The 117,500-nt window shown below is 38.3% G+C and overlaps 7 protein-coding genes, 1 non-coding gene and 3 pseudogenes across 15 annotated transcripts; 2 read left to right on the top strand and 9 right to left on the bottom strand.

Annotated features, from left to right (window-relative positions):
• LOC131777105 (uncharacterized) overlaps nucleotides 1–1,183 on the bottom strand; it is a 2,450-nt pseudogene extending 1,267 nt beyond the window's left edge.
• A 16,124-nt stretch (nucleotides 1,184–17,307) lies between these two features.
• On the bottom strand, nucleotides 17,308–17,781 carry LOC131792014 (uncharacterized). Its single transcript, XM_059109375.1, has one exon. The coding sequence runs from the start codon at nucleotides 17,779–17,781 to the stop codon at nucleotides 17,308–17,310; it is 474 nt and encodes a 157-aa protein (XP_058965358.1).
• A 3,032-nt stretch (nucleotides 17,782–20,813) lies between these two features.
• LOC136282631 (uncharacterized) lies at nucleotides 20,814–23,662 on the bottom strand (annotated as a pseudogene).
• A 9,359-nt stretch (nucleotides 23,663–33,021) lies between these two features.
• On the bottom strand, nucleotides 33,022–34,338 carry LOC136282630 (uncharacterized; annotated as a pseudogene).
• Nucleotides 34,339–49,503: 15,165 nt separating this feature from the next.
• On the bottom strand, nucleotides 49,504–50,604 carry LOC131792012 (somatostatin receptor type 4-like). Its single transcript, XM_059109374.2, has one exon. The coding sequence runs from the start codon at nucleotides 50,602–50,604 to the stop codon at nucleotides 49,504–49,506; it is 1,101 nt and encodes a 366-aa protein (XP_058965357.2).
• A 2,323-nt stretch (nucleotides 50,605–52,927) lies between these two features.
• On the bottom strand, nucleotides 52,928–57,334 carry LOC136276734 (uncharacterized). Of its 3 annotated transcripts, none has more exons than XM_066170400.1 (3): nucleotides 57,021–57,334; nucleotides 54,822–54,896; nucleotides 52,928–53,441 (listed from the first exon to the last, which is right to left on the bottom strand). In XM_066170400.1, the coding sequence occupies exons 1-3, from the start codon at nucleotides 57,033–57,035 to the stop codon at nucleotides 53,241–53,243; spliced, it is 291 nt and encodes a 96-aa protein (XP_066026497.1). In that variant the 5' UTR covers nucleotides 57,036–57,334; the 3' UTR covers nucleotides 52,928–53,240. The 3 variants fall into 3 exon arrangements, with proteins under 3 accessions (XP_066026497.1, XP_066026499.1, XP_066026498.1); XM_066170402.1 differs by lacking the exon at nucleotides 57,021–57,334 and adding an exon at nucleotides 55,099–55,229; XM_066170401.1 differs by lacking the exon at nucleotides 57,021–57,334 and adding an exon at nucleotides 55,008–55,092.
• A 90-nt stretch (nucleotides 57,335–57,424) lies between these two features.
• LOC131792099 (anti-lipopolysaccharide factor) lies at nucleotides 57,425–64,693 on the bottom strand. Of its 5 annotated transcripts, XM_066170399.1 has the most exons (4): nucleotides 61,912–62,046; nucleotides 59,992–60,149; nucleotides 59,716–59,790; nucleotides 57,425–58,222 (listed from the first exon to the last, which is right to left on the bottom strand). In XM_066170399.1, the coding sequence occupies exons 3-4, from the start codon at nucleotides 59,782–59,784 to the stop codon at nucleotides 58,022–58,024; spliced, it is 270 nt and encodes an 89-aa protein (XP_066026496.1). In that variant the 5' UTR covers nucleotides 59,785–59,790; nucleotides 59,992–60,149; nucleotides 61,912–62,046; the 3' UTR covers nucleotides 57,425–58,021. The 5 variants fall into 5 exon arrangements, with proteins under 5 accessions (XP_066026496.1, XP_066026495.1, XP_066026493.1 ...); XM_066170398.1 differs by lacking the exons at nucleotides 59,992–60,149; nucleotides 61,912–62,046 and adding an exon at nucleotides 64,626–64,670; XM_066170396.1 differs by lacking the exon at nucleotides 59,992–60,149 and having other exon boundaries at nucleotides 61,912–62,031.
• A 7,866-nt stretch (nucleotides 64,694–72,559) lies between these two features.
• LOC131792098 (E3 ubiquitin-protein ligase TRIM71) lies at nucleotides 72,560–76,736 on the bottom strand. The gene is made up of 3 exons (XM_059109468.2): nucleotides 76,659–76,736; nucleotides 75,145–75,823; nucleotides 72,560–74,619 (listed from the first exon to the last, which is right to left on the bottom strand). The coding sequence occupies exons 2-3, from the start codon at nucleotides 75,812–75,814 to the stop codon at nucleotides 72,845–72,847; spliced, it is 2,445 nt and encodes an 814-aa protein (XP_058965451.2). The 5' UTR covers nucleotides 75,815–75,823; nucleotides 76,659–76,736; the 3' UTR covers nucleotides 72,560–72,844.
• Nucleotides 76,737–79,868: 3,132 nt separating this feature from the next.
• Nucleotides 79,869–93,199, top strand: LOC131792131 (uncharacterized). Its single transcript, XM_059109503.2, has 24 exons — nucleotides 79,869–80,099; nucleotides 82,035–82,201; nucleotides 82,549–82,703; nucleotides 83,448–83,578; nucleotides 83,858–83,993; nucleotides 84,431–84,561; nucleotides 84,667–84,915; nucleotides 85,318–85,410; nucleotides 85,984–86,087; nucleotides 86,290–86,391; nucleotides 86,714–86,785; nucleotides 87,394–87,524; nucleotides 88,032–88,118; nucleotides 88,508–88,573; nucleotides 88,813–88,905; nucleotides 89,231–89,297; nucleotides 89,699–89,863; nucleotides 90,088–90,134; nucleotides 90,260–90,301; nucleotides 90,465–90,651; nucleotides 90,787–91,047; nucleotides 91,341–91,465; nucleotides 91,717–91,809; nucleotides 92,710–93,199. The coding sequence occupies exons 1-24, from the start codon at nucleotides 79,988–79,990 to the stop codon at nucleotides 92,834–92,836; spliced, it is 2,943 nt and encodes a 980-aa protein (XP_058965486.2). The 5' UTR covers nucleotides 79,869–79,987; the 3' UTR covers nucleotides 92,837–93,199.
• Nucleotides 93,200–93,460: 261 nt separating this feature from the next.
• On the bottom strand, nucleotides 93,461–107,894 carry LOC131792063 (RNA-binding protein 25-like). 2 transcript variants are annotated; one of them, XM_066170388.1, is made up of 22 exons: nucleotides 107,641–107,894; nucleotides 106,245–106,306; nucleotides 105,923–106,012; nucleotides 105,266–105,361; nucleotides 105,052–105,109; nucleotides 104,778–104,869; nucleotides 104,343–104,414; nucleotides 104,166–104,249; nucleotides 103,784–103,862; nucleotides 102,792–102,826; nucleotides 102,124–102,207; nucleotides 100,685–101,071; nucleotides 100,290–100,379; nucleotides 99,937–100,010; nucleotides 99,290–99,431; nucleotides 98,590–98,676; nucleotides 98,087–98,272; nucleotides 96,828–97,067; nucleotides 96,152–96,250; nucleotides 95,735–95,782; nucleotides 94,857–94,936; nucleotides 93,461–94,674 (listed from the first exon to the last, which is right to left on the bottom strand). In XM_066170388.1, the coding sequence occupies exons 1-22, from the start codon at nucleotides 107,810–107,812 to the stop codon at nucleotides 94,659–94,661; spliced, it is 2,373 nt and encodes a 790-aa protein (XP_066026485.1). In that variant the 5' UTR covers nucleotides 107,813–107,894; the 3' UTR covers nucleotides 93,461–94,658. The 2 variants fall into 2 exon arrangements, with proteins under 2 accessions (XP_066026485.1, XP_066026486.1); XM_066170389.1 differs by having other exon boundaries at nucleotides 98,087–98,260.
• Trnac-gca (transfer RNA cysteine (anticodon GCA)) lies at nucleotides 97,563–97,634 on the top strand. Its single transcript has one exon. It is a non-coding gene; the product is annotated as a tRNA-Cys (tRNA).
• Nucleotides 107,895–117,500: the final 9,606 nt, after the last annotated feature.

Genomic DNA, 117,500 nt, shown 5'->3' with positions numbered 1-117,500 from the left:
CTCCACTCCTTCATCATCGTTTTCTACACTGTCAATAGAATCGTCCATATAGGTTGACTTAAGGACGGTCTCAGTGACAAGGGGATAGCGGTCTTGGTTTCTTCGAGTGTTCTCCTGCGCATCAAACTGCGACTCTATAGGGGTGGAATTCTTTCCAAAAACCACACGACTAAACTCGAATTCGTCTGGCTCTCGGTTAGGACAAGGACGTTGAAAAGATCTTGCTGTAATTTCGGCCCAACATGAATCATGTAATTTAAGGAAATACCATCACATTTAGCGGCACAGTCAAATACGATTCGAACTTTCGTTGTCGATTTATCCATTCTAACGACCGGAAAATGGGGCAAATATCGTGCGGTAGCTGGCGGCTGTTCATCTGAGAGTACCTTTCGTAAATATACCTTTTCAACATAGGTCTAAATAGTTGCTTGATATTCTTCGGCGACGCGGCTGTTTTTCTTCAGATTTCTTTCGGTGCATGGGAGGCGAGAGAGTGCCATGGGTTTAGTGTCAGGGAGATCGGGTTTGTTTTCTTTCCAAGGGACGGCTACACGGTATCTTCCATTTTCGTACTTGAGGGAATCTTTCTTTTTGCCTAGGGCTAGTCTTTCTTCTTCGGCAAGTACGAGTCTGCCATCGCAGTCTGTGCCAGACTTTTCCCAGAATCTCTTTAAGCTGTTGTCGACGAGGTTCATAACAAATAAGACTAAGTGGGCGTTTCTGTATTACAGCTGGTCAGGGTCACAGCGGGCGCCCCCTCCCGTGGAGCATCTGGGCGTTTCTCACCGTCAGCATGAGGCAACATTGTCATCGGTCCGGTTTCTGACAAAACTTCACTTCCATGAAGAAGGCGGTGGTGATTTCGAGAACAACCATCTATTCCATACGTGCGGGCCTTTAGGCAATCTTTCCCCCTATGATCAGAGGCTAGGCAACGAAAACACAACTGTTTTTCTTTAGCGATCTTCCAGCGGTCATCCACTCCTGCGTCATAAAACTCCTTGCAAAACCACACCCCGTGATCGAAACTCTGGCAGAGAGAACATGGAAGCTTCGTACTATTTGGCTCTTTCCCTATTGCAGCAGTATGAAAATTTCGCATCCTGCTCTGTTCCTGGTAACTCGGTACTCTCGGTGGTCTAACGTGCTCGACAGGTTTCGGTTCAATTCCGTTCGCCATTTCCGCTGCTTCTATTTGGAATCTGACTTCGTCTTTCAACCAGTCTCTGAAAGCTATGACTGAATTTTGTCTGGCGCGTTCGTTCAACCAGCGACTGTAAATTTCCAGCTAGCGATCAGGCAACTTTTTCACCAGCAAGCTGTGAAGAGTTCCATCTTCTAACTCTCCGTCTCTTCTTTCGGCCTGTAACTTTACCACTGTAACAAACTTCTCCAATGCGTGAATGTCGTTACTTCTTATTAACGGCGCCTGTTCTAGTTCCAAGTAGGCTCGCGGAAGCCGGCGCGTACCTCAATACTTCGTTTTTAATATCTCTTTGGCCTCCTCGCATTCTTGGACGGTGACTCCGAGACCAAGGATGGCTTCCCTGGCGTTCCCTGTGAGGCATTGGTGTAGCTTTGCAATCTTCAAACCTCAAACAAACACCAGTTCATACCTTTCTCCCATCGTAGTCGCCAGAAATGTTCGGAAGCGAGAACGAAAATCTCCTTTAAAAGCAGGCACGTTTAATCGGTAAAAATAAAGGTAAAACGGTAACGGCTCAAAATACATACTCAAAAACAAAAACCTCCAAAATGCGATTAAAACTGAAAAAAAAACCACGCCAGAAATCTTACGCGTAACTTGCTTACGAACTGGTCAAATTTAAATGTCTCGGCGCACGCGCGCTAATCGCACGACACACCAGTCCGGTACTTTCTTCTTAAGAGAAGAAATTCAATGAAACAAGGCCACATTTAGTCTCCTTGTGTCTCGTTAGAGTTTATCATTCGAATTTACTTTTTGTGGAGGAAAGAACAGATTTACACACGCCATTGCAGCAAACAAACCAGCAAACTCTCACAACTTCAAAATAAAAAATTTGAATTTACTTATCGATAAACTTTAAGACTTTAATAAGACTTTATCGATAAACTTCAAATGGCGAAATTAACTTACCTGGGTTGGGAAACTAACGCTACAAAACATCTGAAATTATATTGATTTATTCTTGACGACCAGAAGAGACAGACATCGCATACCTCCATGAAACAGCTTGCCAATGGTAGATTTTTATATCGCGATTTTCTTTTTACGACAGTAAAGCTGTACCTGCTTAAATATGCGGCGAAAGTGTAATTTGTTTCTAACAGTTTCTTCATGCTGTCGTGACATATAGTGATGACGTGCTTTTTTCAGCGATAATAAATATTCTAAATGTGACCATTAATTAGGTTTAGGTGAGTGGAAAGTTTCGTGTTTTCTGAATCAAAATTTCTTTTTTATTATCAATAAGTGTAAAGACCAAAATGGAAGCCTGGCTGATATCCTTCGCGAGGTAATGATGTGATTTGCTTTAAGTTTTATTGACAATCATGCGCACGCGCAAAGTTAAAAAGAGTTCAAGACAATCTCTCATCTCAACATCTCACGGGAAACCCACTGGCGTTTGACCGTCGTCCGTGTTCAAGGGCTAGGGAATTTGAGCCTTTGCCTGGCTGGGGTGGGGAATTTGAACCGAAAGTGTCATGTCTCTCCAGCAGAGATTTGGTCGAGGGGTAGAAAGTCACGGTTGTAGAATTTGCCTTTTACGAAAAGGTTGGGTAGGTTGGGCATTTGAACAATTTTGCCTCGAGGAGCAGGGAATTTGTTTAAACCGATGTTCAAAAGCTCAAATGCCCAGGGGTTTGTCCGCGGGAGGATATTGAAGCTTGGATTTGAACGATACATAAGAAGGAAACTGGTGAACAGTTGAAATTTTTCTGTCTCCATAAACACCTTGGGGCCGGACTCGATCACGAAGTGAGGCAATATTGTACAAGGACATCAAAAACTCGCAAGAAGCTCAAAGGAGAGACTCAACAGACTCAGTACTATTAACATTTTATTAAATAAGGCTTAGCATTAAAGGTTACAAAGGTTACTTTCGTGCTTTAGTACTTGACTTTCCGATCCTGTCTGTTGTCGAAATGACCTATTTGCCATTTCTATCTTACTAATATCATTGTGTTGTTCTGTTTTCTTGATATTTTGCTTATTTTCTGTTTTATTTGTTTATTTTGTGTTTTTTAATTTTGTTTATTTTATTCGTTTATATATTTTCTTTGCTGTGCTAAATTTCTTTTTTTTTTCTGTTTTTTCTTTAGCCATTATTTTTTTAAAATTCTTTTGATATATTTTGCTTTGAATTTACTTGTGCTCTTAGCACTTTTTTCTTTCAAGTCTGATAGACTCTTTTTTTTTTTTTTTGCTTGCTTGCTTGTTCTTTGTTCTCCTTTATTTCTTTGAGCTTTTAGCTAATAAGAATTTTGGTCATTTATTTGTTTGTTTTGCTTAACCATTGTTTTTTTTTTTTGTCTCTTTTTTTACGTTTCTTGTTTCAAACTTGCAACTCATGGTAAAGTTAAAGGTGTTTGGTTACAAAATCCGGTATACCTGCAAACAAATGGCAGAAAAAAATGTGAAAGCTGTCACCAGAGAAAGTTCAGCCTCCTAGGTTCGGTTTCATTCAAATAAATCTCTGGTATTTTTTATTTTTTGTAGTTAAAGTTTTCGCTTCCCATAAATTATTTGATTTACCACAACTAGTGATTTTGCTCTTTGCTGTAATAATTCCCCCGCCCCCAGCCCCCCGCCCCCCACCTTTATTCCAGCATGCATTTTAGATATCTATACATTGATTACCACCCTGTTCTATAAGTCTCACCTTGGATATCATGAAGGTACCTTTTGGACGTTGTCATAACAATCCTTTGCCTCATTTCTCTACTGCAAAAACATTCAACAAATTTCAGAGTAAGATCAGGAGAGGACAGGAGAGCTTAAATGTTAAGCGTTGGGCAGGAGGGAAGTTTCAATCAGCCAATCACCTTCCAATTTTGTAGTTTAAATCAAGAGCGACATTAAACAATTTACTCCTCCTTTGTCGGTCGATTAATGCAAATTTTCCCTTCTTTCATTCCTAGGCTTTTCTTCTTCTCTCAGAAATTGTCATTGTTATGATTAATTGATAGTAAGACTTACTGTCGTCCAATTCGGTTGTAAGTAACCGTACTCATCGCGTTCGTCCAATTTTGTTATCACTCGTATTATTACAGACCGAACTAGATTCCATTAAATCCTGCTAACATTACTAATTGTATTATTTCGTCTCTGAATAACTTTGCATATGAAATAATTGTTTTTTGCTTGTCAAATCCTTCTTTGTCTAAATTTTTTTCAAAACGGATACAACAAATATTTACACTCACTTGAGAAATGGACGGAGGAAAAGACCAAGTGCCTTCAGTTTCCTTTGTGGTTTGAAGATGATGCATTTAGACAAGCGATCCAGGAAACTGAAAAGGAAAAGAAATAGAGAATAATATACATGGGCGTGCGTAGATATGGAATTTATCTTCCATTGTTTGACTTCTCACTGACTTGTGAGTGAGAAAACAGGATTCTGACGTCAAAGAATCTATATCATGCTTGCTTGCTTATCAAAATCATTTGGATTACCCGGTCTTTAGTTTTTGATAAACTTTTGTTCTCAGCTCATCCTTGATGGTGCATTTTTCACTGCCGCCATGAACGACAATCAAAAAGTGATGCGTGTCCACGTACGTGAGGATAAAAGCTTCAAGGTATCTGCAAAAAAAAAGACATTCTATTGTTGGTAACCGTTGTGCAAATATACTACACGATGCAACATAGAGCCGATTGGAAAGAGGCTAATCGGACACGAGATTTGATAATTCATGATAGCACGAGAAATCCGAATTCAGTAATTGTTTCACTATACATATTCTTGCGCTTAAGACTGAGCTTATATGATTTTGATACTTACGAGATGAATTCTCTCACGGCCTGTTTGAATTCCTTCTTATTTTTGAAATGTTCTTTCTTCGGAAGTTTATCTGTATCTATAAAGATGATATCTTTGCCGTCTTCGGTTTTAACCCCTACAAAAAAAAAAGAAAAGAAATTACATGTATTTACATCAAAACTGAGAGGCATACAGCGCACAAGTCTAAGACCTTACTGACGTGTGATAGCATCATTTCATTTCATCCTGGAGTGCCATCAAAAATAAACCAAAAAAGCCAAAATAAGGCAGTTGCAAATAAATATTCTGGCCTTGGTTTTAAAAATCAGTATGAAACCCTAAAGCTTTATACAGTCATGAGCTTAAATGATAAATGAATCAGTACCCAGACGATATAAGGCGTCTTCATATTGATTGGACTCTGGAACCTCCCTGTCAAATAGGATCTCTTCCGTGACTTGGTCATCCTGTGCGTTATCACAGCCGGGGCTTTCCTGCGCAGATGTGGTCACCGGTGTGGCGAATAGCTCCTTGTTTTTAAATGCTTAAATCAAGAATAGCTTTTAGTTTTGTTTTCTCTTTTTAACATATCAATAAAACTTGTTACAGTCTTATTTGAGATCTTAAATTTTAATATTTTTGAAAAGAATAAAGAATGTTAACTACACATCTGTGCAGAACCCCAATTCAAAAAATAGGTATGTTTTCTTAACGGAAAGTAGCTTAAATGAAACCAAACAAATGCTACCTACTATTGTAATTAATCACCAACTTTAAAATATTTTCACACGTCTAATTGCAATCGTTTTCAGATTGAAAAAAAAAGATCTAGCACGGTGAACATAGAACAAGAGTGTCGAAAGTGATCTGCAAATTCCATTGAATATACAACGCTGTGTGATTGGTCAGGGAAACTCGCCACACTGTTTTAACCAATCAGATGCAGGACAACACTTAAAACAACCAATAAGGCTTCCGACCAATTGACTCCGGTTAAACTAACAGCAAATAACAAACACATCAGTTCTTCTTATTAGCTTTATATAAAACTTACGACTTCCTCCGTCCAGGTTTGAGCTTCCACATTTATATGTCGGCCACTTTCCTTTCCGGGCTAAAAATATTGGGGGAAAATATGTATAAGATATGTAAATAAGTTGCTTTGAATATTTAGATAAAGAAAAAGGGCAAAGGATGAGGTTACTCATCATGAACGATACACGAGGCGTAAAGAAGACCAGTAGAGCGAAACCTCCACATAATGACATTGGAGGTGGCTACACCATGCAACAAAGGATTTATTTTATGACTTATATTGATTTTTGACGTATATGTAAGTTGTTATAGCCTTGCCTCACTTAGCTTCGCTTTGCCCGCCCTGCTAAAATTACCCCTTTAACGCCTTGAAATCGAATCCAATCCTTTAAAAATCACATGATGACTGTAATAAGCTATTTACTAGTGTTTGTGACTTTCATAAGGTGTAAAGCCTTGTTGTGTGCATCACTTTCCCTACTTTTAGGACTTACAAGGCCCAATTTCCAACGGTTCCACAGCGTTTTTGTCTAGAAAAGACAGCGGATATTTTCTGTTGCTTTGTTGCTTGGTGCAATCCTCATCTGATTGTCCCTGATGCACAACAGTAAATGTTGCAAGTGTTAATGTTTTTGACGGAGGATGTTTCGATGAAGTATTTCAAAGCATGTTTACGATGCTTAATGTAAAGGAGGCTGTACTCAGGCTGGGATAAAAACTTTTGAAATTAAAGGGTGCCTGCCGAATTTCTAACTCCGAAACTTTGTTCTTTATTATAAACGATTGCTATTTAGGTCATTAGCCTTCGTACTTTCCAAGTTACAATTATTTTATTCCATCACCTTAGCTTACGAGAGAATATTGACACAGTGGCATTTATTTATACAAGATCGATAGAGGGCTAAGCGCGCTCAGCCTTTTCTGGTGCGTCTCTAGAAGCGATTACTGAATCCTCTTGAGTATATTTAGCCTGAGAGTAAACGTGCGAGGTCTCATCCTTTCACTTCTAGAGGAGGAATATGTAAGGTGTTAGGCTGTGTGAGGTAATGTATATCTTACCTCAGAACTTTTGTCGTCCTCTGATGTTTCATCCTTCACTCTCCACGCCGCGAGGTTGGAGAACATTGCCATACCAAAGGATGTGCTTGGCTCAGCATCAGGAAAGTTGTTCACCACATTATCCTGTTTTGCAGGACTGTTCTTCTTCTAAGGAATAACAAAAAAATGTCAAACTGAGCCGCAGATTCGCCAGAGGAGAACCAGTTATAGCTACAAGACTAGAAGCAGCCACGCCTACAACAGATCTTCATATGATATTTGCTGAAGAAAATAAAGTTTCCTGTTGTAATATTTCGTCCGCAGAATCTTTGCACGGGTTTATAGAAATATCTAAGGCTCTATTTATCTCTTTGGTAGATACCATTGCTTTGGTAGTTAATTATAACATGTGACGCATTCACGTGCTTCAGATACCCGGTTTAGACTAACAGTCATAAATGCAGATTGATTTCAATAGATTATTACGCATAAAAACTGTTTCGATTGGATACAGCTTATTACAGACCTCTTCTGGTGAACAGGGACGAGGCTCTGCCGACTTTTCAACTGTATCGAGGCTATCGTCTGCGGCGGCAAAATGCTAGAAAAAAAGAGAATATCTACATAAATTAAATTTCCTTAATATCAATGTAAGATGGTTTACGTTTTACAGATTGATTTCAGTTGATTATTACGCATAAAAACTGTTTCGATTGGATGCAGCTTATTACAGACCTCTTCTGGTGAACAGGGACGAGGCTCTGCCGAGTTGTCAACTGTATCGAAGCAATCGTCCGCGGCGGCAAAACGCTAGAGAAAAAAGCACATCTACATAAATTAAATCTCCTTAACATCAATATAGGATGGTTTACGAGCCACTGTTCCGGTCCCGTAAACGGAATTAACTCCTAAAAAGATTCAAGAAAACAACATAATGGTCTCGTATTGAGGTTCAAACGTCTCACAAGGTTATTATAATATCCAGATAAACTATTGCCTTCTGCTACAGTCCTACCTCAATGGATGCTTTTTCAGGCTCTTTACTGGCATATTCTTCGGTAGAAAGTCTTTGACTATTTGTTCGTTCCGGATTATCCGTCGGACACAATGCTGAAACACAGGACTTGACTGAGACTGCCGAACTGTTATCCTCTGAAGGCTGCGAATAAGTGAGATGCTTTTAATAACGATTGCATATGTCGGACAGCAGTTCCAAGCAGGGTGGAATCTCTAGCCTCTCCAACCTCTCTAACCAATAATCTTATGAAACTGTGCGCTTGTTTATTTTTTTCCTCTCTTTTTTTTAGAACCAAAAGATTTCAGAGAAATTAGTGCAGTTACGAGACTCGTTCAAACCCGTTTAAAAGGTAATGCACTCCTAGAGTAGACAACGCCCTTCTCCAACCAAACGGCTTAGTAAATACGGTTGATCTTTTTTCTGACTGAGTGCACATTTGACTCAAGAAAGCTGTGAAATCATTGTTGGAATCACGACCTTAAACTTATGTCTGTTAAAACCTAAACCAATCATTCGAAGTTTCGGAATTAACGCCAAATACAAAGTGCCAACTATTTTCAGAGCGTAAAACACAATTGCGTGGTGGTAAATTTGTTACCGGGTCTCCTAGCATGTTCAAGTTTTTGACTGCGAGTTTTTCAAAAGGAGTCCCTAAAAAGAGTTTTCTCCAAACGTTTCCATAAAATAAAAAGGAAACACAAACAAACACGACTTTTTCAATAAACTTTAAATGGCAAACCTATCTTAACTGCGTCGGGAAACTAACGCGACAAAACATCTGAAATCATATTGATTCATTCTAGAGGAAATTCTGACGACCAGAAGAAACGAGCATTCCCCACATACCTCCATGAATCGAAACGCCAAAAGCAGATTTCTGATGCGATTTTCTTTTTACGACAATAAAGCTGTAATGCTCAGAGAAGTGAAGAAAAAGAAATTTGTTTCAATTAGTCTCGTCACGCTGTCGTAACAAATGGTGATGACGTGTCCTTTTCCAGCGATAATAAATATTCGAAATGTAACCAATAATTGGGTAATAAGATGAGTAGAAAGTTTCGTGTTTCCTGAATTGGAATTTCATCTTATTCATCAATAATTGTAAAGAGGCCAAGACCAAAATGGAAGCCTGGCTGATATTCTTAGCGGGGTAACGAGGTGATTTGCTTTAAGTTTTCTCGAAAATCATGCGCGCGCACAGGTTAAAAACAGTTAAAGACAATCTCCCATCCCAACATCTCAGGGGAAAGCCACTGGCATTTGACCATCGTCTGTGCCCAGGGACTAGGGAATTTGAACCTTTGCCTGGCTGGGGTGGGGAATTTGAACCGGAGTGTCAAGCAGCGGTTTAGTCGACGAGTAGAAAGTCACGGTCGTCGATTTTGCCTTCTACGAAAAAGTTGGGTGGGGCATTTCAACAATTTTTTTCCTCTGGGAGGGGGGGGGAGTGGAGAGATATGCCCCTTACGCCTTAGGGCCCGGTTCGATCACGAAGTGAGGGAATATTGTACAAGGACATCAAAAACTCGTATAAAGCTTAAAGGAGAGACTCAATAGACTCAGCTATCTTTTTATTAAGCAAGGCTTAGCAATTCTGCAACGTAGGGAGGGGGAGGGGATTTGCCCAAACCAATCTTCAAAAGTTCAACTGCCTGAGGGTTTTTCCCGGGGAGGATGTTGAAGCTTCGATTTGATCGACGCGCAAGAAGGAAACTCAAAACGGGTTAACAATTGAAATTTGCCTGTCTCCATAAATGCCTTGGGGCCACACTCGATAAGGAAGTGAGGCAATATTGCACGAGGACATCAAACGCTCGTAAGAAGCTCACAGGAGAGACTCAAAAGACTCAGTACTATTTACATTTTATTAAGTAAGGCTTAGCATTAAAGGCTACAACGTTTTCAGTACAGGTACAAACATTTTATACATTTTATAGTAGTTCTATAACGGTAGTTTACATGTTCCGCGAATTCGTAAAATCTTCTTTTCGTACGAAAAGAAGATTTTAGGAATTCGCAGAGCAGGTTGGAAAACTGCAAAGATAACAGCCGTCTCGCCCTACTCGTTCACCATAATTTATGCATCAGTACTTGACTTTCGGATCCTGTCTTCCTCGTATATTTATTTTGAATTTTATCATTACTGTCTTTTTGTATTAGTATGTTTTTTTTATAATTATTTTATTTTCTTTGCTGCCGATGTTAATTTCTTTTCTGTTGTTTCTTTAGCCCTTATTTTTTTTTTTATTCTTTTAATATCTTTTGCTTTGAATCTACTTGTGCTCTTAGTACTTTTTCTTTTAAGTCTGCAAGACTGTTTTTTGTTTGCCTGCTTTTTCTTTGAGTGTTTGACTACTCGCTGGCTCATGAGTGAGACAACAGAATACTGACGACAAAGGATGTATATCACATTTATCTACTTATCCAAAATCATTTAGATTACCCATTAAAGAAACATACCAAAAACTTAAGAATATTCCTCGATTTCTGGTAGATCTCTTTTCTGAGCCCATCCTTGAAAGAGCGTTTTTCATTTTTTTATTTGATTGTCAGTGGCACTGCTTCCGCCATGAATGACTATAAAAAAATTATGCGTGTCCACGAAAGTGAAGATAAAGACATTCGATCGTTAGTAACCATTGTAGAAACGGATTACATGTTGCAACATCTTTTAGGGCCTATCAAAAAAAAAAACGTAAAGCCTAATTGGAAAGAGGCTAATCAGACACGAGGTTTGATAATTTATGATAGCATGAGAAAACCGAATTCAGTGATTGTTTCATAATTCATTTTTTGACGCTTAAGACTGAGCTTATATGATTTTGATACTTACGAGGTCAATTCTCTCACGGCCTGTTTGAATTCCTTCCTAGGTTTGAAATTGTTTTTGCAGGAGTTCGAACCGAAGATGGCAAAGATGGCCGAAGATGGCAAATTTGCCATCTGCTGTTCGAACCCCTGCAAAAAAAATTGACAAGAAATTGCATGTATTTACGTCAAAACTGAGAGGCATCCAGCGCACAAGTCTAAGACTGGACTGAGATGTAAAAACATCATTTCATTTCATCCCTGAGTGCCATCAAAAATAAACCCAAAAAAATGAAAATAAGGCAGTTGCAAATGAATGTTCTGGCCTTGGTTTTCAAAACTCATTATGAAACCCTTGAGCTTTATACAGTCTTGAGCTTAAATAATGAATGAATCAGTAGCCATATTGATTGAACTCTGACACTTCACTGTTAAACAGGATCAAATAGGATCTCTTCCGTGACTTGGTCTTCCTCTGCTTCGGTCATATTACGCATGAAAGCGCTGGGGGCTGTCCTGCGTAATATTACAGAAGCTGGATGAAGATCTTTGATAAACAAATGCTACAGACAATTGTAATTAATTACTATGTTTAAAATATTCTTACACGTCTAAGTACAATTTTTTCAGACTGAAAATAAGATCTATCTTAAAAAAAATTGAATTGCAACTCTAAGAGAACCGTTGCAGTGTAGGACGGTGAACACAAGAGTGTCGAAAGCGATCTGCAAATTCCATTGAATATACCTTAACACGCTGAGTGATTGGTCTGGGAAACTGACTTTTAACTTACATACAACAGAGCAATACTAACACGAAGTAAAAACAGTTACAGTCGTTATGTATATCACATTTGTCTGCTTATCCAGAATCATTGAGATTGCCCATTAAAAAAATATACAAAAAACTAAAGAATATTCCGCTTCAATTTCTTGTATATCTCTTTTCCGAGCCCATCATTGATAGCGCATTTTTCACTGCTTCCGTCATGAACGACAAAAAAAATAATGCGAGTCCACGCTAGTGAGGATAAATGCTTCAAGGTATTTACAAAAAGCAAAAGACATTCTATCGTTGGTAACCGTTGTACAAACGGATTACATGTTGCAACATCCTTTAGGACCTATCAAAGAAAAAAAAAGAAAGAAAGAAACGTAGGGCCTGATTGGAAAGAGGCTTATCAGACACGAGGTTTGATAATTCATGATAGCATGAGAAAACCGATTTCAGTAATTGTTTCATAATTCATTTTTTTACACTTAAGACTGAGCTTATATGATTTTGATACTTACGAGGTCAATTCTCTCATGATCACGGCCTGTTTGAATTCCTCCCTATTTTTAAAGTGATCTTTCTTCGGAAGTCTGTCTGTATCTATAAAGATATATCATTGCCATCTGCCGTTCAAACTCCTGCAAAAAAAATTGACAAGAAATTGCATGTATTTACATCAAAACTGAGAGGCATCCAGCGCACAAGTCTAAGAACTGACTGACATGCAATAACATTATTTCATTTCACCCTTAAGTGCCATCAAAAATGAACCAAAAAAGCCAAAATAAGGCAGTTGCAAATGAATGTTCTGGCCTTGATTTTCAAAACTCATTATGAAACCCTTAAGCTTTATACAGTCTTGAGCTTAAATAATGAATGAATCAGTAGCCATATTGGTTGGACCCTGACACTTCATTGTTAAACAGGATCAAATAGGATCTCTTCCGTGACTTGGTCTTCCTCTGCTTCGGTCATATTACGCAGGACATCCCCGGGAGCTGCCCTGCGTAATATTAACGAAGGTGGATGAAGATATTTGATAAACAAATACTACATACTGTTATCAATCACTATGTTTAAAATATTCCTACACGTCTAGTTGCAATCTTTTTCAGATTGAAAATAAGATCTATTGAATTACAACTCCAAGGGAACCGTTGCATCCTAAGGACGGTGAATATAGAACAAGAGTCTCGAAAGAGATCTGCAAACTCCGTTGAATATAACTTATAACGCTGCGTGATTGGTCAGGAAAACTCGTCACACCGTTTTAACCAATCAGATGCAGGACAACACTTAAAACAACCAATAGGGTTATCGAAAAATTGACGCTGATTAAACTAACAGCACATAACAAACACATCAGTTCGTCTTAGTAACTTTATTTAAAACTTACGACTTCATCCGTCCAGGTTTGAGCTTCCACATTTATATGTCGGCCATTTTCCTTTCCAGGCTAAAAATATTGGGGGGAGTATATATAAGATATGTAAATAAGTTGTAATAAAATACGTGGTTATTGTTCATCGTTATGTAAGATAGGAGGTTACTCGTCATGTACAATAGGCGAGGCGTAAAGATGACCAGTAGAACGAAACCTCCACATAATGACATTGGAGGTGGCTACACCATGCAACAAACGATTTATTTTATGACTTATATTTATTTCTGAAGTACAAGTAAGTTGTTCTAGCCTTGCCTCACTTGGCTTCGCTTTGCCCCCCTTCCTAGATCACCCCTTTTTCTCCTTTGAAATCGAATCCAATCCTTTCTAAAACACATGATGACCGTACTAGGCAATATGGTGACTTTTATAAGGTGTAAAGACGTATTGTGTGCGTCAATTTACCTACTTTTAGGACTTGTAAGGCTTAGTTTCCAGCGGTTCCACAACGTTGCTTTCTATAAAAGATAGCAGACATTTTCTGTTGCTTTGTTGCTGGCGAAATGTTCATCTGATTGTCCCTAAAAGACAACAGTATATGTTACAAGTGTTAATGTTTTTGATGGAGCATGTTTCCGTGAATTGTATCAAAGCATGGTTACGATTGTTTCTGTTGCTTTCTTGCTTGGCGTAATCTTCATCTGATTGTCCCTAAAAGACAAAATTATAAGTTACAAGTGTTACTGTCTTTGATTGAGCATGTTTCAATGAATTGTTTCAAAGCATGGTTACGATGCTTAATGTAAATGAAAAAGTATAAGGGTGCATGTCAAATTATTAACTCTGAAACTTTGTTCTTTAACGTAAACGATTTTTTCTGAATTTGTCGTAATTGACTTTTAACTTACATACAACAGAGCAATACTAATACTATGTAAAAACACTTACAGTAGTTACGATACTAACAATGCATACGTTACTTTCAAAACTACCCCTATTTCTATTTATACTTATCAATACTCACGTTTATGACTACTTACAAAAATTTTTCTCTTAAACTAGCTTACAATACAAATTATATGATGCTTACCCTACTTGCATCACGAATTTTAAATCAATAATGAGCTTATTACTCTATATACTAAAAATATAATATTAACATTGCACAAGATGAGGTTATTATAATTTATGAGAGGTAGACTACAGAAAATTGCCATATCAAAGGAAGTGCTTGCCAATATGGTGAACAACTTTCATTTCCTGATGCTTCCAGCGTAAAAAAATGTGAAAAATAGCTCACATGTCAAATTGAGCCGCGAATTAGCTTATTACCCCAAAGGATGAGCGGTCAAATCTGAAAAAACTAAAAGCAGCCACGCTTAATTACGACATATCTTTATATGATATTTGCTGAAGAAAGTAAAGTTTAACTTTCTGTTGTAATATTTCGCCCGAAGGATCTTTGCACTGGTTCATAGAAGTCTCACCTTCCACGGTATGGTTCCTTTTATCTCTTTGGTAGGTAACATTACTTTGGTAGTTAATTATAACATGTGCCGCATTTGCGTGCTTCAGATACCCGGCTTAGACTGAAAGTCGTTAATACATATTGACTTTAATAGATTCTTACGCCTAAACTGTTTCGATTGGATACAGCTTATTACAGACCTCTTCTTTTGAACAGGGACGAAGCTCTGCTAAGTCGCCAACTGAATCGTTTGCGGCAGCAAAATGTTAGAAAAAAAACATATCTCCACAAATTAAATCTCCTTCTAGTTCCGTAAACGATATTAAACTCCTAAAGACATTTAAGAAAACAACGTATGGTCTCGTAATTAGGCTCAGCGTCTCCTCCCTTTTTTGAGCGAGCGTACATTTTTTACTCAAGAAGGCTGTGAAGCATTTTTGGAATCACGACCAATAAATCTTAAATCTGTTAAAATCTAAAGCATTCATTCAAAGTTTTAGAATTAACCCCAAATACAAAATGCCAACTATTTTCGGAGCTTAAAACACAGTTGCTGTTATTGGTCCCCTGGCCTGTTTAAGTTTTGAACTGCGAGTTTCCACATGAGTTCTTAGAAAGATTTCTCCAAACATTTCCACAAAACAAAAAGAAACGAGGCTTTATCGATAAACCTCAAATGGCGAACCTAACTTATCTGCGTCGGGAAACTAACACTACAAAACATCTGAAATTATATTGATTCATTCTTGACGATCAGAACAAACAACACATACCTCCATGAAACAGCTTGCCAATGGTAAATGCTTTGGAGGCTTCATCCTTCACTCTCCACGTCGCGAGGTTGGAGAAAATTCCCATACCAGAGGAAGTGCTTAGCTCAGCATCAGGAAAGTTGTTCACTACATTATCCTGTTTTGCAGGACTGTTCTTCTTCTAAAGAATAACAAAAAAATGTCAAATTGAGCCGCAGATTCGCCAGAGGAGAACCAGTTATAGCTACAAAACTAGAAGCAGCCACGCCTACAACACATCTTCATATGATATTTTCTGAAGAAAATAAAGTTTCCTATTGTAATATTTCTCCCGCAGAATCTTTGCTCATAGAAATCTCTGGCTCTTTTTATCTCTTTAGTAGATACCATTGCTTTGGTAGTTAATTATAACATGCGCCGCATTTGCGTGCTTCAGATACCCGGTTTAGACTAACAGTCGTAAATGCAGGTAATTTAGTGTTAACAACTGAGTTGAAAACGTAAATTGGCCACCGTAAAGGGTTAAAAAGCATCTCTAAATGTACTGCTCGAGTTTTCAAGCAAGTAAAAAGGCACAGCCACCTCTTCCGTCGTGGTTTTCCGCGTCCTTGAACAGTGTACAAAGGACCAGCAAAATCTACGGTTCTTTGGGTGAAGGGTCTGAAGCTGAAACGGAGCCTCATTTTCGAGAGTGGCGCCGTAATCTGACAGGCTGGCTTGCTTCGTCTTCTTTTACATTTATTACATTCGTGATCCCACTCGCGAATCTCCTCGCATGCGGCGATAATCCAAAATCTCTCACTCAACTGGCAAAGAATGAAGTTTATAGACAGCTGCACCATAAGCTTGCTCAGAGGCATCAACAAATGTCACAATGCGCTTCGACTTGACAGGCTCTGAACGTCGTAGACATCAGGGAATCTTCACCTCTTGAAGACTTTTCAATTGCTCCAACCAATCTCCGATTTTGTCTGCTATTTCATCTTGAACTTCGTTGTCCCAGTCGTAGCCTCGCATCCACAGCTCCAGGAGTAGGATCTTGGCCATAATAACGTATGGGCATACAAATCCCAGTGGGTCAAAAATCGTTGCTCCTTTACGCAATACGTTTCGCTCCGTTGTCTGAAATTCCGGGGAAACTGCAGAAGCGGTGACGGTAAACGCATCTTCACTACTGTTCCACGAAATTCCAAGTGTCTTCGTTATCGGATCTTGACCGCTGTTAATCACGATCTTTGTGGCGCGCTCTTCTGTCGGAATCGCTTCAATAACATTCGGTGAATTAGACATCCACTTCCTTGCTTGCATGCCGGCAACTCCCCATAGTGCTTTCAATTTACGGTACAGCTCCACTCCTTCATCATCGTTTTCTACACTGTCAATAGAATCGTCCATATAGGTTGACTTAAGGACGGTCCCAGTGACAAGGGGATAGCGGTCTTGGTTTCTTCGAGTGTTCTCCTGCGCATCAAACTGCGACTCTATAGGGGTGGAATTCTTTCCAAAAACCACACGACTAAACTCGAATTCGTCTGGCTCTCGGTTAGGACAAGGACGTTGAAAAGATCTTGCTGTAATTTCGGCCCAACATGAATCATGTAATTTAAGGAAATACCATCACATTTAGCGGCACAGTCAAATACGATTCGAACTTGTTGTCGATTTATCCATTCTAACGACCGGAAAATGGGGCAAATATCGTGCAGTAGCTGGCGGCAGTTCATCTGAGAGTACCTTTCGTAAATATTCCTTTTCAACATAGGTCTAAATAGTTGCTTGATATTCTTCGGCAACGCGGCTGTGTTTCTTCAGATTTCTTTCGGTGCATGGGAGGCGAGAGAGTGCCATGGGTTTAGTGTCAGGGAGATCGGGTTTGTTTTCTTTCCAAGGGACGGCTACACGGTATCTTCCATTTTCGTACTTGAGGGAATCTTTCTTTTTGCCTAGGGCTAGTCTTTCTTCTTCGGCAAGTACGAGTCTGCCATCGCGGTCTGTGCCAGACTTTTCGATTTCCCAGAATCTCTTTAAGCTGTTGTCGACGAGGTTCATAACAAATAAGACTAAGTGGGCGTTTCTGTATTACAGCTGGTCAGGGTCACAGCGGGCGCCCCCTCCCGTGGAGCATCTGGGCGTTTCTCATCGTCAGCATGAGGCAACATTGTCATCGGTCCGGTTTCTGACAAAACTTCACTTCCATGAAGAAGGCGGTGGTGATTTCGAGAACAACCATCTATTCCATACGTGCGGGCCTTTAGGCAATCTTTCCCCCTATGATCAGAGGCTAGGCAACGAAAACACAACTGTTTTTCTTTAGCGATCTTCCAGCGGTCATCCACTCCTGTGTCATAAAACTCCTTGCAAAACCACACCCCGTGATCGAAACTCTGGCAGAGAGAACATGGAAGCTTCGTACTATTTGGCTCTTTCCCTATTGCAGCAGTATGAAAATTTCGCATCCTGCTCTGTTCCTGGTAACTCGGTACTCTCGGTGGTCTAACGTGCTCGACAGGTTTCGGTTCAATTCCGTTCGCCATTTCCGCTGCTTCTATTTGGAATCTGACTTCGTCTTTCAACCAGTCTCTGAAAGCTATGACTGAATTTTGTCTGGCGCGTTCGTTCAACCAGCGACTGTAAATTTCCAGCTAGCGATCAGGCAACTTTTTCACCAGCAAGCTGTGAAGAGTTCCATCTTCTAACTCTCCGTCTCTTCTTTCGGCCTGTAACTTTACCACTGTAACAAACTTCTCCAATGCGTGAATGTCGTTACTTCTTATTAACGGCGCCTGTTCTAGTTCCAAGTAGGCTCGCGGAAGCCGGCGCGTACCTCCATACTTCGTTTTTAATATCTCTTTGGCCTCCTCGCATTCTTGGACGGTGACTCCGAGACCAAGGATGGCTTCCCTGGCGTTCCCTGTGAGGCATTGGTGTAGCCTTGCCATCTTCAAATTTACTGGCTCCGTTGACTCGTCCACTAGACTTTTAAAGAGGGCCCAAAAATCTTCAAACTTTCTTTTGTCACCATTGAATGTCGGAACTTTTAACGGTTTCAAATATCGGTTTCGGTCGTTGTGGCTGTGGTGACTCTCGTTTAGCTAATCTTCTCGGGCCGATTGCTCGTAGCGATCCGTGGTGTTCTCGCTTAAGGGCGAGTTCATATTCATGACTTTGCACGCGCGGACTTTGATCGCATTTTGTCCCGCTTCGATCGCCCTTTGTACGTCTTTTTGGATGGTTTCTGACTTTTTAAAAGCTTCTTTTTCCCAGTGTCTTCTCCGACTTCGACATAGAAGGCGGACAGTTCCCCTAAAATTTCTTGTACGTCTTCAAGGGCTGCCTACAACTGCTCGATCATACTTTCTATGTCCGTTACTTCGGAATCCTTCACCCATAGTCTTTCTAACTCGTGTCTGAGTTTTGTTACTTTTGTCTTAGCGGAGCGTTTTCTTTTTTTAATCTGAATAAACAGAACGTCGTTTTGATTCTGTTTGTCGACTTCATTCGCAATTTCGTCATTTTTCTCCATAACATTGCTGTCCTCGGATTCGGCAGCCATAGTGCACAACTCAAAACTCAAAAACTCAAATCGCAAACGAAACCTCAAACAAACACCAGTTCATACCTTTCTCCCATCGTAGTCGCCAGAAATGTTCGGAAGCGAGAACGAAAATCTCCTTTAAAAGCAGGCACGTTTAATCGGTAAAAATAAAAGTAAAACGGTAACGGCTTAAAATACATACTCAAAAACAAAAACCTCCAAAATGCGATTAAAACTGAAAAAAAAAAACCACGCCAGAAATCTTACGCGTAACTTGCTTACGAACTGGTCAAATTTAAATGTCTCGGCGCACGCGCGCTAATCGCACGACACACCAGTCCGGTACTTTCTTCTTAAGAGGAGAAATTCAATGAAACAAGGCCACATTTAGTCTCCTTGTGTCTCGTTAGAGTTTATCATTCGAATTTACTTTTTGTGGAGGAAAGAACAGATTTACACACGCCATTGCAGCAAACAAACCAGCAAACTCTCACAACTTCAAAATAAAAAATTTGAATTTACTTATCGATAAACTTTAAGACTTTAATAAGACTTTATCGATAAACTTCAAATGGCGAAATTAACTTACCTGGGTTGGGAAACTAACGCTACAAAACATATGAAATTATATTGATTTATTCTTGACGACCAGAAGAGACAGACATCGCATACCTCCATGAAACAGCTTGCCAATGGTAGATTTCTATCGCGATTTTCTTTTTACGACAGTAAAGCTGTACTGCTTAAAGATGCGGCGAAAGTGTAATTTGTTTCTAACAGTTTCTTCATGCTGTCGTGACATATAGTGATGACGTGCTTTTTTCAGCGATAATAAATATTCTAAATGTGACCATTAATTAGGTTTAGGTGAGTGGAAAGTTTCGTGTTTTCTGAATCAAAATTTCTTTTTTATTATCGATAAGTGTAAAGACCAAAATGGAAGCCTGGCTGATATCCTTCGCGAGGTAATGATGTGATTTGCTTTAAGTTTTATTGACAATCATGCGCACGCGCAAAGTTAAAAAGAGTTCAAGACAATCTCTCATCTCAACATCTCACGGGAAACCCACTGGCGTTTGACCGTCGTCCGTGTTCAAGGGCTAGGGAATTTGAGCCTTTGCCTGGCTGGGGTGGGGAATTTGAACCGAAAGTGTCATGTCTCTCCAGCAGAGATTTGGTCGAGGGGTAGAAAGTCACGGTTGTAGAATTTGCCTTTTACGAAAAAGTTGGGTGGGTTGGGCATCTGAACAATTTTGCCTCGAGGAGGAGCAGGGAATTTGTTTAAACCGATGTTCAAAAGCTCAAATGCCCAGGGGTTTGTCCGCGGGAGGATATTGAAGCTTGGATTTGAACGATACATAAGAAGGAAACTGGAAACTGGTGAACAGTTGAAATTTTTCTGTCTCCATAAACACCTTGGGGCCGGACTCGATCACGAAGTGAGGCAATATTGTAGAAGGACATCAAAAACTCGCAAGAAGCTCAAAGGAGAGACTCAACAGACTCAGTACTATTAACATTTTATTAAATAAGGCTTAGCATTAAAGGTTACAAAGGTTACTTTCGTGCTTTAGTACTTGACTTTCCGATCCTGTCTGTTGTCGAAATGACCTATTTGCCATTTCTATCTTACTAATATCATTGTGTTGTTCTGTTTTCTTCATATTTTGCTTATTTTCTGTTTTATTTGTTTATTTTGTGTTTTTTTAAATTTTGTTTATTTTATTCGTTTATACATTTTCTTTGCTGTGTTAAATTTCTTTTTTTTTCTGTTTTTTCTTTAGCCATTATTTTTTAAATTCTTTTGATATATTTTGCTTTGAATTTACTTGTGCTCTTAGCACTTTTTTCTTTCAAGTCTGATAGACTCTTTTTTTTTTTGCTTGCTTGCTTGTTCTTTGTTCTCCTTTTTTTTGAGCTTTTAGCTAATAAGAATTTTGGTCATTTATTTGTTTGTTTTGCTTAACCATTGTTTTTTTTTTTGTCTTTTTTTTTACGTTTCTTGTTTCAAACTTGCAACTCATGGTAAAGTTAAAGGTGTTTGGTGACAAAATCCGGTATACCTGCAAACAAATGGCAGAAAAAAATGTGAAAGCTGTCACTAGAGAAAGTTCAGCCTCCTAGGTTCGGTTTCATTCAAATAAATCTCTGGTATTTTTTATTTTTTGTAGTTAAAGTTTTCGCTTCCCATAAATTATTTGATTTACCACAACTAGTGATTTTGCTCTTTGCTGTAATAATTCCCCCCCCCCCCCCCCCCCTCCCTCACCTTTATTCCAGCATGCATTTTAGATATCTATACATTGATTACCACCCTGTTCTATAAGTCTCACCTTGGATATCATGAAGGTACCTTTTGGACGTTGTCATAGCAATCCTTTGCCTCATTTCTCTACTGCAAAAACATTCAACAAATTTCAGAGTAAGATCAGGAGAGGACAGGAGAGCTTAATTGTTAAGCGTTGGGCAGGAGGGAGGTTTCAATCAGCCAATCACCTTCCAATTTTGTAGTTTAAATCAAGAGCGACATTAAACAATTTACTCCTCCTTTGTCGGTCGATTAATGCAAATTTTCCCTTCTTTCATTCCAAGGCTTTTCTTCTTCTCTCAGAAATTGTCACTGTTATGATTAATTGATAGTAAGACTTCGTGTCGTCCAATTCGGTTGTAAGTAACCGTACTCATAACCGTACTCATCGCGTTCGTCCAATTTTGTTATCACTCGTATTATTACAGACCGAACTAGATTCCATTAAATCCTGCTAACATTACTAATTGTATTATTTCGTCTCTGAATAACTTTGCATATGAAATAATTGTTTTTTGCTTGTCAAATCCTTCTTTGTCTAAATTTTTTTCAAAACGGATACAACAAATATTTACACTCACTTGAGAAATGGACGGAGGAAAAGACCAAGTGCCTTCAGTTTCCTTTGTGGTTTGAAGATGATGCATTTAGACAAGCGATCCAGGAAACTGAAAAGGAAAAGAAATAGAGAATAATACATAGGTGCGAGTAGATATGGAATTTATCTTCCATTGTTTGACTTCTCACTGACTCCTGAGTGAGAAAACAGAATCCTGACGTCAAAGAATCTATATCATGTTTGCTTGCTTATCAAAATCATTTGGATTACCCGGTCTTTAGTTTTTCATAAATTTTGTTCTCAGCTCATCCTTGATGGTGCATTTTTCACTGCCGCCATGAACGACAATCAAAAAGTGATGCGTGTCCACGTACGTGAGGATAAAAGCTTCAAGGTATCTGCAAAAAAAAAGACATTCTATTGTTGGTAACCGTTGTGCAAACATATTACACGATGCAACATAGAGCCGATTGGAAAGAGGCTAATCGGACACGAGATTTGATAATTCATGATAGCACGAGAAATCCGAATTCAGTAATTGTTTCACTATACATTTTCTTGCGCTTAAGACTGAGCTTATATGATTTTGATACTTACGAGATGAATTCTCTCACGGCCTGTTTGAATTCCTTCTTATTTTTGAAATGTTCTTTCTTCGGAAGTTTATCTGTATCTATAAAGATGATATCTTTGCCATCGTCCGTTTTAACCCCTACAAAAAAAAAGAAAAGAAATTACATGTATTTACATCAAAACTGAGAGGCATACAGCGCACAAGTCTAAGACCTTACTGACGTGTGATAGCATCATTTCATTTCATCCTGGAGTGCCATCAAAAATAAACCAAAAAAGCCAAAATAAGGCAGTTGCAAATAAATATTCTGGCCTTGGTTTTAAAAATCAGTATGAAACCCTAAAGCTTTATACAGTCATGAGCTTAAATGATAAATGAATCAGTACCCAGACGATATAAGGCGTCTTCATATTGATTGGACTCTGGAACCTCCCTGTCAAATAGGATCTCTTCCGTGACTTGGTCATCCTGTGCGTTATCACAGCCGGGGCTTTCCTGCGCAGATGTGGTCACCGGTGTTGCGAATAGCTCCTTGTTTTTAAATGCTTAAATCAAGAATAGCTTTTAGTTTTGTTTTCTCTCTTTAACATATCAATAAAACTTGTTACAGTCCTATTTGAGATCTTAAATTTTAATATTTTTGACAAGAATAAAGAATGTTAACTACACATCTGTGCAGAACCCCAATTCAAAAAATAGGTATGTTTTCTTAACGGAAAGTAGCTTAAATGAAACCAAACAAATGCTACATACTATTGTAATTAATCACCAAGTTTAAAATATTTTCACACGTCTAATTGCAATCGTTTTCAGATTGAAAAAAAAAAAGATCTAGCACGGTGAACATAGAACAAGAGTGTCGAAAGTGATCTGCAAATTCCATTGAATATACAACGCTGTGTGATTGGTCAGGGAAACTCGCCACACTGTTTTAACCAATCAGATGCAGGACAACACTTAAAACAACCAATAAGGCTTCCGACCAATTGACTCCGGTTAAACTAACAGCAAATAACAAACACATCAGTTCTTCTTATTAGCTTTATATAAAACTTACGACTTCCTCCGTCCAGGTTTGAGCTTCCACATTTATATGTCGGCCACTTTCCTTTCCGGGCTAAAAATATTGGGGGAAAATATGTATAAGATATGTAAATAAGTTGCTTTGAATATTTAGATAAAGAAAAAGGACAAAGGATGAGGTTACTCATCATGAACGATACACAAGGCGTAAAGATGACCAGTAGAGCGAAACCTCCACATAATGACATTGGAGGTGGCTACACCATGCAACAAAGGATTTATTTTATGACTTATATTGATTTTTGACGTATATGTAAGTTGTTATAGCCTTGCCTCACTTAGCTTCGCTTTGCCCGCCCTGCTAAGATTACCCCTTTACCGCCTTGAAATCGAATCCAATCCTTTAAAAAACACATGATGACCGTAATAGGCTATTTACTAGTGTTTGTGACTTTCATAAGGTGTAAAGCCTTGTTGTGTGCATCACTTTCCCTACTTTTAGGACTTACAAGGCCCAATTTCCAACGGTTCCACAGCGTTTTTGTCTAGAAAAGACAGCGGATATTTTCTGTTGCTTTGTTGCTTGGCGCAATCCTCATCTGATTGTCCCTGATACACAACAGTAAATGTTGCAAGTGTTAATGTTTTTGACGGAGGATGTTTCGATGAAGTATTTCAAAGCATGTTTACGATGCTTAATGTAAAGGAGGCTGTACTCAGGCTGGGATAAAAACTTGTGAAATTAAAGGGTGCCTGCCGAATTTCTAACTCCGAAACTTTGTTCTTTATTATAAACGATTACTATTTAGGTCATTAGCCTCGTACTTTCCAAGTTACAATTATTTTATTCCATCACCTTAGCTTACGAGAGAATGTTGACACAGTGGCATTTATTTATACAAGATCGATAGAGGGCTAAGCGCGCTCAGCCTTTTCTGGCGCGTCTCTAGAAGCGATTACTGAATCCTCGTGAGTATATTTAACCTGAGAGTAAACGTGCGAGGTCTCATCCTTTCACTTCTAGAGGAGGAATATGTAAGGTGTTGGGCTGTGTGAGGTAATGTATATCTTACCTCAGAACTTTTGTCGTCCTCTGATGTTTCATCCTTCACTCTCCACGCCGCGAGGTTGGAGAACATTGCCATACCAAAGGATGTGCTTGGCTCAGCATCAGGAAAGTTGTTCACCACATTGTCCTGTTTTGCAGGACTGTCCTTCTTCTAAGGAATAACAAAAAAATGTCAAACTGAGCTGCAGATTCGCCAGAGGAGAACCAGTTATAGCTACAAGACTAGAAGCAGCCACGCCCACAACATATCTTCATATGATATTTGCTGAAGAAAATAAAGTTTTCTGTTGTAATATTTCGTCCGCAGAATCTTTTCACGGGTTTATAGAAATCTCTAAGGCTCTATTTATCTCTTTGGTAGATACCATTGCTTTGGTAGTTAATTATAACATGTGCTGCATTCACGTGCTTCAGATACCCGGTTTAGACTAACAGTCATAAATGCAGATTGATTTCAATAGATTATTACGCATAAAAACTGTTTCGATTGGATGCAGCTTATTACAGACCTCTTCTGGTGAACAGGGACGAGGCTCTGCCGAGTTTTCAACTGTATCGAGGCTATCGTCTGCGGCGGCAAAATGCTAGAAAAAAAAAGAATATCTACATAAATTAAATTTCCTTAATATCAATGTAAGATGGTTTACGTTTTACAGATTGATTTCAATAGATTATTACGCATAAAAACTGTTTCGATTGGATACAGCTTATTACAGACCTCTTCTGGTGAACAGGGACGAGGCTCTGCCGAGTTGTCAACTGTATCGAGGCAATCGTCCGCGGCGGCAAAACGCTAGAGAAAAAAGCACATCTACATAAATTAAATCTCCTTAACATCAATTTAGGATGGTTTACGAGCCAATGTTCCGGTCCCGTAAACGGAAGTAACTCCTAAAAAGATTCAAGAAAACAACATAATTGTCTCGTATTGATGTTCAAACGTCTCACAAGGTTATTATAATATCAAGATAAACCATTGCCTTCTGCTACAGTCCTACCTCAATGGATGCTTTTCCAGGCTCTTTACTGGCATATTCTTCGGTAGAAAGTCTTTGACTATTCGTTCGTTCCGGATTATCTGTCGGACACAATGCTGAAACACAGGACTTGACCGAGACTGACCGAACCGTTTTCTTCTGAAGGCTGTGAATAAGTAGGAGGCTTATATGATAACGATTGCATATGTCGGACAGCAGTTCCAATCAGGTTGGAATCTCTAGCCTCTCCAGGCTAAGAGTCAATAATTATTAGGTATGTGCAAGCAATAATCTTATTAAACTATGCGCTTGTTTTTTTTTCCTCTCCTTTTTTCTGAACCAAACGATTTCAGAGAAATGACGGCAGTTACAAGATCCGTTAGAACCCGTTTAAAAGGTAATGGACTCTTAGAAAAGACAACGCCCTCCTCCAACCAAACAACATAGTGAATATGGTTGATTTCCTTTGTCGAGCAAGTGTACATTTTACTCAAGAAGGCTGTAAAGTCGTTTTTGGAATCACGACTCTAAAATTATGTCTGTTTAAATATAAAACAATCATTCAAAGTTTCGGAATTAACGCCAAATACAAAGTGCCAACTATTTTCAGAGCGTAAAGCACAGTTGCGTGCTGATAAATCTGTTACCGGGTCTCCTGGCATTTTCAAGTTTTTGACTGCGAGTTTTTCAAAAGGAGTCCCTAAAAAGAGTTTTCTCCAAACGTTTCCACGAAACAAAAAGAAAACGCAAACAAAAACGACTTTTTCAATAAACTTTAAATGGCGAACCTATCTTAACTGTGTCGGGAAACTAACGCGACAAAACATCTGAAATCATATTGATTCATTCTAGAGGAAATTCTGACGACCAGAAGAAACAAGCATTCCCCACATACCTCCATGAATCGAAACGCCAAAAGCAGATTTCTGATGCGATTTTCTTTTTACGACAATAAAGCTGTAATGCTCAGAGAAGTGAAGAAAAAGAAATTTGTTTCAATTAGTCTCGTCACGCTGTCGTAACAAATGGTGATGACGTGTCCTTTTCCAGCGATAATAAATATTCGAAATGTAACCAATAATTGGGTAATAAGATGAGTGGAAAGTTTCGTGTTTCCTGAATTAGAATTTCATCTTATTCATCAATAATTGTAAAGAGGCCAAGACCAAAATGGAAGCCTGGCTGATATTCTTAGCGGGGTAACGAGGTGATTTGCTTTAAGTTTTATCGAAAATCATGCGCGCGCACAGAGTTAAAAACAGTTAAAGACAATCTCCCATCCCAACATCTCAGGGGAAAGCCACTGGCATTTGACCATCGTCTGTGCCCAGGGACTAGGGAATTTGAACCTTTGCCTGGCTGGGGTGGGGAATTTGAACCGGAGTGTCAAGCAGCGGTTTAGTCGACGATTTTGCCTTCTACGAAAAAGTTGGGTGGGGCATTTCAACAATTTTTTTCCTCTGGGAGGTGGGGGGGAGTGGATAGATATGAAAAAACCAATCATCAAAAGCGAGAGTGCCCAAAGGTTTGTCCGGGGGAGGATGTTGAAGATGGTCAACTCAAAACGGGAGAACAATTGAGATTTGCCTGTTTTCATACACGCCTTAGGGCCCGGCTCGATCACGAAGTGAGGGAATATTGTACAAGGACATCACCCGTATAAAGCTTAAAGGAGAGACTCAATAGACTCAGCTATCTTTTTATTAAGCAAGGCTTAGCAATTCTGCAGCGTGGGGAGGGGGAGGGGATTTGCCCAAACCAACCTTTAAAAGTTCAACTGCCTGAGGGTTTGTCCCGGGGAGGATGTTGAAGCTTCGATTTGATCGAGGCGCAAGAAGGAAACTCAAAACGGGTTAACAATTGAAATTTGCCTGTCTCCATAAATGCCTTGGGGCCACACTCGATAAGGAAGTGAGGCAATATTGCACGAGGACATCAAACGCTCGTAAGAAGCTCACAGGAGAGACTCAATAGACTCAGTACTATTTACATTTTATTAAGTAAGGCTTAGCATTAAAGGCTACAACGTTTTCAGTTTAGGAATTCGCAGAGCAGGTTGGAAAACTGCAAAGATAAAAGCCGTCTCGCCCTACTCGTTCACCATAATTTATGCATCAGTACTTGACTTTCGGATCCTGTCTTCCTCGTATATTTATTTTGAATTTTATCATTACTGTCTTTTTATATTTGTAGTTTTTTTTAATAATTCTTTTATTTTCCTTTGCTACCGATGTTAATTTCTTTTCTGTTGTTTCTTTAGCCCTTATTTTTTTTTTATTCTTTCAATATCTTTTGCTTGGAATCTACTTGTGCTCTTAGTACTTTTTCTTTTAAGTCTGCAAGACTGTTTTTTGTTTGCCTGCTTGTTCTTTGAGTGTTTGACTACTCGCTGGCTCATGAGTGAGACACCAACATACTGACGACAAAGGATGTATATCACATTTATCTACTTATCCAAAATCATTTAGATTACCCATTAAAGAAACATACCAAAAACTTAAGAATATTCTTCGATTTCTGGTAGATCTCTTTTCCGAGCCCATCCTTGAAAGCGCGTTTTTCATTTTTTTATTTGATTGTCAGCGGCACTGCTTCCGCCATGAATGACTATAAAAAAATTATGCGTGTCCACGAAAGTGAAGATAAAGACATTCGATCGTTGGTAACCGTTGTAGAAACGGATTACATGTTGCAACATCTTTTAGGGCCTATCAAAAAAAAACTTAAGGCCTAATTGGAAAGAGGCTAATCAGACACGAGGTTTGATAATTTATGATAGCATGAGAAAACTGAATTCAGTGATTGTTTCATAATTCATTTTTTGACGCTTAAAACTGAGCTTATACGATTTTGATACTTACGAGGTCAATTCTCTCACGGCCTGTTTGAATTCCTTCCTAGGTTTGAAATTTTTTTTGCAGGAGTTCGAACGGAAGACGGCAAATTTAATTTGCCATCTGCCGTTCGAACCCCTGCAAAAAAAATTGACAAGAAATTGCATGTATTTACGTCAAAACTGAGAGGCATCCAGCGCACAAGTCTAAGACTGGACTGAGATGTAAAAACATCATTTCATTTCATCCCTGAGTGCCATCAAAAATAAACCCAAAAAAATGAAAATAAGGCCGTTGCAAATGAATGTTCTAGCCTTGGTTTTCAAAACTCATCATGAAACCCTAAAGCTTTATACAGTCTTGAGCTTAAATAATGAATGAATCAGTAGCCATATTGATTGAACTCTAACACTTCACTGATAAACAGGATCAAATAGGATCTCTTCCGTGACTTGGTCTTCCTCTGCGTCGGTCATATTACGCACGAAAGCGCTGGGGGCTGTCCTGCGTAATATTACAGAAGCTGGATGAAGATCTTTGATAAACAAATGCTACAGACAATTGTAATTAATTACTATGTTTAAAATATTCTTACACGTCTAAGTGCAATTTTTTCAGATTGAAAATAAGATCTATCTTTAAAAAAATTGAATTGCAACTCTAAGAGAACCGTTGCAGTGTAGGACGGTGAACACAAGAGTGTCGAAAGCGATCTGCAAATTCCATTGAATATACCTTAACACGCTGAGTGATTGGTCTGGGAAACTGACTTTTAACTTACATACAACAGAGCAATACTAATACTACGTAAAAACAGTTACAGTTGTTATGTATATCACATTTGTCTGCTTATCCAGAATCATTGAGATTGCCCATTAAAAAAATATACAAAAAACTAAAGAATATTCTTCAATTTCTTGTATATCTCTTTTCCGAGCCCATCATTGATAGCGCATTTTTCACTGCTTCCGTCATGAACGACAAAAAAAATAATGCGAGTCCACGCTAGTGAGGATAAATGCTTCAAGGTATTTACAAAAAGCAAAAGACATTCTATCGTTGGTAACCGTTGTATAAACGGATTACATGTAGTAACATCCTTTAGGACCTATCAAAGAAAAAAAAAGAAAGAAAGAAACGTAGGGCCTGATTGGAAAGAGGCTTATCAGACACGAGGTTTGATAATTCATGATAGCATGAGAAAACCGATTTCAGTAATTGTTTCATAATTCATTTTTTTACACTTAAGACTGAGCTTATATGATTTTGATACCTACGAGGTCAATTCTCTCACGGCCTGTTTGAATTCCTCCCTATTTTTAAAGTGATCTTTCTTCGGAAGTCTGTCTGTATCTATAAAGATATATCATTGCCATCTGCCCTTCAAACTCCTGCAAAAAACATTGACAAGAAATTGCATGTATTTACATCAAAACTGAGAGGCATCCAGCGCACAAGTCTAAGACCTGACTGACGTGCAATAACATTATTTCATTTCACCCTTAAGTGCCATCAAAAATGAACCAAAAAAGCCAAAATAAGGCAGTTGCAAATGAATGTTCTGGCCTTGATTTTCAAAACTCATTATGAAACCCTTAAGCTTTATACAGTCTTGAGCTTAAATAATGAATGAATAAGTAGCCATATTGGTTGGACCCTGACACTTCACTGTTAAACAGGATCAAATAGCCGGATCTCTTCCGTGACTTGGTCTTCCTCTGCTTCGGTCATATTACGCAGGACATCCCCGGGAGCTGTCCTGCGTAATATTAACCAAGGTGGATGAAGATATTTGATAAACAAATACTACATACTGTTATCAATCACTATGTTTAAAATATTCCTACACGTCTAGTTGCAATCTTTTTCAGATTGAAAATAAGATCTATTGAATTACAACTCCAAGGGAACCGTTGCATCCTAAGGACGGTGAATATAGAACAAGAGTCTCGAAAGAGATCTGCAAACTCCGTTGAATATAACTTAGAACGCTGCGTGATTGGTCAGGAAAACTCGTCACACCGTTTTAACCAATCAGATGCAGGACAACACTGAAAACAACCAATGGGGTTTTCGAACAATTGACGCTGATTAAACTAACAGCACATAACAAACACATTAGTTCGTCTTAGTAACTTTATTTAAAACTTACGACTTCCTCCGTCCAGGTTTGAGCTTCCACATTTATATGTCGGCCATTTTCCTTTCCAGGCTAAAAATATTGGGGGGAAATATATATAAGATATGTAAATAAGTTGTAATAAAATACGTGGTTATTGTTCATCGTTATGTAAGATAGGAGGTTACTCGTCATGTACAATAGGCGAGGTGTAAAGATGACCAGTAGAACGAAACCTCCACACAGTGACATTGGAGGTGGCTACACCATGCAACAAACGATTTATTTTATGACTTATATTTATTTCTGAAGTACAAGTAAGTTGTTCTAGCCTTGCCTCACTTGGCTTCGCTTTGCCCCCCTTCCTAGATCACCCCTTTTTCTCCTTTGAAATCGAATCCAATCCTTTCTAAAACACATGATGACCGTACTAGGCAATATGGTGTGTTTCATAAGGTGTAAAGACGTATTGTGTGCGTCAATTTACCTACTTTTAGGACTTGTAAGGCTTAGTTTCCAGCGGTTCCACAACGTTGCTTTCTATAAAAGATAGCAGACATTTTCTGTTGCTTTGTTGCTGGCGAAATATTCATCTGATTGTCCCTAAAAGACAACAGTATATGTTACAAGTGTTAATGTTTTTGATGGAGCATGTTTCCGTGAATTGTATCAAAGCATGGCTACGATTGTTTCTGTTGCTTTCTTGCTTGGCGTAATCTTCATCTGATTGTCCCTAAAAGACAAAATTATAAGTTACAAGTGTTACTGTCTTTGATTCAGCATGTTTCAATGAATTGTTTCAAAGCATGGTTACGATGCTTTATGTAAATGAAAAAGTATAAGGGTGCATGTCAAATTATTAACTCTGAAACTTTGTTCTTTAACGTAAACGATTTTTTTCTGAATTTGTCGTAATTGACTTTTAACTTACATACAACAGAGCACTACTAATACTATGTAAAAACACTTACAGTAGTTACGATACTAACAATGCATACGTTACTTACAAAACTACCCCTATTTCTATTTATACTTATCAATCCTCACGTTTATGACTACTTACAAAAATTTTTCTCTTAAACTAGCTTACAATACAAATTATATGATGCTTACCCTACTTGCATCACGAATTTTAAATCAATAATGAGCTTATTACTCTATATACTAAAAATATAATATAAACATTGCACAAGATGAGGTTATTATAATTTATGAGAGGTAGACTACAGAAAATTGCCATATCAAAGGAAGTGCTTGCCAATATGGTGAACAACTTTCATTTCCTGATGCTTCCAGCGTAAAAAAATGTGAAAAATAGCTCACATGTCAAATTGAGCCGCGAATTAGCTTATTACCCCAAAGGATGAGCGGTCAAATCTGAAAAAACTAAAAGCAGCCACGCTTAATTACGACATATCTTTACATGATATTTGCTGAAGAAAGTAAAGTTTAACTTTCTGTTGTAATATTTCGCCCGGAGGATCTTTGCACTGGTTCATAGAAGTCTCACCTTCCACGGTATGGTTCCTTTTATCTCTTTGGTAGATAACATTGCTTTGGTAGTTAATTATAACATGTGCCGCATTTGCGTGCTTCAGATACCCGGCTTAGACTGACAGTCGTTAATACATATTGACTTTAATAGATTCTTACGCCTAAACTGTTTCGATTGGATACAGCTTATTACAGACCTCTTCTTTTGAACAGGGACGAAGCTCTGCTAAGTCGCCAACTGAATCGTTTGCGGCAGCAAAATGTTAGAAAAAAACATATCTCCACAAATTAAATCTCCTTCTAGTTCCGTAAACGATATTAAACTCCTAAAGACATTTAAGAAAACAACGTATGGTCTCGTAATTAGGCTCAGCGTCTCCTCCCTTTTTTGAGCGAGCGTACATTTTTTACTCAAGAAGGCTGTGAAGCATTTTTGGAATCACGACCAATAAATCTTAAATCTGTTAAAATCTAAAACATTCATTCAAAGTTTTAGAATTAACCCCAAATACAAAATGCCAACTATTTTCGGAGCTTAAAACACAGTTGCTGTTATTGGTCCCCTGGCCTGTTTAAGTTTTGAACTGCGAGTTTCCACATGAGTTCTTAGAAAGATTTCTCCAAACATTTCCACAAAACAAAAGAAACGAGGCTTTATCGATAAACCTCAAATGGCGAACCTAACTTATCTGCGTCGGGAAACTAACACTACAAAACATCTGAAATTATATTGATTCATTCTTGACGATCAGAACAAACAACACATACCTCCATGAAACAGCTTGCCAATGGTAAATGCTTTGGAGGCTTCATCCTTCACTCTCCACGTCGCGAGGTTGGAGAAAATTCCCATACCAGAGGAAGTGCTTAGCTCAGCATCAGGGAAGTTGTTCACTACATTATCCTGTTTTGCAGGACTGTTCTTCTTCTAAAGAATAACAAAAAAATGTCAAATTGAGCCGCAGATTCGCCAGAGGAGAACCAGTTATAGCTACAAAACTAGAAGCAGCCACGCCTACAACACATCTTCATATGATATTTTCTGAAGAAAATAAAGTTTCCTATTGTAATATTTCTCCCGCAGAATCTTTGCTCATAGAAATCTCTGGCTCTTTTTATCTCTTTAGTAGATACCATTGCTTTGGTAGTTAATTATAACATGCGCCGCATTTGCGTGCTTCAGATACCCGGTTTAGACTAACAGTCGTAAATGCAGGTAATTAAGTGTTAAAAACTGAGTTGAAAACGTAAATTGGCCACCGTAGAGGGTTAAAAAGCATCTCTAAATGTACTGCTCGAGTTTTCAAGCAAGTAAAAAGGCACAGCCACCTCTTCCGTCGTGGTTTTCCGCGTCCTTGAACAGTGTACAAAGGACCAGCAAAATCTACGGTTGTTTGGGCGAAGGGTCTGAAGCTGAAACGGAGCCTCATTTTCGAGAGTGGCGCCGTAATCTGACAGGCTGGCTTGCTTCGTCTTCTTTTACATTTATTACATTCGTGATCCCACTCGCGAATCTCCTCGCATGCGGCGATAATCCAAAATCTCTCACTCAACTGGCAAAGAATGAAGTTTGCTCCAGTGGCATGGTTTCCTCTCTCGTGATAGTTCGCCACCCAATGTCCACGAGGCAGAATGATTGGAAATCTAGTATCATATGGGAGAAAATCTGCCAACTTTATTCGACCATCACTCCGGATAACTCCATCGTCACTAATGCAGGACTTAAGCTTTATCAACTAGCTTTTCTTTGGTATTGGTTTCCCTAAGCACAAAGCGGCGTACTCATCACGGAAAGCTTCGCGCTGTGCTAAGCGCACTATTTCCTCTTCAGCATCCTTTATTTCTTCGGGCAACAGTTCCATACTTGCATTCCTGTTGTCTCTGCTGCGCATGTTGTGTATTACTCTTCTCACTCTCGCGTGTACTCGAATCAAGCGCGTCCAACGCGTCTCCACACTCCTGGTGTGTTGTTCAGTTTCTTTCTGAAGGTTACACGTCATAGTGGTTGCACAGGCATTCGTGTCCTCTTTCCTCTTCGAGGACACCACTTTACTCTTAGCTGCAATCAGGCGACTGGTTATGGGGTTATGGTATCGTTATCGTATTCGAAGCGCATAGAGACAGCCGCACCATAAGCTTGCTGAGAGGCATCAACAAATGTCACAATGCGCTTCGACTTGACAGGCTCGGAACGTCGTAGACATCGGGGAATCTTCACTTCTTGCAGACTTTTCAATTGCTCCAACCAATCTCCGATTTTGTCTGCTATTTCATCTTGAACTTCGTTGTCCCAGTCGTAGCCTTGAATCCACAGCTCCAGGAGTAGGATCTTGGCCATAATAACGTATGGGCATACAAATCCCAGTGGGTCAAAAATCGTTGCTCCTTTACGCAATACGTTTCGCTCCGTTGTCTGAAATTCTGGGGAAACTGCAGAAGCGGTGACGGTAAACGCATCTTCACTACTGTTCCACGAAATTCCAAGTGTCTTCGTTATCGGATCTTGACCGCTGTTAATCACGATCTTTGTGGCGCGCTCTTCTGTCGGAATCGCTTCAATAACATTCGGTGAATTAGACATCCACTTCCTTGCTTGCATGCCGGCAACTCCCTATAGTGCTTTCAATTTACGGTACAGCTCCACTCCTTCATCATCGTTTTCTACACTGTCAATAGAATCGTCCATATAGGTTGACTTAAGGACGGTCTCAGTGACAAGGGGATAGCGGTCTTGGTTTCTTCGAGTGTTCTCCTGCGCATCAAACTGCGACTCTATAGGGGTGGAATTCTTTCCAAAAACCACACGACTAAACTCGAATTCGTCTGGCTCTCGGTTAGGACAAGGACGTTGAAAAGATCTTGCTGTAATTTCGGCCCAACATGAATCATGTAATTTAAGGAAATACCATCACATTTAGCGGCACAGTCAAATACGATTCGAACTTTCGTTGTCGATTTATCCATTCTAACGACCGGAAAATGGGGCAAATATCGTGCGGTAGCTGGCGGCTGTTCATCTGAGAGTACCTTTCGTAAATATACCTTTTCAACATAGGTCTAAATAGTTGCTTGATATTCTTCGGCGACGCGGCTGTTTTTCTTCAGATTTCTTTCGGTGCATGGGAGGCGAGAGAGTGCCATGGGTTTAGTGTCAGGGAGATCGGGTTTGTTTTCTTTCCAAGGGACGGCTACACGGTATCTTCCATTTTCGTACTTGAGGGAATCTTTCTTTTTGCCTAGGGCTAGTCTTTCTTCTTCGGCAAGTACGAGTCTGCCATCGCGGTCTGTGCCAGACTTTTCGATTTCCCAGAATCTCTTTAAGCTGTTGTCGACGAGGTTCATAACAAATAAGACTAAGTGGGCGTTTCTGTATTACAGCTGGTCAGGGTCACAGCGGGCGCCCCCTCCCGTGGAGCATCTGGGCGTTTCTCACCGTCAGCATGAGGCAACATTGTCATCGGTCCGGTTTCTGACAAAACTTCACTTCCATGAAGAAGGCGGTGGTGATTTCGAGAACAACCATCTATTCCATACGTGCGGGCCTTTAGGCAATCTTTCCCCCTATGATCAGAGGCTAGGCAACCAAAAACACAACTGTTTTTCTTTAGCGATCTTCCAGCGGTCATCCACTCCTGCGTCATAAAACTCCTTGCAAAACCACACCCCGTGATCGAAACTCTGGCAGAGAGAACATGGAAGCTTCGTACTATTTGGCTCTTTCCCTATTGCAGCAGTATGAAAATTTCGCATCCTGCTCTGTTCCTGGTAACTCGGTACTCTCGGTGGTCTAACGTGCTCGACAGGTTTCGGTTCAATTCCGTTCGCCATTTCCGCTGCTTCTATTTGGAATCTGACTTTGTCTTTCAACCAGTCTCTGAAAGCTATGACTGAATTTTGTCTGGCGCGTTCGTTCAACCAGCGACTGTAAATTTCCAGCTAGCGATCAGGCAACTTTTTCACCAGCAAGCTGTGAAGAGTTCCATCTTCTAACTCTCCGTCTCTTCTTTCGGCCTGTAACTTTACCACTGTAACAAACTTCTCCAATGCGTGAATGTCGTTACTTCTTATTAACGGCGCCTGTTCTAGTTCCAAGTAGGCTCGCGGAAGCCGGCGCGTACCTCAATACTTCGTTTTTAATATCTCTTTGGCCTCCTCGCATTCTTGGACGGTGACTCCGAGACCAAGGATGGCTTCCCTGGCGTTCCCTGTGAGGCATTGGTGTAGCCTTGCCATCTTCAAATTTACTGGCTCCGTTGACTCGTCCACTAGACTTTTAAAGAGGGCCCAAAAATCTTCAAACTTTCTTTTGTCACCATTGAATGTCGGAACTTTTAACGGTTTCAAATATCGGTTTCGGTCGTTGTGGCTGTGGTGACTCTCGTTTAGCTAATCTTCTCGGGCCGATTGCTCGTAGCGATCCGTCGTGTTCTCGCTTAAGGGCGAGTTCATATTCATGACTTTGCACGCGCGGACTTTGATCGCATTTTGTCCCGCTTCGATCGCCCTTTGTACGTCTTTTTGGATGATTTCTGACTTTTTAAAAGCTTCTTTTTTCCCAGTGTCTTCTCCGACTTCGACATAGAAGGCGGACAGTTCCCCTAAAATTTCTTGTACGTCTTCAAGGGCTGCCCACAACTGCTCGATCATACTTTCTATGTCCGTTACTTCGGAATCCTTCACCCATAGTCTTTCTAACTCGTGTCTGAGTTTTGTTACTTTTGTCTTAGCGGAGCGTTTTCTTCTTTTAATCTGAATAAACAGAACGTCGTTTTGATTCTGTTTGTCGACTTCATTCGCAATTTCGTCATTTTTCTCCATAACATTGCTGTCCTCGGATTCGGCAGCCATAGTGCACAACTCAAAACTCAAAAACTCAAATTGTAAACGAAACCTCAAACAAACACCAGTTCATACCTTTCTCCCATCGTAGTCGCCAGAAATGTTCGGAAGCGAGAACGAAAATCTCCTTTAAAAGCAGGCACGTTTAATCGGTAAAAATAAAGGTAAAACGGTAACGGCTTAAAATACATACTCAAAAACAAAAACCTCCAAAATGCGATTAAAACTGAAAAAAAAAACCACGCCAGAAATCTTACGCGTAACTTGCTTACGAACTGGTCAAATTTAAATGTCTCGGCGCACGCGCGCTAATCGCACGACACACCAGTCCGGTACTTTCTTCTTAAGAGAAGAAATTCAATGAAACAAGGCCACATTTAGTCTCCTTGTGTCTCGTTAGAGTTTATCATTCGAAGTTACTTTTTGTGGAGGAAAGAACAGATTTACACACGCCATTGCAGCAAACAAACCAGCAAACTCTCACAATTTCAAAATAAAAAATTTGAATTTACTTATCGATAAACTTTAAGACTTTAATAAGACTTTATCGATAAACTTCAAATGGCGAAATTAACTTACCTTGGTTGGGAAACTAACGCTACAAAACATCTGAAATTATATTGATTTATTCTTGACGACCAGAAGAGACAGACATCGCATACCTCCATGAAACAGCTTGCCAATGGTAGATTTCTATCGCGATTTTCTTTTTACGACAGTAAAGCTCTACTGCTTAAATATGCGGCGAAAGTGTAATTTGTTTCTAACAGTTTCTTCATGCTGTCGTGACATATAGTGATGACGTGCTTTTTTCAGCGATAATAAATATTCTAAATGTGACCATTAATTAGGTTTAGGTGAGTGGAAAGTTTCGTGTTTTCTGAATCAAAATTTCTTTTTTATTATCAATAAGTGTAAAGACCAAAATGGAAGCCTGGCTGATATCCTTCCCGAGGTAATGATGTGATTTGCTTTAAGTTTTATTGACAATCATGCGCACGCGCAAAGTTAAAAAGAGTTCAAGACAATCTCTCATCTCAACATCTCACGGGAAACCCACTGGCGTTTGACCGTCGTCCGTGTTCAAGGGCTAGGGAATTTGAGCCTTTGCCTGGCTGGGGTGGGGAATTTGAACCGAAAGTGTCATGTCTCTCCAGCAGAGATTTGGTCGAGGGGTAGAAAGTCACGGTTGTAGAATTTGCCTTTTACGAAAAGGTTGGGCAGGTTGGGCATTTGAACAATTTTGCCTCGAGGAGCAGGGAATTTGTTTAAACCGATGTTCAAAAGCTCAAATGCCCAGGGGTTTGTCCGCGGGAGGATATTGAAGCTTGGATTTGAACGATACATAAGAAGGAAACTGGAAACTGGTGAACAGTTGAAATTTTTCTGTCTCCATAAACACCTTGGGGCCGGACTCGATCACGAAGTGAGGCAATATTGTACAAGGACATCAAAAACTCGCAAGAAGCTCAAAGGAGAGACTCAACAGACTCAGTACTATTAACATTTTATTAAATAAGGCTTAGCATTAAAGGTTACAAAGGTTACTTTCGTGCTTTAGTACTTGACTTTCCGATCCTGTCTGTTGTCGAAATGACCTATTTGCCATTTCTATCTTACTAATATCATTGTGTTGTTCTGTTTTCTTGATATTTTGCTTATTTTCTGTTTTATTTGTTTATTTTGTGTGTTTTTTAATTTTGTTTATTTTATTCGTTTATACATTTTCTTTGCTGTGCTAAATTTCTTTTTTTTTCTGTTTTTTCTTTAGCCATTATTTTTTTAAAATTCTTTTGATATATTTTGCTTTGAATTTACTTGTGCTCTTAGCACTTTTTTCTTTCAAGTCTGATAGACTCTTTTTTTTTTTTGCTTGCTTGCTTGTTCTTTGTTCTCCTTTTTTTCTTTGAGCTTTTAGCTAATAAGAATTTTGGTCATTTATATGTTTGTTTTGCTTAACCATTGTTTTTTTTTTTTGTCTTTTTTTTTACGTTTCTTGTTTCAAACTTGCAACTCATGGTAAAGTTAAAGGTGTTTGGTGACAAAATCCGGTATACCTGCAAACAAATGGCAGAAAAAAATGTGAAAGCTGTCACTAGAGAAAGTTCAGCCTCCTAGGTTCGGTTTCATTCAAATAAATCTCTGGTATTTTTTATTTTTTGTAGTTAAAGTTTTCGCTTCCCATAAATTATTTGATTTACCACAACTAGTGATTTTGCTCTTTGCTGTAATAATTGCCCCCCCCCCCCGCCCCCCACCTTTATTCCAGCATGCATTTTAGATATCTATACATTGATTACCACCCTGTTCTATAAGTCTCACCTTGGATATCATGAAGGTACCTTTTGGACGTTGTCATAGCAATCCTTTGCCTCATTTCTCTACTGCAAAAACATTCAACAAATTTCAGAGTAAGATCAGGAGAGGACAGGAGAGCTTAATTGTTAAGCGTTGGGCAGGAGGGAGGTTTCAATCAGCCAATCACCTTCCAATTTTGTAGTTTAAATCAAGAGCGACATTAAACAATTTACTCCTCCTTTGTCGGTCGATTAATGCAAATTTTCCCTTTCTTTCATTTCTAGGCTTTTTTTCTTCTCTCAGAAATTGTCATTGTTATGATTAATTGATAGTAAGACTTCGTGTCGTCCAATTCGGTTGTAAGTAATCGTACTCATCGCGTTCGTCCAATTTTGTTATCACTCGTATTATTACAGACCGAACTAGATCCCATTAAATCCTGCTAACATTACTAATTGTATTATTTCGTCTCTGAATAACTTTGCATATGAAATAATTGTTTTTTGCTTGTCAAATCCTTATTTGTCTAAATTTTTTTCAAAACGGATACAACAAATATTTACACTCACTTGAGAAATGGACGGAGGAAAAGACCAAGTGCCTTCAGTTTCCTTTGTGGTTTGAAGATGATGCATTTAGACAAGCGATCCAGGAAACTGAAAAGGAAAAGAAATAGAGAATAATACATAGGTGCGAGTAGATATGGAATTTATCTTCCATTGTTTGACTTCTCACTGACTCCTGAGTGAGAAAACAGAATCCTGACGTCAAAGAATCTATATCATGTTTGCTTGCTTATCAAAATCATTTGGATTACCCGGTCTTTAGTTTTTGATAAACTTTTGTTCTCAGCTCATCCTTGATGGTGCATTTTTCACTGCCGCCATGAACGACAATCAAAAAGTGATGCGTGTCCACGTACGTGAGGATAAAAGCTTCAAGGTATCTGCAAAAAAAAAAAGACATTCTATTGTTGGTAACCGTTGTGCAAACATATTACACGATGCAACATAGAGCCGATTGGAAAGAGGCTAATCGGACACGAGATTTGATAATTCATGATAGCACGAGAAATCCGAATTCAGTAATTGTTTCATTATATATTTTCTTGCGCTTAAGACTGAGCTTATATGATTTTGATACTTACGAGATGAATTCTCTCACGGCCTGTTTGAATTCCTTCTTATTTTTGAAATGTTCTTTCTTCGGAAGTTTATCTGTATCTATAAAGATGATATCTTTGCCGTCATCGGTTTGAACCCCTACAAAAAAAAGAAGAAAAGAAATTACATGTATTTACATCAAAACTGAGAGGCATACAGCGCACAAGTCTAAGACCTTACTGACGTGTGATAGCATCATTTCATTTCATCCTGGAGTGCCATCAAAAATAAACCAAAAAAGCCAAAATAAGGCAGTTGCAAATAAATATTCTGGCCTTGGTTTTTAAAATCAGTATGAAACCCTAAAGCTTTATACAGTCATGAGCTTAAATGATAAATGAATCAGTACCCAGACGATATAAGGCGTCTTCATATTGATTGGACTCTGGAACCTCCCTGTCAAATAGGATCTCTTCCGTGACTTGGTCATCCTGTGCGTTATCACAGCCGGGGCTTTCCTGCGCAGATGTGATCACCGGTGTTGCGAATAGCTCCTTGTTTTTAAATGCTTAAATCAAGAATAGCTTTTAGTTTTGTTTTCTCTCTTTAACATATCAATAAAACTTGTTACAGTCCTATTTGAGATCTTAAATTTTAATATTTTTGACAAGAATAAAGAATGTTAACTACACATCTGTGCAGAACCCCAATTCAAAAAATAGGTATGTTTTCTTAACGGAAAGTAGCTTAAATGAAACCAAACAAATGCTACATACTATTGTAATTAATCACCAAGTTTAAAATATTTTCACACGTCTAATTGCAATCGTTTTCAGATGGAAAAAAAAAAGATGTAGCTCGGTGAACATAGAACAAGAGTGTCGAAAGTGATCTGCAAATTCCATTGAATATACAACGCTGTGTGATTGGTCAGGGAAACTCGCCACACTGTTTTAACCAATCAGATGCAGGACAACACTTAAAACAACCAATAAGGCTTCCGACCAATTGACTCCGGTTAAACTAACAGCAAATAACAAACACATCAGTTCTTCTTATTAGCTTTATATAAAACTTACGACTTCCTCCGTCCAGGTTTGAGCTTCCACATTTATATGTCGGCCACTTTCCTTTCCGGGCTAAAAATATTGGGGGAAAATATGTATAAGATATGTAAATAAGTTGCTTTGAATATTTAGATAAAGAAAAAGGACAAAGGACGAGGTTACTCATCATGTACGATACACGAGGCGTAAAAAATGACCAGTAGAACGAAACCTCCACATAATGGCATTGGAGGTGGCTACACCATGCAACAAAGGATTTATTTTATGACTTATATTGATTTTTGACGTATATGTAAGTTGTTATAGCCTTGCCTCACTTAGCTTCGCTTTGCCCGCCCTGCTTATATTACCCCTTCACCGCCTTGAAATCGAATCCAATCCTTTAAAAAACACATGACCGTAATAGGCAACTACTGACTTTTATAAGGTGTAAAGCCTTGTTGCGTGCGTCGCTTCCCCTACTTTTAGGACTTACAAGGCCCAATTTCCAACGGTTCCACAACGTTTTTGTCTAGAAAAGACAGCGGATATTTTCTGTTGCTTTGTTGCTTGGCGCAATCCTCATCTGATTGTCCCTGATAAACAACAGTAAATGTTACAGGTGTTAATGTTTTTGACGGAGGATGTTTCAATGAAGTATTTTAAAGCATGTTTACGATGCTTAATGTAAAGGAGGCTGTACCCAGGCCGAGATAAAAACTTGTGAAATTGAAGGGTGTCTGCCAAATTTGTAGCTCCGAAACTTTGTTCTTTATTGTAAACGATTGCTATTTAGGTCATCAGCCCTCGTACTCTTCAAGCTACAATTATTTCATCCCATCACCTTAGCTTACGAGAGAATATTGATACAGTAGCATTTATTTATACAATATCGATAGAGGGTTAAGCGCGCTCAGCCTTTTCTGGTGCGTCTCTAGAAGCGATTACTGAATCCTCGTGTGTATATTTAGAGTAAACGCGCAAGGTCTCGTCCTTTCACTTCTAGAGGAGGAATATGTAAGGTGTTGGACTGTGTGAGGTAAATGAGTGTGTGAGGTAATATATGTCTTACCTCAGAACTTTTGTCGTCCTCTGATGCTTCATCCTTCACTCTCCACGCCACGAGGTTGGAGAAAATTGCCATACCAAACGAAGTGCTTGGCTCAGCATCAGGAAAATTGTTCGCCATATTATCCTGTTTTGCAGGACTGTTCTTCTTCTAAGGAATAACAAAAAAAATGTCAAACTGAGCCGCAGATTCGCCAGAGGAGAACCAGTTATAGCTAGAAAACTAGAAGCAGCCACGCCTACAACAGATCTTCATATGATATTTACTGAAGAAAATAAAGTTTCCTGTTGGAATATTTCGCCTGCAGAATCTTTGCACGGGTTCATAGAAATCTCTATGGCTCTTTTTTTATCTCTTCAGTAGATACCATTTCTTTGGTAGTTAATTATAACATGTGCTGCATTTACGTGCTTCAGATACCCGTTTAGACTAACAGTCGTAAATGCAGATTGATTTCAATAGATTATTACGCCTAAAAACTGTTTCGATTGGATAGAGCTTCTTACAGACCTCTTCAGGTGAACAGGGACGAGGCTCTGCCGAGTTTTCAACTGTATCGAGGCAATCGTCTGCGGCGGCAAAATGCTAGAAAAAAAAGAACATCTACATAAATTAAATTTCCTTAACATCAATGTAAGATGGTTTAATTACAATCCACTGTTCCAGTACCGTAAACGGAATTAACTCCTGAAAAGACTCACGAAAACAACATGATGGTCTCGTGTTGAGGCTCAAACGTCTCACAAGGTTATTATAATATCCAGATAAACTATTGCCTTCTGCTACAGTCCTACCTCAATGGATGCTTTTCCAGGCTCTTCCCTGGCATATTCTTCGGTAGAAAGTCTTTGACTATTTGTTCGTTCCGGATTATCCGTCGGACACAATGCTGAAACACAGGACTTGACCGAGACGACCGAACCGTTTTCTTCTGAAGGCTGTGAATAAGTAGGAGGTTTAGATGATAACGATTGCATATGTCGGACAGCAGTTCCGAACAGGGTGGAATCTCTAGCCTCTCCAAGCTAAGAGTCAATAATTATTAGGTATGTGCAAGCAATAATCTTATTAAACTGTGAGCTTGCTTTTTTTTTTCCTCTCCTTTTTTCTGAACCAAAAGATTTCAGAGAAGTGAAAGCAGTTACAAGATCCGTTAAAACCCGTTTAAAAGGTAATGGACTCTTAGAGTAGACAACGCCCTCCTCCAACCAAACAACATAGTGAATATGGTTGATTTCCTTTGTCGAGCAAGTGTACATTTTACTCAAGAAGGCTGTAAAGTCATTTTTGGAATCACGACTCTAAAATTATGTCTGTTTAAATATAAAACATTCATCCAAAGTTTTGGAATTAACGCCAAATACAGAGTGCCAACTATTTTCAGAGCTAAAACACTGTAACACGTGCTGGTAAATCTGTTATTGGTCTCCTGGCATGTTCAAGTTTTTGACTGCGAGTTTTCTCAAAAGGAGTCCTTAAAGAGAGTTTTCTCCGAACGTTTTCGCGAAACAAAAAAAAACAAACAAACAGGACTTTTTCGATAAACTTTAAATGTCGAACCTTTCTTTCTGAAATCATATTGTTTCATTCTAGAAGAAATTCTGACGACCAGAAGAAACAGACATTACATACCTCCATGAATGAGGCCTATAGTAGATTTCTAGCGCGATTTTCTTTTTCCGACAATAAAGCTGTAATGCTTAGGTAAGCGGAGAAATTAATCTGTTTCAATTAGTTTCGTCACGCTGTCGTAACAGATTGATGACGTGTTCTTTTTTAGCGAAAGTAAATATTCGAAATGTGAGCAATAATTGGATGATTAGTTGAATGGAAAGTTTTGTGTTTTCCGGAATTAAAATTTCTTTCTTATTATCAATAAGTGTAGAATAGTTAAGACCAAAATGGAAGCCTGACTGATATCCTAAGCGGAGTAACGAGGTGATATGCTTTAAGTTTGATTGAAAGTCATGCGCGCGCGCAAAGTTAAAAACAGCAACAGCAGCAACAACAAAGAAAACAAAACAAGAAGCAGCACCAAAACGTCTGTCTTTCCCTCTTTCCGCATGTCGTTCTGTCTACATGTCTATGTGCTTCTTTGTTACCGCCTTTGCGCGGCACGCTTGAGAAATTGTTTCTCGATTCGTTTGAGGTTTGTTTATTGGTTTGTCTGTTTTTTTTTTAAAGCAATAGGTACCGCCTAGTTGTCAAAGTACTTAAAAATGTCTATTCTGGACTAATCACCGTCTTGACTGATGGCGAAATATAATGAAGCTACGTAAATTATTCTTCGAATGTTGAACGTTTAACTGATACCTTTATGCAGTTTCACGCAGCAGTGACCCGCTGTCTAACCCCTCAAGGCGCGATGCGACTGGGTGGGTCAGGTCTTTAAAAGGCTTCGTTATCGATTACCAAAGATCATGCTATTCGTCATCACGCCCCATAGGACTATCACTGATTCTGAGAGGGGTGCCTGGCAGCATATCCACCTAGTCCCCGATCCCCTTTAAGCAAACCACCGTTACAGTCTCGTGTAGGAGAGATCAGGGCGAAAAAAGAAGTGTTCAAACAAAGACAACCCAGATCAGACATTGTGGGCAGTTCTGCCGGTCTTGGATCGGCCCTTTTGTTCTTCAGCGCTAATGTGCACGAGCAGGTACAAGGACTGATCCGACCTTACCAGCAACCAATTAATTTTATTTTCTCTGAAACAACGGCATATTTTCACAAGTTATATTAATCATTTTATTTCAGGGAACGATAGAGAACAACCCTGTGAGACCCTTAAATTTTGAGTCGTTTGATCTTATAACACTACTGCCTATTGTGTTGAATAATTGTGTTGTTTTACCTCAATTTGCTGTATTAAATTTAATGTTCATCCAGTTGAACTGATCGTAGCTTGAATGGTTAAATTATTATGTACGCTAAGCCTGATCTTCCACATATGCTTTTGAAAAAGTTAATTGGCGATCTCTATAAGAGCGGTCCTAGGCATTTCGCATCGGAAAAAATTTTTGCCACAAACTTTGCCCAATAAACTATCTTGGGTAGTAAGTAAATAAGGCCACATTGGTTTCTGGAAATACGTCAAAAAAATTTTTATGACAGTTCTCGATAATCAAAGCTGTAAAAGCCCCTTTTTGACCTCTTACGACATCGTTATGCTCATTAAATAATGACCTCTGGAAGAATCGAATTTTTATCCCAGAAATCGTGGGATTCCGGTTTTAACTGCGCATGTCTACATGGTTAAGCTTTTGCCTCCGGTTGACTTCTGCGCGTGCCCAAAACAGAGCACACGGTTCTTTACGCCGGCGGAAGAAGAAAAGAACATAACTTAATTTTCTGTAAGTGAACTTACGACTCATCGTAATTAATCGAAAATGTAATTTATAAACCAGAAGAAAATACCGAGATTTTATCCAGAGCACCTTCTGGTGCTCCTGGAGGTTTGGAAGTGAAAGAAAAAGGGATAAGTAATGGCCTTTAACGTAGCTTTTACGCTGTTTCCAGGTTCCCGCGTGTAATAGTAATAGTTAGTGAAGATGGACTTTGAGCAACCATAAGTGCAGCAGTGTTATCTACTTAAAGAATATTGGGCTTAGAGGAAATGAAAAAGGAATAACGACAAATTTAAGAAGCGATTGGTTTAGATTCCAGAGAATTCCTACAACAATATAATAAGTTTTGCTTTTGGAGGGGTTGTCTGCGATGCAACCCAAAATATATACGCATCATCCTTTCTTAACTCGATATTTGCATGTTCTGTCAACTAAATATAAACAGAATGTAATTCTCCATATATTGGCAAACAGTTTCATTTTGAATGTATTAAACTCTGTTGAATGTTTCTGATCATAGTTAATTGAACACAAATACACAAATATATTGACATGGAATTTTGAGTGACAGATATCATATTGTAATTGTAAAAAAAAATGCTTATCATAATGCAAACCAGCTGTAAATGTAGCATCATGTAAAACCTTCATACTTAAGGACCTCAGTATTTCTATGGCCAGCCATCTCAAGTATTTCAGTCCCTGTTGACTGCTTGGTTAAATTAGTGTTAAAGTATAGGTGATTGAAAAAGAGGATTTAATGTGTCGCAAGATTCAGAGATAAATATGAAACGATTACCTCCGTGTTTCCATCGGGAGTGTCTTCTTGTACCCGAGTCGTGGGTATAACGGATCTTTTGAGTAGTTTACTAGCGGTAACGCTGATAGTGAAACTGTGGCCTGAGAAGGGGTTTGGAGGGCGACAGACCTCATTTCTGTTTTTTAAGAATGCGACCCTTTTCTTCGCGATTTCCTTATATATTTAGCCTACTCGATTTCTTCTTTGATACTGAATACTATCATGCTATTCTGATGTCGAACTCTTTTACATTAGTACATTTCCGTACGCTCGCAAGACCTCTACAATTCTTTCCTTTCTGCTTTTCACTTAAAACAAATTACTATGATGGTTTATTTCTAATTACACGTCTTTGACATCAACGACAGCAATCCATCGTTCCATGAAGAACAGCTTCCCGCCATTGCAGTATGCAGCGGCTTTGGCTGGATGTTTTCTCACATATCGACAGGCAGTTTACAAATGAAAACTTCCACGCAAAAAAAAAACAACAGCAACAGTAACAACAGTAAAAACAATTCAAATTTATCACTGTTAATGCTTCACTTCCGGCCCGATCGATCCCTTCCGTAAATAACACTTCCTATGTAGAGTCTATCGTTTTCCTATAAACCAATCAAAAAATTGAATTAATCGAGTCTCCGAGAGGTTATTTGGCGACCATACCGCTGACAAGGAGCCAAAATGACACTAGGTTCGATATTGCGTAACACACTACATGCAGCAAGAAAACTTTTGTATTCCTTAATGAAGGAGTTGTCAGTAATCGGATCCTTACGTTTGCGCACAGATTTCTGGGATCGCCACGGGGCAAACATTGCAACTCGCTGGAGAGGAACGCATGGAGAAAGATTGTTTGAACGTCCAAAGAGGGATTTTGGCGAGAGATAATGGCTTTTCCGCGGAATTACCACGAATTATGTTATCAAAATACCGAAAAACCTTCTTTCCTTGCGTAAGGTCTATCGTAAAATCGTCATCGCGTAATGGTCTCGAAATATTACAAAATTAGCCATGAAATAGCTCATTTAAGTATATTCAGTAAAGCCTTTCTTTATACTTGTTCACGTATTTAATAAACAAATTACGACGTTTGAAAATATACCACCTCAAAGGAGAGATGTCGTCGTCAGCGGCGATGGAAATTATTTAAACATAAGGATCCTGTCAACCAATCATACAATTGGGTGGGATAAGTCTAAAATTATTACCACTAATTGACATTACCACCAGCGCCTTTGTTTGGAGGCCTGGCACGGAATAGAATAAATAGCGTCCGTTGGCTGTTCTTTCGTGACAGGGTTTTTAGGTTTAGCGAAAATGTGCCCCAAACATGAGGGTCCTGTCATGAAAGAACAATGATCCGACGCTATCTATTCTATTCCGTGCAATGACTGTGATCACGAGTGCATCGGACAGACCAAACGTCAGTTTGGTACACGTATGAAAGAGCACCAAAAAGTGGCCTTCTTTTGCAGAAAAGAAAATTCAGCTTTGTCTGAGCACATATGCCACACCAACCCTACAATTGGGCTGGACAGGTCTAAAATTATCAGGAGAATCGACGTTACCACAAGCGCCTTTGTTTGAAAGCCTGTCACGGAATAAAATAAATAGCATCGGTTCACCGTTCTTCCGTGACAGGGTTCTGAGGTTTAACGAAAATATGCCCCAAACCTGAGGGCAATGACTGTGATCACGAGTAGATCAGACAGACCACACGTCAGTTTGGTACACGTTTGAAAGAGCATCAAAAAGTGGTCTTCTTTCGTAGAAAAGAAAATTCAGCTTTGTCGGAGCACATATGCCTTATCAACCAAATAATTGGGTGGGACAAGTCTAAAACTATCACCACTAATCGACGTTACCACCCACCAGCGCCTATATTTGGAAGCCTGTCATATCAACTCAGCCCACGCTTCTTTAAATCGTGATGATGCCGGCTTACCACATGACGTTTGTTTACAATTCGTCAGAGAAAAGGGCAGCTGTATGGTTTGAAATGTTCATACAGATTTGAATAGCTTAAGCTCTCTTAAGTCAAATATAAAAGAACAGAAACTAATTTTCCAAAAGAGTTTCTCAATAAAACGTTGACTGAACGCTCATTCATCATTATGATATTCGATACCTTTTTCGTCACGAGACAAAATAATTTGCCAGATTTTAGCCGTTTGAAATGTTTACAGTATCAACCAGTGTGTTCTAAAAGCTCGGTCCTACTATATTTTCTTTCTGAAGTAGTTAAAATCTAAGATTTGTGAAGCTACTGATGATGAATGGTCGGAGTTTGCTTAACAGACTAATTTGCATAATTCTGCTGTCACGCAAGCAAAATTACCAAAAGTTTGAAGTCGCTATGGCGAAGGAAATAAGTGCAAGATGTTTTTACATTTCTATGTTTTCAAACATCTAAATATATATATAGAAGAAATCAACCGGAATTTTTAATGGTCCGGTCTGGACTTGAGGAATATCACCCAAGAAAGAAAGAGTACTTTTGACCACTTTAGAAAGATGTCTAACGGGTGTTTTATTCAAATAAATTATGGCGAAACCTCTAAATACACTCATATAAAGATTGAAATACTTTCCAAATCCCTCATATATCACACAATTTAGGAATACAAACGTTTTCGTGCTGCAAGTAGTGTGTTACGAGGAGCGAGCTTGTCAACCTTTGAAATTTTCGCAAGATGTCAAAAAAGGGCCGTTTACAGCTTTGATTGTTAAGAGCTCTCGAAAAATTTTATAACGTATTTCCAGAAACCAATGTGGTTTTATTTACTTACTACCAAAGATAGTTTAATGGGCAAAGTTTGAGGAAAAACTTTTTTCTGATGCGAAATGCCTAGGACCGCTCATACAGAGATCGCCACTTAAACCAAGAAAAGATTAGACTAGAAGCTTTGAGTTGCTAGTCAAACCAATACATTTTCACAGAGAAAAAGCAAGTAAGAATGGTTTTTAGCTCTGGACTTCCGTAATGGTTACTTATACGATCAATTAGTTAAAAAACAAGTCTCTTTGCTTATCAAAGGCTTGTTAGTGTGTGACAAAAAAAAATTCACAAAACGATGGCAATCATAAGAAACTTTCATTCTTACCAAGGGACACCAATAACCACTACCCCCTTGAACAATTATTGATGAGAGAAAGACAAACGACTGAACAAAGTCATGAACGCTAAAATGACACACAACTGAGTTCTAAGCAGAAGTACCGCGTGTTCCTGGTTCAACCTCATTATCATGAGGACTTCAAATTTAATGTTCATTTGAAATCATTATCTTTGCTTGTTTCGTAGTGTTCTGATTTTCATCTACAGAGTTAGGAGTGGGCTCTACCTTGTGCCGTCTGTTGACCATATCAATCACGTTTTCTTGCTCTGCCCTCTGGGTGAGAATTCTGGGGCACATGAGGAACAGAATCTTCTTGTAGCTCCGGCGGTAGTTTTTGTTGCTCAGTCCGTAGATAACAGGATTCACACAGCTAGTGGCAAAAGTAAGAAATGCCACAGCGTGGTGTTCTTCAGAGTCCGGCCTCATTTTTCCTGCAAACACCAAAAGGGCAGTTATCTGATTCGGTGTGAGGCAGATCGTGGAAACAAAACAAACAAAACCAATCATCCGTGTCATTTTCCCGCGAAGTTTAGCCTTACTCGCCTGTGACGTCACTGCTGATGTCATAACCATTCCCACCATGTGGATATAGAGCGCAATCATGGCGAGGCAAGGGAAGAAGGTCATCATGGTAATTTGAAAGACAGCCAGTAGGACACGAAAGGTGGAGCCTGGCGCCAAGATTCGATACTCACACATTCTCCTGGAAGATGGGAGGTACACTGTTTCAATAACGGCCGTACTCACAGTAGCGAGAGAACACACCCAAGATACAAGGATGTAGCTAAGAACCGTTCTCTTGGTCATAGTCATGCAGTAACTGAAAGGTTTTACGACAGCAAACCAACGGTCAGCGGACAAACCCAGACAAATGTATGTTGAGAACATCACCAAGTGGAAAAGAAGAAAACGGCTCCATATAAACCGGCAGAATATCTCTCCCAGAACGGGGCTTTTCGGGTAGGGAAACAAATCACCATAGATATAAGCAGGGTTAGTAACCAAGCAAATACCGATCGACGCATCAGCGATGGCCAGCGAGAGAATCAAAATGTTGTAAGATTTCTTTAACAGCTTCTTTTCCCAAACGAAGACTAGAATAACAAGTGTGTTTCCGAAAAATGCAAACATGGAAACAACAGAGTAAACAGCTTGCTGAATGGGGCTTATGTTTCCAACACTACTGCTCAAGGAAGAGGCTTCGGACGTTGCTTCCAGAGAGGAAATGTTCCAAGTTGAATTCATCTGTAACCGTTGTTTAGACGCAAACCTTGGTTAGAACATCGAAGCCACTCGCTTTGTTTTGAACGGCGATAGACTGTGATACCTTGCGGATCTCCTATTTCACATATGATAAAACAGTTCAAGTAAAATAAAGTTGAGGAAATTCGCTCCAAAATTTTATTTTAAGAACAAAAAAAGTGAGTGCATTTGTTTTCCGTATTTTTAAAAGTTAAGCATTCAAAGACTGATCAATCGCGATAAGAAAAAAGAATAAAATCCCAATTAAATGATCAAAAACGTTAAAAATGTTTTTTCCGACTAGAAACTTTGTTACATTAAGTTTGCTTACGGAGAAAAATTTATACATCCTACAAAAGTAAACATCATACAATTTTTCCTCTCACCAACACACACACATATATATATAAATATATATTCAATGCCGAGAACGAAAACATTAGTGAGATTTATCTCTCTAAAAGAAGCTCGCTTAGACGAATTTTTGACTAATACCCTGTTCACACCAAAGCTAAAACATGTTTTACAGTTTTTTTGGCGAAACACGATTTAAAACTGTTTTTTGTTTTGTTTCTCCTTCTCAAAGAAGTTCATCCGGCTGGCTCTGATGTAAAAATTTAGCAAAATGAAAATATAATCTAGTGATTACTTGAAAACCCTTATAAAATTCGTTTTTGTTTTTTTTGTTTTTTTGGTTTCCATTGATAAATTTCATTCTCTAAACATGCTTTGCTCGTGTGAATGCGGCGTAAGAAACTTACCTGCAGTCCAGCAATGTACCATACGCCAGTTATGCGATCTTTGAGCAACAAAATTTCCGAGTTTCTAAATAAATCTACTGAAAGCAACCATACAGACAGTTTTCAGTCACAAGACACTCGAGAACCCAGTCACGAAACGTAAATACAATTATCAAGTGGGTAAGCGAGAATAAAAAACGGCGAGTTTTGGTTGAATAAAAGAAGATTCAAGAGCAGCACAAAAGGAGGATTGATTGACATCCTTAGCCTTGGTTTCACAGATTTTGAGGAGGAAGTCTTTCTCACTGTTAATCCTTTGTCTTATTACGTAATGATACTTCAGTTAAAGCAAACATGCAATATTCCGTGCTCAGACAATTGACTTAAATTATTTTTATAATTGTTCTAAAAATAAAACATTTAAAAAAAATCACTTCACTCAATCGCTTTATTATGTCTTCAAAGTGAATGAAAATATATCAAATATTGAGTTTTTTCTTTTTCTAGTCAGTCAAAACTTGAAAATGGATCCCCGTGTGTTACACAATTAAGTTGGCACGGAGTAGTATCAAAAGTTGAAGAAAAAAACCGTATGGCCGAATGTTGATTTTTGAAACATTTTTTGAGATATGATGAAGAGTGTAAAGGCCAGCTATGAAAATTGCCCACTCAAACTTGAAAAGCTCATAACTCTTGAAGTAGACTTCAATCAACAATCAGCCATACGGTTTTTTTTAGCACAATAATTGCTGATTCACTTCCCAAACATTGTTTGCCGAAACAATAAAATACAAGCACGTACAAATGTATTGAAGACACATGAGTAGTTTTCTCTATCCCCTCAATTGTGATATTTGTGATAATTGTGATAAAAAAAGAAAATTATCGAATTCTGTAGTCTATAAGCTTTAAAGTGATATATAGTTTTATAGGGATCAGCTCAAAGTACTCGCGTTAATAATAATTTTCTGTGATCCATCCGTAATCTTAAAGTTGTTCAACATACTTAATTTCCTTACTTTGAAACACCAATTCGTAGTTCCTACGCTTTTCCATCTGCTTCTCTGTAATTGGTAGTAAACTGTCATCATTTTTTTAACCCACTGACCCTCAGGAGTCAAACATGGAGCTCACAAGAATATATGAAATGATCACCAACTAAAGAAGCCCTTATTTTGTTTTCAACAAATTATCCTTGTCGCCACTTTAGTAATGTACAGAAAACATTACGGAGAATATGCATATTGATAGGTAGATCCTGAGATTCTTTCTTATTTTACCCAAAATAAAGGGGGCCCATGCCCCTCCCCTAGATCCGCCACTGTATATTACCCCTCTTCTGTGGAGCCTGTTTTTATGAGGTTATTCCATCAATCCCACTCAATACAGATTTGGCTGTAGTGAGAATTACAAAAATCATTATTTAACAGAGTGATAAAACTTGGATATAACACCAAAATCACGTTTGGTAAAAGAAATGTAAGGTCGTATTGTACGTTAGTAAACCGGCCTTCAGATCTGGAGGGTTGCAAAGTTTAAAGTGATAATGAAGTTTATAGCAGGTTCACTGAATATAGAAGATGACGAAAGCTTCAACAAGTCTTTTACTTGTTTTTGGAGTTTTCCAAACATATTGGCACTCCATCCAAAATGTCTATGACAACTTCTTTTTCTTTTACAAACTAGTATATATTTTCTAGCTTATAATTGACATGGTGCTTGCCGCAACATTACTTTTAAAATCTATTAGACAATATACGTACTGGAAAAAACAAAAATTAACGAATGCTAGTGTCTTTCTCATCCATACTCTGAGATGTCACAAATTGCGTGACATCTTATAGATCGGTTGCGAAAGAGACTGTTACAAAGGGCGTAAAAAACGCGTTTCATTTGCGTTCAATTCAGTATTCCTTTGGCTTTGAGGTCATCAATCAGCTTCTTGATGGCGTGTTGAATAGCGCCTTGAGTGCTTTGGAAGTGTCTGGCTTCAACACTTGTTTCACTCTTCACATCCCTGGCGGTACCATCATACACCCACTGAAGTTTACGAATTCGACCTTCAGCTTTGTATTCGATCACACGATCCTTGAACTTGAGCTAAACAGAAGGATAATTGATTATGATGATGGAAAGAAATCAAGTCTCCTTCGCTCAATACCGGCTGATTTTGAAATCCTCTAAGCGCGTCTACGGTATTTGTCCGCATCATTACCCTCCAAAATCATCCACGATTTAGAAGCAACTAATACCCGTACTTTTCCATCAAAACATCGTCATGTTTTTTTCAGGTCCAATCTTAAAACTCCGAAGAAAAATTTTGGTTTTGATAAAACATCTTTTAAAAGCCAGTTTTCTCTTAGTTCTCTTGGTCATAGTCATGCAGTAAAACGGCTCCATATAAACCGGCAGAATATCTCTCCCAGAGCGGGGCTTTTTGGGTAGGAAAACAAATCACCATAGATATAAGCAGGGTTAGTAACCAAGCAAATACTGGTCAACGCATCAGTGATGGCCAGCGAGAGAATCAAAATGTTATAAGATTTCTTTAACAGCTTCTTTTCCCAAGTTTGTTCTAGTTCGAAGCTAAACATGATCTCGATCAGATTTTGATTCATTTCGTAAAATGCTTTTTTGCAGGAGATGAATCCCACTTGAAGACAATCAAATACGGACGTACACGTAAAGTGACTGGCTTAAAGGGATCGAAGACTGATAATATATTGAGAAGATTTGACTAGTTTTGATTTTCCACATTTAGATATCGAGGTTTGTGCGACTTTGCGAAATTTTAATTCATGGAGAATAATTTCCCTTTCAAGTCTACTCTAGCCGTTGGCGTCAATTTCGCTTATCTTGTATAATTAACACAAAGGTCTATTTCCTTGAATAAGATACTTATAGCTATTACAACAGTTTCGAAAATACCAAGAAAATGAAAGAGGGATTTTTCCAGGTCATGACATCAGAAAAAGTAAAACAAACTTGCCATCAAACGGAACTGACTTAAATAAACGTACTTTAATTGACAAACCTGCCTTTTTCTTTACTGCCTTCGGTGCAGTTTAATGTACAGTTTTTATGATTTTGCTAACAAGTCTATTCATGGAAAACTTTGCGATGCAGTGATCAAATCCTTCGATTAAGAATCTTTCCGATCTTTCGCGTGCGTTTAATGTGAGAGTGATAATTTTCATTTCGTTAACTCAAAACCGATCTAAACAGCGACGTAAAGCTAGCCCTGAACAATATCAACTGCAACAGATCGTTAAAACAAAAAATTTGACGTAATGATCGAATCCTTTGATAACAACCGTTTCGATCTTGCTTAAGCATGCGTTTAAGGTGAGAGGGTGGTGATTTTCATTTCGTTAGCTCAAAACTGATCTAAACAGCGACATAAAGCCAATCCAGGTTAACATCAACAGCAACAGATGGTTAAAACAAAAAACTTGAATAAAATGCCACGACATCGCTTACCTGCCCTGACTTGCCAGTGACGCTTTGAAGGAAAGAATACAAATGTGCGATGTCTTCGATAATATTCATGATGGCCTGCGAAATATAAAATTTATCAACTTGTTAGCCTTGTTCATCATTTCTTCCGTTTGATCGAAAATTTTAGACAGATTGACTCATTCACTGATTCACAAAATACAATTTTACCCTTATGTAAAAAAAAGGAAGCTTTGTCTGTCGAGTCAACTCTTGCAATAAACATCACTCTGTTAATCTCAGAAATATATGTAATTTCTACCTCTAGAGCCCAGTGCTTCTCCGATGACTTAGCGTAAGAGAGGTCATTTATGAGTCCCAGTGAAAAATCTTATGTGTTGGTCTCAGCATGATCCCCGATGGGAGGTATTTCCCAAAATAACTGTTTTATTTCCCTTTGTGACTTCACAGGGAAAGACCCTAAAGAACAACGAATGAAATGAGTTGACATTAGACAAGCCCAGTCGGGGGTTCTCAGTCATTCAAGTATCCGGGGTCTCTATCACTCCGCAAACAAGGCCAAGGCATTTTCGTAGCACAAAAAAAGGTAAAAATTATTTAATTTTTCTTGCGTTTTTGGTGTTTGGTGAGTCGATATAACTAAACAGCTCTAGGGAGTATGAGACTTTTCTCATCAAACTTAATCACCTTTGCACTTTGAGCAAAACCTAATAAAACGAAAACTTTAACAGGATAGCTACTGATACTGAGATAGTAAAATGCCAAGTGCAGAAAGCGAAAAATACATCACCTGATCATAGTTTACTGCGTTTATAGCATAAAAGCAAGAAGGAGAAATTACTGAGTTTTTCCTCGCAGTATTTTTTTCTTAGAACCCTCGAATAAACGCTGCATTTGTTTAATTACGCACGGCATTTATTCCAGGGCACAGTTAAGTGATAACTTTGCTTCCACCTGAGCGGTTTAGGGACATTATTTATCCACTGGGGAGGGGGGATGGAGGAAGTAAGAGTATTTTTTATTCATATGTTTACAATGAAAACGGAAGTGCTAATGGTCGTCGCTAACAGAATATAAAGATGGGGGACTGGAGAAAATTGACTTTCAATAATTGGGAATCTGAGCCTTCGGAGAGGATCAGGTAAATTTCATTGTGACAGCCAAAATCATCCGGCAAACGGCAAACACCTCCTCTCAGCCCTCCGGCGATAGATAGTTAGTACTGTACAATCCCTTAGTAAAGTCACGGGCGGCATTCGTCTCGTACCTGAACCTTTCACGGTCAGTTACAGTTGCACGGCAGGATCTGGGTACGAGATTAAGGCGGCGTTTCATAGAATGAATATATATATATATATATATATATATATATATGCTAAGCAAAAACGAAGGGATTTTTCAGTTTCCATCACATATAACTTTCCATAGGGAGAAGGGAATAGGGGGCCACTTTTGAGTATATAATTATATCATAATCACGTGGAAAACTCAACTGCTGATGTAGCAACATTTTGACGCAGATCACTCAAATTTTTTCTAAATATTGACTATAGAAACCACAAGGGAGATCTTTCATACAACTAACAAGCTGGTATTATATAGTTTTATAGTGATCAGCTCAAAGTACTCGCTTTAATAATAATTTTCTGTGACCCACCCGTAACTTTGAAATGGTTCAACATGTTTAATTTCCTTATTTTGAAACACCGATTTTTAGTTTCTACGCTTTTCCATCTGTTTGCCTGTAGTTGGTAGTAAGCTGTCATCATCTTTTCAACCCATTGATCCCTCGGAGTCAAACATGTGAAGGTTCACAAGAATCTATGAAATGATCACCAACTAAAGAAGCCCTTATTTTGTTTTCAACAGATTGTCCTTGTCGCCACTTTAGTAATGTACAGAAAACATTACGGAGAATATGCATATTGATATTAGAGTGTAATAAAAGGTGGACAGAGAGCATCGTTCTATCAACGAAACCATTTTAAACGACCTTGAGGAACTGGATGATAAATTAACATTAACATGAACTAGTGAGCATGCGTGTTGTCAACCTTAGGAGTATGGGGAAGATCGCACGGAATCGAGATATAAATAAGTTCAGAAAGAAAGAGGGAGGGGGGTAGGGTGGGTCTGGAGGTAGAATGACAAGGAGGCTGTTTTCAAGGGAGTGTCACCTCGCAAAAATGTCATTTTTCTTTCAACAGAGTAATACAGTCGCACCTGTTCGGCCATCATGTATTAAGCGGTCGCTTATGTCCACCTCTATTAAGCAATGTGGTCACCTTTGGGTGAATCCCAGCGGCCTTTTTGTATCGTCTTTCACCTATGTTGAACAATCATTTAAAAAGGAACCACTCAATTAAAACTAAGAATCATTTTTCAAATAAAATTAAATCCATGTTTCTCTCCCGAAATCAATTTTAGTAGTATTTTTGGGCAAGTGTTTGTTCATAAGTGGCCAATAATGGCATAGAATGGCATTTTTAGTTGTTTTATATATATCAGAGGAGGATCCAGACCTTGAGCTAAGGGGGGAACCCCGGTTTTTTGTCACTTGCCCTGCCGGCTTTTCTTCCTCCTAAGATTCTTTTTTATTTTACTCAGGCACAGGCCCCTCCCCTACATCCGCCACTGTATATTACCCCTCTACTGTAGAACCTGTTTTTATGAGGTTATTTTATCAATCCCCGAGGGTGACCACTCAATACAGATTTGACTGTAGTGAGAATTACAAAAACCATTATTTAACAGAGTGATAAAACTTGGATATAACACCGAAATCACGTTTGGTAAAATAAATGTAAGATCCTATTGCACGTTAGTAAACCGGCCTTCAGATCTGGAGGGTTGCAAAGTTTAAAGTGATAATGAAGTTTATAGCAGGTTCACTGAATATGGAAGATGACGAAAGCTTCAACAAGTCTTTTATTTGTTTTTGGAGTTTTCCAAACATATTGGCACTCCATCCAAAATGTCTATGACAACTTCTTTTTCTTTTACAAACTAGTATATATTTTCTAGCTTATAATTGACATGGTGCTTGCCGCAACATTACTTTAAAATCTATTAGACAATATACGTACTGGAAAAAACAAAAATTAACGAATGCTAGTGTCTTTCTCATCCATACTCTGAGATGTCACAAATTGCGTGACATCTTATAGATCGGTTGCGAAAGAGACTGTTACAAAGGGCGTAAAAAACCCGCGCTTCATTTGCGTTCAATTCAGTATTCCTTTGGCTTTGAGGTCATCAATCAGTTTCTTGATGGCGTGTACAATAGCGCCATGAGTGCTTTGGTAGTGGCTGGCTTTAACACTTATTTCACTCTTCACATCCCTGGCGGTACCATCATACACCCACTCAAGTTTATGAATTCGACCTTCAGCTTTGTATTCGATCACACGATCCTTGAACTTGAGCTAAACAGAAGGATAATTGATTATGATGATGGAAAGAAATTAAGTCTCCTTCGCTCAATACCGGCTGATTTTGAAATCCTCTAAGCGCGTCTACGGTATTTGTCTGCATCATTGCCCTCCAAAATCATCCACGATTTAGAAGCAACTAATACCCGTACTTTTCCATCAAAACATCGTCATATTTTTTTCAGGTCCAATCTTAAAACTCCGAAGAAAAATTTTGGTTTTGATAAAACATCTTTTAAAAGCCAGTTTTCTCTTAGTTCTCTTGGTCATAGTCATGCAGTAAAACGGCTCCATATAAACCGGCAGAATATCTCTCCCAGAGCGGGGCTTTTTGGGTAGGAAAACAAATCACCATAGATATAAGTATAGGTAATCACACGAGGCCAAGTACTATTAAGGATTAATTGCACGAGAGTTTTCAAAATTTTCCAAAATTGCCCGAGTCGCGAAGCGAATACTTGTTTATCAATAAAGGGAAAAATTTATACGAAGGAATATCACGCGCGCAGTCTATTTTTAACAAATTTCAAGATAACGAACGGTTGCTATGCAACGGATTAGCCAATCATTAACAGGTTATCATGCCCTCTCTTGATTACTAAAAATGCCCTCGATTAAGAAAAAATGCCCTCTCTCTCAACCAATCAGCGCTCAGTAATTTTGCCCTTTATTGATAAGCAGGGTTAGTAACCAAGCAAATACCGGTCAACGCATCAGTGATGGCCAGCGAGAGAATCAAAATGTTATAAGATTTCTTTAACAGCTTCTTTTCCCAAGTTTGTTCTAGTTCGAAGCTAAACATGATCTCGATCAGATTTTGATTCATTTCGTAAAATGCTTTTTTGCAGGAGATGAATCCCACTTGAAGACAATCAAATACGGACGTACACGTAAAGTAACTGGCTTAAAGGGATCGAAGACTGATAATATATTGAGAAGATTTGACTAGTTTTGATTTTCCACATTTAGATATCGAGGTTTGTGCGACTTTGCGAAATTTTAATTCATGGAGAATAATTTCCCTTTCAAGTCTACTCTAGCCGTTGGCGTCAATTTCGCTTATCTTGTATAATTAACACAAAGGTCTATTTCCTTGAATAAGATACTTATAGCTATTACAACAGTTTCGAAAATACCAAGAAAATGAAAGAGGGATTTTTCCAGGTCATGACATCAGAAAAAGTAAAACAAACTTGCCATCAAACGGAACTGACTTAAATAAACGTACTTTAATTGACAAACCTGCCTTTTTCTTTACTGCCTTCGGTGCAGTTTAATGTACAGTTTTTATGATTTTGCTAACAAGTCTATTCATGGAAAACTTTGCGATCTTGCTTAAGCATGCGTTTAAGGTGAGAGGGTGGTGATTTTCATTTCGTTAGCTCAAAACTGATCTAAACAGCGACATAAAGCTAATCCAGGCTAACATCAACAGCAACAGATGGTTAAAACAAAAAACTTGAATAAAATGCCACGACATCGCTTACCTGCCCTGACTTGCCAGTGACGCTTTGAAGGAAAGAATACAAATGTGCGATGTCTTCGATAATATTCATGATGGCCTGCGAAATATAAAATTTATCAACTTGTTAGCCTTGTTCATCATTTCTTCCGGTTGATCGAAAATTTTAGACAGATTGACTCATTCACTGATTCACAAAATACAATTTTACCCTTATGTAAAAAAAGGAAGCTTTGTCTGTCGAGTCAACTCTTGCAATAAACATCACTCTGTTAATCTCAGAAATATATGTAATTTCTACCTCTAGAGCCCAGTGCTTCTCCGATGACTTAGCGTAAGAGAGGTCATTTATGAGTCCCAGTGAAAAATCTTATGTGTTGGTCTCAGCATGATCCCCGATGGGAGGTATTTCCCAAAATAACTGTTTTATTTCCCTTTGTGACTTCATAGGGAAAGACCCTAAAAAACAACGAATGAAATGAGTTGACATTAGACAAGCCCAGTCGGGGGTTCTCAGTCATTCAAGTATCCGGGGTCTCTATCACTCCGCAAACAAGGCCAAGGCATTTTCGTAGCACAAAAAAAGGTAAAAATTATTTAATTTTTCTTGCGTTTTTGGTGTTTGGTGAGTCGATATAACTAAACAGCTCTAGGGAGTATGAGACTTTTCTCATCAAACTTAATCACCTTTGCACTTTGAGCAAAACCTAATAAAACGAAAACTTTAACAGGATAGCTACTGATACTGAGATAGTAAAATGCCAAGTGCAGAAAGCGAAAAATACATCACCTGATCATAGTTTACTGCGTTTATAGCATAAAAGCAAGAAGGAGAAATTACTGAGTTTTTCCTCGCAGTATTTTTTTCTTAGAACCCTCGAATAAACGCTGCATTTGTTTAATTACGCACGGCATTTATTCCAGGGCACAGTTAAGTGATAACTTTGCTTCCACCTGAGCGGTTTAGGGACATTATTTATCCACTGGGGAGGGGGGATGGAGGAAGTAAGAGTATTTTTTATTCATATGTTTACAATGAAAACGGAAGTGCTAATGGTCGTCGCTAACAGAATATAAAGATGGGGGACTGGAGAAAATTGACTTTCAATAATTGGGAATCTGAGCCTTCGGAGAGGATCAGGTAAATTTCATTGTGACAGCCAAAATCATCCGGCAAACGGCAAACACCCCCTCTCAGCCCTCCGGCGATAGATAGTTAGTACTGTACAATCCCTTAGTAAAGTCACGGGCGGCATTCGTCTCGAACCTGAACCTTTCACGGTCAGTTACAGTTGAACGGCAGGATCTGGGTACGAGATTAAGGCGGCGTTTCATAGAATGAATATATATATATATATATATATATATATATGCTAAGCAAAAACGAAGGGATTTTTCAGTTTCCATCACATTTAACTTTCCATAGGGAGAAGGGAATAGGGGGCCACTTTTGAGTATATAATTATATCATAATCACGTGGAAAACTCAACTGCTGATGTAGCAACATTTTGACGCAGATCACTCAAATTTTTTCTAAATATTGACTATAGAAACCACAAGGGAGATCTTTCATACAACTAACAAGCTGGTATTATATAGTTTTATAGTGATCAGCTCAAAGTACTCGCTTTAATAATAATTTTCTGTGACCCACCCGTAACTTTGAAATGGTTCAACATGTTTAATTTCCTTATTTTGAAACACCGATTTTTAGTTTCTACGCTTTTCCATCTGTTTGCCTGTAGTTGGTAGTAAGCTGTCATCATCTTTTCAACCCATTGATCCCTCGGAGTCAAACATGTGAAGGTTCACAAGAATCTATGAAATGATCACCAACTAAAGAAGCCCTTATTTTGTTTTCAACAGATTGTCCTTGTCGCCACTTTAGTAATGTACAGAAAACATTACGGAGAATATGCATATTGATATTAGAGTGTAATAAAAGGTGGACAGAGAGCATCGTTCTATCAACGAAACCATTTTAAACGACCTTGAGGAACTGGATGATAAATTAACATTAACATGAACTAGTGAGCATGCGTGTTGTCAACCTTAGGAGTATGGGGAAGATCGCACGGAATCGAGAGATAAATAAGTTCAGAAAGAAAGAGGGAGGGGGGTAGGGTGGGTCTGGAGGTAGAATGACAAGGAGGCTGTTTTCAAGGGAGTGTCACCTCGCAAAAATGTCATTTTTCTTTCAACAGAGTAATACAGTCGCACCTGTTCGGCCATCATGTATTAAGCGGTCGCTTATGTCCACCTCTATTAAGCAATGTGGTCACCTTTGGGTGAATCCCAGCGGCCTTTTTGTATCGTCTTTCACCTATGTTGAACAATCATTTAAAAAGGAACCACTCAATTAAAACTAAGAATCATTTTTCAAATTAAATTAAATCCATGTTTCTCTCCCGAAATCAATTTTAGTAGTATTTTTGGGCAAGTGTTTTATTCATAAGTGGCCAATAATGGCATAGAATGGCATTTTTAGTTGTTTTATATATATCAGAGGCGGATCCAGACCTTGAGCTAAGGGGGGAACCCCGGTTTTTTGTCGCTTGCCCTGCCGGCTTTTCTTCCTCCTAAGATTCTTTTTTATTTTACTCAAAATAAAGGGGGCACAGGCCCCTCCCCTACATCCGCCACTGTATATTACCCCTCTACTGTGGAACCTGTTTTTATGAGGTTATTTTATCAATCCCCGAGGGTGACCACTCAATACAGATTTGACTATAGTGAGAATTACAAAAACCATTATTTAACAGAGTGATAAAACTTGGATATAACACCGAAATCACGTTTGGTAAAATAAATGTAAGATCCTATTGCACGTTAGTAAACCGGCCTTCAGATCTGGAGGGTTGCAAAGTTTAAAGTGATAATGAAGTTTATAGCAGGTTCACTGAATATGGAAGATGACGAAAGCTTCAACAAGTCTTTTATTTGTTTTTGGAGTTTTCCAAACATATTGGCACTCCATCCAAAATGTCTATGACAACTTCTTTTTCTTTTACAAACTAGTATATATTTTCTAGCTTATAATTGACATGGTGCTTGCCGCAACATTACTTTAAAATCTATTAGACAATATATGTACTGGAAAAAACAAAAATTAACGAATTCTAATGCCTTTCACATTTATACTCTGAGATGTCACAAATTGCGTGACATCTTATAGATCGGTTGCGAAAGAGACTGTTAAAAAGGGCGTAAAAAACGCGTTTCATTTGCGTTCAATTCAGTATTCCTTTGGCTTTGAGGTCATCAATCAGCTTCTTGACGGCGTGTTCAATAGCGCCCTGAGTGCTTTTGTAGTGTCTGGCTTCAACACTTGTCCCACTTTCCACATCCCAGGCGGTACCGTCATACACCCACTTAAGTTTATGAATTCGACCTTCCGCCTTGTATTCGATCACACGACCCTTGAAATTGAGCTAAACAGAAGGATAATTGATTATGATGATGAAAAGAAATCAAAAGTGTCCTTCGCTAAATACCAGCTGATTTCGAAATCCTCTAAGTGCGTCTAATGTATTTGTCTGCATTATTACCCTCCAAAATCATTCACGGTTTAGAAGCAAGTAATCCCCGTACTTTACCGTCCAAACATTACCATATTTTTTTCCAGGTCTAATCTTAAAACTCAGAGGAAAAGTTGGGTTTTGATAAAACATCTTCTAAAAGCCAGTTTTCTCTTGGTTCTCTCTCATAGAGGCAAGAGAAAGGCCTTTAAAGAAAAACTAAAGATTTTTAAAATTCCAAGTTTTTTCTCGTTGATCTCCTTCGAAGCTAAACATGATCTCGATTAGATTTTGATTCATTTCTTAAAAAGCTTTTGTGCAGGAGATGAATCCCACTTGAAGACAATCAAATACGGACGTAAAGTGACTGGCTTAAAGGGATCGAAGACTGATAATATATTGAGAGGATTTGACTAGTTTTGATTTCCACATTTCGTTATCGATGTTTGTGCGACTTTGCTAAAGTTTAATGTATGGAGAATAACTTTCCCTTCAAGTCTACTCTAGCCGTTGGCGTCCATTTCGCTTATCTTGCATAATTAACACAAAGGTCTATTTCCTAGAATAAAGCAAGAAAATAATAGAGGGGTTTTTCCTAGGTCATGACATCAGAAAAAATAAAACAAAGTTACCATCAACCGGAACTGATTTATGTGTTTATGATTTTTTTAACAAGTCCATTCATGGAAAACTTCGCGATGCAGCGATCGAATCCTTCTATTAAGAATCTTTCTGATCTTGCACGTGCGTTTAAGGTGAGACAGTGGTGATTTTCATTTCGTTAACTCAAAACCGATCTAAACAGCGACGTAAAGCTAGTCCTGAATAATATCAATTGCAACAGATCTTTAAAACAAAAAATTTGATGTAATGATCGAATCCTTTGATAACAACCGTTCCGATCTTGCTTAAGCATGCGTTTAAAGTGGGAGAGTTGTAATTTTCATTTCGTTAACTCAAAACCGATCTAAACAGCGACGTAAAGCTAGTCCTGAACAATATCAAATGCAACAGATCGTTAAAACAAAAAATTTGATGTAATGATCGAATCCTTGGATAACAACCGTTCCGATCTTGCTTAAGCATGCGTTTAAAGTGGGAGAGTTGTAATTTTCATTTCGTTAACTCAAAACCGATCTAAACAGCGACGTAAAGCTAGTCCAGGCTAATATCAACAGCAACAGATGGTTAAAGCAAAAAACTTGAATAAAATGCCATGACATCGCTTACCTGCCCAGACTTGCCAGTGACGCTTTGAAGGAAAGAATACAAATGTGCGATGTCTTTTATAACATCCATGATAGCCTGCGAAATATAAAATTCATCAACTTGTTAGCCTTGTTCATCATTTCTTCCGGTTGATCGAAAATTTTAGACAGGCTGACTAATTCACAGATTCACACAATACAATTTTACCCTTATCTAAAAAAAAGGAAGCTTTGTCTGTCGAGTCAACTCTTGCAATAAACATCACTGTTTAATTCTCAGAAATATATGTAATTTCTACCTCTAGAGCCCAGTGCTTCTCCGATTACTTAGCGTCAGGCGTCAGCGAGGTCATTTATGAGTCCCAGTGAAAAATCTTATGTGTTGGTCTCAGCATGATCCCCGATGGGAGGTATTTCCCAAAATAATTGTTTTATTGTCCTTTGTGACTTCATAGGGAAAGGCCCTAAAAAACAACGAATGAAATGAGTTGACATTAGACAAGCCCAGTCGGGGGTTCTCAGTCATTTAAGTATTCGGGGACTCTATCAATCCGCAGACAAGGCCAAGGCATTTTCGTAGCACAAAAAAGGTAAAATTATTTAATTTTTCTCGAGTTTTTGGTATTTGGTGAGTCGATATAACTAAACAGCTCTAAGGAATATGAGGCTTTTTGCATTAAACTTAAACACATTTGCACTTTGAGCAAAACCTAATAACACGAAAACTTTATAAACTCAGTTGATAGAACCAAACTATCTTGTTATACCCACCACCGACGCAACACATAGTTTCTTTAGAAACTTACCTCCTTTAACTAATAAAATCAGCCTTGTTACGCTCAATAAGCAGCTGCCAAATCGTGTGGAATAACCCGCAGGCTTTATGAAAAGGTATACCTCGATCACCCGCTGCTTCAGACAAACTGTGATGTTATCATTCAAAAACATTTTTATCGCTAGCTTTGGCTGAGTATATGAAAGCCACTGTTATCAGGATAGCTACTGATACTGAGATAGTAAAATGCCAAGTGCAGAAAGCGAAAAATACATCACCTGATCATAGTTTACTGCGTTTATAGCATAAAAGCAAGAAGGAGAAATTACTGAGTTTTTCTCGCAGTATTTTTTTCTTAGAACCCTCGAATAAACGCTGCATTTGTTTAATTACGCACGGCATTTATTCCAGGGCACAGTTAAGTGATAACTTTGCTTCCACCTGAGCGGTTTAGGGACATTATTTATCGACTGGGGAGGAGGGATGGAGGAAGTAAGAGTATTTTTTATTCATATGTTTACAATGAAAACGGAGATGCTAATGGTCGTCACTAACAGAGTATAAAGAGGGGGGGCTGGAGAAAATTGACTTTCAATAATTGGGAATCTGAGCCTTCGGAGAGGATCAGGTAAATTTCATTGTGACACAGCCAAAATCATCCGGCAAACGGCAAACACCCCCTCTCAGCCCTCCGGCGATAGATAGTTAGTACTGTACAATCCCTTAGTAAAGTCACGGGCGGCATTCGTCTCGTACCTGAACCTTCCACGGTCAGTTACACTTGCACGGCAGGATCTGGGTACGAGATTAAGACGGCGTTTCATAGAATGAATATATATATATATGCTAAGCAAAAACGAAGGAATTTTTCAGTTTCCATCACATTTAAGTTTCCATAGGGAGAAGGGAGTAGAAAGTTTTACGTAAGTTCTCCATCGGAGATCACTAAAAAAAAATAGATTGTAGCTCTCCATCCGATAATTCGCAACCTATGGACGGCGTGCATAAGAAGTTACTGTAACCCTTTAACCTGAAAGAGTGACTAGCATCTAATTTCTCCTTACATCATCTCTTCAGAATCAAACAGTAAGTCAAGAGAATAAAGAGAGAAGCTTTCGATTGCTAAACAAATTCTCCTTACCAACACCGAAGGAAGTGAATAAAGAACAGTATAGAGAATATGCTTGAAAACGTATATTAATGCTTGAGTGTTGAGGGCCAAGAAAAACCTTTATTTCGATCCTTAATTGCAGCTGACGGTTAAAAATAAAAAATGCTAAAAAAACTTTATTTGTTGTGACCCATTTAAATTCCTTACTGCTAAGATGAATACATCCATGGTGACACAACCGGTTTTAACAAAAATAGAGACTGGTTTAGTTGTTTCAATAAAGATCTATTTGATGTTCTTGCTTGAGCTTCCGGACCAGGTCTTTGACGCCGTGTTCAAGAGCGAGTTGTACAGTGTAATAATGCCTTCCTTTCGCCCATATTCCAGTGGCATCATCAGTTGCCACTCCGTCACACGCCCAGTTACCTGCTGTGAATGTTTCTCTCTCTGTTTTGAAGCTGAACACGCGACCCTTGTAAGTAACCTGAACGAGGCATTTAAAAAATTATAAATCAGTAAATTTTAACGTGACACAACCAAAATCCTTCCGACCCGGCAAATGAAATGGAAATGAAGGAAGGAACTCGAAGAGTGTAATAAAAATAGAGAATATGATAACACGATTAAAATAAGAGGAAAGAAAATGAAGTTTGAGTTTTTTTCTGGTCCATGACCTGTATCCGAAAGGGAAACAAATTCAGAATATGAATCGGTCCACAAGGAATAACTAAAAGTAAACCGAGCGATTCAAAATAAAGTTTTTCCAAAACCAAACTGTTTCTCCTTAAGGGGGCCACTTTTGTGTATATAATTTCATCATAATGACGTGGAAAACTCAACTGCTGATGTAGAAAAGTTTTGACGCAAATCACTCAAATTTTTCCTAAATATTGACTATAGGAACCACAAGGGAGATCTTTCATGCAACTAACAAGCTGGTATTTTCTGTTGTCGTCTCCAGCTTTTCTATGCTTTCGAGCTAAGGTGTAATTTTTACACAAGGATGAATATAACTCAGTACTTTTTCTAGATATACAGTCACTAAGGTAAGGCACTGACCTGTCCGCTTTCACCGTACTCAAGCGTGAGTTTTTTTAGCCAAGCGGCCAACTTATTGAATTCATCAAAACTTGGCATCGTGGCTGGAAAAAATGATGAAAATCCACTCGTAATTTCGATCAGGTGGTTGTAGAAAACATGTTTTTGATTTCTTTTGGATGGATTAAATATACATACCTTTTGATGAATTCGACTACAGTTTCAATCTCTCCTTTCAACTATTGGATTTAACTTCTTCCTGTAACTGCCAGATATTTTAAAATAATAGTAAGGATGAGCTCATCCTGTAGAGCCCAGATCTCCTCCGATGACGCAATATCACATGTCTAGTCTTTGATTAAATTTCATAAGACCCCACAAAAAGGGCCAAAATTTGCCGAGTATGAAATACTCCAATGCCACCATTTGCGTTCTTATTTCGTTTAATCAGGTAAAAAATTTATTTGATGATAAATTCCCTGAAAAAATTGATTAGCTAGTCATCTCCTGCGCTTTGTGACACTCTACCTACCGTTTACGACTCATAATTTATCATGTTCTACTTTCGCACTGATTGGCTGTATTGATTGCATTTTAAGGTTAATTTCAATTCTACCGCTTCTGTTAATAGCACAAGCGATCTATAATTACACTTTTGACTTCGTACACTTGACTGCGTTCTTAAGCGCGATCTGTGCAGAATGCCTCGCAATGGCGTGTAGTCTAATCTTCACATGCTTTGCCATTCACTAACAAGCTAGTCTCGCTGCAACAACAGCTTTCAAAATAAGAACCCTTGAAACTGGATTGAAAATATGTTTTTTTTTCTCACCTATGACGTGAGACAAAAACTGAAACTAATTAGAATTCAAATCACGCCATAACAAATGACTGATGGTCTGATATACTGCAGACTATTCATTTATTTATTATTTTATTTTCTTATTTTTCTCAGGCTGCTTTTAAGCATATGTTTATTTGAGTGTCTGTTATTGTTGTAGTTGTTTAATGCGAGTGTGTCCTCTCCTTTTCAACCTAAAATATTTTTTACCTAAATCATGCCATAAAACTGATAACTCACCTTTGTAAAATATTAGGAGCCTGCAGCTCGTATAACCCTCTTGGGTTCCCTACGGGTTTCCTCGCCTCATACTAAATCTTCAGCTATATTATATTAATGTATATGTAACTCCTTTTTATTTCTACTAATATATCATAATTACAAAATGGCAAAAAAACAAAAACAAAAAAGATTTAGGGAAATGCATGACGTCTACGGAAGGACTATTTTTTTCTCATCCAGAATGTCCACAAAAAAAATTATTCTCGTGATTGTTAACGAATGCCGTGAACCAAAAACAACGTACGTAAGGTATTTTTACGCAAGGATCGAAATTAATCCTTTGCATGGCATAAATATGCAGGTGAAAAATGTTGCTTATCAATCAAATCTTATAAATATGGTCCGGCGGCGATGAAAACGAATTATTAAGAAAAACGGATGAGTGATAAGATTTCCTGTCTATTTCTGGCTCTGACCCCTTTGCATTCTCCATGGTCCTCTTATTAATTGACTTCATCCAACACGTCAGAGGGTTTCAATGGGGTGATTAATTACTTTAACATTTTGTCCATTTTACGGCTATAACGGTTTAAATTCTTTGTGTTGCGATTAAGAGAAGTTCCTTTGCGACTAGCTTTTAAAATTTGTCAATTTTTATGCCTGAAAATTTCGTTTTGTTTCTGTTTTACGACCAACGGTTCACCCTCTTTAAAAAAGTTCAAAGTTATGAGACAGTGAGGAAAGAAGTATGGAGCAGAAAGCGAATCTAGCATGTTACAGTTCACTGAGAACTTGGACATCACTTTGTTATTATCCCATGAGATGCAAGTTTGTCAATGAGTTCCTTGACAGCGTGTTCAATCGCTCCATGTTTGCTTTTATAGTGCTTTGCCTTAACACTGATGCCGCTCTGGATATCCCATGCCACTCCATCATACACCCACTTCAGCTTGTGCACTCTGCCTTCGGCCTTGTATTTAATCACTCTCTCCTTAAAATTTAGCTATAAAAAAAAAATGGAAATGAATAAAGTCAGGAAGAGATCATCATTTGCATAGGACGATTATCGATCGTACTGGAGAAGTGGAAAATTTGAGTTGTTTTTGACTTGGACAAGAACTTGGCATAGACCAAGGGGGGCGGAGGGGGAAGTGATTTTGGGGGGTTGTAGCTCCGCAACAAAAAGTTTCCTGAGGGAACACAGCCCGCCTTCTCAACCCTCCCCCCTCCCCCCTCCCCCCTTCCCCCTGCTAAAACAAAACAAAACAACACTCTCGCTCTCGAAAGTGAAAGTTATATTTCCCCACTGTTTTACCGAGAAGTGTGCCGTGAATTCGAAAATGAAGAGTTGAACTTTAGTGATGATGCCAAGTATCATGACAGATTCGTCCCAGTTTATTTTCGTAAACCATCACCACATCGACGTATTCAGACGTACATTTTGCATATTCACTGACAAATGTAGGTTTAAAGTGCCTGTTATGATTTGCTTCGCTTATATCGAACGAGACAAGTCACCAACCTCTCCAGATTCGCCAGTTAGGAGCAGAAGAGCTGAGTACAAAGTTGCCAACTCCTGAATAACTTTCATCTCTTTAAGGATTTTTGTGCCAATAAATTTCACCTGTTAAAAACGATTGCATCACAATACGTTGAAAATTTATTACACGCGCATTTTATGGATTCAAAAGCTTGCAGCGGAAATTCTATCGATGTACACCAGAAAAAGTACATAGCTATCGTCGCAGCATTCGAATTATATACGAGATCACCTTCTGTTTTCGGTGTCAGGCCTTGGAAAGCTTGCTTGACAGAAATTACATCGAAACTGTTAAACGTACCTCGCAATTTGGACGGCCAGTCCGAATTCTCGCATCGATGTAATATGAAATAATACCGGAAGTAGTTCCGGTTTCTCCCACTCCACCACGCTTTGATAACTTCGTCCCCAGACTTCCGGTTCAATTCAAGGGGCTCGACCTGGTAATTAATAGAGAGAGGAATCGTCTAAATATTTTCCTCGCTCCCAACGCACCTTACAAGCAGCTGAAATAGCACAGGCCTACAAGCAGGCTATCATTTGCGCCGCTGCACGAGTATCTCACGGGCATCCTGACTCGACAGGGCAAGTTGTGGAGGTCTGCGTCTGGCACGAAAAGTGATTATACCAGAAGATTTGCACGTCTCCTACTGTTTCACTTCAATTGCCCACTCGTCTCTCGCGACTCCCTGATAATCCCGCGAAATGCTCGTGCAGCAGCGCCTGTGAGAGCCCATTCGCTGACAAAGGTTGTTTGAGAGCCATTTTTAATTTCCATTTGACACTTCATACTTGAAATTGTATTTTAGGTAAGATTGAGTCCACGCAAGTAAAGGAAATATGCTTTAACTTAGCCCACAAGAATATATTTTCGAAATGAAAATGATTTACCATTTTTTTATGTCGCTTTTCCTTCTGCTCGATTCTGATCCAGCTTCCAAGCCATTCTTGCGAGGTTTAGATTTCAAGTTTCCGCTGTTAATAATACATATCAGTTACAGACCGGAAGCAGAACAAAACATTTCGAGCTGACCGACCAAATTCAAAGCTCCAAAAACTCCAGAACATTGTCCGAAATCGGAAGATTGTCGTATTACTCTGCACTACTGTGAAATAAAGCCGGAAATGGTCACGACTGTCAGAATTTCCCGCCCTCCTCTAGCTCGAATAATTGTAAATCCGTCGTTAGTCACGAGGAATCGGAGCCGCGTGAACCTCCTAGAGTAGGTGCAGTTCAAGGTAAAATAGCTCGCGGCGAAAGGCTTTGAAGGTTATTGCTAGTATTTTCGGTCGCTTCGTCATGAATTTAAGTGGGGCTAGCCCTTTTCATGTGCAAAGAAGGAGCAGAAGACCAATTCGAATAAACTCGAGTTCCTCATGGCCCACGGCGCTCAATCAACTTCTGTCTGGCTATGAAGAGGAATTTGTTGAAGTAGTCGATGACGAATTGGTTTGTTTGATCTGTACGTTTCCTCTAAGGACGTCTATGCAAACAACCTGCGGCCATAGGTTTTGCAAGAGTTGCTTCGACCAAGATTTCTAAAGGTTTGTTTTAGGTTTAAATCCTGCTTTTTCAACTCTTGGGGAACAAATCTTCCCTCATGGTAATTAGATCATTGGGTGAATCCCTCTTAGCTTCTTTTAATTAATGCCGCCGCAGAATAGGTCAGATAGAGGAGTTTCTAAATACAAGTTGTCAATGACAATGCCATATCCTAATTTAACTTTTTTAGATCTCGTGGAGGAACTGTTTCTGCAATTAGTTATTATTGCGCTGCGGGTAATTTAAGAGTGGATTCTGGTCACAGCTTATTAAGGCCATTGAATCTTTTTTCTCGATGATGTCCCTTCAGAATTACTTAATGCATGGTCAGAAAACGAATTTCCATTCTTGAAATTTTCTATCCTTGGAAAAATACAATTGATCCTAGGCTGAAAGGATGAATTCCTAATTTTCTAACTGGTATGTGATTTTGGGAACGTATGGGTAAGGATGCCTTTGACGTCTTCTCATCGTGATTGACCTTCTTTGATACATTAACTCTTAAGAGCGATTGGTTTCTAATTTCTCCTTACAATATCGCTAGTGAATCAAACATTAAGGTTCTGAGAGTTAAAGAAACGATCACCAACTAAAGAAGCTCTTGATTGTTAAACAAATTCTCCTTGTCAGCACCTTAGCAAATGTATAGAGAACACTATGGAGAATATGCATACTGATGTTAGGGAAGCAATAGGAAACGAAAGATTTTAAGAGGATGGTATACAATGTGTCGTCATTACTAGCCATAAACCTTGGTTGGATAACATATTGCGCTGCTCGATCGCTGTGCATGTGCAACAGTAGTGAATTTTGAATAAATTTCTATGATCTGTATTTCATGATTTTCTTTTAGAAGATGCGAGATATCAGATGCCATTCATGTTCACAGAGATGATGGTTTTTTGAAAATCATGTCATGTTGATCTTATGGTAATACTAACAAACAAGGAATTTGTGCAGCAATATTTTGAGTTAGTGAACAAAACTTTGTCAGTGTTGAAACTTAGAACAGCTTTATAAGCACAGTATGAGTTGTTGTTTACGCTTAAATTTGATCTCACGGAAACTAAAACGATTATGCCCGGGCCCGTCAGCGATTTCGGAAAAAAATTATTCATCTCTATTGACCCTTTTTTATTTGTATATGATAATTGTAAGCGTCTTTCAGTGATAAAGACAATTTACTACTAGTAATGAATTACGAGTAACCGTAAATATTTAATTTAATTCTACCGTTAAATAGATATATCGCAACATAATTGCGCACGCGATATTAGGGCAAAAGTATCTTAAACATGCACTGTGCGAGGATTCGATCAGTCCTCAGACCTTCAGATTTCGCGATCTAAAGCAAAGCTCACCTAAAAACAAGAACATTATGTTTCGTTAGATCAGTAACCAGCAAGTCACCGTTCTTACAAACAGTCATAGCCCAGGGTCTCTGGATTTCTTGATCAAATGAGGCGAGAAACTTTCCGTCCAGCGTAAACATATGAAGCTTATTGTCGCCACAGATGATCAAGTTATCAAACACATCCACGGCTAAACCCGAGGGGTATTGCACTTCTCCTTGACTGCCGATGTGAAAGAGAGGGATACCCTCCCTGTTGAAAACGGTGACACAATTAGCCATCATATACGACACAAAATAAGTTTCTTGATGATAAACAACACAACTGGGGCAAGCGTCACAATCCGGGGCACCGAAAGACTGTAGTAGTTCTGCACCGTCCGGCGACAGGACCTTGATTTTGTGGTCAGCTGAATCACACACGATCACATGACTTTCACCATCAGTTTTGATAAAGACACTGCGTGGATCAATCACGTGCTCACTGAACTGTTCGATAAATTGACCGCCATTGGTAAGGACAGACATCTTTCTTGAGTTTTTATCGCCGTGAATCAGGATCATGTCACCATTCCTTGAAAATGCTACTGACCACGGGCGACCCATCTTGACAGCTGCGCCAGTTTGTGATCCTGTCACTCCCCCTATTGTCCTAAGGTATTTCCACTCGGCATCAAACAAATGAACGCGCTTATTACGAAAGTCTGCCACGGCGATGTCTCCTGTATTATCGTTCTTCGCAATGTTCCATGGGAAGTCAAATTCGCCTTCTCCTTGTCCACGTGTTCCATGGGAGTTCACCACTTGGTACTTATGTGGCTTCACGTTCACTTTCCAAGGACTACCAGTCAGCGGCCACCCATTCACCTCGATTCTAATGTCGTGTTGTCCGACACTTTTCGGAATGTAATACACTTTGTACGTTCCATCTTTGCAATCTTCCACTTGTGTCTCCTCTTCTCCATCTGGTGACTTGATAGTCACGGTCACTTCCTCTTGTTCGCTATAAAACTGTTTTCCTTCTAAGTCTCGTGTCGTGATTGTAAAGTTAGTCCCGAGGCCTTGTTCCGCTTCTTTCAAGCCTTCTCCTTCGGTTTTTGATTGAGAATGATCGTGCTCAATAACTTCACCCAGTGGCAGCTGAAATAGTTGTCTCAAAGCCGATACATTTTCTTTGTTGACAACATAGTTGACATCTTCTGGTGCGTAGAGTTCCAGTTTCTGACATTGATCCAAAAGCTCTTTACAGGGAGAGAAGATAGAATGCTCCTCTTCAAGGATTTCTAGAGCGACGTTTCTTTGAAAAATACCTTCGCCACGTTCGACGGATCTTTTCATTTCTCTGGCAAACATTTGAAATTTTTCTAGTTGCGCCTCATGATCTTTTTCTTGTGAATGATAAATCTGTGTTAATTTTTCCTTCATCAGCTTTTCCTGATCTCTCAGCACTTGGACGAGTTCTTCAACAGTTTCATTCACCTTGTTTACCGCGGCAGTAATTCTAGCTTTGCTCTTCGTCCTCAGCTCGATTTGCTTATTGATTTTACTCTCGACGACAACGATTTCTGCTTTAGCGTCGTACAGGATCCTTGCCATTGGGGCCTTTCGCTCATCAGCAGCTTGTTGTATTTTAACCCTTGAGTGCCTTCTATGACGTACTTGTTGACAATTCTGACAGATGCAAACCTTACACTTCAAACAGTAATGCTCAACTTCTTCGCTCTCGTGGTACTTGCACATTGCCCGTCTACTCAAAACTTCTCCTGATGTAGAGGTTTCACCTAAAAAGCGAAGCGAGAAAATATTATTTTCATACCAGTATCAATTGATTTTACGTTTTACAAGAGAAACATCTTTCCCACGTTTTTAGAAGTCTGTTCCTTGTAAGTAACTGTTCAGAAATTTTATTCCTATTAGATTTTTGCTCTGTTTACAACATCAAATGTTTTGGTGCAATACATAGCGAATGGCGAAGCCATCCAAAAGGTCCCTTGGCTTCGACGCTTGATATTTGAAAGTGTCCACAAAAGCAGGCTTACACTTTACCGGAAGCTCTTAGTGTCAATGCGTTTCTTTCACTTATTTAAAAAAAATAACTCGCGAGCAGGAGGTCGTCTTCAGCGCTTCAACAAGAGCGTTTGTTCGCCTGCAGGAAAGTATGAAGCCTTCAGCAACGCGAGCCAGCGAGATCTGCTAAGGGATCTAGCACCTCATTATTAGTGCCAGACCACCGGCCAACGTCCGAAAAACGTGTGTGCTGAAACGCGATATATGAGAGCATGCTCCTGCTCCTGCTGAAAACGTACCTTGATCAGTTGTTTCTTTTGAAGCCGTCAGGACATCAAGTCTTTTCTTTATTTCGTCCAGCTGATCTTTAATGTTGTTCTCGTCCTTTTTCCATTGACTCAGTAATTCCATGAAATGATCTCCAACTTCAGGGTCCATGCACTCGTTTCTGAGATCGTCAATAGCAGCTTCATAAGTAACGCCTCCCAATCTGACCAGAGTGTCCCGGATGTCACGCCAGTAGTCATTGAACTTCACGTCATCAACAGAAGCTTTCTCGGCGTGACCGTACACAGTGTTCCTAAAATGCTTAACCCGGGCAATATCTGCTTCCTTACTAAGGTCTGCTATGGCAGGTAATGCGTCCCAGCCGGTTAGCGGGGCAGTTAAGCCGCACAGGTTTCTCAACAGAACCACCAAGAGAGTTGTGTCAAAATCGCGTGAGGATACTGAGGTAGGGATGGCGGGGAAAAGTTTCCCCCATTGAATTGGATTGATAATCTTCTTTGCTCTGAGAGATTGCAAAGTGGGTTTGTTTGTCCCCAAAATCGTGTGTAGATTTCCCGGTGCATGGATGGCATCAAATGTTTCCCTGAGAGCCTGGCTTCCAAGACCCACAAGCAGACGGCACAACCTAGCATAGTTTGTTGTTTCCTTTGTGGATGAAGCAGTCGGTGCAGCACTGGCCATGAGTAGTTTCTGTAGCAATAACAATGACATGCTAGTTAACTATTGCACTTACTGCAAATATTTGAAATTTGTAACCAACAAACTAAAGAATTTGTGACACACTTAGATGGTCACGCAATGGTTGCGTGATCTCGGTTTTGATAAACTTTTGAGCAGATGTCAAGGAGCAAGAACCGAAATCCTAATCGAGAGGTTTACTACACGCCAAAACGTCTAATAAGATAATTATATCTGCAAAGAATCAAATTATGAGTGTCAGAAGTTCTCAGTACCTTGAACAACCATTTTACGAAATTTGCATTTCACGATTCAGTGAACAGGAAATAATGGTGACTGAAAACTATTAAGTCTTTTATAATGCCTCAAGCAACAATTCACATTTCTCAAGCATATGCTGCCGTACAAATGAAAGATATTCTAATTCATAAATTCCTTAAAACTTATCCAGAAAAGTAGCAGCTGATCCAAAAACGTTGAAAACCCTTTTAGATGCGTCAAACTTCCATAAAATATTAGAAATGATCATGTCTAGTTAACATTGATGCTCTGATAAGATTGCACACCAAAAGACTTAAAAATCTTTTACTTATCTTTCCAATGGCAAAAGTTTAATAACAATCAAGAAAAACACTCATGAATTATCAAACAAAGCTGCCGAAAATTCAGTAACGATTGCTAGCTTGCAAGCAGGAAGAGGAAAATAGTATATTCCGACGAGGATTGCGCGCGACTTCCGCTGAATTCTAACTGTAAACCCCAACAGCAATTTTTCTACGACAAGAAAAAGATCAATAACGCATCACAACTTGCTTCGAGGGAACATAGAGCAATAAAAGATACGTACCTGTAATCTCAATGTGCTAAAACTGGAGGAAATAGTGTTGCTATGTGGATGTAAAGTACAAACAGGAAGTTATTCGATAATTACGATATTTTTCACGTGATCATTCATGGGGCCAAACCCCTACCACTTGATACGTCTATTTTTGACATAGCCGTCATGATTTAGAGTGATAACCTTTATGGCTCCGACAGTGATAAACCGCAAAGGCTAATAATAATGAATCACCAACGCGCATCACAGCTAACTCTAAGTCACTTATCGACCTCATTATTGTTAGTCCTAATTTGCATGCATCAAATGTCTTAGCTGGTTCTATTGACCTGGGCATTTCAGACCATCATCTTATATTTGCTGCCTTTTCTACAAGGAGGAGTAATTCAAAGCCTAAGCTTATTACAGTAAGGAACTATAAGGATATGGATAATGAAAAATTCCAGAGGTCCTTAGAGGAAGCTCCATGGCATATTGTGTCTGCTGTAGAGGATGTTGAGGACAGTGTTTACTTATGGGAAACCATGTTTAAAGACATTATAGAGTCCAACATCAAACGAAGGAATGTGAAGGTCAGACACAAGTCACTTCCCTGGATCAATACCGAAATCAGAAAGGCTATGAATCAAAGGTATAAGTATTTAAAAGCTGCTCAAGGTAAACCCCATGATAATCCTCAGTGGGACATCTATAGAGCTAAAAGAAACGCTGTTAGAAGTATGCTCAGAAAAGCTGAGGCCTCTTACTGGATTGGGCTATTTAAAGAATCTTCTTCACCTAAAGATTTCTGGAGAATATCTAATCGTATACTTGGTAAGATCAAAAGTGATAAAATTGGTCCCCTACAAGATTCTAATAACACTATTATTTCAGATGATAGGCAGAAAGCGAATTTGATTAATAACTATTTTATTGATATTGCACATGATCTTACTAAGAACTTGGATCCAGTACATTTAGATACTACTTTTTATATTAATAGAATTACTCCCACTATAGAGAATTTTTCTTTGAATTGGGATATAGTTAGAGATGTTTTGAAGTCTATTAATCCAAACAAAGCAGTAGGCCCTGATAATATTTTTCCTAAAGATCTTAAATTGGCACAGGACTCTGCTATTCAGGGTCTGCTAGAGGTGTTCAAAAAAAGCATGGACTGTTGTAAGTTCCCTCAACAATGGAAGGAGTCATTAGTTACACCTGTTTTTAAGAAAGGGAACAGGCTGGATCCTAACAATTACCGACCTATATCCTTGCTTAGTACACCAGGAAAGCTTCTTGAGAAGGTAGTGTGTGACTCACTTGATGATCACATGTTATCCAATGGCATTCTCACAGATAGACAATGGGGATTTAGGAGGGGCTATTCAACGGAGAGCCTCCTCCTTCATCTCACTGAGTCCTGGGGGAGTGCCCTGGATAGAGGCCATAAGGTTGGAGTCTTATTCATTGATTTCCGCAAAGCTTTTGATTGTGTCAACCACAGTATTCTTACTGAGAAACTCAAGGCTGTTGGCTTGGCAGGTGATATGTGGAAATGGATCAATGACTATCTCTCCAACCGTGTACAAGGGACTAGTGTAAGTGGGTCTAGATCTGATAGAATCCCCATTAGAGCTGGGGTCCCTCAGGGATCCTTACTAGGACCAAGATTGTTTGCATCTTATGTTAATGACCTCCCTGAATCTATTACCAGTGGAGAAGTCCATATGTATGCTGATGACACAACAATATATGTAGTAGGGAATACTGTTGATGAAATAACAACAGGGTTACAGGCTGTTTTGGACCAGGTTAATTCCTGGTGTCTTAGTAACAGATTGATTCTACATGAAGGTAAATCCGAGGCAATGGTCTTAAGTACTACCCCCTTCATAGGTCCTTTGAAACAGCTGAAGTGGGGTATGGACACCATTCGGTATGTGTCCTCCACCAATTGCCTTGGGGTTACAATTGATGATAAACTCTCTTGGTCTCAGCATGTTGCATTGGCTAGATCTGCATTTAATGCCAAAGTTAAAATGTTGAGACGTATAAATTTCCTATGTACATCTATCTTGGAGACTTTTTACTATAGGATAGTTATACCAAGTGTTCTATATGGAATTGCAATTTGGGGGTCTGGATCCAAGCTTAAAGATCTAGAAATGATTCACATCAGGGCTGCCAGGCTAATTCATAAGATACCAAATAGTTTTGGGGATAATGATGTACTTTCTAAGGTTGGCTGGATGCCTTTAGAGTATTTTTATAAGCTACGTATCTTAACTATTACATATAATGCTTATTATAATTTAGGGTTGCGGGAAATTAATTGTTTGGTGACCAAGAACTCTAACAGTTATAACCTAAGGAAATCCCTGAATGTTGTACTTAATAGGCCCAAAACCGAATTGGGTCGTAGGTCCTTTGCTCATAGATCTGCAGTAGCATGGAATGCACTTCCCGATAATGTTAAAGATTCTCCAAATTTATCTATTTTTAAATATAACTTAAAACAATCCAAGCAAACTGTTATGAATATTAATTTTGAAAAGGGAGGTAATGTTATACAAAACATGAAACCAAATTTTCACTATTACTAAAACTTTATGGTTTACTTGATTTATTCAACTTATAAATTTTATCATATCTGTATTTTATATAATTATAGACTAATTAGTTTAGGCAGGTCCACATCAGCTGTAAAGTTGCGCAAATTTTAACCTGCGTTATCAAATAAAGTTATGTATGTATGTATGTATGTAATACTCAAAGAATAGACTTGCAATTTTTCGAATATTTTTCCAAAAAAATAATGTTAGCTTTGGAAAAATCACAGAGGCAGTAGATTCCGGCAAATGGACGATTGATTAGTCTTAACAAAAAAATATATCTCTACGGAAGCGTTATACCAAACTCTGGGTCACTCTAGGGGGGTCCTGGGACACACTCCCTGAAAAAAATCGAGACGAGATTTCCAGCATTCTGTGACTTATTTCAATAACTCTATTTAGCCAAACGTTGGAGTGATAATCAGCGCAAATACATTTATTTTCTGTATTTGAGGACAACTCACAGGCAAAATGGCCTGAGACTACGTGGATTTTCGCCTGCCTTTTTTTTTGACAAAAAAAAAATTATTGACAACTTTAGTTACCTATGCTCGAGAATTTTCCTGTAATTTATACGATACATATCAGTATACCGCTGGTCAGTATATTTGAAGTTCGTGCGCTCTTTAACTTGAACGTGGCAGGGAAGAGGCACAAAATCCAAGAATTGAAATTAATCTATTTTATTTCAGGTTCATATGTGGAGAAAAATTGTGGAAGAAGACATTTTTTAAAACGATTATCATGATGATGGACGACGAGGAAGCCTTGAAAGAGAGTGTATCTAACCTTAGGTCTGCGATACTCCTCCACAGAACAGACATTATTCGGAGCATACTTTCGACAGCTGCAGATTGTAAGAAAATTAATTGTTATTTCCAGTATATGATCAGGTTATGCGAGTTGTGTCTTATTACACCATTTTCCTGCATCTAACAAGGTGTATATTAAGTCTGCTGATGCAAAACACAGATGATTTTTAGTAGATAGATTTGATTCAATGATATCCGAGCTGGTCAATCATAACACACCTGTTTACTGTATCAGCCGGTTTTCAATTTCATAAGCTATGCAACTGAAAATCGCAATAAATTAAAGCTTCATTCTAGTCTTAAAATGAATTAAATGAGAGAAACAAAAGGCTCAAAACTTAAGGTACATTAAGCTGTACGTTTGTCACCAACCCACTCTTCGATATATGTAGACTGAATTTCTAATTTCTTATATGGTTTGATAGTTTTACCGAAGGTACGGTGATATTGGTATTGCAATGAGTGCATGTTTGTACCAAAATCAAATCAGATGATCCCTCTTTACTAAACTCACCAACTCTAGTCCTGTGCATGAGAGTTTCTGTTTGTTTGTCTCGGTCATCTCAAAATGTTTTAAAAATTATTGATGAGTTAAACGACTATGGAGCAGCTTCCTGGCTATACAGGTCCTAGCAACCATAGATCACATTCTGACAACTCCCTTAAGTTTTTCTAGTGATTCAGGTAATTTACAAGTTGACTTTCAGTCCGTTAAACTGTATTATTAATTGTAATTAGACTGAATGGAGTGCAATTAGATCTGCAATCATATCATACAAGTTATTTCTAAGTCAAAAGATCATACAGAGTAAGTTTGATTTGAAATCACAAGTATGATCTCAGACCAAAATTGTACAACACAAGGTTCTATTACCACTTTAGTACATCCATTTTGAAATTGTAAATTTCAGCTGCTCAAATACAGGATTTTTTTTAGGGTTTAGAAATAGCTTATTGATTCACCACTGAGCTGATTGGTAAAAAGTTGCAAAAAATGTTTTTCATTTTCCTTTAATGTTATTGGTTTCTATAAACAATCCTTGAAATATGATTGGTTGTTTTGTTAAAGTAAAGGTTTGTTATAGGCTTGGAAAATGTGCTATTTACAGGAAAAAATGGTGTAATTTATTAATAAATCATACCAATGAGGGCTAGTCAGATTGCTAGGATCACCAGTGATTTCAAAATGAATGTAATAAGTCTGTTTATGTACTGTGTCCCCAATTGGCTTTGTGGTGCTGCACAAGTACATCTGATCAACACCTGTTTATTTGCAATTTATATACTGTGAGTTGGTAATTCATACTTGCACATAAAATTCATTTTTCTGTGCACTTATCTAATACTTGCTAAATAGGTGTAGTTTTCACACCTATGAATTGACCACTCTTATTCCTTTCCGGCCACATTACCAGACTATAGAAATTCAGATCATTACATGTACCTCTAAGTGACATATTTCAGGAATGTGTATATTACAAATTTAAACATATTTGCATTACTAGAGGCAGATATTCTTGGCAAATGACCCTAAGTTTTTCAAAGCCATTATTTTACTCTTTGAAAATTATTGAACACATCTGGAAATTTGGAAAAATTTAGGAAATTTAAAGATCACATCATTAGATATGTTTAGGTTCCCTAAGAAAATGCTTGCATGCTGATTTGTCATGAAGATGATATCACAGCTTTGAATTTTACAAAAAGTAGGCAGGCATATAAAAAACTGTGTTGAACAATCGAGTATTTTAGCGTCCTTGTACACTGTATGTCTATTTGCATGTATCACTCACTGCAATTATTGATTAGAGTCTATAACACCCTTTCCATATCTTAAAAATAACTTGAAGTAATTTTTTTGGGAAAGCATTCAGTTCTGAATCAGTAGTTTGTAGTACTTCATATATATTTCTTTGTAATGTCTTAGTAGCAGTGGTGCTATTTTAAAATCACAAGATATTATCATCAAATTTTAATAGACAGAGAAGAGGATGGGCTCTTTGGAGATGATGAAGAAGAAGAAGCTCAATTGGGTGTTCCTAAACAGTTTTATTATGATGAATATGATGATCCTTATGATATTTTGAAGATGATGATGAACTATGTCGACAATGATGCTGGTACATGTCTTCATCTTGCTACTAAGGTAAGTCTGCAAGAAAATCCAAAATTGAACATTGCACTTTTAATTTTTCTTGAGGTTTACGAATTTTTCTTGGGTTTAAACTTTTTCATTCCAGTCAAATTGTCTGTGTCGTTGTCATGTATTCATAAACATATCGTGAAAGACGGGTTTTAAATTTCCAAATCCTTTGACCCCCAAAGAGTGACAAGCATTTAATTTTGCAATATCACCCTGAATCAAACATTAAGTAATGAGAATAAAAGAAACGATCACCAACTAAAAAGATCTCTCTATTGTTAAACAAATTCTCCATGTGGGGGGGGGTAAAATTTTTGCCAGTTGATATAATTTCTTTGAATACTTTTTAGCTCAGCTATGCAGATGCAGTAAGGGCTTTGTTAGCAGCTGGATCTGATCCAACCATTCCAAACAAGGAAGGAGCAACATCATTTGATTACTGTACAGACAAGTCAATCTTGGGAGTTTATAATGAGGAACTACTCCAGGCTACTGCAAACTCAAAGTAAGTGTTAATTAAAAGTACAATTATAAAGCAAGTAGCTCTATTACCAACACCATTGCCCAGAATTCACAGCAAGTTTGCTGTGAGAGTTAAATGTTTTGCCTTAACCCTTTAACTCCCAGATCAAATTAGTAATTCTCCTTACTGTCAACCATACAATTCTTATAATGTTAGTTCAGAGAATTTAGTACTGGATCAACTAATGATCCCCAAAGTGATATTTTTCTTTATTCTCATCACTTATTTGGTTGATATTGTATTGATGTTGTAATGAGAAATTCTGTCTTGGTCACTCATGGGAGTTTAAGGGTTAAGAACACAACACAGTGACACTGTCTGGTCTTGAACCTGGAGTTTTCAATCCGTACTTTTAATTAGTAGACTACATGTAATTAAGCAATTCTGTATTACAAGATGAGGAGCAGCTCAATATAAATTTACATGTATTTGTATTGAGCTTAGTTTTGAATGATTTTATTTTTTTTTTAAGAAATGTTATATTCCAGGAACTTGGCCGACTATGTATTTCACATACTGTAGTATCATTAAACAGGGTCTTCTGTGAAATGACAGGAGGACCTGACCATGCATCACATTGCTGTGAATTTGGGATACTTGTTCTAGTGACCTCACCAATCTAAGTGGCCCTTCATTACATTCAATTTTGTACATTAAATAATTTATGGCTATTTAATAGATTAATCCTATTACTCATGACCATATTCATTCATTTGTGATCCACAGTACTCCCAGGGTACGTAAATTGCTGAAGGCAGGAGTCAGTGTGAATGCCAGTGATGGAGCAACAAGTGATAACAAAGCACTCCATTGGGCTGCCAGCTATGGAAATGCTGACATCGTGAAACTTCTATGTGGTAAGTTGGCTTAATACCAAGTGTTCTGTTAATTCATCATGTGTATTATCTTTACTTGCGTAGACATGAATAGTGGTACTTAAAAACCATCCTGTGGTCCACCCAAAGTCTTCTTCAGATCAACTTACAGGGGCACATCCAGGTTTTTTCTTACTAGGGGATGCACATGAAGTTACTGACATGGCAACATAAACAAATTTTAATAGCAAATAACAAAGAATAGGGCTTATGACGAGGAAGAACATAAATTAATAAGAATTTGGAATTCATTGAACACAGAACATGAAGCCAATGTAAACATCACTAACAAAGCTGGAGTAACTCCCCTTCACGACGCAGTCAACAGAGGAGATTTAGAGATTGTCAGAATATTACTGGAATATGGGGCAGCAACAGATATTAAGGCTAAAGAAGGGTGAGTAATTTAAGGTAAATAAATAAAAAATTTACATCAACAAAAAATTTTCATTATTCATAACGATATCAACCCTCCTGGACTATTTGGGATTTGCTTACATGTAGATGCTAAATGTTTTAGATGCATTTTTTATTCTCAATTGAGTGAAGTGCAATTTCGCTAAATTTCCAAAATAAAGTAAATATGGGTTTCCTTTTTAATGATTAAAAGTGAAAAAAAAATAATTTTTTTCCTATTGGTAAAGTGGTTTTCTCTACAAGAATGGTTGTGTTTTTGCATATTTTGTGTTCACTTTTAGAGTTGGAGTATTTTTATGAGGCTAACAAGTTATATTTCAACCTACCTAAATTAAAAAATTTCTGTTCTGCCATGTCTTTCCATACTCTCAACACTATAAAAAAAACTGCATTTGTAAAACATACCTTTTGTTCCAGACCATGCAAAGGGAAAACAGCACTTAATTTAGTTACTACCGTTGAAATGCAAGAGTTACTAACATCACCTGTCATAAGGGAAGAAAAGCCTGTCACCAATGGAGCTGCCACTCAGCAGGCCTTGGATTCAGGTACATCAATGAATTATAGAATGTAAATGTCCTTTAAATCAAACAAATTCTCCAATTTTGTGACTGCTTTTATAATTTTATAACTTTTTAAATTTCATGTGACAGAATCGCTGCCGTCAGAGACCAGTACTCTACCACTGACACCAGCAAGTACTTCCTCTCTGCCATCCACTCCTTTGTTCAAGTCTCATGTACAGACACTCTCTGGAATGACCCCACCAGCCAACAGTGATACCCTTGATCCCCTGTTCCGTCTTGTCTGGCCACACCCTCAAGTAACCACCCAAATGAAGGGTCCAAGGTTTTTCCCCACATCTGTCCTTCCAATTCTGATATTTAGGGAGTTAAAATCAGGTGAGGTAACTTCAAAATCTCAATGCAGCAGTTCTTTTTGCAGTGGTTTGCTTTTTTGTTTGTTTGTTTGTGTATGTGTACTAAGTGAGTTATGAATCGTACAATTAATAAATAATGTTGTAGCGAAACCGTTTACGTCTTAATTGCTGTTTTTGTGACAGCGTTGTTCAGACGTGTTTATAAGGATCATATTAGCAGTAGCAATTCTTGATTTAACTAAGTACAGGAAAATGGCCAACGTATTTATTTAGTAAAACGAGGAATTGAATGTTTGATGCAAGGTTTATGGTATCTCGCAGGCATATCCAAGACGTGTTTTACAGTGAAGTTGTCCTTGCCAGTAGCAATGAAAATCAAAAACTTGCTTGATCGAGGTACTGACTTAAAATAAAACATCCACAGATAACTTTCAAGAAATTGTTGAGATTTGGAACACAGTGGAAGAAAGTTTTCAGCAAGTTGGATATTCCTTGGACCTAAAGGTTGTGGGAGAGGGTAAGAGATGCGTAATTGTTTCAGAAAGCTGCTTTGATAAACACAGTTTATTTTGTAAGTAGGCCTTGAAGATTTTCTTCTCCCCCTGAATTGATTACTAACGCATATCCCAGCCTTCTCTGAGTCAACGATTGGGTATCTTTTTTGCCTTTATTCTTACTTGAAAACGTTTCTTGAAAAAAAATTCCGGAGTACTAATTAACACTCCCTGGGGGGAAGGGGTCAGGGAAGGTCTGTGAAAAGATTGGAGTGATGAGATTTGCATATAATTACGCAATGCTCGCTGAAAAAAAACAATCATGAAAACTTGCGTTGAATTTTAAGACCATTGAACTAAAAAGTAGCATAACTACCACTTGACAACAGCGACCATGGATCACTGACTACTAGGAGGGTTTGTCGATTGTTGTTTTTTGGGTGAAGTAGAAAAAAAATGGCTTGTTTTCTTATAATATGGGAAAGGCTTTCAAACCCCAGTTTTGTTTTGTTGTTCTGTCAGTACTTCATATCTTTTTTTTATAAACCTTTCACAGTATCTCTTTATCCATGTGTATTTTCTGTTCAAACCCACAGCCTCCACAAGGAGAGGGAGTGTTGCAAGTAGCATAGAGTGTCATGTGTGTCCTCATTCATTCAACAAGTCAGAGAGCTATAGGATAACTATTTCAACTGTTAAGGTACAATATACAACTTTGTGGTTTTACTTTTCAAGGTTCTGTAATTAGTCAGAAAACTGACTATACGTCGTTCCCCGCATATTAATATGCAAAGCTAGAACAGATCTCTCCCTTTTCGCGGTTATAATTGTTGACTTTTGCGTGCTCTTGTGAGTACCTTTCCTCTGAAGAACCACATTAAATGTAATTTCATTAACAACAGGTTGTTATAGCTGCGAGTGATCTCCCAGGGTTGTGGTATGCTGTAAACACTTTACTTCAGATATTGCGACTTTTCCATGGAAATGGGATACCACAAGCGCAGGTAACGTAGTCATGTTAACGTCATTTACGAGTACGTTTAATCATAAGACTTTTTGGACTCTGTCGTAGGAAACCGGCAGGATCGAGAGGTTCTGGGTCGAACGTTTGTCGTGTAATTTATTTCGCGTTCTTAGACAACACGCTTTTCTATTGAAGTACCAGTCTCCACTCAGGAGTGTAAATGGTTACCAGGAAAAACTTACGAAATGCAAGGGGGGTTACCTGCTATGGACAAACATTTCATGGGGGGGGGGGGGGTGCTGGTTTGGAAATGACCTTAAGGACATGTATTAAACTACTCTTTACCTTGCGTTTCGTTTTAGATCAACGACTGGCCAGACTTGAAATTCAGGGGAGTGTTATGGGATGTTTCAACAGGGCGTGTTCCAACATTAGTAAGTACACGTACTTGTGCATTTTTGATACAAAAAAATATGTTCTCTTATTACGAATATTTATCTGAGCGCGGTACATAATCTTTTAAAGAAAAGCCTCTCCACGATTCCTCGTAAATGAATATACTAGGCGGGTTACTCAACTGAACTCAAGCAATGGTATCTCAAACATGTCGTCTTGCACACTAGTAACGGTGCAAATTTGTAATCGAGGAGTTACATGTTTTACCTCCGACGAGTTTCTGATACTAACTAGACAAACAGTAGTGCTCTTGTATTCACATTATGCTGCAATAATTGGAGAAAGCGTCACCATTGTCAAGAATGAGCAATGGGGTGGAATGGAGCTACATTTCACGAATCTAATTTTTATAATTTTCCAAGTAAAAAGATCTGACACGCTATTATTCTTTTTGCTTCTGTAAATCTCTCTCTAAATTAATCAAGAAATTGTACTGTTTTTGTCAAAATGAAACGCTTCAGCGATGAACTTTGTCAATTCTCGTTACCTGGAAATGTATTGATATTGTACGGAGAAGTAAGACATAAGTTACTACTGGGAGTCAAAAGTTAATAACTTACAAGTATGTTATTTCTTTTCCACCCAGGAAACAGTGTTTTCCCTTATCGACATTTTGTCGGCCATGAAAATCAACCAGCTACAATTATACATGCAGAACACATTTTCCTTTGCTGGACACGAGACAGTTTGGCGGAACAACACGGCTTATGACGCAAGGTGTGAATTCGTAACTGTTATATGTCATTTTGTTGTGGGAGACGCGGTAGCTTTTTGGTCTGCACATGCCGTGGACTCTGGATCGAATGTCCGGGTTGAGACCTTGCCAGGTCATTGTGTTGTGTTCTTTGGCAAGATACTTTGAATCTCACAGCGCCCCTCTCTATTCAGGCGGGTAAATGGGAACTCGTGAACTGTCACTAAAAACTAACAAAAAGCTAGGAGGGAGGGTGGGGAGATGGGGGGGGGGGGGGTGGGTACACTGCGATGGACCAGCATTCCATCCGGAGGAATGAGTGAAACTTTGTAGTATAATCTGAAAAGCTTAAAGGGAAACTCTCTCTGCTTTACTTTTCGTTACAGTATACGAAAATAATTACATGAAACTACAGTTTTCCATAAATCGTTTTCTCGTTTAGTTTCATTGTTAATTTTTTCTGTTTATTTTCGTTATTGTTGTCGTCTGTTTGTGTTCAATTTTTAGCTTTCTTCAATTATTTTCTACAGTGATATCATCAAAATAGACAGTTACTGTAAAAGAAGATACATTGAGCTTGTGCCGCATGTTGACAGTTTATCTGGGTTCAGTCAGTGGTGAGTTAACAACTTTGTTACTGTTCACGGAATCGAAACGCTGTACACACACTTTCGCAAATTTGCATAGGCTTGTCGCTTGTTGAAGTCTACCCTGTTTCCACGTTTCCTCCAGTTCGCCTTTGTCGTTACTTTCCGGTTTGTGTTTGTGGTAACCATTAGCAAATCACTTTGAGGAAGAGAATTTTCTACACGCTAACTCCGTCAAAAATTTGAAATGTTGTATCTTTTGGATCCGGTGTGTCTGTTCTATAAATTGTCGGCTAACGTACCCTCGCACCAGTCTGGGACCCACTAGCTTTACTCATTCAGAAAAAAGAACAGCCTCACAAGTGTGCTAAGTTATCATAAAAAAAAAGTGATATTTATGTATGAATTCTCTTTCGCAGGCTGAAGTTCAAAATGTATAAACATCTAGCAGAGGAAGAGGTTGATTTCGATCCTCGCCAACAAAGGTATAGAAACTTCGTTCCTATCCTCTCCATCTTTGCTCCTTTTGGTTTATCATCACCCTAAGCCTCATTTTTGTTTATCTCTTTAACTGAACTAATATTTCGAAGTCTTTTCCAAACTCTAGCAATTCTTGAGCTTTGCGAAAAGGCAAACAAAGAACTAAAACTATTAAGATTAGCTTCTCTACCGCAGGAGTTCTTTTGTCGCTGAGCGTACTTCTTTTATTTTCCTGATAATGTAGACTGCCATCCAGTCTCTGTCCAACAAACGATGAGAGCATAACTATGGTTCTTGGTCTTCATGCGCAAACTTTCGCATGTTTTTCATCCACAAGGTAAAGATTACTAATCACTTACTACATCTGTTAGATTTGTCTACCGATAAACCAATCACAAGTACTTTACTATCTATCGATAAAAGTAGGAAAGACTTTTTTTGTTGGCTACAAAATAGCTAAATTGTCTATAAACTGCACAAGATATTCATATCAGCTTCTAGATCACGATATTTTAATAGGTAGATATAGGTATTTATGTGTTTTGTCTCCTTTAAGTGAAAAAAACCCGGCCGGTGGTACTTCCGGAGAACACTACGAACAGCAAAAGCTTTTTCTTGATGGCTAAGTTTTTTTTTTCTAACTCAGCGCTTGTGTCATTCAGGTTTGCTCACGTCGGCTTGGACTTGGCACCAGAATTTGGAAAAGGAAAATCGCACGTTATAGCAAAGGTAGTTTTGCGACACAATGTTGTTCTATTTCGTCATTACGTTCTTGACAGTGACACACCTTTGAATTTATCTGATGGCTGTCTTTCTTTGTCAGTACTGGCTGATCGAACTACTGTTCCTTAATATACGTTCTAGCCGGATCGGTTATGTCCTTTGATCGAGGCCTATTACTTTTTTTCCTCCTAGGTGCACTGTTCACGAATTTCTCTAGCCCTTGAGTGACTTATAATGCAAATTACCATCTCCTGGCGTTAAAAGGGCACTGGAGAGCAACACTTATACACCCTTCCGCTTAAGGAATTTTCTTTCGCTTTACATATACAACGGCAAGAAGTAATTTTTTTCGCTTGACCAGGCCTGATAAATGGACCAAGCCTTAAGTTTCTGACTGTTCTTCTTAGGCAAAAGGAGTGGACGAAGTTTACATGGGTCATCTCCGATCCATGCACAGATCTTGTTGTAGACACGGTCGGACCTTGCAGTTTTGGGCCAACGCCCTCCACGATGACCCAGAGCAGCTATGGAATCTTCCTCCAGGGGTGATAGCTATGGAATATGGGCACACGGTATTTATAGCATTTCAGTTTTTTCATTCATTTGTATTCAAAGCATTTTTTCGTTGAAAGTCAGATTATACAAACGCGTCTGAGACGTGTAAAACTTAGTATGCGAGGTAAAGGAACCTCTTTTGATTACCATGATCGCAAAAAACCCCTTTGCTGCACACGTACGGACCTCAATTTCTTGAAGTGGGTACAATAATTAAAGGCTGTTTTCCTTCTTTGTTTAGGTTGATCACGACTTTTTTAAATATTGCAAATCACTAGCCGATGCTGGGTGAGTATGTTTAAATGTTCCACACTCGATATTCGTCTGGTATCAAGTTCAAAGTCGGTGATACCATTTTGATGATAGGTAATTTCAAGATTTAGATGACACATTTTTTTTCGTTTCAATTTCAGTATTAGCTTTTTTGTCTGCCCAGGAACCGGATCATGGAACAGGTGAGAAGTTTATCGATTTACTATTTTTGTCCTATCTAAAACGAAGGCCCCAAATTACACAGAAAGATTCTCTCGCTTTTAAATAAGTAAGTTTAAGATTAAACTGCTCGTGCATCCATTTAGGAACAATGCTTCTCTGATATTTTAAACATTTTCTTCCCAGTGTTTGTGGAAACACGGACGAGAGTATAGCAGTGATGAACAATGCTGTTCAAGCAGCTGTTTCCTGCAACGCTTTAGGTATCGTCATCTGTGATTGGTCGTTACCTGGTCACGTGAATCCACTGAGTGTCAGCATCCCAGCATTCCTTGCGGGTGCAGGGTTAGCGTGGAAGGCCTCCTTAGATTTGGTAAGTTTCCTGTTCGGTTTCTCAGAAAGTTTTGTTCTCACAGAATTATTGAAGTTTTTCACGAATTTTGCAACAAGTATCTTATTTCGTTAAATTTTATGAGATTCACTAAGAACACAATTTGTACCCTCTTAGTCTACCATGAAGTCCACTCTTCCTGATGTCCTTAGTCACCACGTGTTCATGGACTCATCCGGGACATTTGGCCGAGCACTAATGGACCTAGGCACGACACATTCCAATTTAATCAAAGATGGTTCGCTGGAGTCACGTGTCCCAAGTGATAACAGAAGGGTTCATCCAGTTGCGCAAGGTCCGGGAAGTCAGCTGCTGTGGCGACTGCTGGAGACTGAAGGCTCGTGTAATCTTGATAAAGTTACTTCGGACAGTCTACAGGTACTAAGAAGCTAAATGTTTTTTTTTTTTTTTTGTTTGAGATATGGGAGGTTGTTTTGACTATCCTTTCCGCCTAGTCAAATTTTAAGCAGGTGCTTTACTACTTTCCTTTCCCTCTTTCCATTTTCAAGTACGCTTTGAAAATTGTTTCCAGACTTATTCTGTAACCGTCTGTTTTAACAGCCTGTGCGGCAGTTGGAGTACACTGAAAAGCAAGCTTTTGACTAAGAGATTTTTCACCTACCACATTCTCCTGTTCAATTTAACAACTGATTTTTTTCTCCATTTTATAGAGAGCTGTGCGTCAGATACGAAACTGTCACAAGACGTTCATAGCAGCGGAACTCAAATGTAAACAGAAAACAGAGATTATAAAGGAACTTGAAGTTTTGGTTGAAATATTATTATTTACCACTAGGTGATGTACCAATTATTTACTTGCTTACTATTAATTTATTATAGGAGGCTAACGGCTCAATAGTCCTGAAGCGAGCGCCCGCTCTAGTCTACAGAACATGATAACTTGAGTTCGAATCCGGGTGGGAACCTTCTGTTTTCTTTTTTTTTTACTTTGTCAATGACTCGTAAAATCAACAAAACTGGCCTCGTGTGGCCATGTCATTACTTCAGCCATTATCTTTACCTTTCCTGATTGAACACTTTTTCTAGGATTTGTCGGTCGCTGATTTTAAACAAAAAGCAGAATTCAAGCACTTCTCTAAAGGATCTTCCAGCCATCACCAAAACAGACCTAGCAAACAAGTAAGCTCAACATGTACTGTAGTACTTCTGCTAAACTCTTCTTTTAAGCTCTGTATGGACACATTTAGCCTCAGTGCTATGTTGTATCGACCCTGGTTGCTTTTCGATTTCGTTTTGCTGTCGCCATCTCAGGATCAAAAACTACCAAGGAGAAAAATGGTTCGAGTCCTTATTCAAAATTCATGTTGAAACAGCGTTGACAAGGGTCAAACAATTTTGGAAGAAGAGGCGAAAAAAAGAAACGACTGTCATGACGAGAAAATGAGGGACAGAGAGGAACAGTTAACGCTTCTGCTTGGACGTGTGTTAAATTCTACTTAGTTTTCCTCACTTAACCCTTTAGCTCCAAAGATCTGATTGTTAACTCTCTCCTCTTGCTGCTGTACAATTCCTTGTAAATTAGTTACGAGAATTTGGCGTAAGATCAAGATAAAAACTTTGGGAGTCAAAGTACGATCTTTTTACTTTCATTTATTTCTTAAATCGTTTTCACTGACAAAACTAATAATTATCTAAGCTGTCCGCTATTAAATTATTTCCACTCAGAAGAACAGACCGAGGGTGACCCTTGCGTGCATGTCTCGAACGTCACCGTTGTTCGAGAGGCTACCTGACAGTGCTCACTTACTTCAGTGAGATTGACACATTCCATTGCTGGGTTTAAGGGCTTCCAACTAGATCTTCTCATTCGTCTTGTTGTCGTGGTGTAGTGTCGTATCTTTAAGCATAATTGAGTTATAGCAATGAGTATGTCGGAATGTGCACTTTTAAGAATATTTGTTAGTATATGTATTAACATGTAACAGTGTGGATGACCAAACATTCTTGTGAGTTGTCATCTTATAACCGGCGTGTAGAGCGATTCACTAGATAGTGACATTATAATTTGTCCGTTTTCAGATTGTTGGCGCTCGTAGATATTTACCAAAAGGCTTACCTGTTACGGAACAAACATGGCGGACTCCTCAGTGCCTTACAGCTTCTTCAAAACTTCCTGCCCCATCTGCTTCCCAAGGACGAAAATTGAACGCATCTCTAAATACTGAATTTAACTTAAAATAATCTAAACAAAAGAACCATTCAAAACTATACCTGGCTTCACAGATGTACATATCAAGTTTAACCCTTGATCAAATTTTCTTTTCAGTATAAAGCCATTTTACCACGAAATTTACAATCTGAGGAAACCTTAGCATTTTCGCCATGAAAAGTACAATGTGAGGAAACCTCAGCCTAAATTGCCAAGGACAAGGATTCTTGAACAAATTTTAATGATGGCTTAGTTTGAAAGGAAAGAAGTCAGAGAAAAAGGACTGAATTGAAGTGCGATTTCCAAACTGAGTTTGCATTATCCTTCATAGGTGAAGAAAATAAAAGTATTACATAATTATGTTCTATTTGTTTTTCTTTGAAACTATGCATCGAAATGGTTACATCATCATCTCTTTTCATCAAAAAGAATAAACAAAATATATCCGTGGGGATTTTGAGAGGAGCTCGGAATGGGGAAGGAGGAGGGGGGGGGGAGGGGGGGAGGGAGATACGCAGTAAGATGACACGTAGTAAAATTCTTTATGCATGCACACTCTTAAAGGGAAATAGTAGTAATGTACGTTCTTTGTAATTGGTTCATGAAAAAATACACAATGAGTCAGTTAAGAGCGTTTTTATTTTACCCATTCATTTCTCCGATGGAGAGGTAGAATTCAAGATTAAATAATTGTGAATTTTACTTTTAAGGAGACAATCAACCCAATCCTTGGGGTTAGATTTTTTTCTGTGTCCGCATTTGCAACTTTTTTTTGCTATTGCATGATACATTGAAGAGCATCTCAATTTCTGGTCATACTTGGTTTGTACTTAAAGTAATTACTTTAAATTTATCCAAAAAAGGCAACGTATTGATGCTGGGTAAGACAATACGACATAAATTTAAGAATATCTTGGGAAAGTATTCGCTCCAAAATTGAAGGTAAAAAAATTAATAAATAGTTCAGCTCCAGTTCCGAACTTAGATATTCTGGTAAAAATGAGAATTTGCAAGCAAATCAATGTGCTTTTCTCTTAATAAAGATTCTTTCTACAACCCTGGTTTTTCATTTTACAAGATAAAAAGAGATGCTGCACACGTGCTTCTACGGTAACCAAACACGGGCTCACGATTAATTTAACATCGAAGAACAAACTGACGGATAAGATACAAAAAACTATACACTGAAATACTTTAGGCAGCTCGTTTATTTAAACAACTGAGAAAACACACTTGCATTTGACATTCAAATCAGACGAAAGTGAGATGGTTTAGAATTTCTAGTCTTGCAATAATCTTTCTGTTTACACTCGACTTTCATTTGATTACTTCTTCATTTACACGTAGCCTCCTATGGAATATTACCAGTAATCTTTTCCTACTTTAGGCTGAATGTATTCCATCTTTCTCATTTGTCGTTTGCTTGATAATGTCTCTATTTACTTATGGTTAGGCAGCCTATGCAACCTTGTTTCCAGACTCCTCACAACGATTGTGAGGCTAAGAGCTTGGAACAAGGTTGGACGGGCACTTAGTATCTCCCAATTTTATTGTATGCTTGCAGAAGTACACAAACTCGAGCCGAGGAAACAGTAAGATAACTAACGTAGGTAACCCTTCATCTCAATGCTAATTCTCCTATTAATCTACCGATTTTTCTGTTGGCTATCCACGAATACTTCGTTTTACCGTGTAGATTAAGTCCATCTGAAAGTCAGGAGAATCTAGCAATGATCACTTCAGAGAGTGATAGGGTTAAGAGTTTTCAAATGTGTTTGCCTTGTGGAAATGAGCTGTCTGGGAAATTCAAGCCTAATCTTTAGAGAGCCTGGAGTCTACCCAAAAGGAGAAAAAAAAAAGAGAGAAGGTAAAAGGAGTGGACTCCACAATCATGGACGTATTGCAACATATTTACATCACTCAACAGTTCTTTTTTCATTAATTTAAGAATACAAAGGTGAAAAGTAGAAGTAAGATTTGATAACAAATACTATAACAACAGGATCATTTGACCAACCCCAGCTTCTTAGCCTCTGTTTCGTAGATGAGAAGGCGCCACATCTTGACCACAAAAACCTCTGCTTCTTCATCCAGGACCTGTGAAATAGAAAAAACAACAAACTTACATTCGGCCAGATACTGCTAGGCAGAGAAATGTCAGTCTGCCTACGGCCTTCCCCGAAGACAGACACAGAACAAAATAATATCATAACACAGTCGGTCATTTAAAGCTGATTAGAAATCTAATAACACGTTAAGGGTTCAAGGAACAATGTCAACTGCTAAAGGATGTTACATTGCTTCTTTGCGTTCTAACATTACTCCAAGGACCTGGCTAGTAATTCTCTTCATTGTAACAGCTATTTATTTCCTTGCCGATGAGAAATGAGAATTCGCTGTTATACCAGGGTAAAGCCAAATAGCATTCAAGAAAAAAAAAGTATTTTCTCCACGTAAAGTATGAATGCACAATGCACTCTAAGTTAGCGGAGTCTACAAGACAGCAAATACAAGATGAAGATAAATCGTTTAATTTTGAAGAGCATTTTGACAAAAACAAAAATTCACTAAGTACATTTCACTACCAAATAAAGCGCTTGTAAAAGAATTGACAACTTTTCGAGACTTTTTATAATTGTCTTAATGTTTCTTTATTATGCATAATTTTTACAGGTCTGTAATTTCAGTAAAAAAAAATCGGGATAACAGCCGTCTCTCTGTGACAGACAACGATCTTTCCCTGACCTTGTAGTTGTCACCTCCCCTCAATCAGTTAAAACTTATATCGGAAAACCCTAATGAAAGTTGACATTTGTTGAAATGTAACTAAATTCTTCTAAATCACGATTTTTTTATCTGAACATAACCAGAAGCAAACATAACAACTCTACTTACCATAGAGACGTCCTCAAGGATGTGTTTTGGCGAACTTCTAGCTATGACCTGAAAAAACAAAACAAACCAAGTCAATAAAGATCAAAGAACAAAAAAAACTATTAATTTCAGGACCAAATACGTTTTTTGCCTCTGTTTTGCAGCGCTCCATGAACCCTTTTACTCTCATGAGTTACCATGACAGCATTTCTCCTTACAATATCAATACAGTATTACGCAGGCAGGTGATTAGAATTAAGAATAATTATATCACTAGGGGATTATTAGTTGAACCCATATAAAACTCTCCAACTTAACATCATAAGAATTGTATGGATACAGTCAGAAAAATTACTTAGGAGAATTTGGGAGTGGAAAGGTGAACATTATATTCAAAGATAAATTAACTGTGTAAAAGAGCGCATCTGAATGTCTTACCTTGCTACAAATGAAATCTGTTAAGGTCAGCTCCTCTTCGCCAATGTACTCGATAATTTTCTTATTAACCCAAGGACGTATCCTGCGATCTACAAGACCCTAAAATAAACCACTTTTAAGTTTAGAAATCGAATCAAGCACGTGATTACAGCCTCGCCCCAGATCTCACTTAATAACCTATGTATAACTATCTACTGGCGCAAGACCTGGGGTTCAGCCCTACTGTTAGTTAGTGATATAAACTGTACTTACATACCGTGATGCTCCGAGCGTCCAATGAAATCACGGGTATGAGACTTGCCGAGCACACAGAGCCACCTTAAACTAAAATGCTTTGTTTCTGAACGCATACATTCCAGCTCATTTCAAAAACGCTTTGGAGTTTGTTTCCTTTTATTTTCTCGATAAATGTCATTCCTTGGGACTTCTTATCCTCGTCAAGAAAGTATTTCTAAGCAGGTGTTTTGAAGCTTACACTTCTTGACGATCCAATAATTTCAAAACATAAGGGCACCAGGGAGACATTTCTTCGAGAAAATACGTCTTACATCAAACTAAAGGCAGTGTTACTCTTACATAATCCTTCAGTGAGACGTCCCTGCCGGGCGAAGAGATAAACGCTATCCGTTCCAACTGAAATGAAATACAATCTTCACATTTAGCACAACACACTAACCTGGTCGATCATAGTCCAGTCCAAGCTATAAGCAAACAGTTCATCTTTAGCAGTAGGAATACGTTCTATAAGCGACTTAATAATCCGTTTCTTATCTTCAGCCTCGTTACTGTCATCCTTAGCCATATCGTCCTCGTCCAGTTTGACCAGTTTCCGCTTAGGAGTCACTCCTGTTCCGTCGTCATCGTCACCTCCGCCAAAGACTGACTCCAGCTTTTTACGACTCGCTTGGTTCGAGGGCTGTTGACAAGATCAACCATTACTTAGAATAATTTCTCACTTCAGAGTAATTTTCAACAAAGAGTAATAATCCTGGAATGCATTGGTTTTGCTTTACTATGCTATGTGATTGGTCGAAAAGAAGCGCTTTTTACTCAAATAATCAGTTGCAAACCGAGAGCAATTGTGCTTCGGCCACTTTGCTCATTGGCACGATTAGTCGCTGAGCACTTGGTTTCGCGACAACCAATCACAAAGCGCCTTTTTAGAATGTGCTTGAAAGAAAAAGGTGCTAGGAACCAAAAAGTTAATTTATACTGATAGAAATAATAGAGATGGTAAGTTTTGAGCTCGGTGAAGAACTAAGAAAGATGTTTTTTCGTCTAGTCACGAGCGTGAGCTCAAAACTTACCATCTGTACTATTTCTATCAAAAACATTACGCTATCGACACTGCTGATCCTTGCAGTATACAGGACTTGTGTGGAACTTCGCAATAGACCTCGCTCACCGAAGAGTCTCTGTGGCTCAGTGGTAGAGCATCGGAGCGCAAATCCGAAGGTCTGAGGTTCGATTCCTCATGGGGACTCAGAATTTTTCTTTATCCCACGCTTGTGACAAGACGAAGAAAAAAACATCTTCCTTAATTTATACTGTTGTTCAGACCTTTGCAGTACTGCAGTTAACTACAAAGCTGTGCTTCAGCGATGCTTCTATATGCACATTTCAAGCCTACCGTAAGGTTGCCGGTAGAGCCATACTTCTTAAAAAAGGGTGGAGGAATTTACTCAACGAGTCGAAGGTGCCCCGTCACGTTTCGACCATCTTTTCCATCTAGTTATTTTCAGTTCGTTATTTGTAATCTTTGTTGATCTTCTCCATCATAGGCATTTCTAGGTCCTTTGTATACATTCTTGCTGAATACCCTAAAAATATCTCCAGACCGTTCCACTGGGGCAAATTATTCGCTTGGTCATAAACTAGTTAATCTAAACAAGAAGATGAGAATGAAACTGACTAGACATTCTTCAATATTCTTACCATGTTACTACTCAGCTTCATTTCAAATCCAAACGCCTTCTTAGGAGCTGGTTCAACTTCCGATTCTGGCTCTTGCCCATTCTCTCGCCCTCTTTTTATGCCGATAGTGACTGGTGACATCGAGTCGGTTGATCTGGGGCTTGGTGACCAATTCGATATAGGAGCAGGTTCGACCTGAGGTACAAACTAGACAATCACAAGGCTGGTGAAAATCTATTTTAAAAGTTAGAACAACGAACGGGTCGACTTAAAAAGGAGGGGTGGGAGGGGCGGGAGAGGGGGGATTGAAGTTGTCGGGTTTTTCACACAAACTAAGATGTTCATTTTCTTTGCCATACTGGCTGCTTTCTCACTCCCTCCATGCGAAGTTCTGCTGTTACATCAAACAAGACTTCTAGCCTAAAGACACGTTCTCTGCACCCTTCCTTCATACGATGGATCATTACTGTGCAAAACAAGAAAATGACAAACAAGATGAAGAGGATGAAAATGTTTCCTCTTACCGGCTGAGGTTGTGATATCACGGCTGGCTTGAAAGTCGGTTGTAAAGCCGGTTTGACTTCCTCCTCCTTCTCACTCTCCTTACCGTCCTGGAAAATAACATGATGAACTGCTAACTCAGTAAGGACAAGGACGCCGTTGACAGTCGGTAATAGAAAGTATTAGTTCCCTTTCTTCCTTATAATTGCAAGGATTTACACATTACTCATAACGCTTCTAATTTAGCAACTTAAACAAAAAGGGAACGCTCTTGAAGGTTATAATGCATTCAACAAATGAGAATCAACAATTTTTTCGAACGCTCTCTGAACCAACTGCACCAAACTTTACCGCATCTAAAAATCTTTATAAAAGACAACCGTGTTTACATGACTTCAACATTGAATACCCACACACAGACTCAAGAGGAAAAAATCCAGTTCTAAACGCCGAAACCTGTTAATACTGCTATTGGAGAATTATTTACTCCCAGATTTGATAAGTAATTCTTCTTTCCTGCTGCTTTGCATTTAGAATCCTTTTTTATATCACTTTTTTTGGTACTTTTGCCTTTACAATTTGCTCTATAGTGATATCACCCTGACTGATACAAATTTCCAATCTCATTACCTGTTTACCAAACAATGTATTGGAATTGTGAGGAGAAAGTACAAGTTTATCACTTGTATGAGTGAGTTTTAAGCCAAACGAAAGAGATCTCACCTGTTCATCCATATCTTCAGGCCGATTATCAACAATCTGTTTTCTAATCTCTTCTATTTCCTCCATTTCTCGCTGGCGATCTCGTTCGTCTGTTTCTACCTCCATTTCTCTTTCGCGTCGCCGTCTCTGTAGCGCACTTCCCCTTCAAGTAAAAATGTGACTGGTTAAAGATGAAAGTGCAATACACAGTGACCTAATAACAGGAGGTTACACAAGGCGAGTAACAGCGTTTTGGTTTGGTTGGAATTTGGGTGTTCGTTGTGCGTCTGTATCAAGTAAGTCTATAGTTCTTGCTCTGAAGGAACTTTAGACAGGGTTAGCCTACAGACAAGGCATGCTGACCAGCAGCTACTCCATTTATTATGCTGGGTGGCCGCTAAGACTTCAGAGGCAGAGAAAAAACTGTTCGTTTAACCCTTTACGATCAAAACGCGCTATGTCTTGATATCTCGAATTGCCCGCTGCAATATTACCTTCCACGTGAATGCAGCCAAAAATATTTATTAGGTTAGAGAGGACACCATTCTCTTGAACGAACGAACAACAAAGGAACGAGACTGAGTAGGGCTAAGAAGGATTGACGTGGATTGCAAAATGCACCAATCGTGACATACTGAAAATGTTCCTTCTCTGCACTGTTCACTTACTTGTAGTATTTTGGATCGTCCTTGTCGTCATCGTAATCTTCAAGAAATTCCTGTAAATGCTTCCTCTCACGTGCCTGGGAATGATATAAAACAGAATTAGCTGAAGTCATGTACACCTAGATAGCTTTTGTAAACGCTGTAAACTTTCAGTTCAAACTCAAGTCAGATCGAAACCGTTTTCGAAGAGTTCACAAGCATCACTTGAAGCGTGACATATGGTACAATGTAGTAAGTACAGTGCCGGATAAATCGCGGCTATTCAGCGGATAAGTAATGTTGACCACTGGACAGAGATTTATCCGATGGAAAGCGTTGTCTACTCTTCCAACAACTGGGTCCAGATATATTCTCACCTGTTCATCTTTCTTCTCGCCTTCTTTTTCCATTTCTCGTTCATATTCCCGAGCTCTTTTACGTTCTCTATTTTCCCATGTTTTCAACCGCTGAAATAGAACGGTAAGGAAATTGTAGTGGTTTGTAACTGCTCTCAGATTTGAAATATACAAAAACTTTCTTATTCTTAGTCTTCAACGGTCGAGATTTTAGCCAATCTGCTTCTACATCCAACTTCATCTGTACTTAACCCATAGTGCAAACAGTTTCTTCTGAAACACTCTTCCCAAAAACTAAGATGGTCTCCCCTACTATAATTATGTGAGCGTAATTTTTTTAATCATTCAATCCATTAAGATTGAAAAATTGCGCGATATTTAAATTCATGAATACTGAGGTGAAGAAGTTAACCAACCTTCTGGTAAGAGGCATCTTTCTCCCGTTGTCTTCTCTCTCGCTGTCGTCTATCCAGCTCTTCATCTTCGTCATATTCACGTTCCTTTTCTCGGTCACGTTCAGACTCCCGCTCTTTTTCACGCGCCTTCTCACGATCACGATCTCTATCACGATCACGGTCACGATCGTCGCGATCACGGTCTTTTTCTCGACGTTCCCTTTCCTCACGCTCACGCTTCCTTTCTCTTTCTCTTTCTCTCTCACGTTCTCGTTCTCTGTCCTTGTCTCGGTCCCGGTCCCTGTCTCGATCTCGGTCTTTCTCTCGATCCCTTTCTCGTTCTTTGTCTCTGTCCCTGTCTTTGTCTTTCCTCTCCGATTTCTCTTCTTCCTTTTTCTTGTCCTCTCTCTGAAAAACACGAATGAAAAAAAACACAAAGTTGAGCTGCGACGTTCCTTCATAACATTTAACGTGACGATGTCCTGTTCGTTTAAACACAACGACAGTCAGCAAAAACTATGTTGTCTTCGAGTACTTTCCGAAAAAAAATTGACCACAGGTAGTCGAAATTCAACTCTACACCTCGACACAACAACTCTCTCTCTATGTCAGTTTTCTTCTTCAACGATCTCAGCTACATCTGTTAAAGACAAAAGAGTAACAACTGTTTCCACATACAATGTACACCTGTGAGACATTCTAACGAGACCGGCTTCACATTGCAGCGACACACTCTTAACAAGAGTAAACAAACACAATACTTACCGTGCACTGAAGGTTTGAAATATGTTACCACTCCAGTTAACACTTGAAATATTCTCTTGAACACGATTACTTGATCCGACGACTAACTGATAGGAATTAATGCCACGACCTACACTGGCCTCCCTCTCTTTCCTTCGTATCAACTTCTATCAATTGCCCAACCCTCCGTATCCCTTCTCGCCCACTAAACTTACTAATAGTACCCCTTGGAGATCCATGGCCTTGACTTAATTTGCTGTATTCAATGGGATAATATCCTTACTTTGTTGGAAATTTCTGAACTCACTACGATCTGGCGTCCAGTCAGGTACTTTACAATAAACAACAGACAATTATAACGATTCGAAAGTGAACGATACACATGTATTTATGATCATCAAAAAAATTTTTCTAAAATTACTTACCAGTTCAAATCCTAGAAGCAGAAAATGCAGAAGAGGAAATCGACCAATCTCACCAACTCATCAATAAACTGTTTTTAGTGTCAACAATAATTCTCATTAAACGTTGGCTTATTTACTGCTTATCAATTTGGGTAGGGCTGATTTCTTATGCACTTTGTTTGTAAATTAGTGAGTGGAACACTTGCAACATAAACAACATGTGGGTTGACATCAACACCAATGTGTCCCTGTTTGTGCTACCAGTGAGAAGAAGCAGTAATTAAGATTAAGTCCAAAAAGAAGTGAACTTACTCTGTAAGTATCTCTGAAGCTTCTAATCTCTCGTGACACTAAGCTCTTCTTTTCATTGTCCATATCCAAACCTTCCAAATTTTGCTGAAAATAAGCAAAAAATGACATTAGCAAGACAGACAATTACAGTTCTGTGGTGGCATAGAGACACCTGTACAAACACTAGCCCATCCAAATTTTTCACTCCAACATGTACACTTCCTGTTTCAATAGCCTGTACCAAATTAAAAATACACTAAGATAAGGCACTTGTGAGACATTTACAGATTAATTGTTCATAAAAAAGGTTTATTCAGCTAATTTCTTAATATTTCAAGTATCTGTGGGTCTCTGGCTAGACACTCAAGGTGGTCAAAAAAATTTTGAGTCATGGGTCTGTGATACCAAGTAGCCTTACAATATCATGCCTCCAAGAAGAAAGATGAGGCACAAGCATTTGGGAAAGCTGACAGATTTTTCAGAGTAGACTGTGAAATGTCCCTGCTATGACTTCCCCGGTCCCTCTCTGTTTGGGAGTTAAAAGCAATTGTTACTGGGCAAATAAACTTAATGTACATGAAATAAAACCTGTAATTTAGTGGACACCAATGGAAAAGGAAACATTCTCTTATAGTTAAATGTCAAAAGACAAAATTGAGCCCTACAGTTTCAGAATAGTTGGCACACACCTCTGAACCACTGTGTGTAGCTCTGTAAGGTTCACCTGACAAAGAAAAGCAAAATACACATCATGAAGAAGCACTTTCTCTTTCAAATGGTCATACAAGCCTACTTCTCATGTTTTGAATAGTGGATGGACTTCGAAACAGGGAACATTAAAAAATATTTGTTGATGGAATATTTCTACTATATGTAGCAAGAAATTTTGCAGGTTTTCAACAAAAATCTTCCCACTTGAAAAGAAAAAAAATCATTAAAATTATTCCCCTGCACAAATTTCAGTCATCACAGGAAAAGAAAGTAACTCTTGAAAAACAGAAGAAAGTGTTAATCTGCACAATGAACACTCACAAAATGTTCATGTTACTTGATATAAAATGGTATCAAGACACTACAGAAGAGGATTTAACCCTTCACATCCTAACATCAGATAGCACATTCTCCACACTCTTCTCTATAAATTTCTTATGGTGCTGACAAGGAGAATTTGTTTGACAATCAAGAGCTTTAACTACTTGGTGATCATTTCCTCAGTTCTGGTGGCCATAATGTTTGATTCCAGGGTGATAACAAGAGGAGAAATGACATACTGGTCACGCTTAGGGGTCAATCAGTTGAACAATTACCTGGAATATCAACTGTGATTTGCTTCATCCTTTAACCCCTTAGAGTGACTAACATCTAATTTCTCCTTACAAAATAGCCCCTGAATCAATCATTGAAGTCATGAGGATAAAGGAGATGATCACCAACTAAAGAATCTCTCAATTGTTGAACAAGTTATTCTCGTCAGAACCCTAGGAAATGTCTAGGGAGTAGTAAAGAAAATATGCATACTGATAACAGAGAGTAAAGGGTTGAGGAAGGCTGGGTTAGAAGGTAAAGGGACTTTGTTATCATTATTTGTACAATGGCAACCAAACCACAATAAATAGCATCCTTTGGAAATACCACATACAGTAGAGCATATTTTTTCGAGAATTATTCCAGAACCACATACTTTCTAATTTCCTGTTTAAAATATCAGAATGCTCTAAAATGATTTGTTCAATGGCTTTCTTGACTCTTGTATCTTCTACCTGTAAAAAAAAGTTTTTTAAAAAATTATACATAGCAGAGTGAGCTATTCCATCAGTTGAAAACATTACTACCATGCTTAACTTAAGTAATATAATGCCTGTAAGATCTTATAAAATTACCAGCAACACTTCACACACTCTCAGTGGTACAGGTGTAGATACACAGTACATATACCTGTGATCAGCTCATATTCTGTATGCACAATTGTAAAAGTTTAGAGTCCTATGCATTTTGAGAAATATAATACAGTTGAAAAATTTAGCAAAAGCAGAGAATTTTCATGACAAAATGTCGTCACTTACCAGGGTTTCGCCATCAAGATCATCATTATCATCATCTTCATCATCATCAGCCTCTCCGTCCTCTTTTTTCTTTTCCTCGGCATTCTACACGAAAAAAATTTTTACTGCCTTCAAAGTCTCCACCAAAGTGTGCCCATCAAACATGCATAGGCTTGCATGACTGAGATTTCTGTCTACCTTTTTCATTTCTTTTTTCTTCTCAGCTTTGTATTCATCGAGATAAGTCTTCGTTTTTGCATCCACTTTCACCTTCACAACAGATAAAATCAATTTAGCATAGAACTGGACAGTATGGAATAAATCAACCACAATCTCTAGTTTTCTTTTTACCCTAAATTACAAGTAATATTACTTATAAAAAAGAAATTAGAGTACTGGCTACCCGGAAGAGCAATTGGGACTAGTGGAACCAAGCAGACAAATGAAACAAATATCACACAAAGCAAACTGCACTACAGATTGTTCTATTTCATTTTTGTTTGTGTTTGTTTGGGTGACTGCACTGCATCTTCACAAGAACAGCATATCTTAGGTGCGGAACATTAACTAAGACGGTATATAACAAATATTACACAAAATTTGAGGAACAACTGAAGCGAAGGATTTACTTACAACTAATGCCTTGTCTCCTAATACTTTGTTGTGAAGTAATCTAATTGATCGTAGACCTGATTCTGGATCTCCATAGTCACAGAATCCAAATGCTGAAATTAGAAACCTATTTATCAAATCATCACTTATATTGAGGACAAAATTTTTTACACTTTGTAGAAGGTACTGGCTGTTAAGTTTAATTCCTGCCATGAGAGAGCTTTTGATAAAGCACTCCTATTTACATTCCATCATCTACAAATGAATTATCCACAATCAATAAATGTCCACTCACCCTGTAACTTTCCCTTGGCTCCTTGTACCCGTTTCCAGTTCACTACTACACCACATTTCTGTTCTCACAGTGAAAATACAAAAAAAAAACAAAAAAACAAAAAAAAAACACAACAGAACCCTCAGGACAGGAGTTTTCCATTTGGGCCACTTAATAAAAGCAGCAAAAACATTTATAAACAAGATTATTTCAAAACCAAAGGAGTTTCACCTACCGTTAAAATTTGTCTAATAAGTGCATCAGAAGCTCTTTCAGTTATGTTACCTACAAACACTGTTGTTGTCGAGGTTGAATTTGCTTGGTTTTGATTCTGAAGTTACAGAATACATGCACAATATTAGTTTTCTTCAACTACAAGAACGGTTACTATTCCTTTAACTCTTTAACTTCCAGATTAAATTTGTAATTCTCCTTACTGTCAACCATACAATTCTTATGTTAGTTCAGAGAATTTAGTATTGGATCAACTAATTATCCCCAAATTGATATTTTTCTTTATTCTCATCACTTATCTGCTTGATATTACATCAATATTGTGAGGAAAAGTTCTGTCTTGGTCACTCATGGGAGTTAAAGGGTTAAATTTCCTCATAACACTATCTAACACAAAGCAGAAAAGTGTCTTTCAAGGATTAAAATTTTTCAAGAGGAAGTTTTGATGTGTTGTTATAAAAAATATTGATGTTTGAAGTCCTGTAAGTAAGGCCACAGCTAATCCAAAACACCAGCAGCAAAATAACTAATTTTAAAACTGGCATTACAAGAGTATAACTAAACAAAAGCAGGGCCTGAGAGCAAAGGGTGATAAATAGAACACAAAGTCATGTGCAGTGTGATAGAACAAAAATGAAGAAAACATGGCTCTACTCACCTGGTTATTATTATTCTGTTTATTTTCATGTTTGTATGGTGTTCGTCCTGACGGAGCTGTTGGAGTGGGAAGAAGTGGTAAACCTGGGGGCTAAAGATTGAAAACAAATAAATAAATAATAACTTAAGTATTACCACTCATCAAATTTTAAAATAAAATTAAAAAAATGTTATTCCCAAACTACATTGGCTTATGCATGTCCAGAGTTTTATCAAGGTTTTACTGTTGCTACATGTAATGTAACACTGTTGGTAACACTCAAAGATGCTAAACATGAGAGCAAGTGAACATGTGCATGTAAAAGATTTACATGGATACTTACGACTCCTAAAGGAGGTACTCCTGGTACAGCAATAGGAGGTTTGGTTGGTATTGTTGGTGGGACTGTTGATTCAACATAAAATTAACAGAAAAAATATGTTACATGTCTCTCTTTTAACTTCCATGGGTGACCAAAGAGAGATATTCTCCTTACAATATCAATACAACATCAAGCAAATAAGTAATGAGAAGGAACAAAAACATCAAGTAGGGGATTATTAGTCGATTCCATGCTAAATTCTCCAAGCTAACAAAGGACTAAAACTCAAAACATCAGCTTTTTAACTCTTTATGGTGGCCAATTTACATTATCAACTCAATAGATTATACTAAATTACCCTGTTACTCTCCTACCAACGCAGCACCTCAGTTTCTTTAGAAACTCACCACCGTTATTGATTTGACCTCATAAGAATTGTATGGCAGATAGTAAGGAAAATTAGTTATAAGATCTTGGGGATAAAATGGTTGCAATGTCAAACTTTCCTGAGATTCCAATAAAAGCTAGTTATTTGATATGCAAACCCACTTATGAGGTCTCTTTATGCTTTCCATAAAATTTTTTTTTCAAATGTTTGCATCAATTCTTCATAGAAACAACTGTCTACTCCTCAACAATCCAACATTAACAACAAAGAGTTAAACCTCTAGTTTAAGATGACTATTATGAGGGGTGCTTGGAGACTAATCTGTTTACTTCAAGGGAGTAAGGAACAAAGTGTAAAATTTGTTGAGGAAATGGGGAACTATGAAATGTCTAAGGAAACAAACCACTAAATTTTCTATCTCCCCCTCTACTGAACCTGAAGTAACATGGGTAAATCATTTGCACAAAAAGAAAAAAGAAATGTCTTAAGATTATTGTCATATACCATTTCAAAAAGGTTATAAAAGCAACAAAGAATTGAGGAATTAAAGTGATTAGTCAGAAAGGAACACCAGAAAGTTTTATCGCAATTTCACAAAAGAAACAAACAGTTACTTCTTCACCTCAATACTCCAGTCTTAACCTGATGAAAGTTAGGCTGTGAACTCTTCATGCTGAAAGTCACCTTGCAAATTATATGAGAAACACGTTCGTAAACCAGTCTTGCCTTTTTACATGCAAGCACAACGAGAAGAGACATGGCTGTTTCTTTAATCAAGGCCATTATCAATCGAACAAAATTTCTGTACAGTGGTTTGAATCAGTACATCTCTATAGCAAGAAAACAAGTCCATAAATGCAACAATCCCATGATTCGTCCCCAACAAGTTGTAAACTTAAGCACAGCTGAGTAGCTTTTTTAACCAAACCTTCTCCTGCATCTACGCCACCACAATCTTCGAGACTTAAACAGTTTCAAGAGGCTACTTACAAAGGCATTCTAAACGTCAAGTTTTTTGTTTTTGCTCACCTGTTGTACCCGGAGGAGGCATCGGTGGTGGCGGAAAGCCAGGAGGTCCGGGGAACGGTGGTGGGGGGGGAAGTCCGCCCGGTAAACTACCAGGAGGTGGTAACCCTGGCGGAAGATGTATTCCCGCTGGAGGAGCACCCAGTGGTTGCGGTGGAGGCGGATGATACGACATTGTACCAAAACGAAAAACAAATTTTGAAGAATTGCTCAAAGAAAAAGTAAAATTTTGACTGTCACCTCAACATGGCCGTCCTCGTGTTTGACACTACAAGTGCATGGTGGGACGTCTCGTTCCCAGTTCACGCGACTTTGGCTTAATATATTATGTAACTACCATAAGGTGTCCATCCCTCTTAACTACACGACCTTCAAATAATAATTGTCTTCGATGTGAGGGAAAGCCCTGAAATTTATTGAAACTCATAGGAAACGATCGGAGCAAAAATTTCTACATTTTACCGTTATCTCGCTCATTCCCAAAGGTATATGACTAAGACACCTTGAGATTCTCGGATTTTGTAAAGACGCGCTCTGCTTCTAGTGGATTACTGCAGGGAACAAATTAATGAGAGCTTTTGAAATCATGGCACTGAGAGAGCTCAACTGTGAAAGCTCATAACGTGACCTAGCCCCTCGAGACTAGGCTGCACAACGCCTTTATAATAAAATAAGTCCAAAAGTTATGGTTTAAGGCAGAGTTTACGCTTTTCCTTTCCTTTTTTTCTCTCATTTCCGCTTGAAGCCTTTGCAGGAGAAAAAAGAAACAGAAATACCTTGTTACGCGAGTAACAGCCCTTGGGGGAAGGTCACGATTACTATGTAAACGGTGGAGCACAAGTTCTGGTATTCATTGTAAACCTGGCCGAGCGTGAAAATCAATGAATAGTAGAACTTCAGAAGAAGTTACTTCTGAGAAATTAGTAGGCGATTGATATTCTTTATTTTTAATCGCTTCCTTCAGGATCTTTCAGAAAAAAATTGAACACAATCGTTTCATACAATTCTCTAAGTGGGCATCAAAAACAATATTCAAGACCACACCGTGGTGTCCTTTGTCATTGGTTGATGCCACCTTAAAATATCCGTTTTTTCAATACTTAATGATCGGTTACTGACACTTTGTTCCACGACGTTTTTCTTTACTTCTTCGAAATTAGATGGTAATTGATATTCTTGGTGTTTTCTTTCTCACTGGTTCATGTCACTTTAAGATAGCCGTTTTAAAATGCATAATTATAACATTTTCCCTTTGCTCCACTGGCTTTTCTTACTCTATAGAAATTCGTTGTTATTTGATATTCTTTGTTTTGGTTGCTTCCCCGAACGTCTTTCATAAACAGTAAGGCACATTTAGTCCATAAAATTTTTTTAGGAGCCCACTTAAAAATTCGAAATTATTTCATTTTTTTTAACGAGGTGCCATTAATAAGGGGTTGATTAAGACCTCAGAATCTTTATCAAAGGTTGTACTTAAATATGGACATAAGCTGATATCTTTCCGAAAAAGTCAGGATCGCTTCACAAGTTGACATTGTATGAAATGTTCCCTAGAGATGTACTGCATTAAATTTGTCATAAAAACGAAAATCCAGATGATGTGTTTGCTCAACACCGTATCGATTTCGTTCAGGGGGAACGGAGCGGAGATCAGTTGTCGCTAATAGAGTATAAAAGGATGGACTTTAGAAAACTGACCACCATTGAGGGGGGGGGGTCAGTGGAAGACTAGAGCCTTGGGGGTGGGGTGAAGAAAGCTTAATCAATATCATCATTAGTTACTTAAAAAAAGCAAGCATGACAGACCAAGAAAATGGGATAAGGGAGTCTAGGAGTTTTTCCAAAATAAAAAGGATGTTTTTTCCTTCTCTTGACGCCAATTTTGGGATTGAATGTAAATCTGTTTCAATTCTTACAAAGCGCTAAGCTTCAGTTATCCTCGGTTTGGTAAGTGTTTCGTTCTTCTTACTATTTAAACTAAGCATTTGTATAGCGATGCAATGGGCCAACGTAAAATGCGTTACTATTTTCTTTTCAAACCTGTTAAAAGTTTTTTAAATTTGTTTGTTAATTGTAACTGAAAGATGAAAAAAACTGTAGTCTTGTAAGTCATGTGGGTACTCTGCTTTTTTTTCTTTGTCCTACGAGCGTGATAATACTAAAAAAGATCTTTCTCGGTCTCCTTGACTGGCAAGCTCCAAATTTTCCACCTTTCTTATCTCAGTCTAAACGTTTTCATCCATGAAGTTGTTTAAGAGCCATCACCACAAGATGTGTTATTTTTATTTCTTTATTACCCCCAAGTCAGTTTTATTACAGCTTGCTCTACATATCATGTCATGATTCAGGTAGGACCGATGATTCCCTGATGATGGTGTGTAACCTTTAAACCCCCAGTAATACCCATCTATAGTATCCCCAATTTTTCTTGACTATGGCACGGATCTGAAAAATAATCAACAAAAATTTCATCAGATTTGTCCTTTCTTTGTTACAGTGGACATCCTGGTCTGATAAACGTCGTTATGAACAAAAGCGTACAACTGAGTCATCAGCATTTAAAACAAAATGGCGCAAGCGATGTTTTCAAGCGGACGACCACGTTACTTTCACATCTTCATCTAAACGTGAAAACGTGGCAAAGGGTATTTCTTCCTCAAGAACAATTTCTTGGATATCAATCAGAATCGGTGATACCCAGGTTTCCTGATTTCATAGCACCCGCCAACACTTGACACCACCCGCCTTAGTTTGAGGGGGAAAAAAATCTACTGATAGTAATATAACATTCATTGATGGCGATCAAAACAAGACATTACTTCCAAAAGTACCACTCGAGTGACATAGAAATGCAAACTATTACTGATGCCCATAACCAACGACATCTGCAGCAAGAAAGGTACATGACAGAAGCCCAAAAATGGTACAACTCGTCCATACACAAACCAGCGAGGATCGAAATGAGCAAAGCATAGTGCTCTGTTAGGTGACCCTTAACCAGTAGACTTCAGACTGTGAAAAAGGAAAGCACACTGCAACCGAAGCATTGAAGACACTTCAAAACGACTGCATCGCAAAACAAACTGTAAAACTCTAAAACACTACGAACAATCGCTTTCTTTTTTTCCGATACACTAGTTACGACATTTACCTGCTTTCTTACTATATACTCCAACTATTTCCCCTTTCCTGTTAAAAAAATAATAGCAGGAATATATTTATTAAGCTTCAGAAGCGTTACGTGTGATTTCATGTCGCTCGGCCGTCACTCTTTACCTTGACCAATTTATCTAGCTTGGGAGTATTAAATGATATCACAGTTGGTGACAGCGCAGTCAACAGAATTACTGTGTCGCGTGAGAAAATAGGTCACAAGCTCATAATTACCTATCGCAACTTCGATAAGAAGAAGTTCGACGAGTGCGGACACTTGTTACACTTTTTGGGGCCGTTCAGTTATTAAAAGGATCAAATCAATTGAGACTGAGATCTGCCTCTGCAGAGATTTAATTTCTTACCTCAATCCTCTCCTTGTTAATTGTATTTCATACCATTACATGACCGCAGTTTGCATTTTACATTCTCTGAATATCTTCCCTTGCAAGGCGATCCGTTTCCTGACGGGGGTGGGTTGGTACATTTACGTGTCAGATATAGCCCAGGTTATTTCACAGTTCAGTTCCTTCGTTAGAGTTCGAGGGTGATGGATTATAATGGCTCTCAGAGGTTCAGATACTGTATTTATCTGCTCTAATCATTTACACCTCAAATGCCTCGCCTCGGTGCGTCAACTTAGGAGACTTCCACAAATTCCCATCGCTCAGCGATCCTATGTTAGCTTTCATTAAGTAGGGCAAACATCATTTCGTATAATAAAAACTGTCTCCAAAACTTATTTAACAAACTACCTCTTGCCATTCTGCAGCATTTTAATTTTTCAATGCAAGATAGGGTGTCGCAGCCGCCCTTGTAGATGCCGGTTATATAGTAGCCAAGCCTTTTGCATTTCGTCCAACCTTGGTGATCGAACGAATGAGTAATATCTTCTTCGTAACAGTGATCATAGGTGAGGGGATGATTTTGTGGTCGACAACACCTGCCCGTTGTGATATCACTGAGATGTTGAGTATCGCTGATGTGGAAACCCTCCAAGAAGTAACCGCGACTGCACTGTGCCCAGACATGAGATCTGAACAAAGAAGAAAAAAAAAATCACTGGAAATAAAAATCTTAATAAAGAAGTTTAAACGTGCAGTTGTGCTCATTTAACTAATACGTTTACAACACCAATTGAAATGATTGAGTTGTCACTGACAGATAAATTTCTGATTTTCCTAAAACTTGCGTCTTTGTATTTAACCAAACCTAGGGCTTAATTTCCTGATATTACGAATTTACCCCAGCACTTTTTTATACTCTTCATATCTCAATTTAAGGTTTAAATACTCACTTATCCAATGTTGCACTCCAGCTCTCATCCACACAAGTAGAGTACTGACCAATATAGCGTGGATCAATAGCTGGGCAGCAATTTCCGTTCTCGAGAAGCCAAAGGCCGTCTCCCCATGCCTGAAAAAGACGAAATTCTTTGCCGCTTCTCCAAAATCCTGTAAGGAACTCACGATCATCTGGACAAACCGACCACCCTTGTCTGTCGAAACTTGCACGCCAATTAGCTTCAGTACACTTACTCAGAGTGAAATCAGCTTGGATTAACAGCAGTAGGCTGATTAAGTAAATCATCATCATCATCAAAACTCTTTCTTTAAAGTTTCCAAGTACAGACCGGGGATGCTTGCGGTTCCAGGCGAAAACTGAAAGTCAAGTGGTAAAAAGCTAAGCTATTCGTGTATTAACGTATTGTGACAGAGGTCATAATAGCTGTTCATAGTTCGTCTGAATTTGAACAAAACTTGTCGTTGCATATCATGCAGACGGTGCACACACAAGCATCTCGAAATTGAATGAAATACCCTCCGGGTATTGCGATAAACATTACTTTAACATACCAAAGACGCAGAGAATTTTGTGCGGAAATAGCCCAAATGGCATTAAGTTTCAGAATTAATTATAAGGACCCAGAAATAGCCTTTTAAGTTTGCAAGCTATCTACAACAGAACGGTAAACGCTAACAGCATTACTTTCCCTTAATGATTTAGTGGAAGTTACTTGGACCTACCAAATTTCAGAGTTGTGTTTATCTGCTACTCCGAAATGCTTACTGTGCAGTGCCAGGTTAAACTCGAGCTTTTAAAAGCCAAAATTATTTTAAAAAATGTGGTATTTTTTCATTGGTTGCCCTTTGTTCCATTTTTTTTACTTTTTAGAAATTAGTTGGTAATTTATATTCTTTGTTTTTGTTTTTGTCTAAAGATGTGGTCTTTTTTCATTGGTTAATGACACTTAGAAAAATATAAACGCTTAATTATAGGTAAAACCCTTTCTTTTAAGGTTTTTTCTCACTTCTTAGAACTTAGTTGATGATTGGAAGTTAACAAAACCTTACTCTTCAGTATGGTTTTCTTAACTTTGTCATTGGTTGATGATAATAGCCTTTTTTAAATTCTTTCTTATAGTTTATACCCTTTGTTCCATTTTTTTTTACTTTTTAGAAATTAATTGGTAATTGATATTCTTTGTTTTCAATTGCTTTCTTGAACGTCTTTCGCAAACAATTTAGAAAATTTATTCTATAGAATTATTTAGGTAGCAACTTAAAACGATATTCAAAACCTCTTTTTATTGTTTCTCGCGAAAAAGATGCTATTAATACGGGTTGATTAAGACCTTGGAATATTTATCAAAGGTTGTGCTTGCATATAAACATCTTTCCAGAATCAGAAGTCAACATAGAGATTTCCTGCAATTGGTGTTCTTTGTCATTAACTATTTTAAAGAGCCGTTCTTAACAGCTGAATGAATAGTTATATTCTTTTCTTCCAAGTTTTTTCTTTTGTTTCTTCATTGATTGATTATTGTTTGGTCATTGTTCTTTGTCATTAACTATTTTAAATAGTCGTTCTTAACAGCTGAATAAATGGTTATGTTCTTTTCTTCCGGGTTTTTTCTTTTGTTTCTTCAGAGCAGCTGGTTGGTGATTGACATTCTTTGTTTTTGTTTCTTCCTAACAGTCTTTCAGAAACAATTGAGCACAATTATGTCATACAACTTTCCGGGTGGGCAGTGAGAACAATATTTAAAATCCTACCGTGGTGTCCTTTGTCATTTGTTAGATGACACTTATAAAAAACATTGAAAGCTTAATTATCAATAAAGCCCTTTCTTCAAAGGTCTTTTTCTTTCAATTTCTAGGAATTAGTCAGTGATTGGGATTCTCTGTTGCTTTTCAATATGTGGTGTTTTTCGTCGTTGGTTGATGATACTTAAAATAGCCGTCTTTAAATGCTTTATTATAATTTATGCCCTTCGTTTTCGTGTTAAGGCTTATTTATTTTCAATTGCTCTCTTGAACGTCTTTTACAAACAAATGTGCAAATTTAGTCTATAGAACTTTTTAGGTGGCACCTTAAAACGATATTCAAAATTACTTTTTATTGTTTGTCGTTAACAAGATGTTAATACGGGTTGATTAAGACTCGGAATGTTTATCAAAAAATTGTGCTTGCATATATATATATACATCTTTCCAGAAAAGACGGGATTCCATCAGAAGTCAACAGTGTATGAGATGTTCTCTAGAGATTTACTGCATTAACTTTTTCGTGAAAACGAGAATCATAATGATATGTTTGCTCAATACCGTATCGATATCGTAAATGGCCGTTTTTATACTAGAGACGTTAAAGTCGTCTGGACGCAAACTCGTGAATTGACACATGATTTTTTAGACTATGTTTAATGTTATCTGGTTTAGGGAATTTTGTGGTTGATTGTCATATCTAGAGTACGAGCAGTAGTTCAGTGTTCGCTAATGTAGCAAAGAAACAAAGTAACGTTGGGATAAGAAGGCAATAAAATTGAAATGATCATGCTATTACATTTCACAAGGTGGATGATGTCATGTGTTTTAAACGTCTATCATTTTTGTTTCTGGCTCAAAAGAAAAGGTTGGAAGTAAATGTGGGTGAAAAGTGAAATTTACTGTCTTTCGTTGTAAATATTACAAAATCAAGGCAATACTGTCTTAATGAAAACATTAACAATTTCCTTTTCATCAAATAAGACAAACGGGAACGAGTTTTGAGTGATATAACTAAGCCAAGCCTGCCACCGTCATTTTGGATCTCCGCCTGGGTAGATTTAAGTCACGTCCTAGGCAACGTATAATCAATAACAAGATAGAATTTCATTTCAGGCCTATTTATCAATTTTGTAGTGTGTAACTTTCGCATTTTAGTATGTTGTATGTATGTTGAATCTTCAAATTGTCTTGAAACTTAAAAGAAAATTGTTCTTTAAAAATTTACTGAAAATCGGTAGCTAAAATTGTTTGTTCAGGTGTTATTTGATTTTCGTGTTAAATGGTATTTCTGACGAATGAGTCTGCGAATAAGGCAGAAATAAATATTTTGTCGGCACGAGATACGACAAGGCCTGGGCCTTAGGCCCAAGCATCATGGGTAATGATGCAGTGGTATATAAGGGAAAGTATAGCACGTGATGTCTATCTAGGCCTCAGAACCAACCGTTCACCTCTGGCTGATGACAAATTTATTTTAGTTTGAAAACATATTTTCTTTAGTTGTGAAGCCTCGTAGGATGGGCTGCCAACTGCTCTGAGTTTGGGCCATGGTTCCTACCCAGATTTCCTGTCATGTTTTACCCCAAAGGGGTTTTTCTGGCAGGTTTTTTCTGGCCTCTGTATAACCGTAGTTATGTCCTTGTAAGCGGTTGCCCATCTCTGTTAATCCAGACTTGGTGAAGTTTGCATGTTAGTAATGTATACCTTTTTTTTAATGTGTAAGGAATTGACTGTATATCAGGATTGTATATGGTATATCAGTTGCGAATATATGTATGTATGCATTCCCCAGGCTATATATGCCTCGGGTTGGTTCTCGGCAGGCTTCCCTAAATAAACTTATTTGGTGTACACTACTGTGTTCTTTGTTGTGTAGTGGAGACAACATCTTGTTATTTCGTCAGTCGCCGGCATCTTTTGTTGCTTCACACAGGAAAAACACACGCGACGAAACGTAATGATCAATTTTGTCCTCAATCTCACGCCATAACAGAAAAAGCTTTTGAACATCTGTAAACTCCGAGCGCTTCGCAGTAAGTGATATTTTCAATGAATCTTCGGATTGTTTTCAAGTTCAAGGATTGTAAATTACAATTTTATGAAAAACGAAGGTTGTTCTGTTATTTCAGTGTGAATCCTTGCATGCCTGCCAGTCGCTGGCGCCGCTTGTTGAAACTAAAACGAAAAAAAAAAACTCTTTTAAGATTATCATTGGCTTCTTTTTCACCCCACCACTATTCTTAGCAACAAAGGTCGCCGTTTCGTCTGTTTATTGCTCGCCAAAAACTATCAAATGCACTCAAAAGCCCAAAATCTAAAAAAAGTTTACAGGAATCGACCAATCGAGCGAGCGAGCGAGCGAATGGCATTCCCTACATCGTATCGGTTATAGCGGGTTTCGCCCATAACGAGTTTCGCACATATCGTTTCGCCCAGAACGAGAATGGTTTCGCCCAGAACAATAAAGGTTTCGCCCATAAGTAAAACTTCTACACTCTCACTCGGAAAACGTCAACCTTATAAACGTTTGTATGCACAGAATGAAGAAAAGTGACTTGACCTGAGATCATGAAATTTTGAAACGAACAAGTTACTGTTGAAACGAACAAGTCAATTATAGCTTTCACTGTGGAGCGGGGATTGTTAAGGTAATTCGCGCACGAAATACTGCAGAGACGTCCGTTTGTCGTAAAAGCATTGCTATGATTTTTTTGCATCACTTTTCTTCTCGAGAATTAAATTAAACGCTTTTGAAAACACTTGCGCGTGGAACATATCATCGTTGCAAATCTTTTGTACACGGAAGATAAGTTCCGCACGCCAGCTTATGAATACATGTGAATACGGTTTCGTGAATACTAAAACAAAGGAATCGAGAGTTAAAGATTGTATTTCTGACATAGGTAACGGCAACATATAATTGGAAAAGAGATAGAAACTAGTCAAGTTCATGAGTGCGCGCGCGTGGAATAGCTTTACTACTCCGACGAAGCGTGCGGTACGAAAGCTTTAACTTAAAGGAAATTACCGTCTTACACAAAAAATCTCAATCAAACCTTATCAATAGAATTTGAAAAGCTTACTCTTGCAAAAATATCTCACCTGTTCGCTTATCAATAGATTTTCACTCTTGCAAAAAAAATCTCACCTTTTCACTAGTCAATAGAATTTGAAAAGAACTGAAGTTCACTCCTGCCAAAAAAATCTCACCTTTTCACTAGTCAATAGAACTTGAAAAGAACCGTTGTTTACTCTGGCCAAAAAAATCTCACCTTTTCACTTGTCAATAGAATTTGAAAAGAAAACTGAAGTTTACTTGGCACGCTATTGTTTCCAAAATGAAGTCAACTGTTATTTGAATACCAATAGTAGCCCCGCGCTACGTCCGCCATTACGAAAGTCGTGTATGAACATTGTATGAACAGAAAACAAAAGCCCGGTTACCGGGCTCATCTAAAGCATATGTCTAAAGAGGCCCTTAGCCTGGATAATCACTGACTGTCAGTCTGGGCGAATCGAATTTATGCCTGGGCGAAACCATTCTCGTTATGGGCGAAACGCTTCTTGGGCGAAACTCGTTATTATTATTATTATTAAATTTAAATTTATACCGCGCAGTTTCTATACAAATATTCAACTGCGCCTTACAATAAATATTAA

This window comes from Pocillopora verrucosa, chromosome 7 (genome assembly GCF_036669915.1).
Source record: "Pocillopora verrucosa isolate sample1 chromosome 7, ASM3666991v2, whole genome shotgun sequence".
Taxonomy (NCBI): Eukaryota; Metazoa; Cnidaria; class Anthozoa; order Scleractinia; family Pocilloporidae; genus Pocillopora; species Pocillopora verrucosa.
This window is presented reverse-complemented; position numbering and strand designations above follow the sequence as displayed.

Coding starts and splice junctions, on each gene's coding strand:
- LOC131792014 (XM_059109375.1), bottom strand. CDS start 17,781: ATGGCGAACGGAATTGAACCGAAACCTGTCGAGCACGTTAGACCACCG.
- LOC131792012 (XM_059109374.2), bottom strand. CDS start 50,604: ATGAATTCAACTTGGAACATTTCCTCTCTGGAAGCAACGTCCGAAGCC.
- LOC136276734 (XM_066170400.1), bottom strand. Junction 53,442..54,821: donor TCACTGGCAAGTCAGGGCAG/GTAAGCGATGTC, acceptor CCTTCTGTTTAG/CTCAAGTTCAAGGATCGTGT.
- LOC131792099 (XM_066170395.1), bottom strand. CDS start 59,955: ATGTTTATTGCAAGAGTTGACTCGACAGACAAAGCTTCCTTTTTTTAC. Junction 59,791..59,901: donor CTTCCTTTTTTTACATAAGG/GTAAAATTGTAT, acceptor TATATTTCGCAG/GCCATCATGAATATTATCGA. Junction 58,223..59,715: donor TCACTGGCAAGTCAGGGCAG/GTAAGCGATGTC, acceptor CCTTCTGTTTAG/CTCAAGTTCAAGGATCGTGT.
- LOC131792098 (XM_059109468.2), bottom strand. CDS start 75,814: ATGGCCAGTGCTGCACCGACTGCTTCATCCACAAAGGAAACAACAAAC. Junction 74,620..75,144: donor AAAAGAAACAACTGATCAAG/GTACGTTTTCAG, acceptor TTCGCTTTTTAG/GTGAAACCTCTACATCAGGA.
- LOC131792131 (XM_059109503.2), top strand. CDS start 79,988: ATGATGATGGACGACGAGGAAGCCTTGAAAGAGAGTGTATCTAACCTT. Junction 88,574..88,812: donor TTCGATCCTCGCCAACAAAG/GTATAGAAACTT, acceptor CTGATAATGTAG/ACTGCCATCCAGTCTCTGTC. Junction 90,652..90,786: donor GGAAGGCCTCCTTAGATTTG/GTAAGTTTCCTG, acceptor GTACCCTCTTAG/TCTACCATGAAGTCCACTCT.
- LOC131792063 (XM_066170388.1), bottom strand. CDS start 107,812: ATGTCGTATCATCCGCCTCCACCGCAACCACTGGGTGCTCCTCCAGCG. Junction 105,110..105,265: donor TTATTAGACAAATTTTAACG/GTAGGTGAAACT, acceptor CTGTGAGAACAG/AAATGTGGTGTAGTAGTGAA. Junction 97,068..98,086: donor TGAAGCTGAGTAGTAACATG/GTAAGAATATTG, acceptor TCTTGTCAACAG/CCCTCGAACCAAGCGAGTCG.